This window comes from Atractosteus spatula, chromosome 22, assembly GCF_055471065.1.
Source record: "Atractosteus spatula isolate fAtrSpa1 chromosome 22, fAtrSpa1.hap1, whole genome shotgun sequence".
Lineage (NCBI taxonomy): Eukaryota > Metazoa > Chordata > Actinopteri > Semionotiformes > Lepisosteidae > Atractosteus > Atractosteus spatula.
The window spans coordinates 16,330,449-16,474,627 of record NC_142727.1 but is presented as its reverse complement, the minus strand read 5'-3'; positions in this window follow the sequence as shown (position 1 = coordinate 16,474,627).

Sequence of the window (144,179 nt, the reverse complement as noted above, 5' to 3'; positions counted from 1 at the left end):
TGTGGTACTCCAAATAATGTCTTTATAGCTGCATTTTTAACTTAACATCCCTTGATTTCAATTCTGAACTATTAAGTATATACAGTACCATGGGCAGCAGCATAGAGTAGTGTTGGTTTAACAGCTAATGAACTAATTGTTCCCTTAAGTACAATTGGTGGAATACCACTGGACCCTGGATATTTCTTTAGATATGCTATAATGTTGTAAATTTCATCCACAGTGTACATCTGACTTATATATACTTTTGTTAAATTAGGCACTTACCTTGCTTCGTCTAAAATGTTCCCATTATCTCGGAGATAATTTCATCCTTTACTGTTATTGTACTGTTATAATACAGAAGAAAGACTTTTATTATTTTTTAGCCTATTCTGTAATATTATTTTTTTCTCTCTTTCGAATTTATCTTTTAATTGTGCTTGCAGTTCTGTAATTAGCTCCTGGTTTAAGATCATTTTATGAAATTCTCTCTTTCTCCTTCTGCTTTTCTTAATTGAACTATTAAATAATTTTGCCAACTGCTTTCTAGTCTGTGATCCTGGGATGAATTTCTTCTGTGCTTCAAACAATGACTTTAAATATATTCTTATCGTATCTCATTCTTCCATTCTTAAACCTTGTTTAATATGTTTAAATATGTACTGTTTAATAAACATGTTATTTTACTTTCAGGCCAGTTCAAAGTATACTGCAAAGCATGCCTTCTTATGACTAGTGTCTCATCCATGTCTTCCTTACTTTATTTCGATTGTTTGAAAAGACGTGATCAGTACAGGAGTCCCATCTGACAATCCGAATAAGAAACCAGCTGTTTGCTATGTCAGTCCTTTCCGTTTCAGCTGCTGATGTCTCCATTAGTTTTCTCATTTTATGTGAGAAAAAAATATCCCATGATAATGACCTTTCCCTTTCTGCATATCTTCCTGATTGTGTATAACGTCTGTGTAATTGCTATTTGAATTTGGCTGCATGTAGCTTACTTCTGGGACTATGCCTTTTGTATATTTTTTATTAGCTGACCCAGAGGTTTCTAAAAGCCTCAATGCATTTAAGCTAATGGTCATAAATGCTCTTTTAAATAAATAAATTAAATGAATGCTAGTACAGTATCTTCAATCTTTTCTATTGTATATATTTTGCTCCGAGCATTTAGTTAAATGATAATATACTGTATTGTTACGAATGGCTCTTATTAAAGCCTTAACAGCCTAAAAGAAATAGATAGCATTGGAGGTGTTACCAGTAGGAGGGCTGAGGCACCAGTGATCAAAAATAATTTTCTGGTGAATTACCCTGGTAAATCATGGTAAACAATACATTCAACACAGAGAAACAATGCATAACAGACAGGGAATAGAGGAGGTTAGAACCAGAAAGAAGAGGAAGGGGTGAGCAGAAGAAGACAGAGAGAGATAGTGGATTCACTATCGCCAGTCTAGCTTGTGCCACGCGAGAGCACCTTGTTCTGATCAGTCTTGGATCGGATTCTGGCTCACTAACTTAAACCTTGTTTCAGACAGCTTGCTGTCCTGTTGTGTTAGGAAATTCTGATTTCCTTCATTGTGGAGTTGATAGGCTAAAACTATTCTCTCCTGATTTGGTGATACATCTTCCCATTCACTTGTTATGGAAAGGAAGATTTTGCACTGGATCCTGTTTATTTAGGTACAGTATATCTCTTGTTGGCCTGTGAAGGTATATGTAGTGTTTCAGGTAACAGGACTAGTATTCTGGGTTTGCAGAATACAGCCTCTGGGATACCTCGTTGTGCACGTAGTGTAATGATCGATGTTATAGACACCATGCAGCCCCATGTACTACTGTGGAAAAGCTAATTATCCAGACAGGGAACAAAACCGATAAAACCGGGGTCAGTTCTCCCAGAAGCAAAACAAGCTCCACACAGAAAGCACCCTAGGAATTGAACCCTGGTCCGCCCAAAGAAACAACCATGATCCCGTATGTATTATTATTGGTCAGAATATGTCCTAACCACCACCTAAAGAGCAGTGTGTCTCTCATCCTGCAGAGTGAACAAGGCAGCTTGCCTCTCCTCTCAGCTTCGGGAGAGCAGTTCGCCTTTAAAGTTAACGCAACCAGATGACAGAAATCTCCACTTTTCTAGATCTGTGTTTCAGCTGAACCTTGAACAAGAAATGGAATCATCCCGTGCTGCTAGAAAACACATTATAACTGTGCTTTCACATGCAGCTCTTCAGCAAAACTTTCAGAAGGGAACATGAGATTGCCGATTCATTGTGTTGTGTGGCACTCTGCAGGGTGATGGACAATGTTACCGTGTGTGTGAGATTTTACCTTTGTAACCTGAGGGCATTAGTTATTGCATTAAAAGGTATAGAATTCCATTACACCTATAATGTTTACTATATTATTGAGTCAAGAAAAAGATATTCTAGTGAGAGATAAGAAAATGTTGTAAAGTGCAGGCGAGAAGGTTTTTTGCACACATGACATTTAGTAAAGGTACAGAGCTCCACTCTCTAATGCAGGAATGCAGGGTTGCTCAACATGTGGTCCTTCCAATCTGCTCCATTGCACAAGCTGATAGATAAAGGATGCGGTTCTAGGTAAATTCTGGAATGGAACAGATTGAGAGGGCATCAAGTTGAGCATCTTTCTTCTAATGTCACTCAGTACTTCAAGGAAACTAACTGTCACATTCATCATGATTGCTTCAAAAAAAGAGAAGCTACGGACTGAAAATATACTGTGATAGTCTTGCCTGTCACCAAACCTCAACTCCACTCTGGAGCTAACGAATTCCATTGCTGTTGATAAGCTTGATGGTGAAGAAGGACCGAATACTATATGTTGGTAACACAGTGCTTGGAGTATGTGTAGCTGTGTGCTCACGAGAAAGGTAACTTAATGTTCTTACATGTTTGCAGTAAAATTCATCATCTCTCAAATTCACTTTTGATAAAGAATTCTATATTATAGAAATCAAGAATTCTTCACCAGTCCTCCTGTCACAATTGTATTACAATAAGATTGATGCAGAATAATGGATTAATGTAAATGTGTATTAATGTGTTTTCAAATGTAAGGCAGTCATTTCTGGTGAGTATACTGTATTTTCCTTTGGAAAGTATTTATGAATACGAGTAATTTTTGTAAGTAGATAAATCTACTTACCTTGAATGATAGGTTTATAAATCTTATAAGAGTCAGGAAAAAGGTTAGATTAATTCCATGATACAATTAATCATGATACAGTAGGAGAAAAGACATGTTTCAGCTGTGTTTCACCACAGGGTTCTGTGCCTGTACTTTACTGTTTAATATTTACACATTGTCTCTTCATCAGATACATCACGGTCATCTAGGTTTTAGTGCTATGCTAAGGACACTCAGGTTTTTTTTATATATTTTCTGGACCCTTTCCAGGGGTCTGTCTGATATTCATATTTGGAAGCATTAGAGCATTTCCTAAAATAAGCTGTTAAAAAACGTAGATTATACTCAAAGTCTCTCAACATCTGCTTCACAAAGTTGGCGGCTTAGATTTTTTGATTGTGCTAAAATAAAACCCTTGACAGAGGTTAGGAACATTCTTGTTAATTTTGACCCTCTGCCATATTAAAAACATCCCCAGGGCATTTTCCTTCCATCTCCTTCAGCTGGCACTATAAAGACCCTCCCTGTGTGAAGTACATTTAACGTGCAATTGTGGAACTTATCAAAACTTTAAAATGGACACATGAATTACTTTATACTGTATATCAAAACTACACATGCACTGTTTTTAGTCAAAGTTCTTGCAACATCTCATTCTGTGGCTGCAGTTTAATAAATGGCAAGTGTGCAGTGCACTAGTAAGATATTTACTTTTGGTCACATTACAAAAAGTGATTCAAGCAGTCAGAATCTTCAGAAGCGCTGAGCAACTCTATCCAATGGGCAAACTAGACAGGAGGAGGCTGCAAAAATACGAATTCCTTAGATTGAACAGAAAGCATTTTTTACACAAAGAGCTACTGTATAGACGTCTGGAAAAGCTTCCCAACTTGTTTGTGAAGCTGAAACCCTCTTCTTTAAAAATCAGATGGATGAGCTTTTTGGCTCTTTAGCATCTAGCAACCAACCAAACATACTAGATTGGTCTAATGGCCTCCTCTCCGTTAGTAACATTTTTTATGTTCTCATATAAAAGGTATCCAGGAATAACCACTATTATTTAAACTAAACCGTAAAATGAGGAGCTAGAAGTATGAAAATAGAGATCCCTGTACCCACAGGCAGCTGAAACTGAAGGATGGGCAGCATCCATGTAAAGAGGTTCAAAGAGCATGTGAACAAAAACTATTCACAGTGTCCACATGCTCATGACAAGCCAATAACATGCACCTTGTGCTCCATATCCATCCGCTAATTGTGGTTCTTAATGCAGTGGTTTACCATGGCATCAGTCACAGTGATTTGCAGTTTCTTCTTCTCTCTCAAAGCACGTTGCTGAGCAGACAGCAGTTCACTGAGCTCTGCAAAGTGGAATAAAAGACCTTGTATTGCTGAGCTGCTGGGGAAGAGGGCAGCTTTTAGCAGGGGCTCAGCTGCAGGTACCCTGCTGTGAAGCTCTCCTGCTTTGGTGTCACATTTATTTTTACCGGAGCGTCTGTCAGACTACTGGGACCCCACTGAGACGAAATGGGGGGTTTCAGGCGGGAGGCCTCTGATGGGAGCCAAAGAAAATATCAGGTGAAAAAGGGCACCGACATATCTAGTGCAGCTTGTCAGTCAAAGCAAAATGTAAGACACGTGTATCCCACAGAAGGTAATCGCCTTGTAATGAGGCCAGTATACCTTTAAAATAGCTGCTTCCGGCAATGATAAATACTGTAGCATTGCACTCACCATGCACTAATAATAGACAGTAGGACACTGGTGTAGCTCATTGCAGAGAGTGGTATTCAGTCCATTTTTGACTTCCTTGTATGGAACGGGATGGCGTGAGTGATGCCAAATAATTCTCCTCCTTCTTTTCGCTTCGTCTCGTTTGGCGTGTGTCCCGTACTGTAACAGTGATTCCAGTACCTTGTTGTTATTTTTTTTTAATTTGAGAAAAGGAACAAAAGCTCCAGTTTTCCCGCCGATCGAGATCTGTGTTTGGTCCTGGGTTTCCTGGGTGAGCGGGACTGACGATCCCTCCAGTTGCCGTCGGGTCTGTTCGGCTCCACGGCCCATTCCAGCACCAGCTTTCTGGGCTCTCAGGTGCCGAGCAGCATCAATGGTTAGCTTCCGAAAAGTCACCAGCATTCCCTTCTTTGGAGAGAATTGGACCTTGAGGATATAAAGGCTTTTACAACTTTATTCAAGATTAAAACTCAACGTGCCATGTGGAGACTTTCAGCTAGACATTGGATTTATGGACACCAAACATTACCAATTGCACCTGTCAGTTAGAGGTTATCTTATATCTGTTGTTTCAGCCCATGCTGATATCCTGCCTGTGGTTCCTTACAATCGAGAGCTTCTTCAGCACAGTTCAGGCACATTGACTGAATCACCCTTAGTGGGTGTAAGTTTTCAAAATGTCTTAAAATAAAGACATATAACCATAACTATACTGCCTTAATAGAGCAGTGGATATGGCCATGCTGCCACCATCCAGGGAGGTGATGGGATTGTCTGTATTGTGTGATAAAGTTATCAGAAGAATATTGTTTCAACAGCCTGAATCTGAACAAGCTCTCATGTATAGCAGGTATTCCCAGTACTGTATGTTCTAGTCTTTCCCTATCTCAGTTCTCTTGCAAGCAGCAAGCTTCTGGGTTTTTTTCCATTGTGAAACAAAAGGATTTCACTTGAACCGTGTATACCTCCTTATATACCTCCGTGTGTACCGTGTGATGTCGTTGTATTGCAGAAACTAAGAAAGACTTGATGTAGTCCACCAAAAAGAAAACCCAGGTTTTTTTGGAAGTACTGGGTAACTCATCTCAATGTTTACTCAGTAAACTGAAGAACAATTAAGAATTAACAAAGCTCCAGAATAGTAACACGGGACAGTACTCTGTGTCACTAGGCTATGTCACAAGGCATAAGATGACATCACTTTTGGTTGCCTGATGTTTATTGTGTCCCTCCTGTTTTATCCACATGACTGCTGCTAAATCACATATCAAAGACATTTTATTCAAGATGTAGAGATTTATGTTTTATATGTGTCTCTCTTGTTTCTAATATCTCCATAACTTGTTGCTACATCCCATTTTTCAGAAGAACAAATTAGGTATGTATATACATCATATATCATATATCCTATGATTAAAAATATATACAGATCAGATGAAACATATAATCATACAAAACCCCCTACTGTCAAACAATGGCATCAAGAACTGCCTCTGGGGCTGAATAGTTAAGCATAGCTATTAGATTTATGTTTGCAGTTTCGGAGGTGGGTGCTGCACAAAACAGAGGAAACTTATTTTCAAATGCAACACAAAGGCTTTGGACCTCTGATACAATGGCCAATCTTAAAAAAAAAACTCTTCCTCACAACATTAACAAAACATTAAACTTTAATTGAAATAACCGAGGAAAAGCTCCTTATGGAATCCTTGACTGTATCAATTAATGTGTTTTGTTCATTGCAGTATAAAGATTTTTTGACAGCTTTCATGTTTTATTCAATAAACACAATTACAAGCAACAAAAGATCACTGGGGACATGTATTCCATTCAGATTAGACATATAAATCTATCAAATTACAATAAAAGGGCATTATTTTGATGCAGAAAATAAGTCTTTTAGGGATACTAAACTGGTAACACATTTATACACCACACGTGCTCAGGAAAAATAAACATGGAAATCTATACAGAGCTGTATTACAAATACAATACAATTACACACCAGATCATAATCATTTCAATTACTCCCCAGCAGAAGTCCATAAAATAACTTATTTTCATGAAACTTTCATGTTACAAATAATGCCTACATCATTCAAACCATAACATAGGAATGTCACAAGGGCATCTTTCTTCAACCTGTTTACCACTGCTTGATTAAAGCCCTTAATCTGTGCATCTCTGAATTATTGACACGTGCCTTTATTTAAAGAACATTAGAATATTGCTATATTAGAAGTTACTAAGGCTTCACTGTGTCCAGAATTTTACATCTCATGTGCTTTCTAAAATGATTATATATCTTCTGAAAGTTGCACTGGCTCCCAGAAGCATTATTGTTCTCCTGCTTACATATAAAACACTGAATGGTCTTAATAGAGGCTCTTAAGGACTCATTGTATTAGTATTATCCTTCACCTAACCTGAGAGCTGCTGATTCAGGCAATCTAGATCTGCAAAAGTCCAGACTTCATACAGTGGTGACAGAGCCTTCATATGTGTAGGACTGTATTTTATATATAATATACATTTGAGACTCTGCGACTTGGACCTTTTTAAAATGCACCCAAAGAACTGCTTTTTTTCATTAAAGTTTTTACTTTATGATTTCCTTTAACTCTTTGGTCTAACCAGTTGAGCAATACACACAGTGTATCGCCGGTTCGCTTATTAACTGGAAGCACAAATGTCTGTTTCTGTATGTGCACTGTTTTCAGTAAGTCTCTTTAGGTTACTTGTGGTCTTAATTAGATGCTTCTTGCAGCAGATGGAACAGTTTTTTTAAGTTTCTCTTCAAATAGATAGCTCCCTCTTCACTTTCTCAGCAGTGATCAAAGGTTTACAGTTCTGGACAATTCCTCTTTCTTCACTGTGTGCCTAAGACTCTGGTGAACAGTTCCTTATCCCCATGTGTTCACACTGTACTTACACAAAGTACCAGACCATCTTACCATCTGCGCTGTGAAGAAAGGTCTTGCAAGTTCCTCAGTCTGTTTGCCAGAAGAAAAGTCTGCTGAGCCTGATCTCATACTACAGTGATTTTAGAAATATCCTTGGAACGTTATAAACTATCTGCACTGTAGGTAGTCTGTAAGGTGGTTGAAATTTGGATCAGAAACACAGTTCTATGTCTTTAGTTTGCCTTTCAATGTCACATAATGCAGTATTAAAAGCAATTGTGGTGTCTCATTATGGAAGAAAATGTTAGTCTCACATCAGGTTTAAGGTTTATCATTGGTTAAATAGGGAGTGGTCTTTATGTATGTCACCAGAGGAAGTGTAAGTACTCTCATGGTTTTTCAATAATCCAATTACCTGACTTCACAAAAAAAAAATTAAGTTCCTATCGTCATGATTGGACAACTTTTTTTTTAAAAAAGGCAATTTAAATTCTGTCAAGCCTCAGATGAAATTGAAGTTATTCATTTTGAAGACATCAATAGAGATTGGCATTACAAAATGAGCTCGACATAATTTTTCTCTCTTTCTGTCTGTCTCATTTATAGGTCATTAGATTTTCAGCTGAGATTTTCATCAGAATGCAAATTGGAAGACGACGTGGATTCCTTTTTTTCAGATGCAACGTTGTCAAAAAAATACTAAAACCAATATTGTCTAAATGACGCTAAAGCTTTAGCATTTGAAACCCCCAAAAAAATCTTCCAGGAGTTCTTCATTATGGAAACGTGTTCAAACATGTTTGTGTGAATTAAAACACAAGATCAATGAAACTAAAACTTTGGTATAAAAAGCAAATGGGGCATCTAAATCATCTAACGTGAGGGGGGTGATGAGAATCTGGCTGCTGTAGTTTGCGGTATTTTTTAGTTTGCTCTTTATTTGTGTACATAGAGGCCATGATTTATTCTCTCTCCATTCCCAGGAAGTACAAACCCTGTCATCAACATTAATACTAAAGTATCACAAACCATCGTCTTGCATCTTCCCTGCATAATATTATTTCTTATTGAAAAGCAAAAGAGGGAAGATGCTTTTTCATAGTTTACATGATAAATAGTTCATTACAGTGCTCTGATTTTTTTTTGTTGTGTTCCAAATACTGATGGGATTTTAAAATGTAAACACTTAAAAACCTCAGAATGTTTATTGATTCCAGTCTGTTGTTCAAAGATCATATTGCAGCTGCTGCATTTCCAATGAGTCTTGATTTCCAGCCAACAAGTAGAAAAACTCATCAGAGCTTCTCAATATAAAGGGGTCCTGCTGCAATTATTTTTCACGATTATGATCATGCGGTGGTTTGATATATGCTGATTGGCTTTATTATACTACTCCAGTAAGCTCTCTGAATAATGAAAAAAAAATAGAATACTTCTGAAAAGTCAAGCACAACAATAACCCCCAGAGATATGAAGGTACAGATAAATAGCTTGGCAGATTGACACATATAGAGATACAGTATGTCGAAGTATCCTGGAATTAACTCCTGTGATGTATGTCATTTTTAAAGGAGCCCAGAAAAAATGATCCATCAATCCATATGTCCATTTACTTATTGCTTTTTTTCTGTCTTGGGTTACCTAAAATGATTTTTAATATGTCTGTGACAAAACTCTTCTATTCCTGGAGTGTTTTATGCGTGGAGTTTGCATGTTCTCACCGGGTTCATGTGATTTTCCTCCGGGTGCTCTGGTTTCCTCCCACAGTGCAAAGAAATGCTGGCTGTTTAATCGGATTCTAAAAAAAACTGGCATCGGTGTGTGTGTGTCTGTGTGTCTCCTGTGATGGACTGGCGTCGCCTCCAGCGTGTGTCCTGTGATGGACTGGATGCACGTCCAGGGTGTGTCCTGTGATGGACTGGCGTCACGTCCAGGGTGTGTCCTGTGATGGACTGGCGTCACCTCCAGGGTGTGTCCTGTGATGGACTGGATGCACGTCCAGGGTGTGTCCTGTGATGGACTGGCGTCACGTCCAGGGTGTGTCCTGTGATGGACTGGCGTCATGTCCAGGGTGTCTCCTGCCTTGTGCCTGTTGCTTGCTGGGACAGGCTCCGGCTCTCCCTGGACTGGATTGGTTAGAAAACGAATGAAAGAACAACAGCAACTGTGGTACACATGACTGAAAGATCGGCTCTGCGTGTCTTTTTTCTGTCACATTTATTTGATGATCTTGGCTGAGCAGCTGAGGGAACAGTTATTTCAAGTGAAGGGTCATTTTTCTTGTATTCTCCGGGAGCAATGTGTTGGGAGTTTTGAGCAGAGGCATGGAGGGAGTAAAGATAGAAACACCTGTTTTTATTACAGTCAGACTGATGCTCCTTAGCAGTAACCTCAAGACCAACTCGGCTGGGAATTCAGGCAGAACCCGGGCTACTTGCATTCAAAGTCTCAGTTTGCGGAAAGCTGAGCTTTTCAAATTTGTCAGTCAAGTATGTAATTGAGAGTCACGTGAAAAATATACAACTGTGTAATATGTAAATTGACAATAATACCGAACGACTAAGGAGTTCAGCTTTATTGTATTGCTATATACAATATTGTGGTGAACCAGGTCTAGGCGGAGCTGGGAATAACTTGGGAGAGACTCTTTCAGGCTCACCAAGACAGCTGTATTGCCCCTCACTTTACAAAGGCCGTGCTAGTCAGTGGGGAAGGTAGGTAAGGCCGGAGAGAGTAACAGGTGCATCCACAAGTACTGACATGAGGCAAAGAGACAGAAAAAGGATCTCTTCCTCTTTTGAGGAAACTGGGTGGGGAATGTAGGGTTTTTTTATCAGTTTACTCTGTGGGGCTGGGAATGGTGCAATATTTTCCATTAGAATACACTATTAAGTAATAGAAATAGATATAGATAGATTTGTATATTGTATTTTGATGCATCACATAAATTATATGTGTGTATAGGGCAGCACCATGGTGCTGCTGTCTCACAGGTTTTGGGTGCCGAGCTTGAATATGGACTGGTGCCATAATAGCTCATAAAGCCTTGTCATATTAAATTATTATATTAGAACTCATGAATTTGAGAAATTATTATTGGTGTAACCTTTCTGCATCAGGTCCTGAATGATGACATATGCAGACTACATGTACCAATGTGTATTTGTCTGTTCTGCTTTTTTGCATTTTGTTGCTCTTTGGTAAAGCCCATATGCGTCATAAATATATGTATGGCATGGGGGTATATCATATATCTAATGTTTGCTTGTTTTGATATGGCAGAGATTGTTTCTTTTGTGTCAGGGTTGTTATCTACTAAGCCATTTCTAGTGCTGTCTTTAAATTTAATAGTGAAGTGCTATGTGCCTCCAGAAAACAGTGTAACATATCACAAGTGTTCCTTTCCAACAATAAAGTCTTACCTTTTCCACACGCAGTTCAGGCTATTATTACAGAGGAAGGCAGTACCAATAACAATTCGTATGTTCTACAGACCTACCTGAGTATTGTAACTATTACGGTCACATTAGTAACACTTAAGAGTGCATTATGCAGAAATTTATGGAGGTGCTGTAACAGAAAGACTTGGTTAAGAATCTTAATCCTGAATTAACAGTATGGTTTGTTCAGTATACAAATTTAGGCATTTTTGTCAAACATGAATGTTATTCTATGCATAAATTAAAGTGGGATATTTTTGGTTCTCAGTTTTTAATTTCTTAAAAATATTTAGCAAAACAGTGGTTAATACAGTAGGTGCAATTTCACTACATACTCAAGCATATTCTGAACACTTATGCATACCATGTTATAGTAAAAAATTGCTGCTCTGGAAATAGTCCAGAGAACAGCAAACAGATGCATTCCGGCCGTAAGGGAAAGTCCTACACCGACTGAAAGATCTGAAAGATCTGAACAGGAAATCTGATTCAAGTATTTAACATCCTTCCAGCTTTCTTCAGAATGGACAGTGGCCATTCACAAACCAGAAGGCTCAAGTGACACCATTTCAAACCAAAAACAGGAGACCTGTCTTGACAGAAAGGCTTGAGGGAGAATGGAAAAAGCTACTCATCCATGCTGTTGAAGCCAATAAGAAAGGTTATTCAGCCCATTTAGCAAATACTCTGGCTTCTTAACAGCTGTTTAGGACCCTTGGATCAATTAAGTATTAACTACCTAGATGGGTTGTTTGGAACTGTTTTAATGTTCTCGTATTTCAATTAGTGATCAGTTATTGCTTTTATACCTTTAAACTATTATGCCTGTTCACTGAAAATTTACAGACAAAAAAGAAAGCTTGGAAGATTTCTGCTCCAGTGCAGTTTACTTTTCTTCATAGAGACAGTACTGACAGCTAGTTTACAAACTGAGAGCATGGTCCATCGATTAGCTTTCAGTGATCCCCAGGAGCCAGAGGGATGGAGAATGATTGGCTGATAACCGCAAGTCACAGAACTGCAGTCATTTTTCTTCAACTAGTGTACGTATTTGAGTGTTTTCTGAGTAGAGTTTAAAAGTTTATTCAACTGCAAATCCAAGCTCTTTACAATACTCATTTCTGCTTGTGCGTAATACGCCCGTTCTGAAACGTTTAACGGTTCGCTAGCAGGCAGTGTTGCCCTGGCGTCTGTGGCAGATCCTCTCTCGGACCCAATGAGAGCAGTGTCCTGGCAGACCCGAGGAGGTGGAAGAGACGTGTGCCGTGTGAGTGTAGGGGAGGTCTGTCAGCTGTAGGAGGAGCTGGGCGCCCGGTCGAGGGGAGAAGAGCCCTCACTGGTCCCTAGACTCTGATGCAGGAACAGCGGGAGGGAGCGGAGCAGCTCGAGCAAGTAGTTACATAGCACTGTGAAGATGTGACGAGGAAGTAAGGAATAATATTGTTATAGTTGGGGGGGTGTTGGAAAATTCAAAAACAAATACAGGTGTTTGCCTAGACTGTAGGTGGGCTGAGACACAGAAGATCAAAGGGACTTTCCTGCTGAATTACTCTGACTAATCATAAGAATAAACATGCAACACATAAACATGGCATAAAAAGACAGAGCAGAACAGACAGAAGGAGGGAATGGAAGGCAGAGAGAGAAAATAAACACCATTTCCCTCCTCTTCCTCTAATCCTTAGTCTTGGAGACCAGATTCTGGCCAAATAATTTAAAACTTGCTTTAGAGAGCTTGCTCACCTATTTTTTAGGAATTTCCTTTATTGTGGAATCTTCAGGCTAGAGATATTCTCTCCTAGTTGGTGAATGCATACCCACGAATAGGGAGATAGATTCTCATTCACTCTTGGGCAACCATATTTTTGGATGAGTGATTTAGCATTGGATCATGCTCTTTTATTTAGGAAACAGGTTATTGCTCTTGTTGGCCTTTTAGAAACTGGCCTTCTTAGTTTCTGTGTCTGTAGGCCTCTCAGACTAATTGTTTTGTATGTACTGTAACTTTTAACGTTGTATGTTGTGTGGTGATTTGTGTTGTTTGGATGTGTTGTATTTTATTGTTAATAAACATTTGCTCACATTTGAACTCTGAAATTATTATTCTGTCACCAGAGCTGTGCCAGAGAATAAAGAACTCATGTGCCTCGAATTAAACCTACCACTTGGGTATATCTTTGACATTTGGGTTTAATTATTTATTTCTCACTTTATTTCCTGACACCCTCATTATTTCTAACAGTATGGCGTAAGATATAGAGAGTTAGTGCTGAGGATAGCAGCATAAGTATTTATTCATGGAACATGCTCTCCTGGGGTTACAGGGCCTGGCTGTCACAGTAGCAACAGCATTCAGGAAATTCTTGCCTACAGTATATGTTACCTTTGCCTTTCTTCTGGTGATAAGGTTTCTTTATTTCTCGTTTTTTTTAGAAAATTAATTTACCACAATTTGTCTGCGGTAGAAAGATGAAAGGCAAAAGGCCAAGGGTACAAACAAATGAGGTATCTGCTCCCAGAAAACCTTCATATGTAACTTTCTGTCCTTTTTAGTGATCATTTCACTATCTGCTCAGATAAATTTAAACAAATATTTCTCTCGGGACCATCTATATTATTACACAGCTTTAAAAACACGTATCAGTGGAAAGTCAAGATGAATGACTATCATATTTCTGCAGTACATTGGCCATGCTTTCTGATAAATTCCTGATAAATAGGTCCAAAGTTTTGTAATGGACCTGAAAGATGGTGTACATTAACATTATGTTAAATGCCAGTCCTCCCAATATGAATTTTTATAATCAGATAATAATCATTACTGTTTATTGTGGTGCTCATATTTTATTAAGAGGTACTCAGACAGTAGATTTTGGTTTTGTCTTTGAAAATGATACGCTCGTCTGTTTTTCCTCATGGGATCATTTCAGCTAGTTCTCTTTCTCACTTCTTACTAAAACCAAATGCTTAAGCAGAGGTTACAATGTTCCAAAGTGAATTCTATTAGTGCTGTTGCTGTATATTAGGTTAGGAGAAGTGAAAGGCTAAATATTAGAAACAATACTCTCAGCATGTGTTCTACTCTGATGTGAGGAGCCTGATATTTGATTCTGGATCTACTGATTCATACAGTCTATTATACTAGATATTCAAGTCTGTGGGATTCTAGTTGTAGTAGCAATGGCATTTAACATAATTCAATGCAGCAGTTCTGTTCAGTTATGGATTAACTTGAGTTATGTTAGATATGAGTATGGGTTAATGAGTGGTGGAGCCTGGATCAGTTGACAATACCGAGTCCTAATGTTCACATTGACAATACGGTCTTATGCTGGGTGATGTACCTACCATGGGCAATCATTAGATGTCTATTTGAAGTGACTGTGGATCGCAGGACCAGTCGTACTTCACAGAAGTGTGTAATGCTAAACAGTTTGAGACAGAAACGAAGTTTCACCAACATAAATACACCTCATGTCCTTCGGTTTAAACCTGAACTGACAGTTTGACAGTTTCATTTTTTATGTCATATTTAATGCCTCCAAATTAAATTTAAGGGAAAATACATTTGTATTAACTAGGGATAATGTGCTTGTGAACAGGAGGCACTTCTTTCGACAGAGGGCTGTGTGATTTGGAGCTAGCTGCCCAGCAATGTGGTTCAAACCCTGACTTCTTGCATGAAATGACAGGAATCAATTAGCTACTAACTACCAAACAAGCTGCATGGGTCTCTGCTCATTTGTAATCTTTCTCATGTTCTTATGAATGAATGATTAAACTATTTTGCAAATGGATGGCTCAATTTATGTAATATGAAAAATAAATGAAATATTATTATTAGGCGAAGGCAGTTTGTACTGTATATCCAGACAAAACACCAGAGATACAAATCCTATAACTCTTGTCTGCATCAGAGAATGTACGGTATACAGTAGACATTTTTTTTAGCCTGGCACATGTGTGGGGTGGTTCAGTGATCGTGGCTGGAGAAACAGTGCACACCACATCTAAACGCGCCAGCAGGTGAGAGTTTGTCACTTTCTCCCCATCTCAGTGCCACTATTTACAGCCTCAAAGATCAGATTCATTTCCTGAGTGAACACTCGAACACATCTTCCTTCTACAGTGAAGTTTGACTCACACACAGTATTGTTTACACATATACCGTAGCAGACCGGATGCACTGTGCTGTGCTACAGTATACTGTATACCAATATATGTAAGAAAAAAAATGTGAAGCTAGCTTTGAAATACCACTTTTCCTACATTTCATTTCTCTCCTGAAACACAGCCATGCCATCAAGAAATGTCTACGTCTTGAGGGAATCCTAACCGTAACCCTAGATCAGGATTTTTTAGGTTAGGGTTCAGACCTCCTTCAAACACTTAATGCCACCTTCTACTCATTTCAGTGGAAAATATACTTCAGCGAATGAAAATAACAGTCAGAACTGACAAAGCAACCTACCCAAACCAAAGAGAAAGCATCATCAATGCTTAAGTTCTAGTTTTTGTCAAGTATTCTGTTAATGGAAATCTCGTATTGTATGGTGTCCGCGATGAGCATTGTTTTGAGCTTAACTAGGGCAAGAGTCAGGAATACCCATTAAATTCTCTCTTTGTCTGTTAAAATGCCTCTGGATTGAATGCCAAATCCAAGAGTTTCAAAGCTTTCTTCACTTTCTTTCAATCTTTTGCTTTTAGTGCAATTTAGACAACATTCCCTTGTATGGCAATGCAGTGTATATACCAATATATGTAAGAAAAAAAATGTGAAGCTAGCTTTGAAATACCACTTTTCCTACATTTCATTTCTCTCCTGAAACACAGCCATGCCATCAAGAAATGTCTACGTCTTAAGGAATCCTAACCCTAACCCTAGCTCAGGATTTTTTAGGTTAGGGTTCAGACCTCCTTCAAACAATCAATGCCACCTTCTACTCAATATCAGTGGAAAATATACTTCAGCGAATGAAAATAACAGTCAGAACTGAGAAAGCAACCTACCCAAACCAAAGAGAAAGCATCGTCAATGCTTAAGTTCTAGTTTTTGTCAATGGAAATCTCGTGTTGTATGGTGTCCGCAATGAGCAATGTTTTGAGCTTAACTAGGGCAAGAGTCAGGAATACCCATTAAATTCTCTCTTTGTCTGTTAAAATGCCTCTGGATTGAATGCGAAATCCAAGAGTTTCAAAGCTTTCTTCACTTTCTTTCAATCTTTTGCTTTTAGTGCAATTAAGGCAACATTCCCTTGTATGGCAATGCAGTGTATATACCAATATATGTAAGAAAAAAAATGTGAAGCTAGCTTTGAAATACCACTTTTCCCACATTTCATTTCTCTCCTGAAACACAGCCATGCCATCAAGAAATGTCTACGTCTTAAGGAATCCTAACCCTAACCCTAGCTCAGGATTTTTTAGGTTAGGGTTCAGACCTCCTTCAAACAATAAATGCCACCTTCTCCTCATTTCAGTCGAAAATATACCTCAGCGACTGAAAATAACAGTCAGAACTGACAAAGCAGCCTACCCAAACCAAAGAGAAAGCATCGTCAATGCTTAAGTTCTAGTTTTTGTCAAGTATTGTGTTAATGGAAATCTCGTGTTGTATGGTGTCCGCAATGAGCATTGTTTTGAGCTTAACTAGGGCAAGAGTCAGGAATACCCATTAAATTCTCACTTTGTCTGTTAAAATGCCTCTGGATTGAATGCCAAATCGAAGACTTTCAAAGCTTTCTTTACTTTCTTTCCATCTTTTGCTTATAGTGCAATTTGGACAACATTCCCTTGTATGGCAAGGTAGTGTATATACCAATATATGTAAGAAAAAAATATGTGAAGCTAGCTGGGAAATACCACTTTTCCTACATTTCATTTCTCTCCTGAAACACAGCCATGCCATCAAGAAATGTCTACGTCTTAAGGAATCTTAACCCTAACCCTAGCTCATGATTTTTTTGGTTAGGGTTCCGACCTCCTTCAAACACTTAATGCCACCTTCTACTCATTTCAGTGGAAAATATACTTCAGCGAATGAAAATAACAGTCAGAACTGACAAAGCAACCTACTCAAACCAAGGAGAAAGCATCATCAATGCTTCAGTTCTAGTTTTTGTCAAGTATTCTGTTAATGGAACTCTCGTGTTGTATGGTTTCCGCGATGAGCATTGTTTTGAGCTTAACTAGGGCAAGAGTCAGGAATACCCATTAAATTCTCACTTTGTCTGTTAAAATGCCTCTGGATTGAGTGCCAAATCCAAGAGTATCAAAGCTTTCTTCACTTTCTTTCAATCTTTTGCTTTTAGTGCAGTTTAGACAACATTCCCTTGTATGGCAATGCAGTGTATATACCAATATATGTAAGAAAAAAAATGTGAAGCTAGCTTTGAAAAACCACTTTTCCTACATTTCATTTCTCTCCTGAAACACAGCCATGCGATCAAGAAATGTCTACGTCTTGAGGGAATCCTAACCCTAACCCTAGCTCAGGATTTTTTAGGTTAGGGTTCAGACCTCCTTCAAACACTTAATGCCACCTTCTGCTCTTTTCAGTGGAAAATATACTTCAGCGAATGAAAATAACAGTCAGAACTGACAAAGCAACATACCCAAACCAAAGAGAAAGCATCGTCAATGCTTAAGTTCTAGTTTTTGTCAAGTATTCTGTTAATTGAAATCTGTTAATTGAAATCTCATGTTGAATGGTGTCTACTATGAGCATTGTTTTGAGCTTAACTAGGGCAAGGGTCAGGATTACCAACTAAATTCTCACTTTGTCTGTTAATATGCCTCTGGATTGAATGCCAAATGCAAGAGGTTCAAAGCTCTCTTCACTTTCTTTCAATCATTTGCTTTTAGTGCAATTTAGACAACATTCCCTTGTATGGCAATGCAGTGTATATACCAATATATGTAAGAAAAAAAATGTGAAGCTAGCTTTGAAATACCACTTTTCCTACATTTCATTTCTCTCCTGAAACACAGCCATGCCATCAAGAAATGTCTACGTCTTAAGGAATCCTAACCCTAACCCTAGCTCAGGATTTTTTAGGTTAGGATTCAGACCTCCTTCAAACAATCAATGCCACCTTCTACTAATTTCAGTGGAAAATATACTTCAGCGAATGAAAATAACAGTCAGAACTGAGAAAGCAACCTACCCAAACCAAAGAGAAAGCATCGTCAATGCTTAAGTTCTAGTTTTTGTCAATGGAAATCTCGTGTTGTATGGTGTCCGCAATGAGCAATGTTTTGAGCTTAACTAGGGCAAGAGTCAGGAATACCCATTAAATTCTCTCTTTGTCTGTTAAAATGCCTCTGGATTGAATGCGAAATCCAAGAGTTTCAAAGCTTTCTTCACTTTCTTTCAATCTTTTGCTTTTAGTGCAATTAAGGCAACATTCCCTTGTATGGCAATGCAGTGTATATACCAATATATGTAAGAAAAAAATGTGAAGCTAGCTTTGAAATACCACTTTTCCTACATTTCATTTCTCTCCTGAAACACAGCCATGCCATCAAGAAATGTCTACGTCTTAAGGAATCCTAACCCTAACCCTAGCTCAGGATTTTTTAGGTTAGGATTCAGACCTCCTTCAAACAATCAATGCCACCTTCTACTAATTTCAGTGGAAAATATACTTCACCGAATGAAAATAACAGTCAGAACTGAGAAAGCAACCTACCCAAACCAAAGAGAAAGCATCGTCAATGCTTAAGTTCTAGTTTTTGTCAATGGAAATCTCGTGTTGTATGGTGTCCGCAATGAGCAATGTTTTGAGCTTAACTAGGGCAAGAGTCAGGAATACCCATTAAATTCTCTCTTTGTCTGTTAAAATGCCTCTGGATTGAATGCGAAATCCAAGAGTTTCAAAGCTTTCTTCACTTTCTTTCAATCTTTTGCTTTTAGTGCAATTAAGGCAACATTCCCTTGTATGGCAATGCAGTGTATATACCAATATATGTAAGAAAAAAAATGTGAAGCTAGCTTTGAAATACCACTTTTCCCACATTTCATTTCTCTCCTGAAACACAGCCATGCCATCAAGAAATGTCTACGTCTTAAGGAATCCTAACCCTAACCCTAGCTCAGGATTTTTTAGGTTAGGGTTCAGACCTCCTTCAAACAATAAATGCCACCTTCTCCTCATTTCAGTCGAAAATATACCTCAGCGACTGAAAATAACAGTCAGAACTGACAAAGCAGCCTACCCAAACCAAAGAGAAAGCATCGTCAATGCTTAAGTTCTAGTTTTTGTCAAGTATTGTGTTAATGGAAATCTCGTGTTGTATGGTGTCCGCAATGAGCATTGTTTTGAGCTTAACTAGGGCAAGAGTCAGGAATACCCATTAAATTCTCACTTTGTCTGTTAAAATGCCTCTGGATTGAATGCCAAATCGATGACTTTCAAAGCTTTCTTTACTTTCTTTCCATCTTTTGCTTATAGTGCAATTTGGACAACATTCCCTTGTATGGCAAGGTAGTGTATATACCAATATATGTAAGAAAAAAATATGTGAAGCTAGCTGGGAAATACCACTTTTCCTGCATTTCATTTCTCTCCTGAAACACAGCCATGCCATCAAGAAATGTCTACGTCTTAAGGAATCTTAACCCTAACCCTAGCTCATGATTTTTTTGGTTAGGGTTCAGACCTCCTTCAAACACTTAATGCCACCTTCTACTCATTTCAGTGGAAAATATACTTCAGCGAATGAAAATAACAGTCAGAACTGACAAAGCAACCTACTCAAACCAAGGAGAAAGCATCATCAATGCTTCAGTTCTAGTTTTTGTCAAGTATTCTGTTAATGGAACTCTCGTGTTGTATGGTTTCCGCGATGAGCATTGTTTTGAGCTTAACTAGGGCAAGAGTCAGGAATACCCATTAAATTCTCACTTTGTCTGTTAAAATGCCTCTGGATTGAGTGCCAAATCCAAGAGTATCAAAGCTTTCTTCACTTTCTTTCAATCTTTTGCTTTTAGTGCAGTTTAGACAACATTCCCTTGTATGGCAATGCAGTGTATATACCAATATATGTAAGAAAAAAAATGTGAAGCTAGCTTTGAAAAACCACTTTTCCTACATTTCATTTCTCTCCTGAAACACAGCCATGCGATCAAGAAATGTCTACGTCTTGAGGGAATCCTAACCCTAACCCTAGCTCAGGATTTTTTAGGTTAGGGTTCAGACCTCCTTCAAACACTTAATGCCACCTTCTGCTCTTTTCAGTGGAAAATATACTTCAGCGAATGAAAATAACAGTCAGAACTGACAAAGCAACATACCCAAACCAAAGAGAAAGCATCGTCAATGCTTAAGTTCTAGTTTTTGTCAAGTATTCTGTTAATTGAAATCTGTTAATTGAAATCTCGTGTTGAATGGTGTCTACTATGAGCATTGTTTTGAGCTTAACTAGGGCAAGGGTCAGGATTACCAACTAAATTCTCACTTTGTCTGTTAATATGCCTCTGGATTGAATGCCAAATGCAAGAGGTTCAAAGCTCTCTTCACTTTCTTTCAATCTTTTGCTTTTAGTGCAATTTAGACAACATTCCCTTGTATGGCAAGGCAGTGTATATACCAATATATGTAAGAAAAAAAATGTGAAGCTAGCTTTGAAATACCACTTTTCCTACATTTCATTTCTCTCCTGAAACACAGCCATGCCATCAAGAAATGTCTACGTCTTAAGGAATCCTAACCCTAACCCTAGCTCAGGATTTTTTAGGTTAGGGTTCAGACCTCCTTCAAACAATCAATGCCACCTTCTACTCAATATCAGTGGAAAATATACTTCAGCGAATGAAAATAACAGTCAGAACTGACAAAGCAACCTACCCAAACCAAAGAGAAAGCATCATCAATGCTTAAGTTCTTGTTTTTGTCAAGTATTCTGTTAATGGAAATCTCGTGTTGTATGGTCTCCGCGATGAGCATTGTTTTGAGCTTAACTAGGGCAAGAGTCAGGAATACCCATTAAATTCTCTCTTTGTCTGTTAAAATCCCTCTGGATTGAATGCCAAATCCAAGAGTTTCAAAGCTTTCTTCACTTTCTTTCAATCTTTTGCTTTTAGTGCAATTTAGACAACATTCCCTTGTATGGCAATGCAGTGTATATACCAATATATGTAAGAAAAAAAATGTGAAGCTAGCTTTGAAATACCACTTTTCCTACATTTCATTTCTCTCCTGAAACACAGCCATGCCATCAAGAAATGTCTACGTCTTAAGGAATCCTAACCCTAACCCTAGCTCAGGATTTTTTAGGTTAGGATTCAGACCTCCTTCAAACAATCAATGCCACCTTCTACTAATTTCAGTGGAAAATATACTTCAGCGAATGAAAATAACAGTCAGAACTGAGAAAGCAACCTACCCAAACCAAAGAGAAAGCATCGTCAATGCTTAAGTTCTAGTTTTTGTCAATGGAAATCTCGTGTTGTATGGTGTCCGCAATGAGCAATGTTTTGAGCTTAACTAGGGCAAGAGTCAGGAATACCCATTAAATTCTCTCTTTGTCTGTTAAAATGCCTCTGGATTGAATGCGAAATCCAAGAGTTTCAAAGCTTTCTTCACTTTCTTTCAATCTTTTGCTTTTAGTGCAATTAAGGCAACATTCCCTTGTATGGCAATGCAGTGTATATACCAATATATGTAAGAAAAAAAATGTGAAGCTAGCTTTGAAATACCACCTTTCCCACATTTCATTTCTCTCCTGAAACACAGCCATGCCATCAAGAAATGTCTACGTCTTAAGGAATCCTAACCCTAACCCTAGCTCAGGATTTTTTAGGTTAGGGTTCAGACCTCCTTCAAACAATAAATTCCACCTTCTCCTCATTTCAGTTGAAAATATACCTCAGCGACTGAAAATAACAGTCAGAACTGACAAAGCAGCCTACCCAAACCAAAGAGAAAGCATCGTCAATGCTTAAGTTCTAGTTTTTGTCAAGTATTGTGTTAATGGAAATCTCGTGTTGTATGGTGTCCGCAATGAGCATTGTTTTGAGCTTAACTAGGGCAAGAGTCAGGAATACCCATTAAATTCTCACTTTGTCTGTTAAAATGCCTCTGGATTGAATGCCAAATCGAAGACTTTCAAAGCTTTCTTTACTTTCTTTCCATCTTTTGCTTATAGTGCAATTTGGACAACATTCCCTTGTATGGCAAGGTAGTGTATATACCAATATATGTAAGAAAAAAATATGTGAAGCTAGCTGGGAAATACCACTTTTCCTACATTTCATTTCTCTCCTGAAACACAGCCATGCCATCAAGAAATGTCTACGTCTTAAGGAATCTTAACCCTAACCCTAGCTCATGATTTTTTTGGTTAGGGTTCAGACCTCCTTCAAACACTTAATGCCACCTTCTACTCATTTCAGTGGAAAATATACTTCAGCGAATGAAAATAACAGTCAGAACTGACAAAGCAACCTACTCAAACCAAGGAGAAAGCATCATCAATGCTTCAGTTCTAGTTTTTGTCAAGTATTCTGTTAATTGAAATCTGTTAATTGAAATCTCGTGTTGAATGGTGTCTACTATGAGCATTGTTTTGAGCTTAACTAGGGCAAGGGTCAGGATTACCAACTAAATTCTCACTTTGTCTGTTAAAATGCCTCTGGATTGAATGCCAAATCCAAGAGTTTCAAAGCTTTCTTTGCTTTCTTTACTTTCTTTCAATCTTTTGCTTTTAGTGCAATTTGGACAACATTCCCTTGTATGGCAAGGCAGTGTATATACCAATATATGTAAGAAAAAAAATGTGAAGCTAGCTGGGAAATACCACTTTTCCTACATTTCATTTCTCTCCTGAAACACAGCCATGCCATCAAGAAATGTCTACGTCTTAAGGAATCCTAACCCTAACCCTAGCTCGGGATTTTTTAGGTTAGGGTTCAGACCTCCTTCAAACAATCAATGCCACCTTCTACTCATTTCAGTGGAAAATATACTTCAGCGAATGAAAATAACAGTCAGAACTGACAAAGCAACCTACCCAAACCAAAGAGAAAGCATCATCAATGCTTAAGTTCTAGTTTTTATCAAGTATTCTGTTAATTGAAATCTCGTGTTGTATGGTGTCTACAATGAGCATTGTTTTGAGCTTAACTAGGGCAAGGGTCAGGATTACCAACTAAATTCTCACTTTTTCTGTAAATATGCCTCTGGATTGAATGCCAAATGCAAGAGTTTCAAAGCTTTCTTCACTTTCTTTCAATCTTTTGCTTTTAGTGCAATTTAGACAACATTCCCTTGTATGGCAATGCACTGTATATACCAATATCTGTAAGAAAAAAAATGTGAAGCTAGCTGGGAAATACCACTTTTCCTACATTTGATTTCTCTCCTGAAACACAGTCATGCCATCAAGAAATGTCTACGTCTTGAGGGAATCCTAACCCTAACCCTAGCTCAGGATTTTTTAGGTTAGGGTTCAGACCTCCTTCAAACACTTAATGCCACCTTCTACTCATTTCAGTGGAAAATATACTTCAGCGAATGAAAATAACAGTCAGAACTGACAAAGCAACCTACCCAAACCAAAGAGAAAGCATCGTCAATACTTAAGTTCTAGTTTTTGTCAAGTATTCTGTTAATGGAAATCTCGTGTTGTATGGTGTCCGCAATGAGCATTGTTTTGAGCTTCACTAGGGCAAGAGTCAGGAATACCCATTAAATTCTCACTTTGTCTGTTAAAATGCCTCTGGATTGAATGCCAAATCCAAGAGTTTCAAAGCTTTCTTTACTTTCTTTCAGTCTTTTGCTTTTACTGCAATTTGGACAACTTTCCCTTGTATGGCAAGGCAGTGTATATACCAATATATGTAAGAAAAAAAATGTGAAGCTAGCTGGGAAATACCACTTTTCCTACATTTGATTTCTCTCCTGAAACACAGCCATGCCATCAAGAAATGTCTATGTCTTAAGGTATCCTAACCCTAACCCTAGCTCGGGATTTTTTAGGTTAGGGTTCAGACCTCCTTCAAACAATCAATGCCACCTTCTACTCATTTCAGTGGAAAATATACTTCAGCGAATGAAAATAACAGTCAGAACTGACAAAGCAACCTACCCAAACCAAAGAGAAAGCATCATCAATGCTTAAGTTCTAGTTTTTATCAAGTATTCTGTTAATTGAAATCTCGTGTTGTATGGTGTCTACAATGAGCATTGTTTTGAGCTTAACTAGGGCAAGGGTCAGGATTACCAACTAAATTCTCACTTTTTCTGTAAATATGCCTCTGGATTAAATGCCAAATGCAAGAGTTTCAAAGCTTTCTTCACTTTCTTTCAATCTTTTGCTTTTAGTGCAATTTAGACAACATTCCCTTGTATGGCAAGGCAGTGTATATACCAATATATGTAAGAAAAAAAATGTGAAGCTAGCTTTGAAATACCACTTTTCCTACATTTGATTTCTCTCCTGAAACACAGTCATGCCATCAAGAAATGTCTACGTCTTGAGGGAATCCTAACCCTAACCCTAGCTCAGGATTTTTTAGGTTAGGGTTCAGACCTCCTTCAAACAATCAATGCCACCTTCTACTCATTTCAGTGGAAAATATACTTCAGCGAATGAAAATAACAGTCAGAACTGACAAAGCAACCTACCCAAACCAAAGAGAAAGCATCGTCAATGCTTAAGTTCTAGTTTTTGTCAAGTATTCTGTTAATGGAAATCTCGTGTTGTATGGTGTCCGCAATGAGCATTGTTTTGAGCTTAACTAGGGCAAGAGTCAGGAATACCCATTAAATTCTCACTTTGTCTGTTAAAATGCCTCTGGATTGAATGCCAAATCCAAGAGTTTCAAAGCTTTCTTTACTTTCTTTCAATCTTTTGCTTTTAGTGCAATTTGGACAACATTCCCTTGTATGGCAAGGCAGTGTATATACCAATATATGTAAGAAAAAAAATGTGAAGCTAGCTGGGAAATACCACTTTTCCTACATTTCATTTCTCTCCTGAAACCCAGCCATGCCTTCAAGAAATGTCTACGTCTTAAGGAATTCTAACCCTAACCCTAGCTCAGGATTTTTTAGGTTAGGTTTAAGACCTCCTTCAAACACTTAATGCCACCTTCTACTCATTTCAGTGGAAAATATACTTCAGCGAATGAAAATAACAGTCAGAACTGACAAAGCAACCTACCCAAACCAAAGAGAAAGCATCGTCAATGCTTAAGTTGTAGTTTTTGTCAAGTATTCTGTTAATGGAAATCTCGTGTTGTATGGTGTCCGCAATGAGCATTGTTTTGAGCTTTACTAGGGTAAGAGTCAGGAATACCCATTAAATTCTCACTTTGTCTGTTAAAATGCCTCTGGATTGAATGCCAAATCCAAGAGTTTCAAAGCTTTCTTTACTTTCTTTCAATCTTTTGCTTTTAGTGCAATTTGGACAACATTCCCTTGTATGGCAAGGCAGTGTATATACCAATATATGTAAGAAAAAAAATGTGAAGCTAGCTGGGAAATACCACTTTTCCTACATTTGATTTCTCTCCTGAAACACTGCCATGCCATCAAGAAATGTCTACGTCTTAAGGAATCCTAACCCTAACCCTAGCTCGGGATTTTTTAGGTTAGGGTTCAGACCTCCTTCAAACAATCAATGCCACCTTCTACTCATTTCAGTGGAAAATATACTTCAGCGAATGAAAATAACAGTCAGAACTGACAAAGCAACCTACCCACACCAAGGAGAAAGCATCATCAATGCTTAAGTTCTAGTTTTTATCAAGTTTTCTGTTAATTGAAATCTCGTGTTGTATGGTGTCTACAATGAGCATTGTTTTGAGCTTAACTAGGGCAAGGGTCAGGATTACCAACTAAATTCTCACTTTTTCTGTAAATATGCCTCTGGATTGAATGCCAAATGCAAGAGTTTCAAAGCTTTCTTCACTTTCTTTCAATTTTTTGCTTTTAGTGCAATTTAGACAACATTCCCTTGTATGGCAAGGCAGTGTATATACCAATATATGTAAGAAAAAAAATGTGAAGCTAGCTGGGACATACCACTTTTCCTACATTTCATTTCTCTCCTGAAACACAGCCATGCCATCAAGAAATGTCTACGTCTTAAGGAATCCTAACCCTAACCCTAGCTCAGGATTTTTTAGGTTAGGGTTCAGACCTCCTTCAAACAATCAATGCCACCTTCTACTCAATATCAGTGGAAAATATACTTCAGCGAATGAAAATAACAGTCAGAACTGACAAAGCAACCTACCCAAACCAAAGAGAAAGCATCATCAATGCTTAAGTTCTAGTTTTTATCAAGTATTCTGTTAATTGAAATCTCGTGTTGTATGGTGTCTACAATGAGCATTGTTTTGAGCTTAACTAGGGCAAGGGTCAGGATTACCAACTAAATTCTCACTTTTTCTGTAAATATGCCTCTGGATTGAATGCCAAATGCAAGAGTTTCAAAGCTTTCTTCACTTTCTTTCAATCTTTTGCTTTAAGTGCAATTTAGACAACATTCCCTTGTATGGCAATGCACTGTATATACCAATATCTGTAAGAAAAAAAATGTGAAGCTAGCTGGGAAATACCACTTTTCCTACATTTGATTTCTCTCCTGAAACACAGTCATGCCATCAAGAAATGTCTACGTCTTGAGGGAATCCTAACCCTAACCCTAGCTCAGGATTTTTTAGGTTAGGGTTCAGACCTCCTTCAAACACTTAATGCCACCTTCTACTCATTTCAGTGGAAAATATACTTCAGCGAATGAAAATAACAGTCAGAACTGACAAAGCAACCTACCCAAACCAAAGAGAAAGCATCGTCAATACTTAAGTTCTAGTTTTTGTCAAGTATTCTGTTAATGGAAATCTCGTGTTGTATGGTGTCCGCAATGAGCATTGTTTTGAGCTTCACTAGGGCAAGAGTCAGGAATACCCATTAAATTCTCACTTTTTCTGTTAAAATGCCTCTGGATTGAATGCCAAATCCAAGAGTTTCAAAGCTTTCTTTACTTTCTTTCAATCTTTTGCTTTTACTGCAATTTGGACAACTTTCCCTTGTATGGCAAGGCAGTGTATATACCAATATATGTAAGAAAAAAAATGTGAAGCTAGCTGGGAAATACCACTTTTCCTACATTTCATTTCTCTCCTGAAACCCAGCCATGCCTTCAAGAAATGTCTACGTCTTAAGGAATTCTAACCCTAACCCTAGCTCAGGATTTTTTAGGTTAGGTTTAAGACCTCCTTCAAACACTTAATGCCACCTTCTACTCATTTCAGTGGAAAATATACTTCAGCGAATGAAAATAACAGTCAGAACTGACAAAGCAACCTACCCAAACCAAAGAGAAAGCATCGTCAATGCTTAAGTTCTAGTTTTTGTCAAGTATTCTGTTAATGGAAATCTCGTGTTGTATGGTGTCCGCAATGAGCATTGTTTTGAGCTTTACTAGGGTAAGAGTCAGGAATACCCATTAAATTCTCACTTTGTCTGTTAAAATGCCTCTGGATTGAATGCCAAATCCAAGAGTTCCAAAGCTTTCTTTACTTTCTTTCAATCTTTTGCTTTTAGTGCAATTTGGACAACATTCCCTTGTATGGCAAGGCAGTGTATATACCAATATATGTAAGAAAAAAAATGTGAAGCTAGCTGGGAAATACCACTTTTCCTACATTTGATTTCTCTCCTGAAACACTGCCATGCCATCAAGAAATGTCTACGTCTTAAGGAATCCTAACCCTAACCCTAGCTCGGGATTTTTTAGGTTAGGGTTCAGACCTCCTTCAAACAATCAATGCCACCTTCTACTCATTTCAGTGGAAAATATACTTCAGCGAATGAAAATAACAGTCAGAACTGACAAAGCAACCTACCCAAACCAAGGAGAAAGCATCATCAATGCTTAAGTTCTAGTTTTTATCAAGTATTCTGTTAATTGAAATCTCGTGTTGTATGGTGTCTACAATGAGCATTGTTTTGAGCTTAACTAGGGCAAGGGTCAGGATTACCAACTAAATTCTCACTTTTTCTGTAAATATGCCTCTCGATTGAATGCCAAATGCAAGAGTTTCAAAGCTTTCTTCACTTTCTTTCAATTTTTTGCTTTTAGTGCAATTTAGACAACATTCCCTTGTATGGCAAGGCAGTGTATATACCAATATATGTAAGAAAAAAAATGTGAAGCTAGCTGGGACATACCACTTTTCCTACATTTCATTTCTCTCCTGAAACACAGCCATGCCATCAAGAAATGTCTACGTCTTAAGGAATCCTAACCCTAACCCTAGCTCAGGATTTTTTAGGTTAGGGTTCAGACCTCCTTCAAACAATCAATGCCACCTTCTACTCAATATCAGTGGAAAATATACTTCAGCGAATGAAAATAACAGTCAGAACTGACAAAGCAACCTACCCAAACCAAAGAGAAAGCATCATCAATGCTTAAGTTCTAGTTTTTATCAAGTATTCTGTTAATTGAAATCTCGTGTTGTATGGTGTCTACAATGAGCATTGTTTTGAGCTTAACTAGGGCAAGGGTCAGGATTACCAACTAAATTCTCACTTTTTCTGTAAATATGCCTCTGGATTGAATGCCAAATGCAAGAGTTTCAAAGCTTTCTTCACTTTCTTTCAATCTTTTGCTTTTAGTGCAATTTAGACAACATTCCCTTGTATGGCAATGCACTGTATATACCAATATCTGTAAGAAAAAAAATGTGAAGCTAGCTGGGAAATACCACTTTTCCTACATTTGATTTCTCTCCTGAAACACAGTCATGCCATCAAGAAATGTCTACGTCTTGAGGGAATCCTAACCCTAACCCTAGCTCAGGATTTTTTAGGTTAGGGTTCAGACCTCCTTCAAACACTTAATGCCACCTTCTACTCATTTCAGTGGAAAATATACTTCAGCGAATGAAAATAACAGTCAGAACTGACAAAGCAACCTACCCAAACCAAAGAGAAAGCATCGTCAATACTTAAGTTCTAGTTTTTGTCAAGTATTCTGTTAATGGAAATCTCGTGTTGTATGGTGTCCGCAATGAGCATTGTTTTGAGCTTCACTAGGGCAAGAGTCAGGAATACCCATTAAATTCTCACTTTGTCTGTTAAAATGCCTCTGGATTGAATGCCAAATCCAAGAGTTTCAAAGCTTTCTTTACTTTCTTTCAATCTTTTGCTTTTACTGCAATTTGGACAACTTTCCCTTGTATGGCAAGGCAGTGTATATACCAATATATGTAAGAAAAAAAATGTGAAGCTAGCTGGGAAATACCACTTTTCCTACATTTGATTTCTCTCCTGAAACACAGCCATGCCATCAAGAAATGTCTATGTCTTAAGGTATCCTAACCCTAACCCTAGCTCGGGATTTTTTAGGTTAGGGTTCAGACCTCCTTCAAACAATCAATGCCACCTTCTACTCATTTCAGTGGAAAATATACTTCAGCGAATGAAAATAACAGTCAGAACTGACAAAGCAACCTACCCAAACCAAAGAGAAAGCATCATCAATGCTTAAGTTCTAGTTTTTATCAAGTATTCTGTTAATTGAAATCTCGTGTTGTATGGTGTCTACAATGAGCATTGTTTTGAGCTTAACTAGGGCAAGGGTCAGGATTACCAACTAAATTCTCACTTTGTCTGTTAATATGCCTCTGGATTGAATGCCAAATGCAAGACTTTCAAAGCTTTCTTCACTTTCTTTCAATCTTTTGCTTTTAGTGCAATTTAGACAACATTCCCTTGTATGGCAAGGCAGTGTATATACCAATATATGTAAGAAAAAAAATGTGAAGCTAGCTGGGAAATACCACTTTTCCTACATTTCATTTCTCTCCTGAAACACAGCCATGCCATCAAGAAATGTCTATGTCTTAAGGTATCCTAACCCTAACCCTAGCTCGGGATTTTTTAGGTTAGGGTTCAGACCTCCTTCAAACAATCAATGCCACCTTCTACTCATTTCAGTGGAAAATATACTTCAGCGAATGAAAATAACAGTCAGAACTAACAAAGCAACCTACCCAAACCAAAGAGAAAGCATCATCAATGCTTAAGTTCTAGTTTTTATCAAGTATTCTGTTAATTGAAATCTCGTGTTATATGGTGTCTACAATGAGCATTGTTTAGAGCTTAACTAGGGCAAGGGTCAGGATTACCAACTAAATTCTCACTTTTTCTGTAAATATGCCTCTGGATTGAATGCCAAATGCAAGAGTTTCAAAGCTTTCTTCACTTTCTTTCAATCTTTTGCTTTTAGTGCAATTTAGACAACATTCCCTTGTATGGCCAGGGAGTGTATATACCAATATATGTAAGAAAAAAAATGTGAAGTTAGCTTTGAAATACCACTTTTCCTACATTTGATTTCTCTCCTGAAACACAGTCATGCCATCAAGAAATGTCTACGTCTTTAGGGAATCCTAACCCTAACCCTAGCTCAGGATTTTTTAGGTTAGGGTTCAGACCTCCTTCAAACAATCAATGCCACCTTCTTCTCATTTCAGTGGAAAATATACTTCAGCGAATGAAAATAACAGTCAGAACTGACAAAGCAACCTACCCAAACCAAAGAGAAAGCATCGTCAATACTTAAGTTCTAGTTTTTGTCAAGTATTCTGTTAATGGAAATCTCGTGTTGTATGGTGTCCGCAATGAGCATTGTTTTGAGCTTCACTAGGGCAAGAGTCAGGAATACCCATTAAATTCTCACTTTGTCTGTTAAAATGCCTCTGGATTGAATGCCAAATCCAAGAGTTTCAAAGCTTTCTTTACTTTCTTTCAATCTTTTGCTTTTACTGCAATTTGGACAACTTTCCCTTGTATGGCAAGGCAGTGTATATACCAATATATGTAAGAAAAAAAATGTGAAGCTAGCTGGGAAATACCACTTTTCCTACATTTGATTTCTCTCCTGAAACACAGCCATGCCATCAAGAAATGTCTACGTCTTAAGGTATCCTAACCCTAACCCTAGCTCGGGATTTTTTAGGTTAGGGTTCAGACCTCCTTCAAACAATCAATGCCACCTTCTACTCATTTCAGTGGAAAATATACTTCAGCGAATGAAAATAACAGTCAGAACTGACAAAGCAACCTACCCAAACCAAAGAGAAAGCATCATCAATGCTTAAGTTCTAGTTTTTATCAAGTATTCTGTTAATTGAAATCTCGTGTTGTATGGTGTCTACAATGAGCATTGTTTTGAGCTTAACTAGGGCAAGGGTCAGGATTACCAACTAAATTCTCACTTTTTCTGTAAATATGCCTCTGGATTAAATGCCAAATGCAAGAGTTTCAAAGCTTTCTTCACTTTCTTTCAATCTTTTGCTTTTAGTGCAATTTAGACAACATTCCCTTGTATGGCAAGGCAGTGTATATACCAATATATGTAAGAAAAAAAATGTGAAGCTAGCTTTGAAATACCACTTTTCCTACATTTGATTTCTCTCCTGAAACACAGTCATGCCATCAAGAAATGTCTACGTCTTGAGGGAATCCTAACCCTAACCCTAGCTCAGGATTTTTTAGGTTAGGGTTCAGACCTCCTTCAAACAATCAATGCCACCTTCTACTCATTTCAGTGGAAAATATACTTCAGCGAATGAAAATAACAGTCAGAACTGACAAAGCAACCTACCCAAACCAAAGAGAAAGCATCGTCAATGCTTAAGTTCTAGTTTTTGTCAAGTATTCTGTTAATGGAAATCTCGTGTTGTATGGTGTCCGCAATGAGCATTGTTTTGAGCTTAACTAGGGCAAGAGTCAGGAATACCCATTAAATTCTCACTTTGTCTGTTAAAATGCCTCTGGATTGAATGCCAAATCCAAGAGTTTCAAAGCTTTCTTTACTTTCTTTCAATCTTTTGCTTTTAGTGCAATTTGGACAACATTCCCTTGTATGGCAAGGCAGTGTATATACCAATATATGTAAGAAAAAAAATGTGAAGCTAGCTGGGAAATACCACTTTTCCTACATTTCATTTCTCTCCTGAAACCCAGCCATGCCTTCAAGAAATGTCTACGTCTTAAGGAATTCTAACCCTAACCCTAGCTCAGGATTTTTTAGGTTAGGTTTAAGACCTCCTTCAAACACTTAATGCCACCTTCTACTCATTTCAGTGGAAAATATACTTCAGCGAATGAAAATAACAGTCAGAACTGACAAAGCAACCTACCCAAACCAAAGAGAAAGCATCGTCAATGCTTAAGTTGTAGTTTTTGTCAAGTATTCTGTTAATGGAAATCTCGTGTTGTATGGTGTCCGCAATGAGCATTGTTTTGAGCTTTACTAGGGTAAGAGTCAGGAATACCCATTAAATTCTCACTTTGTCTGTTAAAATGCCTCTGGATTGAATGCCAAATCCAAGAGTTTCAAAGCTTTCTTTACTTTCTTTCAATCTTTTGCTTTTAGTGCAATTTGGACAACATTCCCTTGTATGGCAAGGCAGTGTATATACCAATATATGTAAGAAAAAAAATGTGAAGCTAGCTGGGAAATACCACTTTTCCTACATTTGATTTCTCTCCTGAAACACTGCCATGCCATCAAGAAATGTCTACGTCTTAAGGAATCCTAACCCTAACCCTAGCTCGGGATTTTTTAGGTTAGGGTTCAGACCTCCTTCAAACAATCATTGCCACCTTCTACTCATTTCAGTGGAAAATATACTTCAGCGAATGAAAATAACAGTCAGAACTGACAAAGCAACCTACCCAAACCAAGGAGAAAGCATCATCAATGCTTAAGTTCTAGTTTTTATCAAGTATTCTGTTAATTGAAATCTCGTGTTGTATGGTGTCTACAATGAGCATTGTTTTGAGCTTAACTAGGGCAAGGGTCAGGATTACCAACTAAATTCTCACTTTTTCTGTAAATATGCCTCTGGATTGAATGCCAAATGCAAGAGTTTCAAAGCTTTCTTCACTTTCTTTCAATCTTTTGCTTTTAGTGCAAATTAGACATCATTCCCTTGTATGGCAATGCACTGTATATACCAATATCTGTAAGAAAAAAAATGTGAAGCTAGCTTTGAAATACCACTTTTCCTACATTTGATTTCTCTCCTGAAACACAGTCATGCCATCAAGAAATGTCTACGTCTTGAGGGAATCCTAACCCTAACCCTAGCTCAGGATTTTTTAGGTTAGGGTTCAGACCTCCTTCAAACACTTAATGCCACCTTCTACTCTTTTCAGTGGAAAATATACTTCAGCGAGTGAAAATAACATTCAGAACTGACAAAGCAACCTACCCAAACCAAAGAGAAAGCATCGTCAATGCTTAAGTTCTAGTTTTTGTCAAGTATTCTGTTAATAAAATCTCGTGTTGTATGGTGTCCGCAATGAGCATTGTTTTGAGCTTAAATTGGGCAAGAGTCAGGAATACCCATTAAATTCTCACTTTGTCTGTTAAAATGCCTCTGGATTGAATGCCAAATCCAAGAGTTTCAAAGCTTTCTTTACTTTCTTTCCATCTTTTGCTTTTAGTGCAATTTGGACAACATTCCCTTGTATGGCAAGGCAGTGTATATACCAATATATGTAAGAAAAAAAATGTGAAGCTAGCTGTGAAATACCACTTTTCCTACATTTGATTTCTCTCCTGAAACACAGCCATGCCATCAAGAAATGTCTACGTCTTAAGGAATCCTAACCCTAACCCTAGCTCGGGATTTTTTAGGTTAGGGTTCAGACCTCCTTCAAACAATCATTGCCACCTTCTACTCATTTCAGTGGAAAATATACTTCAGCGAATGAAAATAACAGTCAGAACTGACAAAGCAACCTACCCAAACCAAGGAGAAAGCATCATCAATGCTTAAGTTCTAGTTTTTATCAAGTATTCTGTTAATTGAAATCTCGTGTTGTATGGTGTCTACAATGAGCATTGTTTTGAGCTTAACTAGGGCAAGGGTCAGGATTACCAACTAAATTCTCACTTTTTCTGTAAATATGCCTCTGGATTGAATGCCAAATGCAAGAGTTTCAAAGCTTTCTTCACTTTCTTTCAATCTTTTGCTTTTAGTGCAAATTAGACATCATTCCCTTGTATGGCAATGCACTGTATATACCAATATCTGTAAGAAAAAAAATGTGAAGCTAGCTTTGAAATACCACTTTTCCTACATTTGATTTCTCTCCTGAAACACAGTCATGCCATCAAGAAATGTCTACGTCTTGAGGGAATCCTAACCCTAACCCTAGCTCAGGATTTTTTAGGTTAGGGTTCAGACCTCCTTCAAACACTTAATGCCACCTTCTACTCTTTTCAGTGGAAAATATACTTCAGCGAGTGAAAATAACATTCAGAACTGACAAAGCAACCTACCCAAACCAAAGAGAAAGCATCGTCAATGCTTAAGTTCTAGTTTTTGTCAAGTATTCTGTTAATAAAATCTCGTGTTGTATGGTGTCCGCAATGAGCATTGTTTTGAGCTTAAATTGGGCAAGAGTCAGGAATACCCATTAAATTCTCACTTTGTCTGTTAAAATGCCTCTGGATTGAATGCCAAATCCAAGAGTTTCAAAGCTTTCTTTACTTTCTTTCCATCTTTTGCTTTTAGTGCAATTTGGACAACATTCCCTTGTATGGCAAGGCAGTGTATATACCAATATATGTAAGAAAAAAAATGTGAAGCTAGCTGTGAAATACCACTTTTCCTACATTTGATTTCTCTCCTGAAACACAGCCATGCCATCAAGAAATGTCTACGTCTTAAGGAATCCTAACCCTAACCCTAGCTCGGGATTTTTTAGGTTAGGGTTCAGACCTCCTTCAAACAATCATTGCCACCTTCTACTCATTTCAGTGGAAAATATACTTCAGCGAATGAAAATAACAGTCAGAACTGACAAAGCAACCTACCCAAACCAAGGAGAAAGCATCATCAATGCTTAAGTTCTAGTTTTTATCAAGTATTCTGTTAATTGAAATCTCGTGTTGTATGGTGTCTACAATGAGCATTGTTTTGAGCTTAACTAGGGCAAGGGTCAGGATTACCAACTAAATTCTCACTTTTTCTGTAAATATGCCTCTGGATTGAATGCCAAATGCAAGAGTTTCAAAGCTTTCTTCACTTTCTTTCAATCTTTTGCTTTTAGTGCAAATTAGACATCATTCCCTTGTATGGCAATGCACTGTATATACCAATATCTGTAAGAAAAAAAATGTGAAGCTAGCTTTGAAATACCACTTTTCCTACATTTGATTTCTCTCCTGAAACACAGTCATGCCATCAAGAAATGTCTACGTCTTGAGGGAATCCTAACCCTAACCCTAGCTCAGGATTTTTTAGGTTAGGGTTCAGACCTCCTTCAAACACTTAATGCCACCTTCTACTCTTTTCAGTGGAAAATATACTTCAGCGAGTGAAAATAACATTCAGAACTGACAAAGCAACCTACCCAAACCAAAGAGAAAGCATCGTCAATGCTTAAGTTCTAGTTTTTGTCAAGTATTCTGTTAATAAAATCTCGTGTTGTATGGTGTCCGCAATGAGCATTGTTTTGAGCTTAAATTTGGCAAGAGTCAGGAATACCCATTAAATTCTCACTTTGTCTGTTAAAATGCCTCTGGATTGAATGCCAAATCCAAGAGTTTCAAAGCTTTCTTTACTTTCTTTCAATCTTTTGCTTTTAGTGCAATTTGGACAACATTCCCTTGTATGGCAAGGCAGTGTATATACCAATATATGTAAGAAAAAAAATGTGAAGCTAGCTGTGAAATACCACTTTTCCTACATTTGATTTCTCTCCTGAAACACAGCCATGCCATCAAGAAATGTCTACGTCTTAAGGAATCCTAACCCTAACCCTAGCTCGGGATTTTTTAGGTTAGGGTTCAGACCTCCTTCAAACAATCAATGCCACCTTCTACTCATTTCAGTGGAAAATATACTTCAGCGAATGAAAATAACAGTCAGAACTGACAAAGCAACCTACCCAAACCAAAGAGAAAGCATCATCAATGCTTAAGTTCTAGTTTTTATCAAGTATTCTGTTAATTGAAATCTCGTGTTGTATGGTGTCTACAATGAGCATTGTTTTGAGCTTAACTAGGGCAAGGGTCAGGATTACCAACTAAATTCTCACTTTGTCTGTTAATATGCCTCTGGATTGAATGCCAAATGCAAGACTTTCAAAGCTTTCTTCACTTTCTTTCAATCTTTTGCTTTTAGTGCAATTTAGACAACATTCCCTTGTATGGCAAGGCAGTGTATATACCAATATATGTAAGAAAAAAAATGTGAAGCTAGCTGGGAAATACCACTTTTCCTACATTTGATTTCTCTCCTGAAACACAGCCATGCCATCAAGAAATGTCTACGTCTTAAGGAATCCTAACCCTAACCCTAGCTCGGGATTTTTTAGGTTAGGGTTCAGACCTCCTTCAAACAATCAATGCCACCTTCTACTCATTTCAGTGGAAAATATACTTCAGCGAATGAAAATAACAGTCAGAACTGACAAAGCAACCTACCCAAACCAAAGAGAAAGCATCATCAATGCTTAAGTTCTAGTTTTTATCAAGTATTCTGTTAATTGAAATCTCGTGTTATATGGTGTCTACAATGAGCATTGTTTAGAGCTTAACTAGGGCAAGGGTCAGGATTACCAACTAAATTCTCACTTTTTCTGTAAATATGCCTCTGGATTGAATGCCAAATGCAAGAGTTTCAAAGCTTTCTTCACTTTCTTTCAATCTTTTGCTTTTAGTGCAATTTAGACAACATTCCCTTGTATGGCCAGGGAGTGTATATACCAATATATGTAAGAAAAAAAATGTGAAGCTAGCTTTGAAATACCACTTTTCCTACATTTGATTTCTCTCCTGAAACACAGTCATGCCATCAAGAAATGTCTATGTCTTGAGGGAATCCTAACCCTAACCCTAGCTCAGGATTTTTTAGGTTAGGGTTCAGACCTCCTTCAAACAATCAATGCCACCTTCTACTCATTTCAGTGGAAAATATACTTCAGCGAATGAAAATAACAGTCAGAACTGACAAAGCAACCTACCCAAACCAAAGAGAAAGCATCATCAATGCTTAAGTTCTAGTTTTTATCAAGTATTCTGTTAATTGAAATCTCGTGTTATATGGTGTCTACAATGAGCATTGTTTAGAGCTTAACTAGGGCAAGGGTCAGGATTACCAACTAAATTCTCACTTTTTCTGTAAATATGCCTCTGGATTGAATGCCAAATGCAAGAGTTTCAAAGCTTTCTTCACTTTCTTTCAATCTTTTGCTTTTAGTGCAATTTGGACAACATTCCCTTGTATGGCAAGGCAGTGTATATACCAATATATGTAAGAAAAAAAATGTGAAGCTAGCTGGGAAATACCACTTTTCCTACATTTGATTTCTCTCCTGAAACACAGCCATGCCATCAAGAAATGTCTACGTCTTAAGGAATCCTAACCCTAACCCTAGCTCGGGATTTTTTAGGTTAGGGTTCAGACCTCCTTCAAACAATCAATGCCACCTTCTACTCATTTCAGTGGAAAATATACTTCAGCGAATGAAAATAACAGTCAGAACTGACAAAGCAACCTACCCAAACCAAAGAGAAAGCATCATCAATGCTTAAGTTCTAGTTTTTATCAAGTATTCTGTTAATTGAAATCTCGTGTTGTATGGTGTCTACAATGAGCATTGTTTTGAGCTTAACTAGGGCAAGGGTCAGGATTACCAACTAAATTCTCACTTTTTCTGTAAATATGCCTCTGGATTGAATGCCAAATGCAAGAGTTTCAAAGCTTTCTTCACATTCTTTCAATCTTTTGCTTTTAGTGCGATTTAGACAACATTCCCTTGTATGGCAATGCACTGTATATACCAATATCTGTAAGAAAAAAAATGTGAAGCTAGCTGGAAAATACCACTTTTCCTACATTTGATTTCTCTCCTGAAACACAGTCATGCCATCAAGAAATGTCTACGTCTTGAGGGAATCCTAACCCTAACCCTAGCTCAGGATTTTTTAGGTTAGGGTTCAGACCTCCTTCAAACAATCAATGCCACCTTCTACTCTTTTCAGTGGAAAATATACTTCAGCGAATGAAAATAACAGTCAGAACTGACAAAGCAACCTACCCAAACCAATGAGAAAGTATCATCAATGCTTAAGTTCTAGTTTTTGTCAAGTATTCTGTTAATGGAAATCTCGTGTTGAATGGTGTCCACAATGAGCATTGTTTTGAGCTTAACTAGGGCAAGAGTCAGGAATACTCATTAAATTCTCACTTTTTCTGTTAAAATGCCTCTGGATTGAATGCCAAATGCAAGAGTTTCAAAGCTTTCTTCACTTTCTTTCAATCTTTTGCTTTTAGTGCAATTTAGACAACATTCCCTTGTATGGCCAGGGAGTGTATATACCAATATATGTAAGAAAAAAAATGTGAAGCTAGCTTTGAAATACCACTTTTCCTACATTTGATTTCTCTCCTGAAACACAGTCATGCCATCAAGAAATGTCTATGTCTTGAGGGAATCCTAACCCTAACCCTAGCTCAGGATTTTTTAGGTTAGGGTTCAGACCTCCTTCAAACAATCAATGCCACCTTCTACTCATTTCAGTGGAAAATATACTTCAGCGAATGAAAATAACAGTCAGAACTGACAAAGCAACCTACCCAAACCAAAGAGAAAGCATCGTCAATACTTAAGTTCTAGTTTTTGTCAAGTATTCTGTTAATGGAAATCTCGTGTTGTATGGTGTCCGCAATGAGCATTGTTTTGAGCTTAACTAGGGCAAGAGTCAGGAATACCCATTAAATTCTCACTTTGTCTGTTAAAATGCCTCTGGATTGAATGCCAAATCCAAGAGTTTCAAAGCTTTCTTTACTTTCTTTCAATCTTTTGCTTTTAGTGCAATTTGGACAACATTCCCTTGTATGGCAAGGCAGTGTATATACCAATATATGTAAGAAAAAAAATGTGAAGCTAGCTGGGAAATACCACTTTTCCTACATTTGATTTCTCTCCTGAAACACAGCCATGCCATCAAGAAATGTCTACGTCTTAAGGAATCCTAACCCTAACCCTAGCTCGGGATTTTTTAGGTTAGGGTTCAGACCTCCTTCAAACAATCAGTGCCACCTTCTACTCATTTCAGTGGAAAATATACTTCAGCGAATGAAAATAACAGTCAGAACTGACAAAGCAACCTACCCAAACCAAAGAGAAAGCATCATCAATGCTTAAGTTCTAGTTTTTATCAAGTATTCTGTTAATTGAAATCTCGTGTTGTATGGTGTCTACAATGAGCATTGTTTTGAGCTTAACTAGGGCAAGGGTCAGGATTACCAACTAAATTCTCACTTTTTCTGTAAATATGCCTCTGGATTGAATGCCAAATGCAAGAGTTTCAAAGCTTTCTTCACTTTCTTTCAATCTTTTGCTTTTAGTGCAATTTAGACAACATTCCCTTGTATGGCAATGCACTGTATATACCAATATCTGTAAGAAAAAAAATGTGAAGCTAGCTGGGAAATACCACTTTTCCTACATTTCATTTCTCTCCTGAAACCCAGCCATGCCTTCAAGAAATGTCTACGTCTTAAGGAATTCTAACCCTAACCCTAGCTCAGGATTTTTTAGGTTAGGTTTAAGACCTCCTTCAAACACTTAATGCCACCTTCTACTCATTTCAGTGGAAAATATACTTCAGCGAATGAAAATAACAGTCAGAACTGACAAAGCAACCTACCCAAACCAAAGAGAAAGCATCGTCAATGCTTAAGTTGTAGTTTTTGTCAAGTATTCTGTTAATGGAAATCTCGTGTTGTATGGTGTCCGCAATGAGCATTGTTTTGAGCTTTACTAGGGTAAGAGTCAGGAATACCCATTAAATTCTCACTTTGTCTGTTAAAATGCCTCTGGATTGAATGCCAAATCCAAGAGTTTCAAAGCTTTCTTTACTTTCTTTCAATCTTTTGCTTTTAGTGCAATTTGGACAACATTCCCTTGTATGGCAAGGCAGTGTATATACCAATATATGTAAGAAAAAAAATGTGAAGCTAGCTGGGAAATACCACTTTTCTTACATTTGATTTCTCTCCTGAAACACTGCCATGCCATCAAGAAATGTCTACGTCTTAAGGAATCCTAACCCTAACCCTAGCTCGGGATTTTTTAGGTTAGGGTTCAGACCTCCTTCAAACAATCATTGCCACCTTCTACTCATTTCAGTGGAAAATATACTTCAGCGAATGAAAATAACAGTCAGAACTGACAAAGCAACCTACCCAAACCAAGAAGAAAGCATCATCAATGCTTAAGTTCTAGTTTTTATCAAGTATTCTGTTAATTGAAATCTCGTGTTGTATGGTGTCTACAATGAGCATTGTTTTGAGCTTAACTAGGGCAAGGGTCAGGATTACCAACTAAATTCTCACTTTTTCTGTAAATATGCCTCTGGATTGAATGCCAAATGCAAGAGTTTCAAAGCTTTCTTCACTTTCTTTCAATCTTTTGCTTTTACTGCAAATTAGACATCATTCCCTTGTATGGCAATGCACTGTATATACCAATATCTGTAAGAAAAAAAATGTGAAGCTAGCTTTGAAATACCACTTTTCCTACATTTGATTTCTCTCCTGAAACACAGTCATGCCATCAAGAAATGTCTACGTCTTGAGGGAATCCTAACCCTAACCCTAGCTCAGGATTTTTTAGGTTAGGGTTCAGACCTCCTTCAAACACTTAATGCCACCTTCTACTCTTTTCAGTGGAAAATATACTTCAGCGAGTGAAAATAACATTCAGAACTGACAAAGCAACCTACCCAAACCAAAGAGAAAGCATCGTCAATGCTTAAGTTCTAGTTTTTGTCAAGTATTCTGTTAATAAAATCTCGTGTTGTATGGTGTCCGCAATGAGCATTGTTTTGAGCTTAACTAGGGCAAGGGTCAGGATTACCAACTAAATTCTCACTTTTTCTGTAAATATGCCTCTGGATTGAATGCCAAATGCAAGAGTTTCAAAGCTTTCTTCACTTTCTTTCAATCTTTTGCTTTTAGTGCAAATTAGACATCATTCCCTTGTATGGCAATGCACTGTATATACCAATATCTGTAAGAAAAAAAATGTGAAGCTAGCTTTGAAATACCACTTTTCCTACATTTGATTTCTCTCCTGAAACACAGTCATGCCATCAAGAAATGTCTACGTCTTGAGGGAATCCTAACCCTAACCCTAGCTCAGGATTTTTTAGGTTAGGGTTCAGACCTCCTTCAAACACTTAATGCCACCTTCTACTCTTTTCAGTGGAAAATATACTTCAGCGAGTGAAAATAACATTCAGAACTGACAAAGCAACCTACCCAAACCAAAGAGAAAGCATCGTCAATGCTTAAGTTCTAGTTTTTGTCAAGTATTCTGTTAATAAAATCTCGTGTTGTATGGTGTCCGCAATGAGCATTGTTTTGAGCTTAAATTGGGCAAGAGTCAGGAATACCCATTAAATTCTCACTTTGTCTGTTAAAATGCCTCTGGATTGAATGCCAAATCCAAGAGTTTCAAAGCTTTCTTTACTTTCTTTCAATCTTTTGCTTTTAGTGCAATTTGGACAACATTCCCTTGTATGGCAAGGCAGTGTATATACCAATATATGTAAGAAAAAAAATGTGAAGCTAGCTGGGAAATACCACTTTTCTTACATTTGATTTCTCTCCTGAAACACTGCCATGCCATCAAGAAATGTCTACGTCTTAAGGAATCCTAACCCTAACCCTAGCTCGGGATTTTTTAGGTTAGGGTTCAGACCTCCTTCAAACAATCAGTGCCACCTTCTACTCATTTCAGTGGAAAATATACTTCAGCGAATGAAAATAACAGTCAGAACTGACAAAGCAACCTACCCAAACCAAAGAGAAAGCATCATCAATGCTTAAGTTCTAGTTTTTATCAAGTATTCTGTTAATTGAAATCTCGTGTTGTATGGTGTCTACAATGAGCATTGTTTTGAGCTTAACTAGGGCAAGGGTCAGGATTACCAACTAAATTCTCACTTTGTCTGTTAATATGCCTCTGGATTGAATGCCAAATGCAAGACTTTCAAAGCTTTCTTCACTTTCTTTCAATCTTTTGCTTTTAGTGCAATTTAGACAACATTCCCTTGTATGGCAAGGCAGTGTATATACCAATATATGTAAGAAAAAAAATGTGAAGCTAGCTGGGAAATACCACTTTTCCTACATTTGATTTCTCTCCTGAAACACAGCCATGCCATCAAGAAATGTCTACGTCTTAAGGAATCCTAACCCTAACCCTAGCTCGGGATTTTTTAGGTTAGGGTTCAGACCTCCTTCAAACAATCAATGCCACCTTCTACTCATTTCAGTGGAAAATATACTTCAGCGAATGAAAATAACAGTCAGAACTGACAAAGCAACCTACCCAAACCAAAGAGAAAGCATCATCAATGCTTAAGTTCTAGTTTTTATCAAGTATTCTGTTAATTGAAATCTCGTGTTATATGGTGTCTACAATGAGCATTGTTTAGAGCTTAACTAGGGCAAGGGTCAGGATTACCAACTAAATTCTCACTTTTTCTGTAAATATGCCTCTGGATTGAATGCCAAATGCAAGAGTTTCAAAGCTTTCTTCACTTTCTTTCAATCTTTTGCTTTTAGTGCAATTTAGACAACATTCCCTTGTATGGCCAGGGAGTGTATATACCAATATATGTAAGAAAAAAAATGTGAAGCTAGCTTTGAAATACCACTTTTCCTACATTTGATTTCTCTCCTGAAACACAGTCATGCCATCAAGAAATGTCTATGTCTTGAGGGAATCCTAACCCTAACCCTAGCTCAGGATTTTTTAGGTTAGGGTTCAGACCTCCTTCAAACAATCAATGCCACCTTCTACTCATTTCAGTGGAAAATATACTTCAGCGAATGAAAATAACAGTCAGAACTGACAAAGCAACCTACCCAAACCAAAGAGAAAGCATCATCAATGCTTAAGTTCTAGTTTTTATCAAGTATTCTGTTAATTGAAATCTCGTGTTGTATGGTGTCTACAATGAGCATTGTTTTGAGCTTAACTAGGGCAAGGGTCAGGATTACCAACTAAATTCTCACTTTGTCTGTTAATATGCCTCTGGATTGAATGCCAAATGCAAGACTTTCAAAGCTTTCTTCACTTTCTTTCAATCTTTTGCTTTTAGTGCAATTTGGACAACATTCCCTTGTATGGCAAGGCAGTGTATATACCAATATATGTAAGAAAAAAAATGTGAAGCTAGCTGGGAAATACCACTTTTCCTACATTTGATTTCTCTCCTGAAACACAGCCATGCCATCAAGAAATGTCTACGTCTTAAGGAATCCTAACCCTAACCCTAGCTCGGGATTTTTTAGGTTAGGGTTCAGACCTCCTTCAAACAATCAATGCCACCTTCTACTCATTTCAGTGGAAAATATACTTCAGCGAATGAAAATAACAGTCAGAACTGACAAAGCAACCTACCCAAACCAAAGAGAAAGCATCATCAATGCTTAAGTTCTAGTTTTTATCAAGTATTCTGTTAATTGAAATCTCGTGTTGTATGGTGTCTACAATGAGCATTGTTTTGAGCTTAACTAGGGCAAAGGTCAGGATTACCAACTAAATTCTCACTTTTTCTGTAAATATGCCTCTGGATTGAATGCCAAATGCAAGAGTTTCAAAGCTTTCTTCACTTTCTTTCAATCTTTTGCTTTTAGTGCGATTTAGACAACATTCCCTTGTATGGCAATGCACTGTATATACCAATATCTGTAAGAAAAAAAATGTGAAGCTAGCTGGAAAATACCACTTTTCCTACATTTGATTTCTCTCCTGAAACACAGTCATGCCATCAAGAAATGTCTACGTCTTGAGGGAATCCTAACCCTAACCCTAGCTCAGGATTTTTTAGGTTAGGGTTCAGACCTCCTTCAAACACTTAATGCCACCTTCTACTCTTTTCAGTGGAAAATATACTTCAGCGAATGAAAATAACAGTCAGAACTGACAAAGCAACCTACCCAAACCAATGAGAAAGTATCATCAATGCTTAAGTTCTAGTTTTTGTCAAGTATTCTGTTAATGGAAATCTCGTGTTGAATGGTGTCCACAATGAGCATTGTTTTGAGCTTAACTAGGGCAAGAGTCAGGAATACTCATTAAATTCTCACTTTTTCTGTTAAAATGCCTCTGGATTGAATGCCAAATGCAAGAGTTTCAAAGCTTTCTTCACTTTCTTTCAATCTTTTGCTTTTAGTGCAATTTAGACAACATTCCCTTGTATGGCCAGGGAGTGTATATACCAATATATGTAAGAAAAAAAATGTGAAGCTAGCTTTGAAATACCACTTTTCCTACATTTGATTTCTCTCCTGAAACACAGTCATGCCATCAAGAAATGTCTATGTCTTGAGGGAATCCTAACCCTAACCCTAGCTCAGGATTTTTTAGGTTAGGGTTCAGACCTCCTTCAAACAATCAATGCCACCTTCTACTCATTTCAGTGGAAAATATACTTCAGCGAATGAAAATAACAGTCAGAACTGACAAAGCAACCTACCCAAACCAAAGAGAAAGCATCGTCAATACTTAAGTTCTAGTTTTGGTCAAGTATTCTGTTAATGGAAATCTCGTGTTGTATGGTGTCCGCAATGAGCATTGTTTTGAGCTTAACTAGGGCAAGAGTCAGGAATACCCATTAAATTCTCACTTTGTCTGTTAAAATGCCTCTGGATTGAATGCCAAATCCAAGAGTTTCAAAGCTTTCTTTACTTTCTTTCAATCTTTTGCTTTTAGTGCAATTTGGACAACATTCCCTTGTATGGCAAGGCAGTGTATATACCAATATATGTAAGAAAAAAAATGTGAAGCTAGCTGGGAAATACCACTTTTCCTACATTTCATTTCTCTCCTGAAACACAGCCATGCCATCAAGAAATGTCTACGTCTTAAGGAATCCTAACCCTAACCCTAGCTCGGGATTTTTTAGGTTAGGGTTCAGACCTCCTTCAAACAATCAATGCCACCTTCTACTCATTTCAGTGGAAAATATACTTCAGCGAATGAAAATAACAGTCAGAACTGACAAAGCAACCTACCCAAACCAAGGAGAAAGCATCATCAATGCTTAAGTTCTAGTTTTTATCAAGTATTCTGTTAATGGAAATCTCGTGTTGTATGGTGTCCGCAATGAGCATTGTTTTGAGCTTAACTAGGGCAAGAGTCAGGAATACTCATTAAATTCTAACTTTGTCTGTTAAAATGCCTCTGGATTGAATGCCAAATGCAAGAGTTTCAAAGCTTTCTTCACTTTCTTTCAATCTTTTGCTTTTAGTGCAATTTAGACAACATTCCCTTGTATGGCCAGGGAGTGTATATACCAATATATGTAAGAAAAAAAAAGTGAAGCTAGCTTTGAAATACCACTTTTCCTATATTTGATTTCTCTCCTGAAACACAGTCATGCCATCAAGAAATGTCTATGTCTTGAGGGAATCCTAACCCTAACCCTAGCTCAGGATTTTTTAGGTTAGGGTTCAGACCTCCTTCAAACAATCAATGCCACCTTCTACTCATTTCAGTGGAAAATATACTTCAGCGAATGAAAATAACAGTCAGAACTGAAAAAGCAACCTACCCAAACCAAAGAGAAAGCATCGTCAATACTTAAGTTCTAGTTTTTGTCAAGTATTCTGTTAATGGAAATCTCGTGTTGTATGGTGTCCGCAATGAGCATTGTTTTGAGCTTAACTAGGGCAAGAGTCAGGAATACCCATTGAATTCTCACTTTGTCTGTTAAAATGCCTCTGGATTGAATGCCAATTCCAAGAGTTTCAAAGCTTTCTTTACTTTCTTTCAATCTTTTGCTTTTAGTGCAATTTGGACAACATTCCCTTGTATGGCAAGGCAGTGTATATACCAATATATGTAAGAAAAAAAATGTGAAGCTAGCTGGGAAATACCACTTTTCCTACATTTCATTTCTCTCCTGAAACACAGCCATGCCATCAAGAAATGTCTACGTCTTGAGGGAATCCTAACCCTAACCCTAGCTCGGGATTTTTTAGGTTAGGGTTCAGACCTCCTTCAAACAATCAATGCCACCTTCTACTCATTTCAGTGGAAAATATACTTCAGCGAATGAAAATAACAGTCAGAACTGACAAAGCAACCTACCCAAATCAAAGAGAAAGCATCGTCAATGCTTAAGTTCTAGTTTTTGTCAAGTATTCTGTTAATGGAAATCTCGTGTTGTATGGTGTCCGTAATGAGCATTGTTTTGAGCTTAACTAGGGCAAGAGTCAGGAATACCCATTAAATTCTCACTTTGTCTGTTAAAATGCCTCTGGATTGAATGCCAAATCCAAGAGTTTCAAAGCTTTCTTTACTTTCTTTCAATCTATTGCTTTTAGTGCAATTTGGACAATATTCCCTTGTATGGCAAGGCAGTGTATATACCAATATATGTAAGAAAAAAAATGTGAAGCTAGCTGGGAAATACCACTTTTCCTACATTTCATTTCTCTCCTGAAACACAGCCATGCCATCAAGAAATGTCTACGTCTTGAGGGAATCCTAACCCTAACCCTAGCTCGGGATTTTTTAGGTTAGGGTTCAGACCTCCTTCAAACAATCAATGCCACCTTCTACTCAGTTCAGTGGAAAATATACTTCAGCGAATGAAAATAACAGTCAGAACTGACAAAGCAACCTACCCAAATCAAAGAGAAAGCATCGTCAATGCTTAAGTTCTAGTTTTTGTCAAGTATTCTGTTAATGGAAATCTCGTGTTGTATGGTGTCCGTAATGAGCATTGTTTTGAGCTTAACTAGGGCAAGAGTCAGGAATACCCATTAAATTCTCACTTTGTCTGTTAAAATGCCTCTGGATTGAATGCCAAATCCAAGAGTTTCAAAGCTTTCTTTACTTTCTTTCAATCTTTTGCTTTTAGTGCAATTTGGACAATATTCCCTTGTATGGCAAGGCAGTGTATATACCAATATATGTAAGAAAAAAAATGTGAAGCTAGCTGGGAAATACCACTTTTCCTACATTTCATTTCTCTCCTGAAACACAGCCATGCCATCAAGAAATGTCTATGTCTTAAGGAATCCTAACCCTAACCCTAGCTCGGGATTTTTTAGGTTAGGGTTCAGACCTCCTTCAAACAATCAATGCCACCTTCTACTCATTTCAGTGGAAAATATACTTCAGCGAATGAAAATAACAGTCAGAACTGACAAAGCAACCTACCCAAACCAAAGAGAAAGCATCATCAATGCTTAAGTTCTAGTTTTTATGAAGTATTCTGTTAATTGAAATCTCGTGTTGTATGGTGTCTACAATGAGCATTGTTTTGAGCTTAACTAGGGCAAGGGTCAGGATTACCAACTAAATTCTCACTTTTTCTGTAAATATGCCTCTGGATTGAATGCCAAATGCAAGAGTTTCAAAGCTTTCTTCACTTTCTTTCAATCTTTTGCTTTTAGTGCAATTTAGACAACATTCCCTTGTATGGCAATGCACTGTATATACCAATATATGTAAGAAAAAAAATGTGAAGCTAGCTTTGAAATACCACTTTTCCTACATTTGATTTCTCTCCTGAAACACAGTCATGCCATCAAGAAATGTCTACGTCTTAATGAATCCTAACCCTAACCCTAGCTCGGGATTTTTTAGGTTAGGGTTCAGACCTCCTTCAAACAATCAATGCCACCTTCTACTCTTTTCAGTGGAAAATATACTTCAGCGAATGAAAATAACAGTCAGAACTGACAAAGCAACCTACCCAAACCAAAGAGAAAGCATCGTCAATGCTTAAGTTCTAGTTTTTGTCAAGTATTCTGTTAATGGAAATCTCGTGTTGAATGGTGTCCGCAATGAGCATTGTTTTGAGCTTAACTAGGGCAAGAGTCAGGAATACCCATTAAATTCTCACTTTGTCTGTTAAAATGCCTCTGGATTGAATGCCAAATGCAAGAGTTTCAAAGCTTTCTTCACTTTCTTTCAATCTTTTGCTTTTAGTGCAATTTAGACAACATTCCCTTGTATGGCAAGGCAGTGTATATACCAATATATGTAAGAAAAAAAATGTGAAGCTAGCTTTGAAATACCACTTTTCCTACAATTGATTTCTCTCCTGAAACACAGTCATGCCATCATGAAATGTCTACGTCTTGAGGGAATCCTAACCCTAACCCTAGCTCGGGATTTTTTAGGTTAGGGTTCAGACCTCCTTCAAACAATCAATGCCACCTTCTACTCATTTCAGTGGAAAATATACTTCAGCGAATGAAAATAACAGTCAGAACTGACAAAGCAACCTACCCAAACCAAAGAGAAAGCATCGTCAATGCTTAAGTTCTAGTTTTTGTCAAGTATTCTGTTAATGGAAATCTCGTGTTGTATGGTGTCCGCAATGAGCATTGTTTTGAGCTTAACTAGGGCAAGAGTCAGGAATACCCATTAAATTCTCACTTTGTCTGTTAAAATGCCTCTGGATTGAATGCCAAATCCAAGAGTTTCAAAGCTTTCTTTACTTTCTTTCAATCTTTTGCTTTTAGTGCAATTTGGACAACATTCCCTTGTATGGCAAGGCAGTGTATATACCAATATATGTATGAAAAAAAATGTGAAGCTAGCTGGGAAATACCACTTTTCCTACATTTCATTTCTCTCCTGAAACACAGCCATGCCATCAAGAAATGTCTACGTCTTAAGGAATCCTAACCCTAACCCTAGCTCGGGATTTTTTAGGTTAGGGTTCAGACCTCCTTCAAACAATCAATGCCACCTTCTACTCATTTCAGTGGAAAATATACTTCAGCGAATGAAAATAACAGTCAGAACTGACAAAGCAACCTACCCAAACCAAAGAGAAAGCATCATCAATGCTTAAGTTCTAGTTTTTATCAAGTATTCTGTTAATTGAAATCTCGTGTTGTATGGTGTCTACAATGAGCATTGTTTTGAGCTTAACTAGGGCAAGGGTCAGGATTACCAACTAAATTCTCACTTTTTCTGTAAATATGCCTCTGGATTAAATGCCAAATGCAAGAGTTTCAAAGCTTTCTTCACTTTCTTTCAGTCTTTTGCTTTTAGTGCAATTTAGACAACATTCCCTTGTATGGCAAAGCAGTGTATATACCAATATATGTAAGAAAAAAAATGTGAAGCTAGCTTTGAAATACCACTTTTCCTACATTTGATTTCTCTCCTGAAACACAGTCATGCCATCAAGAAATGTCTACGTCTTGAGGGAATCCTAACCCTAACCCTAGCTCAGGATTTTTTAGGTTAGGGTTCAGACCTCCTTCAAACAATCAATGCCACCTTCTACTCATTTCAGTGGAAAATATACTTCAGCGAATGAAAATAACAGTCAGAACTGACAAAGCAATCTACCCAAACCAAAGAGAAAGCATCGTCAATGCTTAAGTTCTAGTTTTTGTCAAGTATTCTGTTAATGGAAATCTCGTGTTGTATGGTCTCCGCAATGAGCATTGTTTTCAGCTTAACTAGGGCAAGAGTTAGGAATACCCATTAAATTCTCACTTTGTCTGTTAAAATGCCTCTGGATTGAATGCCAAATCCAAGAGTTTCAAAGCTTTCTTTACTTTCTTTCAATCTTTTGCTTTTAGTGCAATTTGGACAACATTCCCTTGTATGGCAAGGCAGTGTATATACCAATATATGTAAGAAAAAAAATGTGAAGCTAGCTGGGAAATACCACTTTTCCTACATTTCATTTCTCTCCTGAAACACAGCCATGCCATCAAGAAATGTCTGCGTCTTAAGGAATCCTAACCCTAACACGAGCTCGGGATTTTTTAGGTTAGGGTTCAGACCTCCTTCAAACAATCAATGCCACCTTCTACTCATTTCAGTGGAAAATATACTTCAGCGAATGAAAATAACAGTCAGAACTGACAAAGCAACCTACCCAAACCAAGGAGAAAGCATCATCAATGCTTAAGTTCTAGTTTCTATCAAGTATTCTGTTAATTGAAATCTTGTGTTGTATGGTGTCTTCAATGAGCATTGTTTTGAGCTTAACTAGGGCAAGGGTCAGGATTACCAACTAAATTCTCACTTTTTCTGTAAATATGCCTCTGGATTGAATGCCAAATGCAAGAGTTTCAAAGCTTTCTTCACTTTCTTTCAATCTTTTGCTTTTAGTGCAATTTAGACAACATTCCCTTGTATGGCAATGCAGTGTATATACTGTACCAATATATGTAAGAAAAAAAATGTGAAGCTAGCTGGGAAATACCACTTTTCCTACATTTCATTTCTCTCCTGAAACACAGGCATGCCGTCAAGAACTGTCTACGTCTTGAGGGAATCCTAACCCTAACCCTAGCTCAGGATTTTTTAGGTTAGGGTTCAGACCTCCTTCAAACACTTAATGCCACCTTCTACTCATTTCAGTGGAAAATATACTTCAGCGAATGAAAATAACAGTCAGAACTGACAAAGCAACCTACCCAAACCAAAGAGAAAGCATCATCAATACTTAAGTTCTAGTTTTTATCAAGTATTCTGTTAATGGAAATCTCGTGTTGTATGGTGTCCGCAATGAGCATTGTTTTGAGCTTAACTAGGGCAAGAGTCAGGAATACTCATTAAATTCTAACTTTGTCTGTTAAAATGCCTCTGGATTGAATGCCAAATGCATGAGTTTCAAAGCTTTCTTCACTTTCTTTCAATCTTTTGCTTTTAGTGCAATTTAGACAACATTCCCTTGTATGGCCAGGGAGTGTATATACCAATATATGTAAGAAAAAAAAAGTGAAGCTAGCTTTGAAATACCACTTTTCCTATATTTGATTTCTCTCCTGAAACACAGTCATGCCATCAAGAAATGTCTATGTCTTGAGGGAATCCTAACCCTAACCCTAGCTCAGGATTTTTTAGGTTAGGGTTCAGACCTCCTTCAAACAATCAATGCCACCTTCTACTCATTTCAGTGGAAAATATACTTCAGCGAATGAAAATAACAGTCAGAACTGACAAAGCAACCTACCCAAACCAAAGAGAAAGCATCGTCAATACTTAAGTTCTAGTTTTTGTCAAGTATTCTGTTAATGGAAATCTCGTGTTGTATGGTGTCCGCAATGAGCATTGTTTTGAGCTTAACTAGGGCAAGAGTCAGGAATACCCATTGAATTCTCACTTTGTCTGTTAAAATGCCTCTGGATTGAATGCCAATTCCAAGAGTTTCAAAGCTTTCTTTACTTTCTTTCAATCTTTTGCTTTTAGTGCAATTTGGACAACATTCCCTTGTATGGCAAGGCAGTGTATATACCAATATATGTAAGAAAAAAAATGTGAAGCTAGCTGGGAAATACCACTTTTCCTACATTTCATTTCTCTCCTGAAACACAGCCATGCCATCAAGAAATGTCTACGTCTTGAGGGAATCCTAACCCTAACCCTAGCTCGGGATTTTTTAGGTTAGGGTTCAGACCTCCTTCAAACAATCAATGCCACCTTCTACTCAGTTCAGTGGAAAATATACTTCAGCGAATGAAAATAACAGTCAGAACTGACAAAGCAACCTACCCAAATCAAAGAGAAAGCATCGTCAATGCTTAAGTTCTAGTTTTTGTCAAGTATTCTGTTAATGGAAATCTCGTGTTGTATGGTGTCCGTAATGAGCATTGTTTTGAGCTTAACTAGGGCAAGAGTCAGGAATACCCATTAAATTCTCACTTTGTCTGTTAAAATGCCTCTGGATTGAATGCCAAATCCAAGAGTTTCAAAGCTTTCTTTACTTTCTTTCAATCTTTTGCTTTTAGTGCAATTTGGACAATATTCCCTTGTATGGCAAGGCAGTGTATATACCAATATATGTAAGAAAAAAAATGTGAAGCTAGCTGGGAAATACCACTTTTCCTACATTTCATTTCTCTCCTGAAACACAGCCATGCCATCAAGAAATGTCTATGTCTTAAGGAATCCTAACCCTAACCCTAGCTCGGGATTTTTTAGGTTAGGGTTCAGACCTCCTTCAAACAATCAATGCCACCTTCTACTCATTTCAGTGGAAAATATACTTCAGCGAATGAAAATAACAGTCAGAACTGACAAAGCAACCTACCCAAACCAAAGAGAAAGCATCATCAATGCTTAAGTTCTAGTTTTTATGAAGTATTCTGTTAATTGAAATCTCGTGTTGTATGGTGTCTACAATGAGCATTGTTTTGAGCTTAACTAGGGCAAGGGTCAGGATTACCAACTAAATTCTCACTTTTTCTGTAAATATGCCTCTGGATTGAATGCCAAATGCAAGAGTTTCAAAGCTTTCTTCACTTTCTTTCAATCTTTTGCTTTTAGTGCAATTTAGACAACATTCCCTTGTATGGCAATGCACTGTATATACCAATATATGTAAGAAAAAAAATGTGAAGCTAGCTTTGAAATACCACTTTTCCTACATTTGATTTCTCTCCTGAAACACAGTCATGCCATCAAGAAATGTCTACGTCTTAATGAATCCTAACCCTAACCCTAGCTCGGGATTTTTTAGGTTAGGGTTCAGACCTCCTTCAAACAATCAATGCCACCTTCTACTCTTTTCAGTGGAAAATATACTTCAGCGAATGAAAATAACAGTCAGAACTGACAAAGCAACCTACCCAAACCAAAGAGAAAGCATCGTCAATGCTTAAGTTCTAGTTTTTGTCAAGTATTCTGTTAATGGAAATCTCGTGTTGAATGGTGTCCGCAATGAGCATTGTTTTGAGCTTAACTAGGGCAAGAGTCAGGAATACCCATTAAATTCTCACTTTGTCTGTTAAAATGCCTCTGGATTGAATGCCAAATGCAAGAGTTTCAAAGCTTTCTTCACTTTCTTTCAATCTTTTGCTTTTAGTGCAATTTAGACAACATTCCCTTGTATGGCAAGGCAGTGTATATACCAATATATGTAAGAAAAAAAATGTGAAGCTAGCTTTGAAATACCACTTTTCCTACAATTGATTTCTCTCCTGAAACACAGTCATGCCATCATGAAATGTCTATGTCTTGAGGGAATCCTAACCCTAACCCTAGCTCAGGATTTTTTAGGTTAGGGTTCAGACCTCCTTCAAACACTTAATGCCACCTTCTACTCATTTCAGTGGAAAATATACTTCAGCGAATGAAAATAACAGTCAGAACTGACAAAGCAACCTACCCAAACCAAAGAGAAAGCATCATCAATGCTTAAGTTCTAGTTTTTATCAAGTATTCTGTTAATGGAAATCTCGTGTTGTATGGTGTCCGCAATGAGCATTGTTTTGAGCTTAACTAGGGCAAGAGTCAGGAATACCCATTGAATTCTCACTTTGTCTGTTAAAATGCCTCTGGATTAAATGCCAAATGCAAGAGTTTCAAAGCTTTCTTTACTTTCTTTCAATCTTTTGCTTTTAGTGCAATTTGGACAACATTCCCTTGTATGGCAAGGCAGTGTATATACCAATATATTTAAGAAAAAAAATGTGAAGCTAGCTGGGAAATACCACTTTTCCTACATTTCATTTCTCTCCTGAAACACAGCCATGCCATCAAGAAATGTCTACGTCTTAAGGAATCCTAACCCTAACCCTAGCTCGGGATTTTTTAGGTTAGGGTTCAGACCTCCTTCAAACAATCAATGCCACCTTCTACTCTTTTCAGTGGAAAATATACTTCAGCGAATGAAAATAACAGTCAGAACTGACAAAGCAACCTACCCAAACCAATGAGAAAGCATCATCAATGCTTAAGTTCTAGTTTTTATCAAGTATTCTGTTAATTGAAATCTCGTGTTGTATGGTGTCTACAATGAGCATTGTTTTGAGCTTAACTAGGGCAAGGGTCAGGATTACCAACTAAATTCTCACTTTTTCTGTAAATATGCCTCTGGATTGAATGCCAAATGCAAGAGTTTCAAAGCTTTCTTCACTTTCTTTCAATCTTTTGCTTTTAGTGCAATTTAGACAACATTCCCTTGTATGGCAAGGCAGTGTATATACCAATATATGTAAGAAAAAAAATGTGAAGCTAGCTTTGAAATACCACTTTTCCTACATTTGATTTCTCTCCTGAAACACAGTCATGCCATCAAGAAATGTCTACGTCTTAAGGAATCCTAACCCTAACCCTAGCTCGGGATTTTTTAGGTTAGGGTTCAGACCTCCTTCAAACAATCAATGCCACCTTTTACTCATTTCAGTGGAAAATATACTTCAGCGAATGAAAATAACAGTCAGAACTGACAAAGCAACCTAACCAAACCAAAGAGAAAGCATCGTCAATGCTTAAGTTCTAGTTTTTGTCAAGTATTCTGTTAATGGAAATCTCGTGTTGTATGGTGTCCGCAATGAGCATTGTTTTGAGCTTAACTAGGGCAAGAGTCAGGAATACCCATTAAATTCTCACTTTATCTGTTAAAATGCCTCTGGATTGAATGCCAAATCCAAGAGTTTCAAAGCTTTCTTTACTTTCTTTCAATCTTTTGCTTTTAGTGCAATTTGGACAACATTCCCTTGTATAGCAAGGCAGTGTATATACCAATATATGTAAGAAAAAAAATGTGAAGCTAGCTGTGAAATACCACTTTTCCTACATTTCATTTCTCTCCTGAAACACAGCCATGCCATCAAGAAATGTCTACGTCTTAAGGAATCCTAACCCTAACCCTAGCTCAGGATTTTTTAGGTTAGGGTTCAGACCTCCTTCAAACACTTAATGCCACCTTCTACTCATTTCAGTGGAAACTATACTTCAGCGAATGAAAATAACAGTCAGAACTGACAAAGCAACCTACCCAAACCAAAGAGAAAGCATCGTCAATGCTTAAGTTCTAGTTTTTGTCAAGTATTCTGTTAATGGAAATCTCGTGTTGTATGGTGTCCACAATGAGCATTGTTTTGAGCTTCACTAGGGCAAGAGTCAGGAATACCCATTAAATTCTCACTTTGTCTGTTAAAATGCCTCTGGATTGAATGCCAAATCCAAGAGTTTCAAAGCTTTCTTTACTTTCTTTCAATCTTTTGCTTTTAGTGCAATTTGGACAACATTCCCTTGTATGGCAAGGCAGTGTATATACCAATATATTTAAGAAAAAAAATGTGAAGCTAGCTGGGAAATACCACTTTTCCTACATTTCATTTCTCTCCTGAAACACAGCCATGCCATCAAGAAATGTCTACGTCTTGAGGGAATCCTAACCCTAACCCTAGCTCAGGATTTTTTAGGTTAGGGTTCAGACCTCCTTCAAACACTTAATGCCACCTTCTACTCATTTCAGTGGAAAATATACTTCAGCGAATGAAAATAACAGTCAGAACTGACAAAGCAACCTACCCAAACCAAAGAGAAAGCATCATCAATGCTTAAGTTCTAGTTTTTATCAAGTATTCTGTTAATGGAAATCTCGGGTTGTATGGTGTCCGCAATGAGCATTGTTTTGAGCTTAACTAGGGCAAGAGTCAGGAATACCCATTAAATTCTCACTTTGTCTGTTAAAATGCCTCTGGATTGAATGCCAAATCCAAGAGTTTCAATGCTTTCTTTACTTTCTTTCAATCTTTTGCTTTTAGTGCAATTTGGACAACATTCCCTTGTATGGCAAGGCAGTGTATATACCAATATATGTAAGAAAAAAAATGTGAAACTAGCTGGGAAATACCACTTTTCCTACATTTCATTTCTCTCCTGAAACACAGCCATGCCATCAAGAAATGTCTATGTCTTAAGGAATCCTAACCCTAACCCAAGCTCAGGATTTTTTAGGTTAGGGTTCAGACCTCCTTCAAACAATCAATGCCACCTTCTACTCATTTCAGTCGAAAATATACTTCAGCGAATGAAAATAACAGTCAGAACTGACAAAGCAACCTACCCAAACCAAAGAGAAAGCATCGTCAATGCTTAAGTTCTAGTTTTTGTCAAGTATTCTGTTAATGGAAATCTCGTGTTGTATGGTGTCTACAATGAGCATTGTTTTGAGCTTAACTAGGGCAAGGGTCAGGATTACCAACTAAATTCTCACTTTTTCTGTAAATATGCCTCTCGATTGAATGCCAAATGCAGGAGTTTCAAAGCTTTCTTCACTTTCTTTCAATCTTTTGCTTTTAGTGCAATTTAGACAACATTCCCTTGTATGGCAATGCACTGTATATACCAATATATGTAAGAAAAAAAATGTGAAGCTAGCTTTGAAATACCACTTTTCCTACATTTGATTTCTCTCCTGAAACACAGCCATGCCATCAAGAAATGTCTACGTCTTAAGGAATCCTAACCCTAACCCTAGCTCGGGATTTTTTAAGTTAGTGTTCAGACCTCCTTCAAACAATCAATGCCACCTTCTACTCTTTTCAGTGGAAAATATACTTCAGCGAATGAAAATAACAGTCAGAACTGACAAAGCAACCTACCCAAACCAATGAAAAGCATCATCAATGCTTAAGTTCTAGTTTTTGTCAAGTATTCTGTTAATGGCAATCTCGTGTTGAATGGTGTCCGCAATGAGCATTGTTTTGAGCTTAACTAGGGCAAGAGTCAGGAATACCCATTAAATTCTCACTTTGTCTGTTAAAATGCCTCTGGATTGAATGCCAAATACAAGAGTTTCAAAGCTTTCTTCACTTTCTTTCAATCTTTTGCTTTTAGTGCAATTTAGACGACATTCCCTTGTATGGCAAGGCAGTGTATATACCAATATATGTTTGAAAAAAAATGTGAAGCTAGCTTTGAAATACCACTTTTCCTACATTTGATTTCTCTCCTGAAACACAGTCATGCCATCAAGAAATGTCTACGTCTTGAGGGAATCCTAACCCTAACCCTAGCTCAGGATTTTTTAGGTTAGGGTTCAGACCTCCTTCAAACAATCAATGCCACCTTCTACTCATTTCAGTGGAAAATATACTTCAGCGAATGAAAATAACAGTCAGAACTGACAAAGCAACCTACCCAAACCAAAGAGAAAGCGTCGTCAATGCTTAAGTTCTAGTTTTTGTCAAGTATTCTGTTAATGGAAATCTCGTGTTGTATGGTGTCCGCAATGAGCATTGTTTTGAGCTTAACTAGGGCAAGAGTCAGGAATACCCATTAAATTCTCACTTTATCTGTTAAAATGCCTCTGGATTGAATGCCAAATCCAAGAGTTTCAAAGCTTTCTTTACTTTCTTTCAATCTTTTGCTTTTAGTGCAATTTGGACAACATTCCCTTGTATGGCAATGCAGTGTATATACTGTACCAATATATGTAAGAAAAAAAATGTGAAGCTAGCTTTGAAATACCACTTTTCCTACATTTCATTTCTCTCCTGAAACACAGCCATGCCGTCAAGAAATGTCTACGTCTTAAGGAATCCTAACCCTAACCCTAGCTCGGGATTTTTTAGGTTAGGGTTCAGACCTCCTTCAAACAATCAATGCCACCTTCTACTCATTTCAGTGGAAAATATACTTCAGCGAATGAAAATAAGTCAGAACTGACAAAGCAACCTACCCAAACCAAAGAGAAAGCATCATCAATGCTTAAGTTCTAGTTTTTATCAAGTATTCTGTTAATGGAAATCTCGTGTTGTATGGTGTCCGCAATGAGCATTGTTTTGAGCTTAACTAGGGCAAGAGTCAGGAATACCCATTAAATTCTCACTTTGTCTGTTAAAATGCCTCTGGATTGAATGCCAAATCCAAGAGTTTCAATGCTTTCTTTAATTTCTTTCAATCTTTTGCTTTTAGTGCAATTTGGACAACATTCCCTTGTATGGCAAGGCAGTGTATATACCAATATATGTAAGAAAAAAAATGTGAAGCTAGCTGGGAAATACCACTTTTCCTACATTTCATTTCTCTCCTGAAACACAGCCATGCCATCAAGAAATGTCTATGTCTTAAGGAATCCTAACCCTAACCCAAGCTCAGGATTTTTTAGGTTAGGGTTCAGACCTCCTTCAAACAATCAATGCCACCTTCTACTCATTTCAGTCGAAAATATACTTCAGCGAATGAAAATAACAGTCAGAACTGACAAAGCAACCTACCCAAACCAAAGAGAAAGCATCGTCAATGCTTAAGTTCTAGTTTTTGTCAAGTATTCTGTTAATGGAAATCTCGTGTTGTATGGTGTGTACAATGAGCATTGTTTTGAGCTTAACTAGGGCAAGGGTCAGGATTACCAACTAAATTCTCACTTTTTCTGTAAATATGCCTCTGGATTAAATGCCAAATGCAAGAGTTTCAAAGCTTTCTTCACTTTCTTTCAATCTTTTGCTTTTAGTGCAATTTAGACAACATTCCCTTGTATGGCAATGCACTCTATATACCAATATATGTAAGAAAAAAAATGTGAAGCTAGCTTTGAAATACCACTTTTCCTACATTTGATTTCTCTCCTGAAACACAGCCATGCCATCAAGAAATGTCTACGTCTTAAGGAATCCTAACCCTAACCCTAGCTCGGGATTTTTTAGGTTAGGGTTCAGACCTCCTTCAAACAATCAATGCCACCTTCTACTCTTTTCAGTGGAAAATATACTTCAGCAAATGAAAATAACAGTCAGAACTGACAAAGCAACCTACCCAAACCAATGAAAAGCATCATCAATGCTTAAGTTCTAGTTTTTGTCAAGTATTCTGTTAATGGAAATCTCGTGTTGAATGGTGTCCGCAATGAGCATTGTTTTGAGCTTAACTAGGGCAAGAGTCAGGAATACCCATTAAATTCTCACTTTGTCTGTTAAAATGCCTCTGGATTGAATGCCAAATACAAGAGTTTCAAAGCTTTCTTCACTTTCTTTCAATCTTTTGCTTTTAGTGCAATTTAGACAACATTCCCTTGTATGGCAAGGCAGTGTATATACCAATATATGTTTGAAAAAAAATGTGAAGCTAGCTTTGAAATACCACTTTTCCTACATTTGATTTCTCTCCTGAAACACAGTCATGCCATCAAGAAATGTCTACGTCTTGAGGGAATCCTAACCCTAACCCTAGCTCAGGATTTTTTAGGTTAGGGTTCAGACCTCCTTCAAACAATCAATGCCACCTTCTACTCATTTCAGTGGAAAATATACTTCAGCGAATGAAAATAACAGTCAGAACTGACAAAGCAACCTACCCAAACCAAAGAGAAAGCATCGTCAGTGCTTAAGTTCTAGTTTTTGTCAAGTATTCTGTTAATGGAAATCTCGTGTTGTATGGTGTCCGCAATGAGCATTGTTTTGAGCTTAACTAGGGCAAGAGTCAGGAATACCCATTAAATTCTCACTTTATCTGTTAAAATGCCTCTGGATTGAATACCAAATCCAAGAGTTTCAAAGCTTTCTTTACTTTCTTTCAATCTTTTGCTTTTAGTGCAATTTGGACAACATTCCCTTGTATGGCAAGGCAGTGTATATACCAATATATGTAAGAAAAAAAATGTGAAGCTAGCTGGGAAATACCACTTTTCCTACATTTCATTTCTCTCCTGAAACACAGCCATGCCATCAAGAAATGTCTACGTCTTAAGGAATCCTAACCCTAACCCTAGCTCAGGATTTTTTAGGTTAGGGTTCAGACCTCCTTCAAACAATCAATGCCACCTTCTACTCATTTCAGTGGAAAATATACTTCAGCGAATGAAAATAACAGTCAGAACTGACAAAGCAACCTACCCAAACCAATGAGAAAGCATCATCAATGCTTAAGTTCTAGTTTTTATCAAGTATTCTGTTAATTGAAATCTCGTGTTGTATGGTGTCTACAATGAGCATTGTTTTGAGCATAACTAGGGAAAGGGTCAGGATTACCAACTAAATTCTCACTTTTTCTGTAAATATGCCTCTGGATTGAATGCCAAATGCAAGAGTTTCAAAGCTTTCTTCACTTTCTTTCAATCTTTTGCTTTTAGTGCAATTTAGACAACATTCCCTTGTATGGCAATGCACTGTATATACCAATATATGTAAGAAAAAAAATGTGAAGCTAGCTTTGAAATACCACTTTTCCTACATTTGATTTCTCTCCTGAAACACAGCCATGCCATCAAGAAATGTCTACGTCTTAAGGAATCCTAACCCTAACCCTAGCTCGGGATTTTTTAGGTTAGGGTTCAGACCTCCTTCAAACAATCAATGCCACCTTCTACTCTTTTCAGTGGAAAATATACTTCAGCGAATGAAAATAACAGTCAGAACTGACAAAGCAACCTACCCAAACCAATGAAAAGCATCATCAATGCTTAAGTTCTAGTTTTTGTCAAGTATTCTGTTAATGGAAATCTCGTGTTGAATGGTGTCCGCAATGAGCATTGTTTTGAGCTTAACTAGGGCAAGAGTCAGGAATACCCATTAAATTCTCACTTTGTCTGTTAAAATGCCTCTGGATTGAATGCCAAATACAAGAGTTTCAAAGCTTTCTTCACTTTCTTTCAATCTTTTGCTTTTAGTGCAATTTAGACAACATTCCCTTGTATGGCAAGGCAGTGTATATACCAATATATGTTTGAAAAAAAATGTGAAGCTAGCTGGGAAATACCACTTTTCCTACATTTGATTTCTCTCCTGAAACACAGTCATGCCATCAAGAAATGTCTACGTCTTGAGGGAATCCTAACCCTAACCCTAGCTCAGGATTTTTTAGGTTAGGGTTCAGACCTCCTTCAAACAATCAATGCCACCTTCTACTCATTTCAGTGGAAAATATACTTCAGCGAATGAAAATAACAGTCAGAACTGACAAAGCAACCTACCCAAACCAAAGAGAAAGCATCGTCAATGCTTAAGTTCTAGTTTTTGTCAAGTATTCTGTTAATGGAAATCTCGTGTTGTATGGTGTCCGCAATGAGCATTGTTTTGAGCTTAACTAGGGCAAGAGTCAGGAATACCCATGAAATTCTCACTTTATCTGTTAAAATGCCTCTGGATTGAATGCCAAATCCAAGAGTTTCAAAGCTTTCTTTACTTTCTTTCAATCTTTTGCTTTTAGTGCAATTTGGACAACATTCCCTTGTATGGCAAGGCAGTGTATATACCAATATATGTAAGAAAAAAAATGTGAAGCTAGCTGTGAAATACCACTTTTCCTACATTTCATTTCTCTCCTGAAACACAGCCATGCCATCAAGAAATGTCTACGTCTTAAGGAATCCTAACCCTAACCCTAGCTCAGGATTTTTTAGGTTAGGGTTCAGACCTCCTTCAAACACTTAATGCCACCTTCTACTCATTTCAGTGGAAAATATACTTCAGCGAATGAAAATAACAGTCAGAACTGACAAAGCAACCTACCCAAACCAAAGAGAAAGCATCGTCAATGCTTAAGTTCTAGTTTTTATCAAGTATTCTGTTAATGGAAATCTCGTGTTGTATGGTGTCCGCAATGAGCATTGTTTTGAGCTTTACTAGGGCAAGAGTCAGGAATACCCATTAAATTCTCACTTTGTCTGTTAAAATGCCTCTGGATTGAATACCAAATCCAAGAGTTTCAAAGCTTTCTTTACTTTCTTTCAATCTTTTGCTTTTAGTGCAATTTGGACAACATTCCCTTGTATGGCAAGGCAGTGTATATACCAATATATGTAAGAAAAAAAATGTGAAGCTAGCTGGGAAATACCACTTTTCCAACATTTCATTTCTCTCCTGAAACACAGCCATGCCATCAAGAAATGTCTACGTCTTAAGGAATCCTAACCCTAACCCTAGCTCGGGATTTTTTAGGTTAGGGTTCAGACCTCCTTCAAACAATCAATGCCACCTTCTACTCATTTCAGTGGAAAATATACTTCAGCGAATGAAAATAACAGTCAGAACTGACAAAGCAACCTACCCAAACCAATGAGAAAGCATCATCAATGCTTAAGTTCTACTTTTTATCAAGTATTCTGTTAATTGAAATCTCGTGTTGTATGGTGTCTACAATGAGCATTGTTTTGAGCATAACTAGGGAAAGGGTCAGGATTACCAACTAAATTCTCACTTTTTCTGTAAATATGCCTCTGGATTGAATGCCAAATGCAAGAGTTTCAAAGCTTTCTTAACTTTCTTTCAATCTTTTGCTTTTAGTGCAATTTAGACAACATTCCCTTGTATGGCAATGCACTGTATATACCAATATATGTAAGAAAAAAAATGTGAAGCTAGCTTTGAAATACCACTTTTCCTACATTTGATTTCTCTCCTGAAACACAGCCATGCCATCAAGAAATGTCTACGTCTTAAGGAATCCTAACCCTAACCCTAGCTCGGGATTTTTTAGGTTAGGGTTCAGACCTCCTTCAAACACTTAATGCCACCTTCTACTCATTTCAGTGGAAAATATACTTCAGCGAATGAAAATAACAGTCAGAACTGACAAAGCAACCTACCCAAACCAATGAAAAGCATCATCAATGCTTAAGTTCTAGTTTTTGTCAAGTATTCTGTTAATGGAAATCTCGTGTTGAATGGTGTCCGCAATGAGCATTGTTTTGAGCTTAACTAGGGCAAGAGTCAGGAATACCCATTAAATTCTCACTTTGTCTGTTAAAATGCCTCTGGATTGAATGCCAAATACAAGAGTTTCAAAGCTTTCTTTACTTTCTTTCAATCTTTTGCTTTTAGTGCAATTTGGACAACATTCCCTTGTATAGCAAGGCAGTGTATATACCAATATATGTAAGAAAAAAAATGTGAAGCTAGCTGTGAAATACCACTTTTCCTACATTTCATTTCTCTCCTGAAACACAGCCATGCCATCAAGAAATGTCTACGTCTTAAGGAATCCTAACCCTAACCCTAGCTCAGCATTTTTTAGGTTAGGGTTCAGACCTCCTTCAAACACTTAATGCCACCTTCTACTCATTTCAGTGGAAAATATACTTCAGCGAATGAAAATAACAGTCAGAACTGACAAAGCAACCTACCCAAACCAAAGAGAAAGCATCGTCAATGCTTAAGTTCTAGTTTTTGTCAAGTATTCTGTTAATGGAAATCTCGTGTTGTATGGTGTCCACAATGAGCATTGTTTTGAGCTTTACTAGGGCAAGAGTCAGGAATACCCATTAAATTCTCACTTTGTCTGTTAAAATGCCTCTGGATTGAATGCCAAATCCAAGAGTTTCAAAGCTTTCTTTACTTTCTTTCAATCTTTTGCTTTTAGTGCAATTTGGACAATATTCCCTTGTATGGCAAGGCAGTGTATATACCAATATATGTAAGAAAAAAAATGTGAAGCTAGCTGGGAAATACCACTTTTCCTACATTTCATTTCTCTCCTGAAACACAGCCATGCCATCAAGAAATGTCTACGTCTTAAGGAATCCTAACCCTAACCCTAGCTCGGGATTTTTTAGGTTAGGGTTCAGACCTCCTTCAAACAATCAATGCCACCTTCTACTCATTTCAGTGGAAAATATACTTCAGCGAATGAAAATAACAGTCAGAACTGACAAAGCAACCTACCCAAACCAATGAGAAAGCATCATCAATGCTTAAGTTCTAGTTTTTATCAAGTATTCTGTTAATTGAAATCTCGTGTTGTATGGTGTCTACAATGAGCATTGTTTTGAGCATAACTAGGGAAAGGGTCAGGATTACCAACTAAATTCTCACTTTTTCTGTAAATATGCCTCTGGATTGAATGCCAAATGCAAGAGTTTCAAAGCTTTCTTCACTTTCTTTCAATCTTTTGCTTTTAGTGCAATTTAGACAACATTCCCTTGTATGGCAATGCACTGTATATACCAATATATGTAAGAAAAAAAATGTGAAGCTAGATTTGAAATACCACTTTTCCTACATTTGATTTCTCTCCTGAAACACAGCCATGCCATCAAGAAATGTCTACGTCTTAAGGAATCCTAACCCTAACCCTAGCTCGGGATTTTTTAGGTTAGGGTTCAGACCTCCTTCAAACAATCAATGCCACCTTCTACTCTTTTCAGTGGAAAATATACTTCAGCGAATGAAAATAACAGTCAGAACTGACAAAGCAACCTACCCAAACCAATGAAAAGCATCATCAATGCTTAAGTTCTAGTTTTTGTCAAGTATTCCGTTAATGGAAATCTCGTGTTGAATGGTGTCCGCAATGAGCATTGTTTTGAGCTTAACTAGGGCAAGAGTCAGGAATACCCATTAAATTCTCACTTTGTCTGTTAAAATGCCTCTGGATTGAATGCCAAATACAAGAGTTTCAAAGCTTTCTTCACTTTCTTTCAATCTTTTGCTTTTAGTGCAATTTAGACAACATTCCCTTGTATGGCAAGGCAGTGTATATACCAATATATGTTTGAAAAAAAATGTGAAGCTAGCTTTGAAATACCACTTTTCCTACATTTGATTTCTCTCCTGAAACACAGTCATGCCATCAAGAAATGTCTACGTCTTGAGGGAATCCTAACCCTAACCCTAGCTCAGGATTTTTTAGGTTAGGGTTCAGACCTCCTTCAAACAATCAATGCCACCTTCTACTCATTTCAGTGGAAAATATACTTCAGCGAATGAAAATAACAGTCAGAACTGACAAAGCAACCTACCCAAACCAAAGAGAAAGCATCGTCAATGCTTAAGTTCTAGTTTTTGTCAAGTATTCTGTTAATGGAAATCTCGTGTTGTATGGTGTCCGCAATGAGCATTGTTTTGAGCTTAACTAGGGCAAGAGTCAGGAATACCCATTAAATTCTCACTTTATCTGTTAAAATGCCTCTGGATTGAATGCCAAATCCAAGAGTTTCAAAGCTTTCTTTACTTTCTTTCAATCTTTTGCTTTTAGTGCAATTTGGACAACATTCCCTTGTATGGCAAGGCAGTGTATATACCAATATATGTAAGAAAAAAAATGTGAAGCTAGCTGTGAAATACCACTTTTCCTACATTTCATTTCTCTCCTGAAACACAGCCATGCCATCAAGAAATGTCTACGTCTTAAGGAATCCTATCCCTAACCCTAGCTCAGGATTTTTTAGGTTAGGGTTCAGACCTCCTTCAAACACTTAATGCCACCTTCTACTCATTTCAGTGGAAAATATACTTCAGCGAATGAAAATAACAGTCAGAACTGACAAAGCAACCTACCCAAACCAAAGAGAAAGCATCGTCAATGCTTAAGTTCTAGTTTTTGTCAAGTATTCTGTTAATGGAAATCTCGTGTTGTATGGTGTCCGCAATGAGCATTGTTTTGAGCTTTACTAGGGCAAGAGTCAGGAATACCCATTAAATTCTCACTTTGTCTGTTAAAATGCCTCTGGATTGAATACCAAATCCAAGAGTTTCAAAGCTTTCTTTACTTTCTTTCAATCTTTTGCTTTTAGTGCAATTTGGACAACATTCCCTTGTATGGCAAGGCAGTGTATATACCAATATATGTAAGAAAAAAAATGTGAAGCTAGCTGGGAAATACCACTTTTCCTACATTTCATTTCTCTCCTGAAACACAGCCATGCCATCAAGAAATGTCTACGTCTTAAGGAATCCTAACCCTAACCCTAGCTCGGGATTTTTTAGGTTAGGGTTCAGACCTCCTTCAAACAATCAATGCCACCTTCTACTCATTTCAGTGGAAAATATACTTCAGCGAATGAAAATAACAGTCAGAACTGACAAAGCAACCTACCCAAACCAAAGAGAAAGCATCGTCAATGCTTAAGTTCTAGTTTTTGTCAAGTATTCTGTTAATGGAAATCTCGTGTTGTATGGTGTCCGCAATGAGCATTGTTTTGAGCTTAACTAGGGCAAGAGTCAGGAATACCCATTAAATTCTCACTTTATCTGTTAAAATGCCTCTGGATTGAATGCCAAATGCAAGAGTTTCAAAGCTTTCTTCACTTTCTTTCAATCTTTTGCTTTTTGTGTAATTTAGACAACATTCCCTTGTATGGCAATGCAGTGTATATACTGTACCAATATATGTAAGAAAAATAATGTGAAGTTAGCTTTGAAATACCACTTTTCCTACATTTCATTTCTCTCCTGAAACACAGCCATGCCGTCAAGAACTGTCTACGTCTTGAGGAAATCCTAACCCTAACCCTAGCTCAGGATTTTTTAGGTTAGGGTTCAGACCTCCTTCAAACACTTAATGCCACCTTCTACTCATTTCAGTGGAAAATATACTTCAGCGAATGAAAATAACAGTCAGAACTGACAAAGCAACCTACCCAAACCAAAGAGAAAGCATCATCAATGATTAAGTTCTAGTTTTTATCAAGTATTCTGTTAATGGAAATCTCGTGTTGTATGGTGTCCGCAATGAGCATTGTTTTGAGCTTAACTAGGGCAAGAGTCAGGAATACCCATTAAATTCTCACTTTGTCTCTTAAAATGCCTCTGGATTGAATGCCAAATCCAAGAGTTTCAAAGCTTTCTTTACTTTCTTTCATTCTTTTGCTTTTAGTGCAATTTGGACAACATTCCCTTGTATGGCAACGCAGTGTATATACCAATATATGTAAGAAAAACAATGTGAAGCTAGCTGGGAAATACCACTTTTCCTACATTTCATTTCTCTCCTGAAACACAGCCATGCCATCAAGAAATGTCTACGTCTTAAGGAATCCTAACCCTAACCCTAGCTCGGGATTTTTTAGGTTAGGGTTCAGACCTCCTTCAAACAATCAATGCCACCTTCTACTCATTTCAATGGAAAATATACTTCAGCGAATGAAAATAACAGTCAGAACTGACAAAGCAACCTACCCAAACCAAAGAGAAAGCATCGTCAATGCTTAAGTTCTAGTTTTTGTCAAGTATTCTGTTAATGGAAATCTCGTGTTGTATGGTGTCCGCAATGAGCATTGTTTTGAGCTTAACTAGGGCAAGAGTCAGGAATACCCATTAAATTCTCACTTTGTCTGTTAAAATGCCTCTGGATTGAATGCCAAATACAAGAGTTTCAAAGCTTTCTTTACTTTCTTTCAATCTTTTGCTTTTAGTGCAATTTAGACAACATTCCCTTGTATGGCAAGGCAGTGTATATACCAATATATGTTTGAAAAAAAATGTGAAGCTAGCTGGGAAATACCACTTTTCCTACATTTGATTTCTCTCCTGAAACACAGTCATGCCATCAAGAAATGTCTACGTCTTGAGGGAATCCTAACCCTAACCCTAGCTCAGGATTTTTTAGGTTAGGGTTCAGACCTCCTTCAAACAATCAATGCCACCTTCTACTCATTTCAGTGGAAAATATACTTCAGCGAATGAAAATAACAGTCAGAACTGACAAAGCAACCTACCCAAACCAAAGAGAAAGCATCGTCAATGCTTAAGTTCTAGTTTTTGTCAAGTATTCTGTTAATGGAAATCTCGTGTTGTATGGTGTCCGCAATGAGCATTGTTTTGAGCTTAACTAGGGCAAGAGTCAGGAATACCCATGAAATTCTCACTTTATCTGTTAAAATGCCTCTGGATTGAATGCCAAATCCAAGAGTTTCAAAGCTTTCTTTACTTTCTTTCAATCTTTTGCTTTTAGTGCAATTTGGACAACATTCCCTTGTATGGCAAGGCAGTGTATATACCAATATATGTAAGAAAAAAAATGTGAAGCTAGCTGTGAAATACCACTTTTCCTACATTTCATTTCTCTCCTGAAACACAGCCATGCCATCAAGAAATGTCTACGTCTTAAGGAATCCTAACCCTAACCCTAGCTCAGGATTTTTTAGGTTAGGGTTCAGACCTCCTTCAAACACTTAATGCCACCTTCTACTCATTTCAGTGGAAAATATACTTCAGCGAATGAAAATAACAGTCAGAACTGACAAAGCAACCTACCCAAACCAAAGAGAAAGCATCGTCAATGCTTAAGTTCTAGTTTTTATCAAGTATTCTGTTAATGGAAATCTCGTGTTGTATGGTGTCCGCAATGAGCATTGTTTTGAGCTTTACTAGGGCAAGAGTCAGGAATACCCATTAAATTCTCACTTTGTCTGTTAAAATGCCTCTGGATTGAATACCAAATCCAAGAGTTTCAAAGCTTTCTTTACTTTCTTTCAATCTTTTGCTTTTAGTGCAATTTGGACAACATTCCCTTGTATGGCAAGGCAGTGTATATACCAATATATGTAAGAAAAAAAATGTGAAGCTAGCTGGGAAATACCACTTTTCCAACATTTCATTTCTCTCCTGAAACACAGCCATGCCATCAAGAAATGTCTACGTCTTAAGGAATCCTAACCCTAACCCTAGCTCGGGATTTTTTAGGTTAGGGTTCAGACCTCCTTCAAACAATCAATGCCACCTTCTACTCATTTCAGTGGAAAATATACTTCAGCGAATGAAAATAACAGTCAGAACTGACAAAGCAACCTACCCAAACCAATGAGAAAGCATCATCAATGCTTAAGTTCTACTTTTTATCAAGTATTCTGTTAATTGAAATCTCGTGTTGTATGGTGTCTACAATGAGCATTGTTTTGAGCATAACTAGGGAAAGGGTCAGGATTACCAACTAAATTCTCACTTTTTCTGTAAATATGCCTCTGGATTGAATGCCAAATGCAAGAGTTTCAAAGCTTTCTTCACTTTCTTTCAATCTTTTGCTTTTAGTGCAATTTAGACAACATTCCCTTGTATGGCAATGCACTGTATATACCAATATATGTAAGAAAAAAAATGTGAAGCTAGCTTTGAAATACCACTTTTCCTACATTTGATTTCTCTCCTGAAACACAGCCATGCCATCAAGAAATGTCTACGTCTTAAGGAATCCTAACCCTAACCCTAGCTCGGGATTTTTTAGGTTAGGGTTCAGACCTCCTTCAAACACTTAATGCCACCTTCTACTCATTTCAGTGGAAAATATACTTCAGCGAATGAAAATAACAGTCAGAACTGACAAAGCAACCTACCCAAACCAATGAAAAGCATCATCAATGCTTAAGTTCTAGTTTTTGTCAAGTATTCTGTTAATGGAAATCTCGTGTTGAATGGTGTCCGCAATGAGCATTGTTTTGAGCTTAACTAGGGCAAGAGTCAGGAATACCCATTAAATTCTCACTTTGTCTGTTAAAATGCCTCTGGATTGAATGCCAAATACAAGAGTTTCAAAGCTTTCTTTACTTTCTTTCAATCTTTTGCTTTTAGTGCAATTTGGACAACATTCCCTTGTATAGCAAGGCAGTGTATATACCAATATATGTAAGAAAAAAAATGTGAAGCTAGCTGTGAAATACCACTTTTCCTACATTTCATTTCTCTCCTGAAACACAGCCATGCCATCAAGAAATGTCTACGTCTTAAGGAATCCTAACCCTAACCCTAGCTCAGCATTTTTTAGGTTAGGGTTCAGACCTCCTTCAAACACTTAATGCCACCTTCTACTCATTTCAGTGGAAAATATACTTCAGCGAATGAAAATAACAGTCAGAACTGACAAAGCAACCTACCCAAACCAAAGAGAAAGCATCGTCAATGCTTAAGTTCTAGTTTTTGTCAAGTATTCTGTTAATGGAAATCTCGTGTTGTATGGTGTCCACAATGAGCATTGTTTTGAGCTTTACTAGGGCAAGAGTCAGGAATACCCATTAAATTCTCACTTTGTCTGTTAAAATGCCTCTGGATTGAATGCCAAATCCAAGAGTTTCAAAGCTTTCTTTACTTTCTTTCAATCTTTTGCTTTTAGTGCAATTTGGACAATATTCCCTTGTATGGCAAGGCAGTGTATATACCAATATATGTAAGAAAAAAAATGTGAAGCTAGCTGGGAAATACCACTTTTCCTACATTTCATTTCTCTCCTGAAACACAGCCATGCCATCAAGAAATGTCTACGTCTTAAGGAATCCTAACCCTAACCCTAGCTCGGGATTTTTTAGGTTAGGGTTCAGACCTCCTTCAAACAATCAATGCCACCTTCTACTCATTTCAGTGGAAAATATACTTCAGCGAATGAAAATAACAGTCAGAACTGACAAAGCAACCTACCCAAACCAATGAGAAAGCATCATCAATGCTTAAGTTCTAGTTTTTATCAAGTATTCTGTTAATTGAAATCTCGTGTTGTATGGTGTCTACAATGAGCATTGTTTTGAGCATAACTAGGGAAAGGGTCAGGATTACCAACTAAATTCTCACTTTTTCTGTAAATATGCCTCTGGATTGAATGCCAAATGCAAGAGTTTCAAAGCTTTCTTCACTTTCTTTCAATCTTTTGCTTTTAGTGCAATTTAGACAACATTCCCTTGTATGGCAATGCACTGTATATACCAATATATGTAAGAAAAAAAATGTGAAGCTAGATTTGAAATACCACTTTTCCTACATTTGATTTCTCTCCTGAAACACAGCCATGCCATCAAGAAATGTCTACGTCTTAAGGAATCCTAACCCTAACCCTAGCTCGGGATTTTTTAGGTTAGGGTTCAGACCTCCTTCAAACAATCAATGCCACCTTCTACTCTTTTCAGTGGAAAATATACTTCAGCGAATGAAAATAACAGTCAGAACTGACAAAGCAACCTACCCAAACCAATGAAAAGCATCATCAATGCTTAAGTTCTAGTTTTTGTCAAGTATTCCGTTAATGGAAATCTCGTGTTGAATGGTGTCCGCAATGAGCATTGTTTTGAGCTTAACTAGGGCAAGAGTCAGGAATACCCATTAAATTCTCACTTTGTCTGTTAAAATGCCTCTGGATTGAATGCCAAATACAAGAGTTTCAAAGCTTTCTTCACTTTCTTTCAATCTTTTGCTTTTAGTGCAATTTAGACAACATTCCCTTGTATGGCAAGGCAGTGTATATACCAATATATGTTTGAAAAAAAATGTGAAGCTAGCTTTGAAATACCACTTTTCCTACATTTGATTTCTCTCCTGAAACACAGTCATGCCATCAAGAAATGTCTACGTCTTGAGGGAATCCTAACCCTAACCCTAGCTCAGGATTTTTTAGGTTAGGGTTCAGACCTCCTTCAAACAATCAATGCCACCTTCTACTCATTTCAGTGGAAAATATACTTCAGCGAATGAAAATAACAGTCAGAACTGACAAAGCAACCTACCCAAACCAAAGAGAAAGCATCGTCAATGCTTAAGTTCTAGTTTTTGTCAAGTATTCTGTTAATGGAAATCTCGTGTTGTATGGTGTCCGCAATGAGCATTGTTTTGAGCTTAACTAGGGCAAGAGTCAGGAATACCCATTAAATTCTCACTTTATCTGTTAAAATGCCTCTGGATTGAATGCCAAATCCAAGAGTTTCAAAGCTTTCTTTACTTTCTTTCAATCTTTTGCTTTTAGTGCAATTTGGACAACATTCCCTTGTATGGCAAGGCAGTGTATATACCAATATATGTAAGAAAAAAAATGTGAAGCTAGCTGTGAAATACCACTTTTCCTACATTTCATTTCTCTCCTGAAACACAGCCATGCCATCAAGAAATGTCTACGTCTTAAGGAATCCTATCCCTAACCCTAGCTCAGGATTTTTTAGGTTAGGGTTCAGACCTCCTTCAAACACTTAATGCCACCTTCTACTCATTTCAGTGGAAAATATACTTCAGCGAATGAAAATAACAGTCAGAACTGACAAAGCAACCTACCCAAACCAAAGAGAAAGCATCGTCAATGCTTAAGTTCTAGTTTTTGTCAAGTATTCTGTTAATGGAAATCTCGTGTTGTATGGTGTCCGCAATGAGCATTGTTTTGAGCTTTACTAGGGCAAGAGTCAGGAATACCCATTAAATTCTCACTTTGTCTGTTAAAATGCCTCTGGATTGAATACCAAATCCAAGAGTTTCAAAGCTTTCTTTACTTTCTTTCAATCTTTTGCTTTTAGTGCAATTTGGACAACATTCCCTTGTATGGCAAGGCAGTGTATATACCAATATATGTAAGAAAAAAAATGTGAAGCTAGCTGGGAAATACCACTTTTCCTACATTTCATTTCTCTCCTGAAACACAGCCATGCCATCAAGAAATGTCTACGTCTTAAGGAATCCTAACCCTAACCCTAGCTCGGGATTTTTTAGGTTAGGGTTCAGACCTCCTTCAAACAATCAATGCCACCTTCTACTCATTTCAGTGGAAAATATACTTCAGCGAATGAAAATAACAGTCAGAACTGACAAAGCAACCTACCCAAACCAAAGAGAAAGCATCGTCAATGCTTAAGTTCTAGTTTTTGTCAAGTATTCTGTTAATGGAAATCTCGTGTTGTATGGTGTCCGCAATGAGCATTGTTTTGAGCTTAACTAGGGCAAGAGTCAGGAATACCCATTAAATTCTCACTTTATCTGTTAAAATGCCTCTGGATTGAATGCCAAATGCAAGAGTTTCAAAGCTTTCTTCACTTTCTTTCAATCTTTTGCTTTTTGTGTAATTTAGACAACATTCCCTTGTATGGCAATGCAGTGTATATACTGTACCAATATATGTAAGAAAAATAATGTGAAGTTAGCTTTGAAATACCACTTTTCCTACATTTCATTTCTCTCCTGAAACACAGCCATGCCGTCAAGAACTGTCTACGTCTTGAGGAAATCCTAACCCTAACCCTAGCTCAGGATTTTTTAGGTTAGGGTTCAGACCTCCTTCAAACACTTAATGCCACCTTCTACTCATTTCAGTGGAAAATATACTTCAGCGAATGAAAATAACAGTCAGAACTGACAAAGCAACCTACCCAAACCAAAGAGAAAGCATCATCAATGATTAAGTTCTAGTTTTTATCAAGTATTCTGTTAATGGAAATCTCGTGTTGTATGGTGTCCGCAATGAGCATTGTTTTGAGCTTAACTAGGGCAAGAGTCAGGAATACCCATTAAATTCTCACTTTGTCTCTTAAAATGCCTCTGGATTGAATGCCAAATCCAAGAGTTTCAAAGCTTTCTTTACTTTCTTTCATTCTTTTGCTTTTAGTGCAATTTGGACAACATTCCCTTGTATGGCAACGCAGTGTATATACCAATATATGTAAGAAAAACAATGTGAAGCTAGCTGGGAAATACCACTTTTCCTACATTTCATTTCTCTCCTGAAACACAGCCATGCCATCAAGAAATGTCTACGTCTTAAGGAATCCTAACCCTAACCCTAGCTCGGGATTTTTTAGGTTAGGGTTCAGACCTCCTTCAAACAATCAATGCCACCTTCTACTCATTTCAATGGAAAATATACTTCAGCGAATGAAAATAACAGTCAGAACTGACAAAGCAACCTACCCAAACCAAAGAGAAAGCATCGTCAATGCTTAAGTTCTAGTTTTTGTCAAGTATTCTGTTAATGGAAATCTCGTGTTGTATGGTGTCCGCAATGAGCATTGTTTTGAGCTTAACTAGGGCAAGAGTCAGGAATACCCATTAAATTCTCACTTTGTCTGTTAAAATGCCTCTGGATTGAATGCCAAATACAAGAGTTTCAAAGCTTTCTTTACTTTCTTTCAATCTTTTGCTTTTAGTGCAATTTAGACAACATTCCCTTGTATGGCAAGGCAGTGTATATACCAATATATGTTTGAAAAAAAATGTGAAGCTAGCTGGGAAATACCACTTTTCCTACATTTGATTTCTCTCCTGAAACACAGTCATGCCATCAAGAAATGTCTACGTCTTGAGGGAATCCTAACCCTAACCCTAGCTCAGGATTTTTTAGGTTAGGGTTCAGACCTCCTTCAAACAATCAATGCCACCTTCTACTCATTTCAGTGGAAAATATACTTCAGCGAATGAAAATAACAGTCAGAACTGACAAAGCAACCTACCCAAACCAAAGAGAAAGCATCGTCAATGCTTAAGTTCTAGTTTTTGTCAAGTATTCTGTTAATGGAAATCTCGTGTTGTATGGTGTCCGCAATGAGCATTGTTTTGAGCTTAACTAGGGCAAGAGTCAGGAATACCCATGAAATTCTCACTTTATCTGTTAAAATGCCTCTGGATTGAATGCCAAATCCAAGAGTTTCAAAGCTTTCTTTACTTTCTTTCAATCTTTTGCTTTTAGTGCAATTTGGACAACATTCCCTTGTATGGCAAGGCAGTGTATATACCAATATATGTAAGAAAAAAAATGTGAAGCTAGCTGTGAAATACCACTTTTCCTACATTTCATTTCTCTCCTGAAACACAGCCATGCCATCAAGAAATGTCTACGTCTTAAGGAATCCTAACCCTAACCCTAGCTCAGGATTTTTTAGGTTAGGGTTCAGACCTCCTTCAAACACTTAATGCCACCTTCTACTCATTTCAGTGGAAAATATACTTCAGCGAATGAAAATAACAGTCAGAACTGACAAAGCAACCTACCCAAACCAAAGAGAAAGCATCGTCAATGCTTAAGTTCTAGTTTTTATCAAGTATTCTGTTAATGGAAATCTCGTGTTGTATGGTGTCCGCAATGAGCATTGTTTTGAGCTTTACTAGGGCAAGAGTCAGGAATACCCATTAAATTCTCACTTTGTCTGTTAAAATGCCTCTGGATTGAATACCAAATCCAAGAGTTTCAAAGCTTTCTTTACTTTCTTTCAATCTTTTGCTTTTAGTGCAATTTGGACAACATTCCCTTGTATGGCAAGGCAGTGTATATACCAATATATGTAAGAAAAAAAATGTGAAGCTAGCTGGGAAATACCACTTTTCCAACATTTCATTTCTCTCCTGAAACACAGCCATGCCATCAAGAAATGTCTACGTCTTAAGGAATCCTAACCCTAACCCTAGCTCGGGATTTTTTAGGTTAGGGTTCAGACCTCCTTCAAACAATCAATGCCACCTTCTACTCATTTCAGTGGAAAATATACTTCAGCGAATGAAAATAACAGTCAGAACTGACAAAGCAACCTACCCAAACCAATGAGAAAGCATCATCAATGCTTAAGTTCTACTTTTTATCAAGTATTCTGTTAATTGAAATCTCGTGTTGTATGGTGTCTACAATGAGCATTGTTTTGAGCATAACTAGGGAAAGGGTCAGGATTACCAACTAAATTCTCACTTTTTCTGTAAATATGCCTCTGGATTGAATGCCAAATGCAAGAGTTTCAAAGCTTTCTTCACTTTCTTTCAATCTTTTGCTTTTAGTGCAATTTAGACAACATTCCCTTGTATGGCAATGCACTGTATATACCAATATATGTAAGAAAAAAAATGTGAAGCTAGCTTTGAAATACCACTTTTCCTACATTTGATTTCTCTCCTGAAACACAGCCATGCCATCAAGAAATGTCTACGTCTTAAGGAATCCTAACCCTAACCCTAGCTCGGGATTTTTTAGGTTAGGGTTCAGACCTCCTTCAAACACTTAATGCCACCTTCTACTCATTTCAGTGGAAAATATACTTCAGCGAATGAAAATAACAGTCAGAACTGACAAAGCAACCTACCCAAACCAATGAAAAGCATCATCAATGCTTAAGTTCTAGTTTTTGTCAAGTATTCTGTTAATGGAAATCTCGTGTTGAATGGTGTCCGCAATGAGCATTGTTTTGAGCTTAACTAGGGCAAGAGTCAGGAATACCCATTAAATTCTCACTTTGTCTGTTAAAATGCCTCTGGATTGAATGCCAAATACAAGAGTTTCAAAGCTTTCTTTACTTTCTTTCAATCTTTTGCTTTTAGTGCAATTTGGACAACATTCCCTTGTATAGCAAGGCAGTGTATATACCAATATATGTAAGAAAAAAAATGTGAAGCTAGCTGTGAAATACCACTTTTCCTACATTTCATTTCTCTCCTGAAACACAGCCATGCCATCAAGAAATGTCTACGTCTTAAGGAATCCTAACCCTAACCCTAGCTCAGCATTTTTTAGGTTAGGGTTCAGACCTCCTTCAAACACTTAATGCCACCTTCTACTCATTTCAGTGGAAAATATACTTCAGCGAATGAAAATAACAGTCAGAACTGACAAAGCAACCTACCCAAACCAAAGAGAAAGCATCGTCAATGCTTAAGTTCTAGTTTTTGTCAAGTATTCTGTTAATGGAAATCTCGTGTTGTATGGTGTCCACAATGAGCATTGTTTTGAGCTTTACTAGGGCAAGAGTCAGGAATACCCATTAAATTCTCACTTTGTCTGTTAAAATGCCTCTGGATTGAATGCCAAATCCAAGAGTTTCAAAGCTTTCTTTACTTTCTTTCAATCTTTTGCTTTTAGTGCAATTTGGACAACATTCCCTTGTATGGCAAGGCAGTGTATATACCAATATATGTAAGAAAAAAAATGTGAAGCTAGCTGGGAAATACCACTTTTCCTACATTTCATTTCTCTCCTGAAACACAGCCATGCCATCAAGAAATGTCTACGTCTTAAGGAATCCTAACCCTAACCCTAGCTCGGGATTTTTTAGGTTAGGGTTCAGACCTCCTTCAAACAATCAATGCCACCTTCTACTCATTTCAGTGGAAAATATACTTCAGCGAATGAAAATAACAGTCAGAACTGACAAAGCAACCTACCCAAACCAATGAGAAAGCATCATCAATGCTTAAGTTCTAGTTTTTATCAAGTATTCTGTTAATTGAAATCTCGTGTTGTATGGTGTCTACAATCAGCATTGTTTTGAGCATAACTAGGGAAAGGGTCAGGATTACCAACTAAATTCTCACTTTTTCTGTAAATATGCCTCTAGATTGAATGCCAAATGCAAGAGTTTCAAAGCTTTCTTCACTTTCTTTCAATCTTTTGCTTTTAGTGCAATTTAGACAACATTCCCTTGTATGGCAATGCACTGTATATACCAATATATGTAAGAAAAAAAATGTGAAGCTAGATTTGAAATACCACTTTTCCTACATTTGATTTCTCTCCTGAAACACAGCCATGCCATCAAGAAATGTCTATGTCTTAAGGAATCCTAACCCTAACCCTAGCTCGGGATTTTTTAGGTTAGGGTTCAGACCTCCTTCAAACAATCAATGCCACCTTCTACTCTTTTCAGTGGAAAATATACTTCAGCGAATGAAAATAACAGTCAGAACTGACAAAGCAACCTACCCAAACCAATGAAAAGCATCATCAATGCTTAAGTTCTAGTTTTTGTCAAGTATTCCGTTAATGGAAATCTCGTGTTGAATGGTGTCCGCAATGAGCATTGTTTTGAGCTTAACTAGGGCAAGAGTCAGGAATACCCATTAAATTCTCACTTTGTCTGTTAAAATGCCTCTGGATTGAATGCCAAATACAAGAGTTTCAAAGCTTTCTTCACTTTCTTTCAATCTTTTGCTTTTAGTGCAATTTAGACAACATTCCCTTGTATGGCAAGGCAGTGTATATACCAATATATGTTTGAAAAAAAATGTGAAGCTAGCTTTGAAATACCACTTTTCCTACATTTGATTTCTCTCCTGAAACACAGTCATGCCATCAAGAAATGTCTACGTCTTGAGGGAATCCTAACCCTAACCCTAGCTCAGGATTTTTTAGGTTAGGGTTCAGACCTCCTTCAAACAATCAATGCCACCTTCTACTCATTTCAGTGGAAAATATACTTCAGCGAATGAAAATAACAGTCAGAACTGACAAAGCAACCTACCCAAACCAAAGAGAAAGCATCGTCAATGCTTAAGTTCTAGTTTTTGTCAAGTATTCTGTTAATGGAAATCTCGTGTTGTATGGTGTCCGCAATGAGCATTGTTTTGAGCTTAACTAGGGCAAGAGTCAGGAATACCCATTAAATTCTCACTTTATCTGTTAAAATGCCTCTGGATTGAATGCCAAATCCAAGAGTTTCAAAGCTTTCTTTACTTTCTTTCAATCTTTTGCTTTTAGTGCAATTTGGACAACATTCCCTTGTATGGCAAGGCAGTGTATATACCAATATATGTAAGAAAAAAAATGTGAAGCTAGCTGTGAAATACCACTTTTCCTACATTTCATTTCTCTCCTGAAACACAGCCATGCCATCAAGAAATGTCTACGTCTTAAGGAATCCTAACCCTAACCCTAGCTCAGGATTTTTTAGGTTAGGGTTCAGACCTCCTTCAAACACTTAATGCCACCTTCTACTCATTTCAGTGGAAAATATACTTCAGCGAATGAAAATAACAGTCAGAACTGACAAAGCAACCTACCCAAACCAAAGAGAAAGCATCGTCAATGCTTAAGTTCTAGTTTTTGTCAAGTATTCTGTTAATGGAAATCTCGTGTTGTATGGTGTCCGCAATGAGCATTGTTTTGAGCTTTACTAGGGCAAGAGTCAGGAATACCCATTAAATTCTCACTTTGTCTGTTAAAATGCCTCTGGATTGAATACCAAATCCAAGAGTTTCAAAGCTTTCTTTACTTTCTTTCAATCTTTTGCTTTTAGTGCAATTTGGACAACATTCCCTTGTATGGCAAGGCAGTGTATATACCAATATATGTAAGAAAAAAAATGTGAAGCTAGCTGGGAAATACCACTTTTCCTACATTTCATTTCTCTCCTGAAACACAGCCATGCCATCAAGAAATGTCTACGTCTTAAGGAATCCTAACCCTAACCCTAGCTCGGGATTTTTTAGGTTAGGGTTCAGACCTCCTTCAAACAATCAATGCCACCTTCTACTCATTTCAGTGGAAAATATACTTCAGCGAATGAAAATAACAGTCAGAACTGACAAAGCAACCTACCCAAACCAAAGAGAAAGCATCGTCAATGCTTAAGTTCTAGTTTTTGTCAAGTATTCTGTTAATGGAAATCTCGTGTTGTATGGTGTCCGCAATGAGCATTGTTTTGAGCTTAACTAGGGCAAGAGTCAGGAATACCCATTAAATTCTCACTTTATCTGTTAAAATGCCTCTGGATTGAATGCCAAATGCAAGAGTTTCAAAGCTTTCTTCACTTTCTTTCAATCTTTTGCTTTTTGTGTAATTTAGACAACATTCCCTTGTATGGCAATGCAGTGTATATACTGTACCAATATATGTAAGAAAAATAATGTGAAGTTAGCTTTGAAATACCACTTTTCCTACATTTCATTTCTCTCCTGAAACACAGCCATGCCGTCAAGAACTGTCTACGTCTTGAGGAAATCCTAACCCTAACCCTAGCTCAGGATTTTTTAGGTTAGGGTTCAGACCTCCTTCAAACACTTAATGCCACCTTCTACTCATTTCAGTGGAAAATATACTTCAGCGAATGAAAATAACAGTCAGAACTGACAAAGCAACCTACCCAAACCAAAGAGAAAGCATCATCAATGATTAAGTTCTAGTTTTTATCAAGTATTCTGTTAATGGAAATCTCGTGTTGTATGGTGTCCGCAATGAGCATTGTTTTGAGCTTAACTAGGGCAAGAGTCAGGAATACCCATTAAATTCTCACTTTGTCTCTTAAAATGCCTCTGGATTGAATGCCAAATCCAAGAGTTTCAAAGCTTTCTTTACTTTCTTTCATTCTTTTGCTTTTAGTGCAATTTGGACAACATTCCCTTGTATGGCAACGCAGTGTATATACCAATATATGTAAGAAAAACAATGTGAAGCTAGCTGGGAAATACCACTTTTCCTACATTTCATTTCTCTCCTGAAACACAGCCATGCCATCAAGAAATGTCTACGTCTTAAGGAATCCTAACCCTAACCCTAGCTCGGGATTTTTTAGGTTAGGGTTCAGACCTCCTTCAAACAATCAATGCCACCTTCTACTCATTTCAATGGAAAATATACTTCAGCGAATGAAAATAACAGTCAGAACTGACAAAGCAACCTACCCAAACCAAAGAGAAAGCATCGTCAATGCTTAAGTTCTAGTTTTTGTCAAGTATTCTGTTAATGGAAATCTCGTGTTGTATGGTGTCCGCAATGAGCATTGTTTTGAGCTTAACTAGGGCAAGAGTCAGGAATACCCATTAAATTCTCACTTTGTCTGTTAAAATGCCTCTGGATTGAATGCCAAATACAAGAGTTTCAAAGCTTTCTTTACTTTCTTTCAATCTTTTGCTTTTAGTGCAATTTAGACAACATTCCCTTGTATGGCAAGGCAGTGTATATACCAAAATATGTAAGAAAAAAAATGTGAAGCTAGCTTTGAAATACCACTTTTCCTACATTTGATTTCTCTCCTGAAACACAGCCATGCCATCAAGAAATGTCTACGTCTTAAGGAATCCTAACCCTAACCCTAGCTCAGGATTTTTTAGGTTAGGGTTCAGACCTCCTTCAAACACTTAATGCCACCTTCTACTCATTTCAGTGGAAAATATACTTCAGCGAATGAAAATAACAGTCAGAACTGACAAAGCAACCTACCCAAACCAAAGAGAAAGCATCGTCAATGCTTAAGTTCTAGTTTTTGTCAAGTATTCTGTTAATGGAAATCTCGTGTTGTATGGTGTCCACAATGAGCATTGTTTTGAGCTTTACTAGGGCAAGAGTCAGGAATACCCATTAAATTCTCACTTTGTCTGTTAAAATGCCTCTGGATTGAATGCCAAATGCAAGAGTTTCAAAGCTTTCTTTACTTTCTTTCAATCTTTTGCTTTTAGTGCAATTTAGACAACATTCCCTTGTATGGCAAGGCAGTGTATATACCAATATATGTAAGAAAAAAAATGTGAAGCTAGCTGTGAAATACCACTTTTCCTACATTTCATTTCTCTCCTGAAACACAGCCATGCCATCAAGAAATGTCTACGTCTTAAGGAATCCTAACCCTAACCCTAGCTCAGGATTTTTTAGGTTAGGGTTCAGACCTCCTTCAAACAATCAATGCCACCTTCTACTCATTTCAGTGGAAAATATACTTCAGCGAATGAAAATAACAGTCAGAACTGACAAAGCAACCTACCCAAACCAAAGAGAAAGCATCGTCAATGCTTAAGTTCTAGTTTTTGTCAAGTATTCTGTTAATGGAAATCTCGTGTTGTATGGTGTCCGCAATGAGCATTGTTTTGAGCTTAACTAGGGCAAGAGTCAGGAATACCCATTAAATTCTCACTTTATCTGTTAAAATGCCTCTGGATTGAATGCCAAATCCAAGAGTTTCAAAGCTTTCTTTACTTTCTTTCAATCTTTTGCTTTTAGTGCAATTTGGACAACATTCCCTTGTATGGCAAGGCAGTGTATATACCAATATATGTAAGAAAAAAATGTGAAGCTAGCTGTGAAATACCACTTTTCCTACATTTCATTTCTCTCCTGAAACACAGCCATGCCATCAAGAAATGTCTACGTCTTAAGGAATCCTAACCCTAACCCTAGCTCAGGATTTTTTAGGTTAGGGTTCAGACCTCCTTCAAACACTTAATGCCACCTTCTACTCATTTCAGTGGAAAATATACTTCAGCGAATGAAAATAACAGTCAGAACTGACAAAGCAACCTACCCAAACCAAAGAGAAAGCATCGTCAATGCTTAAGTTCTAGTTTTTGTCAAGTATTCTGTTAATGGAAATCTCGTGTTGTATGGTGTCCGCAATGAGCATTGTTTTGAGCTTTACTAGGGCAAGAGTCAGTAATACCCATTAAATTCTCACTTTGTCTGTTAAAATGCCTCTGGATTGAATGCCAAATCCAAGAGTTTCAAAGCTTTCTTTACTTTCTTTCAATCTTTTGCTTTTAGTGCAATTTGGACAACATTCCCTTGTATGGCAAGGCAGTGTATATACCAATATATGTAAGAAAAAAAATGTGAAGCTAGCTGGGAAATACCACTTTTCCTACATTTCATTTCTCTCCTGAAACACAGCCATGCCATCAAGAAATGTCTACGTCTTAAGGAATCCTAACCCTAACCCTAGCTCGGGATTTTTTAGGTTAGGGTTCAGACCTCCTTCAAACAATCAATGCCACCTTCTACTCATTTCAGTGGAAAATATACTTCAGCGAATGAAAATAACAGTCAGAACTGACAAAGCAACCTACCCAAACCAAGGAGAAAGCATCGTCAATGCTTAAGTTCTAGTTTTTGTCAAGTATTCTGTTAATGGAAATCTCGAGTTGTATGGTGTCCGCAATGAGCATTGTTTTGAGCTTTACTAGGGCAAGAGTCAGTAATACCCATTAAATTCTCACTTTGTCTGTTAAAATGCCTCTGGATTAAATGCCAAATGCAAGAGTTTCAAAGCTTTCTTCAGTTTCTTTCAATCTTTTGCTTTGAGTGCAATTTATACAACATTCCCTTGTATGGCAAGGCAGTGTATATACCAATATATGTAAGAAAAAAATGTGAAGCTAGCTTTGAAATACCACTTTTCCTACATTTCATTTCTCTCCTGAAACACAGCCATGCCATCAAGAAATGTCTACGTCTTGAGGGAATCCTAACCCTAACCCTAGCTCAGGATTTTTTAGGTTAGGGTTCAGACCTCCTTCAAACACTTAATGCCACCTTCTACTCATTTCAGTGGAAAATATACTTCAGCGAATGAAAATAACAGTCAGAACTGACAAAGCAACCTACCCAAACCAAAGAGAAAGCATCATCAATGCTTAAGTTCTAGTTTTTATCAAGTATTCTGTTAATGGAAATCTCGTGTTGTATGGTGTCCGCAATGAGTATTGTTTTGAGCTTAACTAGGGCAAGAGTCAGGAATGCCCATTAAATTCTCACTTTGTCTGTTAAAATGCCTCTGGATTGAATGCCAAATCCAAGAGTTTCAAAGCTTTCTTTACTTTCTTTCAATCTTTTGCTTTTAGTGCAATTTGGACAACATTCCCTTGTATGGCATGGCAGTGTATATACCAATATATGTAAGAAAAAAAATGTGAAGCTAGCTGGGAAATACCACTTTTCCTACATTTCATTTCTCTCCTGAAACACAGCCATGCCATCAAGAAATGTCTACGTCTTAAGGAATCCTAACCCTAACCCTAGCTCGGGATTTTTTAGGTTAAGGTTCAGACCTCCTTCAAACAATCAATGCCACCTTCTACTCATTTCAGTGCAAAATATACTTCAGCGAATGAAAATAACAGTCAGAACTGACAAAGCAACCTACCCAAACCAAAGAGAAAGCATCGTCAATGCTTAAGTTCTAGTTTTTGTCAAGTATTCTGTTAATTGAAATCTCGTGTTGTATGGTGTCTACAATGAGCATTGTTTTGAGCTTAACTAGGGCAAGGGTCAGGATTACCAACTAAATTCTCACTTTTTCTGTAAATATGCCTCTGGATTGAATGCCAAATGCAAGAGTTTTAAAGCTTTCTTCACTTTCTTTCAATCTTTTGCTTTTAGTGCAATTTAGACAACATTCCCTTGTATGGCAATGCACTGTATATACCAATATATGTAAGAAAAAAAATGTGAAGCTAGCTTTGAAATACCACTTTTCCTACATTTGATTTCTCTCCTGAAACACAGTCATGCCATCAAGAAATGTCTACGTCTTGAGGGAATCCTAACCGTAACCCTAGCTCGGGATTTTTTAGGTTAGGGTTCAGACCTCCTTCAAACACTTAATACCACCTTCTACTCTTTTCAGTGGAAAATATACTTCAGCGAATGAAAATAACAGTCAGAACTGACAAAGCAACCTACCCAAACCAAAGAGAAAGCATCGTCAATGCTTAAGTTCTAGTTTTTGTCAAGTATTCTGTTAATTGAAATCTCGTGTTGTATGGTGTCCGCAATGAGCATTCTTCTGAGCTTAACTAGGGCAAGAGTCAGGAATACCCATTAAATTCTCACTTTGTCTGTTAAAATGCCTCTGTATAGAATGCCAAATGCAAGAGTTTCAAAGCTTTCTTCACTTTCTTTCAATCTTTTGCTTTTAGTGCAATTTAGACAACATTCCCTTGTATGGCAAGGCAGTGTATATACCAATATATGTAAGAAAAAAAATGTGAAGCTAGCTTTGAAATACCACTTTTCCTACATTTGATTTCTCTCCTGAAACACAGTCATGCCATCAAGAAATGTCTACGTCTTGAGGGAATCCTAACCCTAACCCTAGCTCTGGATTTTTTAGGTTAGGGTTCAGACCTCCTTCAAACACTTAATGCCACCTTCTACTCATTTCAGTGGAAAATATACTTCAGCGAATGAAAATAACAGTCAGAACTGACAAAGCAACCTACCCAAACCAAAGAGAAAGCATCATCAATGCTTAAGTTCTAGTTTTTGTCAAGTATTCTGTTAATGGAAATCTCGTGTTGAATGGTGTCCGCAATGAGCATTGTTTTGAGCTTAACTAGGGCAAGAGTCAGGAATACCCATTAAATTCTCACTTTGTCTGTTAAAATGCCTCTGGATTGAATGCCAAATCCAAGAGTTTCAAAGCTTTCTTTACTTTCTTTCAATCTTTTGCTTTTACTGCAATTTGGACAACTTTCCCTTGTATGGCAAGGCAGTGTATATACCAATATATGTAAGAAAAAAAATGTGAAGCTAGCTGTGAAATACCACTTTTCTTACATTTCATTTCTCTCCTGAAACACCGCCATGCCATCAAAAAAATGTCTACGTCTTAAGGAATCCTAACCCTAACCCTAGCTCAGGATTTTTTAGGTTAGGGTTCAGACCTCCTTCAAACAATCAATGCCACCTTCTACTCATTTCAGTGGAAAATATACTTCAGCGAATGAAAATAACAGTCAGAACTGACAAAGTAACCTAACCAAACCAAAGAGAAAGCATCATCAATGCTTAAGTTCTAGTTTTTGTCAAGTATTCTGTTAATGGAAATCTCGTGTTGTATGGTGTACGCAATGAGCATTGTTTTGAGCTTAACTAGGGCAAGAGTCAGGAATACCCATTAAATTCTCACTTTATCTGTTAAAATGCCTCTGGATTGAATTCCAAATCCAAGAGTTTCAAAGCTTTCTTCACTTTCTTTCAATCTTTTGCTTTTAGTGCAATTTAGACAACATTCCCTTGTATGGCAATGCAGTGTATATACTGTACCAATATATGTAAGAAAAAAAATGTGAAGCTAGCTTTGAAATACCACTTTTCCTACATTTCATTTCTCTCCTGAAACACAGCCATGCCATCAAGAAATGTCTACGTCTTGAGGGAATCCTAACCCTAACCCTAGCTCAGGATTTTTTAGGTTAGGGTTCAGACCTCCTTCAAACACTTAATGCCACATTCTACTCATTTCAGTGGAAAATATACTTCAGCGAATGAAAATAACAGTCAGAACTGACAAAGCAACCTACCCAAACCAAAGAGAAAGCATCATCAATGCTTAAGTTCTAGTTTTTATCAAGTATTCTGTTAATGGAAATCTCGTGTTGTATGGTGTCCGCAATGAGCATTGTTTTGAGCTTAACTAGGGCAAGAGTCAGGAATGCCCATTAAATTCTCACTTTGTCTGTTAAAATGCCTCTGGATTGAATGCCAAATGCAAGAGTTTCAAAGCTTTCTTTACTTTCTTTCAATCTTTTGCTTTTAGTGCAATTTGGACAACATTCCCTTGTATGGCAAGGCAGTGTATATACCAATATATTTAAGAAAAAAAATGTGAAGCTAGCTGGGAAATACCACTTTTCCTACATTTCATTTCTCTCCTGAAACACAGCCATGCCGTCAAGAACTGTCTACGTCTTGAGGGAATCCTAACCCTAACCCTAGCTCAGGATTTTTTAGGTTAGGGTTCAGACCTCCTTCAAACACTTAATGCCACCTTCTACTCATTTCAGTGGAAAATATACTTCAGCGAATGAAAATAACAGTCAGAACTGACAAAGCAACCTACCCAAACCAAAGAGAAAGCATCGTCAATGCTTAAGTTCTAGTTTTTGTCAAGTATTCTGTTAATGGAAATCTCGTGTTGTATGGTGTCCGCAATGAGCATTGTTTTGAGCTTAACTAGGGCAAGAGTCAGGAATACCCATTAAATTCTCACTTTGTCTGTTAAAATGCCTCTGGATTGAATGCCAAATACAAGAGTTTCAAAGCTTTCTTTACTTTCTTTCAATCTTTTGCTTTTAGTGCAATTTAGACAACATTCCCTTGTATGGCAAGGCAGTGTATATACCAATATATGTAAGAAAAAAAATGTGAAGCTAGCTTTGAAATACCACTTTTCCTACATTTGATTTCTCTCCTGAAACACAGCCATGCCATCAAGAAATGTCTACGTCTTAAGGAATCCTAACCCTAACCCTAGCTCAGGATTTTTTAGGTTAGGGTTCAGACCTCCTTCAAACACTTAATGCCACCTTCTACTCATTTCAGTGGAAAATATACTTCAGCGAATGAAAATAACAGTCAGAACTGACAAAGCAACCTACCCAAACCAAAGAGAAAGCATCGTCAATGCTTAAGTTCTAGTTTTTGTCAAGTATTCTGTTAATGGAAATCTCGTGTTGTATGGTGTCCACAATGAGCATTGTTTTGAGCTTTACTAGGGCAAGAGTCAGGAATACCCATTAAATTCTCACTTTGTCTGTTAAAATGCCTCTGGATTGAATGCCAAATCCAAGAGTTTCAAAGCTTTCTTTACTTTCTTTCAATCTTTTGCTTTTAGTGCAATTTAGACAACATTCCCTTGTATGGCAAGGCAGTGTATATACCAATATATGTAAGAAAAAAAATGTGAAGCTAGCTGGGAAATACCACTTTTCCTACATTTCATTTCTCTCCTGAAACACAGCCATGCCATCAAGAAATGTCTACGTCTTAAGGAATCCTAACCCTAACCCTAGCTCGGGATTTTTTAGGTTAGGGTTCAGACCTCCTTCAAACAATCAATGCCACCTTCGACTCTTTTCAGTGGAAAATATACTTCAGCGTATGAAAATAACAGTCAGAACTGACAAAGCAACCTACCCAAACCAATGAGAAAGCATCATCAATGCTTAAGTTCTAGTTTTTGTCAAGTATTCTGTTAATGGAAATCTCGTGTTGAATGGTGTCCGCAATGAGCATTGTTTTGAGCTTAACTAGGGCAAGAGTCAGGAATACCCATTAAATTCTCACTTTGTCTGTTAAAATGCCTCTGGATTGAATGGCAAATACAAGAATTTCAAAGCTTTCTTCACTTTCTTTCACTCTTTTGCTTTTAGTGCAATTTAGACAACATTCCCTTGTATGGCAAGGCAGTGTATATACCAATATATGTATGAAAAAAAATGTGAAGCTAGCTTTGAAATACCACTTTTCCTACATTTGATTTCTCTCCTGAAACACAGTCATGCCATCAAGAAATGTCTACGTCTTGAGGGAATCCTAACCCTAACCCTAGCTCAGGATTTTTTAGGTTAGGGTTCAGACCTCCTTCAAACAATCAATGCCACCTTCTACTCATTTCAGTGGAAAATATACTTCAGCGAATGAAAATAACAGTCAGAACTGACAAAGCAACCTACCCAAACCAAAGAGAAAGCATCGTCAATGCTTAAGTTCTAGTTTTTGTCAAGTATTCTGTTAATGGAAATCTCGTGTTGTATGGTGTCCGCAATGAGTATTATTTTGAGCTTAACTAGGGCAAGGGTCAGGATTACCAACTAAATTCTCACTTTTTCTGTAAATATGCCTCTGGATTGAATGCCAAATGCAAGAGTTTCAAAGCTTTCTTCAGTTTCTTTCAATCTTTTGCTTTGAGTGCAATTTATACAACATTCCCTTGTATGGCAAGGCAGTGTATATACCAATATATGTAAGAAAAAAATGTGAAGCTAGCTTTGAAATACCACTTTTCCTGCATTTGATTTCTCTCCTGAAACACAGCCATGCCATCAAGAAATGTCTACGTCTTAAGGAATCCTAACCCTAACCCTAGCTCGGGATTTTTTAGGTTAGGGTTCAGACCTCCTTCAAACAATCAATGCCACCTTCTACTCTTTTCAGTGGAAAATATACTTCAGCGAATGAAAATAACAGTCAGAACTGACAAAGCAACCTACCCAAACCAATGAGAAAGCATCATCAATGCTTAAGTTCTAGTTTTTGTCAAGTATTCTGTTAATGGAAATCTCGTGTTGAATGGTGTCCGCAATGAGCATTGTTTTGAGCTTATCTAGGGCAAGAGTCAGGAATACCCATTAAATTCTCACTTTGTCTGTTAAAATGCCTCTGGATTGAATGCCAAATACAAGAATTTCAAAGCTTTCTTCACTTTCTTTCAATCTTTTGCTTTTAGTGCAATTTAGACAACATTCCCTTGTATGGCAATGCAGTGTATATACTGTACCAATATATGTAAGAAAAAAAATGTGAAGCTAGCTTTGAAATACCACTTTTCCTACATTTGATTTCTCTCCTGAAACACAGCCATGCCATCAAGAAATGTCTACGTCTTGAGGGAATCCTAACCCTAACCCTAGCTCAGGATTTTTTAGGTTAGGGTTCAGACCTCCTTCAAACACTTAATGCCACCTTCTACTCATTTCAGTGGAAAATATACTTCAGCGAATGAAAATAACAGTCAGAACTGACAAAGCAACCTACCCAAACCAAAGAGAAAGCATCATCAATGCTTAAGTTCTAGTTTTTATCAAGTATTCTGTTAATGGAAATCTCGTGTTGTATGGTGTCCGCAATGAGCATTGTTTTGAGCTTAACTAAGGCAAGAGTCAGGAATGCCCATTAAATTCTCACTTTGTCTGTTAAAATGCCTCTGGATTGAATGCCAAATCCAAGAGTTTCAAAGCTTTCTTTACTTTCTTTCAATCTTTTGCTTTTAGTGCAATTTGGACAACATTCCCTTGTATGGCAAGGCAGTGTATATACCAATATATGTAAGAAAAAAAATGTGAAGCTAGCTGGGAAATACCACTTTTCCTACATTTCATTTCTCTCCTGAAACACAGCCATGCCATCAAGAAATGTCTACGTCTTAAGGAATCCTAACCCTAACCCTAGCTCGGGATTTTTTAGGTTAGGGTTCAGACCTCCTTCAAACAATCAATGCCACCTTCTACTCATTTCAGTGGAAAATATACTTCAGCGAATGAAAATAACAGTCAGAACTGACAAAGCAACCTACCCAAACCAATGAGAAAGCATCATCAATGCTTAAGTTCTAGTTTTTATCAAGTATTCTGTTAATTGAAATCTCGTGTTGTATGGTGTCTACAATGAGCATTGTTTTGAGCTTAACTAGCGCAAGGGTCAGGATTACCAACTAAATTCTCACTTTTTCTGTAAATATGCCTCTGGATTGAATGCCAAATGCAAGAGTTTCAAAGCTTTCTTCACTTTCTTTCAATCTTTTGCTTTTAGTGCAATTTAGACAACATTCCCTTGTATGGCAATACACTGTATATACCAATATATGTAAGAAAAAAAATGTGAAGCTAGCTTTGAAATACCACTTTTCCTACATTTGATTTCTCTCCTGAAACACAGCCATGCCATCAAGAAATGTCTACGTCTTAAGGAATCCTAACCCTAACCCTAGCTCGGGATTTTTTAGGTTAGGGTTCAGACCTCCTTCAAACAATCAATGCCACCTTCTACTCTTTTCAGTGGAAAATATACTTCAGCGAATGAAAATAACAGTCAGAACTGACAAAGCAACCTACCCAAACCAAAGAGAAAGCATCATCAATGCTTAAGTTCTAGTTTTTGTCAAGTATTCTGTTAATGGAAATCTCGTGTTGAATGGTGTCCGCAATTAGCATTGTTTTGAGCTTAACTAGGGCAAGAGTCAGGAATACCCATTAAATTCTCACTTTGTCTGTTAAAATGCCTCTGGATTGAATGCCAAATACAAGAATTTCAAAGCTTTCTTCACTTTCTTTCAATCTTTTGCTTTTAGTGCAATTTAGACAACATTCCCTTGTATGGCAAGGCAGTGTATATACCAATATATGTATGAAAACAAATGTAAAGCTAGCTTTCAAATACCACTTTTCCTACATTTGATTTCTCTCCTGAAACACAGTCATGCCATCAAGAAATGTCTACGTCTTGAGGGAATCCTAACCCTAACCCTAGCTCAGGATTTTTTAGGTTAGGGTTCAGACCTCCTTCAAACAATCAATGCCACCTTCTACTCATTTCAGTGGAAAATATACTTCAGCGAATGAAAATAACAGTCAGAACTGACAAAGCAACCTACCCAAACCAAAGAGAAAGCATCGTCAATGCTTAAGTTCTAGTTTTTGTCAAGTATTCTGTTAATGGAAATCTCGTGTTGTATGGTGTCCGCAATGAGCATTGTTTTGAGCTTAACTAGGGCAAGGGTCAGGATTACCAACTAAATTCTCACTTTTTCTGTAAATATGCCTCTGGATTGAATGCCAAATGCAAGAGTTTCAAAGCTTTCTTCACTTTCTTTCAATCTTTTGCTTTTAGTGCAATTTGGACAACATTCCCTTGTATGGCATGGTAGTGTATATACCAATATATGTAAGAAAAAAAATGTGAAGCTAGCTGGGAAATACCACTTTTCCTACATTTCATTTCTCTCCTGAAACACAGTCATGCCATCAAGAAATGTCTACGTCTTAAGGAATCCTAACCCTAACCCTAGCTCGGGATTTTTTAGGTTAGGGTTCAGACCTCCTTCAAACAATCAATGCCACCTTCTACTCTTTTCAGTGGAAAATATACTTCAGCGAATGAAAATAACAGTCAGAACTGACAAAGCAACCTACCCAAACCAATGAGAAAGCATCATCAATGCTTAAGTTCTAGTTTTTATCAAGTATTCTGTTAATTGAAATCTCGTGTTGTATGGTGTCTACAATGAGCATTGTTTTGAGCTTAACTAGGGCAAGGGTCAGGATTACCAACTAAATTCTCACTTTTTCTGTAAATATGCCTCTGGATTGAATGCCAAATGCAAGAGTTTCAAAGCTTTCTTCACTTTCTTTCAATCTTTTGCTTTTAGTGCAATTTAGACAACATTCCCTTGTATGGCAAGGCAGTGTATATACCAATATATGTAAGAAAAAAAATGTGAAGCTAGCTTTGAAATACCACTTTTCCTACATTTGATTTCTCTCCTGAAACACAGTCATGCCATCAAGAAATGTCTACGTCTTAAGGAATCCTAACCCTAACCCTAGCTCGGGATTTTTTAGGTTAGGGTTCAGACCTCCTTCAAACAATCAATGCCACCTTCGACTCTTTTCAGTGGAAAATATACTTCAGCGTATGAAAATAACAGTCAGAACTGACAAAGCAACCTACCCAAACCAATGAGAAAGCATCATCAATGCTTAAGTTCTAGTTTTTGTCAAGTATTCTGTTAATGGAAATCTCGTGTTGAATGGTGTCCGCAATGAGCATTGTTTTGAGCTTAACTAGGGCAAGAGTCAGGAATACCCATTAAATTCTCACTTTGTCTGTTAAAATGCCTCTGGATTGAATGCCAAATACAAGAATTTCAAAGCTTTCTTCACTTTCTTTCAATCTTTTGCTTTTAGTGCAATTTAGACAACATTCCCTTGTATGGCAATGCAGTGTATATACTGTACCAATATATGTAAGAAAAAAAATGTGAAGCTAGCTTTGAAATACCACTTTTCCTACATTTGATTTCTCTCCTGAAACACAGCCATGCCATCAAGAAATGTCTACGTCTTGAGGGAATCCTAACCCTAACCCTAGCTCAGGATTTTTTAGGTTAGGGTTCAGACCTCCTTCAAACACTTAATGCCACCTTCTACTCATTTCAGTGGAAAATATACTTCAGCGAATGAAAATAACAGTCAGAACTGACAAAGCAACCTACCCAAACCAAAGAGAAAGCATCATCAATGCTTAAGTTCTAGTTTTTATCAAGTATTCTGTTAATGGAAATCTCGTGTTGTATGGTGTCCGCAATGAGCATTGTTTTGAGCTTAACTAGGGCAAGAGTCAGGAATGCCCATTAAATTCTCACTTTGTCTGTTAAAATGCCTCTGGATTGAATGCCAAATCCAAGAGTTTCAAAGCTTTCTTTACTTTCTTTCAATCTTTTGCTTTTAGTGCAATTTGGACAACATTCCCTTGTATGGCAAGGCAGTGTATATACCAATATATGTAAGAAAAAAAATGTGAAGCTAGCTGGGAAATACCACTTTTCCTACATTTCATTTCTCTCCTGAAACACAGCCATGCCATCAAGAAATGTCTACGTCTTAAGGAATCCTAACCCTAACCCTAGCTCGGGATTTTTTAGGTTAGGGTTCAGACCTCCTTCAAACAATCAATGCCACCTTCTACTCATTTCAGTGGAAAATATACTTCAGCGAATGAAAATAACAGTCAGAACTGACAAAGCAACCTACCCAAACCAATGAGAAAGCATCATCAATGCTTAAGTTCTAGTTTTTATCAAGTATTCTGTTAATTGAAATCTCGTGTTGTATGGTGTCTACAATGAGCATTGTTTTGAGCTTAACTAGGGCAAGGGTCAGGATTACCAACTAAATTCTCACTTTTTCTGTAAATATGCCTCTGGATTGAATGCCAAATGCAAGAGTTTCAAAGCTTTCTTCACTTTCTTTCAATCTTTTGCTTTTAGTGCAATTTAGACAACATTCCCTTGTATGGCAATACACTGTATATACCAATATATGTAAGAAAAAAAATGTGAAGCTAGCTTTGAAATACCACTTTTCCTACATTTGATTTCTCTCCTGAAACACAGCCATGCCATCAAGAAATGTCTACGTCTTAAGGAATCCTAACCCTAACCCTAGCTCGGGATTTTTTAGGTTAGGGTTCAGACCTCCTTCAAACAATCAATGCCACCTTCTACTCTTTTCAGTGGAAAATATACTTCAGCGAATGAAAATAACAGTAAGAACTGACAAAGCAACCTACCCAAACCAAAGAGAAAGCATCATCAATGCTTAAGTTCTAGTTTTTGTCAAGTATTCTGTTAATGGAAATCTCGTGTTGAATGGTGTCCGCAATTAGCATTGTTTTGAGCTTAACTAGGGCAAGAGTCAGGAATACCCATTAAATTCTCACTTTGTCTGTTAAAATGCCTCTGGATTGAATGCCAAATACAAGAATTTCAAAGCTTTCTTCACTTTCTTTCAATCTTTTGCTTTTAGTGCAATTTAGACAACATTCCCTTGTATGGCAAGGCAGTGTATATACCAATATATGTATGAAAACAAATGTGAAGCTAGCTGGGAAATACCACTTTTCCTACATTTCATTTCTCTCCTGAAACACAGCCATGCCATCAAGAAATGTCTACGTCTTAAGGAATCCTAACCCTAACCCTAGCTCGGGATTTTTTAGGTTAGGGTTCAGACCTCCTTCAAACAATCAATGCCACCTTCTACTCATTTCAGTGGAAAATATACTTCAGCGAATGAAAATAACAGTCAGAACTGACAAAGCAACCTACCCAAACCAATGAGAAAGCATCATCAATGCTTAAGTTCTAGTTTTTATCAAGTATTTTGTTAACTGAAATCTCGTGTTGTATGGTGTCTACAATGAGCATTGTTTTGAGCTTAACTAGGGCAAGGGTCAGGATTACCAACTAAATTCTCACTTTCTCTGTAAATATGCCTCTGGATTGAATGCCAAATGCAAGAGTTTCAAAGCTTTCTTCACTTTCTTTCAATCTTTTGCTTTTAGTGCAATTTAGACAACATTCCCTTGTATGGCAATACACTGTATATACCAATATATGTAAGAAAAAAAATGTGAAGCTAGCTTTGAAATACCACTTTTCCTACATTTGATTTCTCTCCTGAAACACAGCCATGCCATCAAGAAATGTCTACGTCTTAAGGAATCCTAACCCTAACCCTAGCTCGGGATTTTTTAGGTTAGGGTTCAGACCTCCTTCAAACAATCAATGCCACCTTCTACTCTTTTCAGTGGAAAATATACTTCAGCGAATGAAAATAACAGTCAGAACTGACAAAGCAACCTACCCAAACCAAAGAGAAAGCATCATCAATGCTTAAGTTCTAGTTTTTGTCAAGTATTCTGTTAATGGAAATCTCGTGTTGAATGGTGTCCGCAATTAGCATTGTTTTGAGCTTAACTAGGGCAAGAGTCAGGAATACCCATTAAATTCTCACTTTGTCTGTTAAAATGCCTCTGGATTGAATGCCAAGTACAAGAATTTCAAAGCTTTCTTCACTTTCTTTCAATCTTTTGCTTTTAGTGCAATTTAGACAACATTCCCTTGTATGGCAAGGCAGTGTATATACCAATATATGTATGAAAACAAATGTGAAGCTAGCTTTGAAATACCACTTTTCCTACATTTGATTTCTCTCCTGAAACACAGTCATGCCATCAAGAAATGTCTACGTCTTGAGGGAATCCTAACCCTAACCCTAATTCAGGATTTTTTAGGTTAGGGTTCAGACCTCCTTCAAACAATCAATGCCACCTTCTACTCATTTCAGTGGAAAATATACTTCAGCGAATGAAAATAACAGTCAGAACTGACAAAGCAACCTACCCAAACCAAAGAGAAAGCATCGTCAATGCTTAAGTTCTAGTTTTTGTCAAGTATTCTGTTAATGGAAATCTCGTGTTGTATGGTGTCCGCAATGAGCATTGTTTTGAGCTTAACTAGGGCAAGGGTCAGGATTACCAACTAAATTCTCACTTTTTCTGTAAATATGCCTCTGGATTGAATGCCAAATGCAAGAGTTTCGAAGCTTTCTTCACTTTCTTTCAATCTTTTGCTTTTAGTGCAATTTAGACAACATTCCCTTGTATGGCAATGCACTGTATATACCAATATATGTAAGAAAAAAAATGTGAAGCTAGCTTTGAAATACCACTTTTCCTACATTTGATTTCTCTCCTGAAACACAGCCATGCCATCAAGAAATGTCTACGTCTTAAGGAATCCTAACCCTAACCCTAGCTCAGGATTTTTTAGGTTAGGGTTCAGACCTCCTTCAAACACTTAATGCCACCTTCTACTCTTTTCAGTGGAAAATATACTTCAGCGAATGAAAATAACAGTCAGAACTGACAAAGCAACCTACCCAAACAAATGAGAAAGCATCATCAATGCTTAAGTTCTAGTTTTTGTCAAGTATTCTGTAAATGGAAATCTCGTGTTGAATTGTGTCCGCAATGAGCATTGTTTTGAGCTTAACTAGGGCAAGAGTCAGGAATACCCATTAAATTCTCACTTTGTCTGTTAAAATGCCTCTGGATTGAATGCCAAATACAAGAATTTCAAAGCTTTCTTCACTTTCTTTCAATCTTTTGCTTTTAGTGCAATTTAGACAACATTCCCTTGTATGGCAAGGCAGTGTATATACCAATATATGTATGAAAAAAAATGTGAAGCTAGCTTTGAAATACCACTTTTCCTACATTTGATTTCTCTCCTGAAACACCGTCATGCCATCAAGAAATGTCTACGTCTTGAGGGAATCCTAACCCTAACCCTAGCTCAGGATTTTTTAGGTTAGGGTTCAGACCTCCTTCAAACAATCAGTGCCACCTTCTACTCATTTCAGTGGAAAATATACTTCAGCGAATTAAAATAACAGTCAGAACTGACAAAGCAACCTACCCAAACCAAAGAGAAAGCATCGTCAATGCTTAAGTTCTAGTTTTTGTCAAGTATTCTGTTAATGGAAATCTCGTGTTGTATGGTGTCCGCAATTAGCATTGTTTTGAGCTTAACTAGGGCAAGAGTCAGGAATACCCATTAAATTCTCACTTTGTCTGTTAAAATGCCTCTGGATTGAATGCCAAATACAAGAATTTCAAAGCTTTCTTCACTTTCTTTCAATCTTTTGCTTTTAGTGCAATTTAGACAACATTCCCTTGTATGGCAAGGCAGTGTATATACCAATATATGTATGAAAACAAATGTGAAGCTAGCTGGGAAATACCACTTTTCCTACATTTCATTTCTCTCCTGAAACACAGCCATGCCATCAAGAAATGTCTACGTCTTAAGGAATCCTAACCCTAACCCTAGCTCGGGATTTTTTAGGTTAGGGTTCAGACCTCCTTCAAACAATCAATGCCACCTTCTACTCATTTCAGTGGAAAATATACTTCAGCGAATGAAAATAACAGTCAGAACTAACAAAGCAACCTACCCAAACCAATGAGAAAGCATCATCAATGCTTAAGTTCTAGTTTTTATCAAGTATTTTGTTAATTGAAATCTCGTGTTGTATGGTGTCTACAATGAGCATTGTTTTGAGCTTAACTAGGGCAAGGGTCAGGATTACCAACTAAATTCTCACTTTCTCTGTAAATATGCCTCTGGATTGAATGCCAAATGCAAGAGTTTCAAAGCTTTCTTCACTTTCTTTCAATCTTTTGCTTTTAGTGCAATTTAGACAACATTCCCTTGTATGGCAATACACTGTATATACCAATATATGTAAGAAAAAAAATGTGAAGCTAGCTTTGAAATACCACTTTTCCTACATTTGATTTCTCTCCTGAAACACAGCCATGCCATCAAGAAATGTCTACGTCTTAAGGAATCCTAACCCTAACCCTAGCTCGGGATTTTTTAGGTTAGGGTTCAGACCTCCTTCAAACAATCAATGCCACCTTCTACTCTTTTCAGTGGAAAATATACTTCAGCGAATGAAAATAACAGTCAGAACTGACAAAGCAACCTACCCAAACCAAAGAGAAAGCATCATCAATGCTTAAGTTCTAGTTTTTGTCAAGTATTCTGTTAATGGAAATCTCGTGTTGAATGGTGTCCGCAATTAGCATTGTTTTGAGCTTAACTAGGGCAAGAGTCAGGAATACCCATTAAATTCTCACTTTGTCTGTTAAAATGCCTCTGGATTGAATGCCAAGTACAAGAATTTCAAAGCTTTCTTCACTTTCTTTCAATCTTTTGCTTTTAGTGCAATTTAGACAACATTCCCTTGTATGGCAAGGCAGTGTATATACCAATATATGTATGAAAACAAATGTGAAGCTAGCTTTGAAATACCACTTTTCCTACATTTGATTTCTCTCCTGAAACACAGTCATGCCATCAAGAAATGTCTACGTCTTGAGGGAATCCTAACCCTAACCCTAATTCAGGATTTTTTAGGTTAGGGTTCAGACCTCCTTCAAACACTCAATACCACCTTCTACTCATTTCAGTGGAAAATATACTTCAGCGAATGAAAATAACAGTCAGAACTGACAAAGCAACCTACCCAAACCAAAGAGAAAGCATCGTCAATGCTTAAGTTCTAGTTTTTGTCAAGTATTCTGTTAATGGAAATCTCGTGTTGTATGGTGTCCGCAATGAGCATTGTTTTGAGCTTAACTAGGGCAAGGGTCAGGATTACCAACTAAATTCTCACTTTTTCTGTAAATATGCCTCTGGATTGAATGCCAAATGCAAGAGTTTCGAAGCTTTCTTCACTTTCTTTCAATCTTTTGCTTTTAGTGCAATTTAGACAACATTCCCTTGTATGGCAATGCACTGTATATACCAATATATGTAAGAAAAAAAATGTGAAGCTAGCTTTGAAATACCACTTTTCCTACATTTGATTTCTCTCCTGAAACACAGCCATGCCATCAAGAAATGTCTACGTCTTAAGGAATCCTAACCCTAACCCTAGCTCAGGATTTTTTAGGTTAGGGTTCAGACCTCCTTCAAACACTTAATGCCACCTTCTACTCTTTTCAGTGGAAAATATACTTCAGCGAATGAAAATAACAGTCAGAACTGACAAAGCAACCTACCCAAACAAATGAGAAAGCATCATCAATGCTTAAGTTCTAGTTTTTGTCAAGTATTCTGTAAATGGAAATCTCGTGTTGAATGGTGTCCGCAATGAGCATTGTTTTGAGCTTAACTAGGGCAAGAGTCAGGAATACCCATTAAATTCTCACTATGTCTGTTAAAATGCCTCTGGATTGAATGCCAAATCCAAGAGTTTCAAAGCTTTCTTTACTTTCTTTCAATCTTTTGCTTTTAGTGCAATTTGGACAACATTCCCTTGTATGGCAAGGCAGTGTATATACCAATATATGTAAGAAAAAAAATGTGAAGCTAGCTGGGAAATACCACTTTTCCTACATTTGATTTCTCTCCTGAAACACAGTCATGCCATCAAGAAATGTCTACGTCTTAAGGAATCCTAACCCTAACCCTAGCTCAGGATTTTTTAGGTTAGGGTTCAGACCTCCTTCAAACACTTAATGCCACCTTCTACTCATTTCAGTGGAAAATATACTTCAGTGAATGAAAATAACAGTCAGAACTGACAAAGCAACCTGCCCAAACCAAAGAGAAAGCATCATCAATGCTTAAGTTCTAGTTTTTATCAAGTATTCTGTTAATGGAAATCTCGTGTTGTATGGTGTCCGCAATGAGCATTGTTTTGAGCTTAACTAGGGCAAGAGTCAGGAATACCCATTAAATTCTCACTTTGTCTGTTAAAATGCCTCTGGATTGAATGCCAAATCCAAGAGTTTCAAAGCTTTCTTTACTTTCTTTTAATCTTTTGCTTTTAATGCAATTTGGACAACATTCCCTTGTATGGCAAGGCAGTGTATATAACAATATATGTAAGAAAAAAAATGTGAAGCTAGCTGGGAAATACCACTTTTCCTACATTTCATTTCTCTCCTGAAACACAGCCATGCCATCAAGAAATGTCTACGTCTTAAGGAATCCTAACCCTAACCCTAGCTCGGGATTTTTTAGGTTAGGGTTCAGACCTCCTTCAAACAATCAATGCCACCTTCTACTCTTTTCAGTGGAAAATATACTTCAGCGAATGAAAATAACAGTCAGAACTGACAAAGCAACCTACCCAAACCAATGAGAAAGCATCATCAATGCTTAAGTTCTAGTTTTTATCAAGTATTCTGTTAATTGAAATCTCGTGTTGTATGGTGTCTACAATGAGCATTTTTTTGAGCTTAACTAGGGCAAGGGTCAGGATTACCAACTAAATTCTCACTTTTTCTGTAAATATGCCTCTGGATTGAATGCCAAATGCAAGAGTTTCAAAGCTTTCTTCACTTTCTTTCAATCTTTTTCTTTTAGTGCAATTTAGACAACATTCCCTTGTATGGCAATGCACTGTATATACCAATATATGTAAGAAAAAAAATGTGAAGCTAGCTTTGAAATACCACTTTTCCTACATTTGATTTCTCTCCTGAAACACAGCCATGCCATGAAGAATTGTCTACGTCTTAAGGAATACTAACCCTAACCTTAGCTCGGGATTTTTTAGGTTAGGGTTCAGACCTCCTTCAAACAATCAATGCCACCTTCTACTCTTTTCAGTGGAAAATATACTTCAGCGAATGAAAATAACAGTCAGAACTGACAAAGCAACCTACCCAAACCAATGAGAGAGCATCATCAATGCTTAACTTCTAGTTTTTGTCAAGTATTCTGTTAATGGAAATCTCGTGTTGAATGGTGTCCGCAATGAGCATTGTTTTGAGCTTAACTAGGGCAAGAGTCAGGAATACCCATTAAATTCTCACTTTGTCTGTTAAAATGCCTCTGGATTGAATGCCAAATACAAGAATTTCAAAGCTTTCTTCACTTTCTTTCAATCTTTTGCTTTTAGTGCAATTTAGACAACATTCCCTTGTATGGCAAGGCAGTGTATATACCAATATATGTATGAAAAAAAATGTGAAGCTAGCTTTGAAATACCACTTTTCCTACATTTGATTTCTCTCCTGAAACACAGTCATGCCATCAAGAAATGTCTACGTCTTGAGGGAATCCTAACCCTAACCCTAGCTCAGGATTTTTTAGGTTAGGGTTCAGACCTCCTTCAAACAATCAATGCCACCTTCTACTCATTTCAGTGGAAAATATACTTCAGCGAATGAAAATAACAGTCAGAACTGACAAAGCAACCTACCCAAACCAAAGAGAAAGCATCGTCAATGCTTAAGTTCTAGTTTTTGTCAAGTATTCTGTTAATGGAAATCTCGTGTTGTATGGTGTCCGCAATGAGCATTGTTTTGAGCTTAACTAGGGCAAGAGTCAGGAATACCCATTAAATTCTCACTTTGTCTGTTAAAATGCCTCTGGATTGAATGCCAAATCCAAGAGTTTCAAAGCTTTCTTTACTTTCTTTCAATCTTTTGCTTTTAGTGCAATTTGGACAACATTCCCTTGTATGGCAAGGCAGTGTATATACCAATATATGTAAGAAAAAAAATGTGAAGCTAGCTGGGAAATACCACTTTTCCTACATTTCATTTCTCTCCTGAAACACAGCCATGCCATCAAGAAACGTCTACGTCTTGAGGGAATCCTAACCCTAACCCTAGCTCAGGATTTTTTAGGTTAGGATTCAGACCTCCTTCAAACACTTAATGCCACCTTCTACTCATTTCAGTGGAAAATATACTTCAGCGAATGAAAATAACAGTCAGAACTGACAAAGCAACCTACCCAAACCAAAGAGAAAGCATCATCAATGCTTAAGTTCTAGTTTTTATCAAGTATTCTGTTAATGGAAATCTCGTGTTGTATGGTGTCCGCAATGAGCATTGTTTTGAGCTTAACTAGGGCAAGAGTGAGGAATACCCATTAAATTCTCACTTTGTCTGTTAAAATGCCTCTGGATTGAATGCCAAATCCAAGAGTTTCAAAGCTTTCTTTACTTTCTTTCAATCTTTTGCTTTTAGTGCAATTTGGACAACATTCCCTTGTATGGCAAGGTAGTGTATATACCAATATATGTAAGAAAAAAAATGTGAAGCTAGCTGGGAAATACCACTTTTCCTACATTTGATTTCTCTCCTGAAACACAGTCATGCCATCAAGAAATGTCTACGTCTTAAGGAATCCTAACCCTAACCCTAGCTCAGGATTTTTTAGGTTAGGGTTCAGACCTCCTTCAAACACTTAATGCCACCTTCTACTCATTTCAGTGGAAAATATACTTCAGTGAATGAAAATAACAGTCAGAACTGACAAAGCAACCTACCCAAACCAAAGAGAAAGCATCATCAATGCTTAAGTTCTAGTTTTTATCAAGTATTCTGTTAATTGAAATCTCGTGTTGTATGGTGTCTACAATGAGCATTGTTTTGAGCTTAACTAGGGCAAGGGTCAGGATTACCAACTAAATTCTCACTTTTTCTGTAAATATGCCTCTGGATTGAATGCCAAATGCAAGAGTTTCAAAGCTTTCTTCACTTTCTTTCAATCTTTTGCTTTTAGTGCAATTTAGACAACATTCCCTTGTATGGCAATGCACTGTATATACCAATATATGTAAGAAAAAAAATGTGAAGCTAGCTTTGAAATACCACTTTTCCTACATTTGATTTCTCTCCTGAAACACAGTCATGCCATCAAGAAATGTCTACGTCTTGAGGGAATCCTAACCCTAACCCTAGCTCAGGATTTTTTAGGTTAGGGTTCAGACCTCCTTCAAACACTTAATACCACCTTCTACTCTTTTCAGTGGAAAATATACTTCAGCGAATTAAAATAACAGTCAGAACTGACAAAGCAACCTACCCAAACTAATGAGAAAGCATCATCAATGCTTAAGTTCTAGTTTTTGTCAAGTATTCTGTTAATGGAAATCTCGTGTTGAATGGTGTCCGCAATGAGCATTGTTCTGAGCTTAACTAGGGCAAGAGTCAGGAATACCCATTAAATTCTCACTTTGTCTGTTAACATGCCTCTGTATAGAATGCCAAATGCAAGAGTTTCAAAGCTTTCTTCACTTTGTTTCAATCTTTTGCTTTTAGTGCAATTTAGACAACATTCCCTTGTATGGCAAGGCAGTGTATATACCAATATATGTAAGAAAAAAAATGTGAAGCTAGCTTTGAAATACCACTTTTCCTACATTTGATTTCTCTCCTGAAACACAGTCATGCCATCAAGAAATGTCTACGTCTTGAGGGAATCCTAACCCTAACCCTAGCTCAGGATTTTTTAGGTTAGGGTTCAGACCTCCTTCAAACAATCAATGCCACCTTCTACTCATTTCAGTGGAAAATATACTTCAGCGAATGAAAATAACAGTCAGAACTGACAAAGCAACCTACCCAAACCAAAGAGAAAGCATCGTCAATGCTTAAGTTCTAGTTTTTGTCAAGTATTCTGTTAATGGAAATCTCGTGTTGTATGGTGTCCGCAATGAGCATTGTTTTGAGCTTAACTAGGGCAAGAGTCAGGAATACCCATTAAATTCTCACTTTGTCTGTTAAAATGCCTCTGGATTGAATGCCAAATCCAAGAGTTTCAAAGCTTTCTTTACTTTCTTTCAATCTTTTGCTTTTAGTGCAATTTGGACAACATTCCCTTGTATGGCAAGGCAGTGTATATACCAATATATGTAAGAAAAAAAATGTGAAGCTAGCTGGGAAATACCACTTTTCCTACATTTCATTTCTCTCCTGAAACACAGCCATGCCATCAAGAAATGTCTACGTCTTGAGGGAATCCTAACCCTAACCCTAGCTCAGGATTTTTTAGGTTAGGATTCAGACCTCCTTCAAACACTTAATGCCACCTTCTACTCATTTCAGTGGAAAATATACTTCAGCGAATGAAAATAACAGTCAGAACTGACAAAGCAACCTACCCAAACCAAAGAGAAAGCATCATCAATGCTTAAGTTCTAGTTTTTATCAAGTATTCTGTTAATGGAAATCTCGTGTTGTATGGTGTCCGCAATGAGCATTGTTTTGAGCTTAACTAGGGCAAGAGTCAGGAATGCCCATTAAATTCTCACTTTGTCTGTTAAAATGCCTCTGGATTGAATGCCAAATCCAAGAGTTTCAAAGCTTTCTTTACTTTCTTTCAATCTTTTGCTTTTAGTGCAATTTGGACAACATTCCCTTGTATGGCAAGGCAGTGTATATACCAATATATGTAAGAAAAAAAATGTGAAGCTAGCTTTGAAATACCACTTTTCCTACATTTGATTTCTCTCCTGAAACACAGTCATGCCATCAAGAAATGTCTACGTCTTGAGGGAATCCTAACCCTAACCCTAGCTCCGGATTTTTTAGGTTAGGGTTCAGACCTCCTTCAAACACTTAATGCCACCTTCTACTCATTTCAGTGGAAAATATACTTCAGCGAATGAAAATAACAGTCAGAACTGACAAAGCAACCTACCCAAACCAAAGAGAAAGCATCATCAATGCTTAAGTTCTAGTTTTTATCAAGTATTCTGTTAATGGAAATCTCGTGTTGTATGGTGTCCGCAATGAGCATTGTTTTGAGCTTAACTAGGGCAAGATTCAGGAATACCCATTAAATTCTCACTTTGTCTGTTAAAATGCCTCTGGATTGAATGCCAAATCCAAGAGTTTCAAAGCTTTCTTTACTTTCTTTCAATCTTTTGCTTTTAGTGCAATTTAGACAACATTCCCTTGAATGGCAATGCACTGTATATACCAATATATGTAAGAAAAAAAATGTGAAGCTAGCTTTGAAATACCACTTTTCCTACATTTGATTTCTCTCCTGAAACACAGTCATGCCATCAAGAAATGTCTACGTCTTAAGGAATCCTAACCCTAACCCTAGCTCGGGATTTTTTAGGTTAGGGTTCAGACCTCCTTCAAACAATCAATGCCACCTTCTACTCTTTTCAGTGGAAAATATACTTCAGCGAATGAAAATAACAGTCAGAACTGACAAAGCAACCTACCCAAACCAATGAGAAAGCATCATCAATGCTTAAGTTCTAGTTTTTGTCAAGTATTCTGTTAATGGAAATCTCGTGTTGAATGGTGTCCGCAATGAGCATTGTTTTGAGCTTAACTAGGGCAAGAGTCAGGAATACCCATTAAATTCTCACTTTGTCTGTTAAAATGCCTCTGGATTGAATGCCAAATGCAAGAGTTTCAAAGCTTTCTTCACTTTCTTTCAATCTTTTGCTTTTAGTGCAATTTGGACAACATTCCCTTGTATGGCAAGGCAGTGTATATACCAATATATGTAAGAAAAAAAATGTGAAGCTAGCTGGGAAATACCACTTTTCCTACATTTAATTTCTCTCCTGAAACACAGCCATGCCATCAAGAAATGTCTACGTCTTGAGGGAATCCTAACCCTAACCCTAGCTCAGGATTTTTTAGGTTAGGGTTCAGACCTCCTTCAAACATTTAATGCCACCTTCTACTCATTTCAGTGGAAAATATACTTCAGCGAATGAAAATAACAGTCAGAACTGACAAAGCAACCTACCCAAACCAAAGAGAAAGCATCATCAATGCTTAAGTTCTAGTTTTTATCAAGTATTCTGTTAATGGAAATCTCGTGTTGTATGGTGTCCGCAATGAGCATTGTTTTGAGCTTAACTAGGGCAAGAGTCAGGAATACCCATTAAATTCTCACTTTTTCTGTTAAAATGCCTCTGGATTGAATGCCAAATCCAAGAGTTTCAAAGCTTTCTTTACTTTCTTTCAATCTTTTGCTTTTAGTGCAATTTGGACAACATTCCCTTGTATGGCAAGGCAGTGTATATACCAATATATGTAAGAAAAAAAATGTGAAGCTAGCTGGGAAATACCACTTTTCCTACATTTCATTTCTCTCCTGAAACACAGCCATGCCATCAAGAAATGTCTACGTCTTAAGGAATCCTAACCCTAACCCTAGCTCAGGATTTTTTAGGTTAGGGTTCAGACCTCCTTCAAACAATCAATGCCACCTTCTACTCATTTCAGTGGAAAATATACTTCAGCGAATGAAAATAACAGTCAGAACTGACAAAGTAACCTAACCAAACCAAAGAGAAAGCATCGTCAATGCTTAAGTTCTAGTTTTTGTCAAGTATTCTGTTAATGGAAATCTCGTGTTGTATGGTGTCCGCAATGAGCATTGTTTTGAGCTTAACTAGGGCAAGAGTCAGGAATACCCATTAAATTCTCACTTTTTCTGTTAAAATGCCTCTGGATTGAATGCCAAATCCAAGAGTTTCAAAGCTTTCTTCACTTTCTTTCAATCTTTTGCTTTTAGTGCAATTTAGACAACATTCCCTTGTATGGCAATGCAGTGTATATACTGTACCAATATATGTAAGAAAAAAAATGTGAAGCTAGCTTTGAAATACCACTTTTCCTACATTTCATTTCTCTCCTGAAACACAGTCATGCCATCAAGAAATGTCTACGTCTTGAGGGAATCCTAACCCTAACCCTAGCTCAGGATTTTTTAGGTTAGGGTTCAGACCTCCTTCAAACACTTAATGCCACATTCTACTCATTTCAGTGGAAAATATACTTCAGCGAATGAAAATAACAGTCAGAACTGACAAAGCAACCTACCCAAACCAAAGATAAAGGATCATCAATGCTTAAGTTCTAGTTTTTATCAAGTATTCTGTTAATGGAAATCTCGTGTTGTATGGTGTCCGCAATGAGCATTGTTTTGAGCTTAACTAGGGCAAGAGTCAGGAATGCCCATTAAATTCTCACTTTGTCTGTTAAAATGCCTCTGGATTGAATGCCAAATCCAAGAGTTTCAAAGCTTTCTTTACTTTCTTTCAATCTTTTGCTTTTAGTGCAATTTGGACAACATTCCCTTGTATGGCAAGGCAGTGTATATACCAATATATGTAAGAAAAAAAATGTGAAGCTAGCTGGGAAATACCACTTTTCCTACATTTCATTTCTCTCCTGAAACACAGCCATGCCATCAAGAAATGTCTACGTCTTAAGGAATCCTAACCCTAACCCTAGCTCGGGATTTTTTAGGTTAGGGTTCAGACCTCCTTCAAACAATCAATGCCACCTTCTACTCATTTCAGTGGAAAATATACTTCAGCGAATGAAAATAACAGTCAGAACTGACAAAGCAACCTACCCAAACCAAAGAGAAAGCATCGTCAATGCTTAAGTTCTAGTTTTTGTCAAGTATTCTGTTAATGGAAATCTCGTGTTGTATGGTGTCTACAATGAGCATTGTTTTGAGCTTAACTAGGGCAAGGGTCAGGATTACCAACTAAATTCTAACTTTTTCTGTAAATATGCCTCTGGATTAAATGCCAAATGCAAGAGTTTCAAAGCTTTCTTCACTTTCTTTCAATCTTTTGCTTTTAGTGCAATTTAGACAACATTCCCTTGTATGGCAATGCAGTGTATATACCAATATATGTAAGAAAAAAAATGTGAAGCTAGCTTTGAAATACCACTTTTCCTACATTTGATTTCTCTCCTGAAACACAGTCATGCCATTAAGAAATGTCTACGTCTTGAGGGAATCCTAACCCTAACCCTAGCTCAGGATTTTTTAGGTTAGGGTTCAGACCTCCTTCAAACAATCAATGCCACCTTTTACTCATTTCAGTGGAAAATATACTTCAGCGAATGAAAATAACAGTCAGAACTGACAAAGCAACCTAACCAAACCAAAGAGAAAGCATCGTCAATGCTTAAGTTCTAGTTTTTGTCAAGTATTCTGTTAATGGAAATCTCGTGTTGTATGGTGTCCGCAATGAGCATTGTTTTGAGCTTTACTAGGGCAAGAGTCAGGAATACCCATTAAATTCTTACTTTGTCTGTTAAAATGCCTCTGGATTGAATGCCAAATCCAAGAGTTTCAAAGCTTTCTTTACTTTCTTTCAATCTTTTGCTTTTAGTGCAATTTGGACAACATTCCCTTGTATGGCAAGGCAGTGTATATACCAATATATGTAAGAAAAAAAATGTGAAGCTAGCTGGGAAATACCACTTTTCCTACATTTCATTTCTCTCCTGAAACACAGCCATGCCATCAAGAAATGTCTACGTCTTAAGGAATCCTAACCCTAACCCTAGCTCGGGATTTTTTAGGTTAGGGTTCAGACCTCCTTCAAACAATCAATGCTACCTTCTACTCATTTCAGTGGAAAATATACTTCAGCGAATGAAAATAACAGTCAGAACTGACAAAACAACCTACCCAAACCAATGAGAAAGCATCATCAATGCTTAAGTTCTAGTTTTTATCAAGTATTCTGTTAATTGAAATCTCGTGTTGTATGGTGTCTACAATGAGCATTGTTTTGAGCTTAACTATGGCAAGGGTCAGGATTACCAACTAAATTCTCACTTTTTCTGTAAATATGCCTCTGGATTGAATGCCAAATGCAAGAGTTTCAAAGCTTTCTTCACTTTCTTTCAATCTTTTGCTTTTAGTGCAATTTAGACAACATTCCCTTGTATGGCAATGCACTGTATATACCAATATATGTAAGAAAAAAAATGTGAAGCTAGCTTTGAAATACCACTTTTCCTACATTTGATTTCTCTCCTGAAACACAGCCATGCCATCAAGAAATGTCTACGTCTTAAGGAATCCTAACCCTAACCCTAGCTCGGGATTTTTTAGGTTAGGGTTCAGACCTCCTTCAAACAATCAATGCCACCTTCTACTCTTTTCAGTGGAAAATATACTTCAGCGAATGAAAATAACAGTCAGAACTGACAAAGCAACCTACCCAAACAAATGAGAAAGCATCATCAATGCTTAAGTTCTAGTTTTTGTCAAGTATTCTGTTAATGGAAATCTCGTGTTGAATGGTGTCCGCAATGAGCATTGTTTTGAGCTTAACTAGGGCAAGAGTCAGGAATACCCATTAAATTCTCACTTTGTCTGTTAAAATGCCTCTGGATTGAATGCCAAATACAAGAGTTTCAAAGCTTTCTTCACTTTCTTTCAATCTTTTGCTTTTAGTGCAATTTAGACAACATTCCCTTGTATGGCAAGGCAGTGTATATACCAATATATGTATGAAAAAAAATGTGAAGCTAGCTTTGAAATACCACTTTTCCTACATTTGATTTCTCTCCTGAAACACAGTCATGCCATCAAGAAATGTCTACGTCTTGAGGGAATCCTAACCCTAACCCTAGCTCAGGATTTTTTAGGTTAGGGTTCAGACCTCCTTCAAACAATCAATGCCACCTTCTACTCATTTCAGTGGAAAATATACTTCAGCGAATGAAAATAACAGTCAGAACTGACAAAGCAACCTACCCAAACCAAAGAGAAAGCGTCATCAATGCTTAAGTTCTAGTTTTTATCAAGTATTCTGTTAATGGAAATCTCGTGTTGTATGGTGTCCGCAATGAGCATTGTTTTGAGCTTAACTAGGGCAAGAGTCAGGAATGCCCATTAAATTCTCACTTTGTCTGTTAAAATGCCTCTGGATTGAATGCCAAATCCAAGAGTTTCAAAGCTTTCTTTACTTTCTTTCAATCTTTTGCTTTTAGTGCAATTTGGACAACATTCCCTTGTATGGCAAGGCAGTGTATATACCAATATATGTAAGAAAAAAAATGTGAAGCTAGCTGGGAAATACCACTTTTCCTACATTGCATTTCTCTCCTGAAACACAGCCATGCCATCAAGAAATGTCTACGTCTTAAGGAATCCTAACCCTAACCCTAGCTCGGGATTTTTTAGGTTAAGGTTCAGACCTCCTTCAAACAATCAATGCCACCTTCTACTCATTTCAGTGGAAAATATACTTCAGCGAATGAAAATAACAGTCAGAACTGACAATGCAACCTACCCAAACCAAAGAGAAAGCATCGTCAATGCTTAAGTTCTAGTTTTTGTCAAGTATTCTGTTAATTGAAATCTCGTGTTGTATGGTGTCTACAATGAGCATTGTTTTGAGCTTTACTAGGGCAAGGGTCAGGATTACCAACTAAATTCTCACTTTTTCTGTAAATATGCCTCTGGATTGAATGCCAAATGCAAGAGTTTCAAAGCTTTCTTCACTTTCTTTCAATCTTTGATTTTAGTGCAATTTAGACAACATTCCCTTGTATGGCAATGCACTGTATATACCAATATATGTAAGAAAAAAAATGTGAAGCTAGCTTTGAAATACCACTTTTCCTACATTTGATTTCTCTCCTGAAACACAGCCATGCCATCAAGAAATGTCTACGTCTTAAGGAATCCTAACCCTAACCCTAGCTCGGGATTTTTTAGGTTAGGGTTCAGACCTCCTTCAAACAATCAATGCCACCTTCTACTCATTTCAGTGGAAAATATACTTCAGCGAATGAAAATAACAGTCAGAACTGACAAAGCAACCTACCCAAACCAAAGAGAAAGCATCGTCAATGCTTAAGTTCTAGTTTTTGTCAAGTATTCTGTTAATTGAAATCTCGTGTTGTATGGTGTCTACAATGAGCATTGTTTTGAGCTTAACTAGGGCAAGGGTCAGGATTACCAACTAAATTCTCACTTTTTCTGTAAATATGCCTCTGGATTGAATGCCAAATGCAAGAGTTTCAAAGCTTTCTTCACTTTCTTTCAATCTTTTGCTTTTAGTGCAATTTAGACAACATTCCCTTGTATGGCAATGCACTGTATATACCAATATATGTAAGAAAAAAAATGTGAAGCTAGCTTTGAAATACCACTTTTCCTACATTTGATTTCTCTCCTGAAACACAGTCATGCCATCAAGAAATGTCTACGTCTTGAGGGAATCCTAACCCTAACCCTAGCTCAGGATTTTTTAGGTTAGGGTTCAGACCTCCTTCAAACACTTAATACCACCTTCTATTCTTTTCAGTGGAAAATATACTTCAGCGAATGAAAATAACAGTCAGAACTGACAAAGCAACCTACCCAAACCAATGAGAAAGCATCATCAATGCTTAAGTTCTAGTTTTTATCAAGTATTCTGTTAATGGAAATCTCGTGTTGAATGGTGTCCGCAATGAACATTGTTTTGAGCTTAACTAGGGCAACAGTCAGGAATACCCATTAAATTCTCACTTTGTCTGTTAAAATGCCTCAGGATTGAATGCCAAATGCAAGAGTTTCAAAGCTTTCTTCACTTTCTTTCAATCTTTTGCTTTTAGTGCAATTTAGACAACATTCTCTTGTATGGCAAGGCAGTGTATATACCAATATATGTAAGAACAAAAATGTGAAGCTAGCTGGGAAATACCACTTTTCCTACATTTCATTTCTCTCCTGAAACACAGCCATGCCATCAAGAAATGTCTACGTCTTGAGGGAATCCTAACCCTAACCCTAGCTCAGGATTTTTTAGGTTAGGGTTCAGACCTCCTTCAAACACTTAATGCCACCTTCTACTCATTTCAGTGGAAAATATACTTCAGCGAATGAAAATAACAGTCAGAACTGACAAAGCAACCTACCCAAACCAAAGAGAAAGCATCATCAATGCTTAAGTTCTAGTTTTTATCAAGTATTCTGTTAATGGAAATCTCGTGTTGTATGGTGTCCGCAATGAGCATTGTTTTGAGCTTAACTAGGGCAAGAGTCAGGAATGCCCATTAAATTCTCACTTTGTCTGTTAAAATGCCTCTGGATTGAATTCCAAATCCAAGAGTTTCAAAGCTTTCTTTACTTTCTTTGAATCTTTTGCTTTTAGTGCAATTTGGACAACATTCCCTTTAATGGCAAGGCAGTGTATATACCAATATATGTAAGAAAAAAATGTGAAGCTAGCTGGGAAATACCACTTTTCCTACATTTCATTTCTCTCCTGAAACACAGCCATGCCATCAAGAAATGTCTACGTCTTAAGGAATCCTAACCCTAACCCTAGCTCGGGATTTTTTAGGTTAGGGTTCAGACCTCCTTCAAACAATCAATGCCACCTTCTACTCATTTCAGTGGAAAATATACTTCAGCGAATGAAAATAACAGTCAGAACTGAAAAAGCAACCTACCCAAACCAAGGAGAAAGCATCGTCAATGCTTAAGTTCTAGTTTTTGTCAAGTATTCTGTTAATTGAAATCTCGTGTTGTATGGTGTCTACAATGAGCATTGTTTTGAGCTTAACTAGGGCAAGGGTCAGGATTACCAACTAAATTCTCACTTTTTCTGTAAATATGCCTCTGGATTGAATGCCAAATGCAAGAGTTTCAAAGCTTTCTTCACTTTCTTTCAATCTTTTGCTTTTAGTGCAATTTAGACAACATTCCCTTGTATGGCAATGCAGTGTATATACTGTACCAATATATGTAAGAAATAAAATGTGAAGCTAGCTTTGAAATACCACTTTTCCTACATTTCATTTCTCTCCTGAAACACAGCCATGCCATCAAGAAATGTCTACGTCTTGAGGGAATCCTAACCCTAACCCTAGCTCAGGATTTTTTAGGTTAGGGTTCAGACCTCCTTCAAACACTTTATGCCACCTTCTACTCATTTCAGTGGAAAATATACTTCAGCGAATGAAAATAACAGTCAGAACTGACAAAGCAACCTACCCAAACCAAAGAGAAAGCATCATCAATGCTTAAGTTCTAGTTTTTATCAAGTATTCTGTTAATGGAAATCTCGTGTTGAATGGTGTCCGCAATGAGCATTGTTTTGAGCTTAACTAGGGCAAGAGTCAGGAATACCCATTAAATTCTCACTTTGTCTGTTAAAATGCCTCTGGATTGAATGCCAAATGCAAGAGTTTCAAAGCTTTCTTCACTTTCTTTCAATCTTTTGCTTTTAGTGCAATTTAGACAACATTCCCTTGTATGGCAAGGCAGTGTATATACCAATATATGTAAGAAAAAAAATGTGAAGCTAGCTGGGAAATACCACTTTTCCTACATTTCATTTCTCTCCTGAAACACAGCCATGCCATCAAGAAATGTCTACGTCTTAAGGAATCCTAACCCTAACCCTAGCTCAGGATTTTTTAGGTTAGGGTTCAGACCTCCTTCAAACACTTAATACCACCTTCTACTCTTTTCAGTGGAAAATATACTTCAGCGAATGAAAATAACAGTCAGAACTGACAAAGCAACCTACCCAAAACCAATGAGAAAGCATCATCAATGCTTAAGTTCTAGTTTTTGTCAAGTATTCTGTTAATGGAAATCTCGTGTTGAATGGTGTCCGCAATGAGCATTGTTTTGAGCTTAACTAGGGCAAGAGTCAGGAATACCCATTAAATTCTCACTTTGTCTGTTAAAATGCCTCTGGATTGAATGCCAAATCCAAGAGTTTCAAAGCTTTCTTTACTTTCTTTCAATCTTTTGCTTTTAGTGCAATTTGGACAACATTCCCTTATATGGCAAGGCAGTGTATATACCAATATATGTAAGAAAAAAAATGTGAAGCTAGCTGGGAAATACCACTTTTCCTACATTTCATTTCTCTCCTGAAACACAGCCATGCCATCAAGAAATGTCTACGTCTTAAGGAATCCTAACCCTAACCCTAGCTCAGGATTTTTTAGGTTAGGGTTCAGACCTCCTTCAAACAATCAATGCCACCTTCTACTCATTTCAGTGGAAAATATACTTCAGCGAATGAAAATAACAGTCAGAACTGACAAAGTAACCTACCCAAACCAAAGAGAAAGCATCGTCAATGCTTAAGTTCTAGTTTTTGTCAAGTATTCTGTTAATGGAAATCTCGTGTTGTATGGTGTCCGCAATGAGCATTGTTTTGAGCTTAACTAGGGCAAGAGTCAGGAATACCCATTAAATTCTCACTTTATCTGTTAAAATGCCTCTGGATTGAATGCCAAATCCAAGAGTTTCAAAGCTTTCTTCACTTTCTTTCAATCTTTTGCTTTTAGTGCAAGTTAGACAACATTCCCTTGTATGGCAATGCAGTGTATATACTGTACCAATATATGTAAGAAAAAAAATGTGAAGCTAGCTTTGAAATTCCACTTTTCCTACATTTCATTTCTCTCCTGAAACACAGCCATGCCATCAAGAAATGTCTACGTCTTGAGGGAATCCTAACCCTAACCCTAGCTCAGGATTTTTTAGGTTAGGGTTCAGACCTCCTTCAAACACTTTATGCCACCTTCTACTCATTTCAGTGGAAAATATACTTCAGCGAATGAAAATAACAGTCAGAACTGACAAAGCAACCTACCCAAACCAAAGAGAAAGCATCATCAATGCTTAAGTTCTAGTTTTTATCAAGTATTCTGTTAATGGAAATCTCGTGTTGTATGGTTTCCGCAATGAGCATTGTTTTGAGCTTAACTAGGGCAAGAGTCAGGAATGCCCATTAAATTCTCACTTTGTCTGTTAAAATGCCTCTTGATTGAATGCCAAATCCAAGAGTTTCAAAGCTTTCTTTACTTTCTTTCAATCTTTTGCTTTTAGTGCAATTTGGACAACATTCCCTTGTATGGCAAGGCAGTGTATATACCAATATATGTAAGAAAAAAATGTGAAGCTAGCTGGGAAATACCACTTTTCCTACATTTCATTTCTCTCCTGAAACACAGCCATGCCATCAAGAAATGTCTACGTCTTAAGGAATCCTAACCCTAACCCTAGCTCGGGATTTTTTAGGTTAGGGTTCAGACCTCCTTCAAACAATCAATGCCACCTTCTACTCATTTCAGTGGAAAATATACTTCAGCGAATGAAAATAACAGTCAGAACTGACAAAGCAACCTACCCAAACCAAAGAGAAAGCATCGTCAATGCTTAAGTTCTAGTTTTTGTCAAGTATTCTGTTAATTGAAATCTCGTGTTGTATGGTGTCTACAATGAGCATTGTTTTGAGCTTAACTAGGGCAAGGGTCAGGATTACCAACTAAATTCTCACTTTTTCTGTAAATATGCCTCTGGATTGAATGCCAAATGCAAGAGTTTCAAAGCTTTCTTCACTTTCTTTCAATCTTTTGCTTTTAGTGCAATTTAGACAACATTCCCTTGTATGGCAATGCAGTGTATATACTGTACCAATATATGTAAGAAAAAAAATGTGAAGCTAGCTTTGAAATTCCACTTTTCCTACATTTCATTTCTCTCCTGAAACACAGCCATGCCATCAAGAAATGTCTACGTCTTGAGGGAATCCTAACCCTAACCCTAGCTCAGGATTTTTTAGGTTAGGGTTCAGACCTCCTTCAAACACTTAATACCACCTTCTACTCTTTTCAGTGGAAAATATACTTCAGCGAATGAAAATAACAGTCAGAACTGACAAAGCAACCTACCCAAAACCAATGAGAAAGCATCATCAATGCTTAAGTTCTAGTTTTTGTCAAGTATTCTGTTAATGGAAATCTCGTGTTGAATGGTGTCCGCAATGAGCATTGTTTTGAGCTTAACTAGGGCAAGAGTCAGGAATACCCATTAAATTCTCACTTTGTCTGTTAAAATGCCTCTGGATTGAATGCCAAATCCAAGAGTTTCAAAGCTTTCTTTACTTTCTTTCAATCTTTTGCTTTTAGTGCAATTTGGACAACATTCCCTTATATGGCAAGGCAGTGTATATACCAATATATGTAAGAAAAAAAATGTGAAGCTAGCTGGGAAATACCACTTTTCCTACATTTCATTTCTCTCCTGAAACACAGCCATGCCATCAAGAAATGTCTACGTCTTAAGGAATCCTAACCCTAACCCTAGCTCAGGATTTTTTAGGTTAGGGTTCAGACCTCCTTCAAACAATCAATGCCACCTTCTACTCATTTCAGTGGAAAATATACTTCAGCGAATGAAAATAACAGTCAGAACTGACAAAGTAACCTACCCAAACCAAAGAGAAAGCATCGTCAATGCTTAAGTTCTAGTTTTTGTCAAGTATTCTGTTAATGGAAATCTCGTGTTGTATGGTGTCCGCAATGAGCATTGTTTTGAGCTTAACTAGGGCAAGAGTCAGGAATGCCCATTAAATTCTCACTTTGTCTGTTAAAATGCCTCTGGATTGAATGCCAAATCCAAGAGTTTCAAAGCTTTCTTTACTTTCTTTCAATCTTTTGCTTTTAGTGCAATTTGGACAACATTCCCTTGTATGGCAAGGCAGTGTATATACCAATATATGTAAGAAAAAAAATGTGAAGCTAGCTGGGAAATACCACTTTTCCTACATTGCATTTCTCTCCTGAAACACAGCCATGCCATCAAGAAATGTCTACGTCTTAAGGAATCCTAACCCTAACCCTAGCTCGGGATTTTTTAGGTTAAGGTTCAGACCTCCTTCAAACAATCAATGCCACCTTCTACTCATTTCAGTGGAAAATATACTTCAGCGAATGAAAATAACAGTCAGAACTGACAATGCAACCTACCCAAACCAAAGAGAAAGCATCGTCAATGCTTAAGTTCTAGTTTTTGTCAAGTATTCTGTTAATTGAAATCTCGTGTTGTATGGTGTCTACAATGAGCATTGTTTTGAGCTTAACTAGGGCAAGGGTCAGGATTACCAACTAAATTCTCACTTTTTCTGTAAATATGCCTCTGGATTGAATGCCAAATGCAAGAGTTTCAAAGCTTTCTTCACTTTCTTTCAATCTTTGATTTTAGTGCAATTTAGACAACATTCCCTTGTATGGCAATGCACTGTATATACCAATATATGTAAGAAAAAAAATGTGAAGCTAGCTTTGAAATACCACTTTTCCTACATTTGATTTCTCTCCTGAAACACAGCCATGCCATCAAGAAATGTCTACGTCTTAAGGAATCCTAACCCTAACCCTAGCTCGGGATTTTTTAGGTTAGGGTTCAGACCTCCTTCAAACAATCAATGCCACCTTCTACTCATTTCAGTGGAAAATATACTTCAGCGAATGAAAATAACAGTCAGAACTGACAAAGCAACCTACCCAAACCAAAGAGAAAGCATCGTCAATGCTTAAGTTCTAGTTTTTGTCAAGTATTCTGTTAATTGAAATCTCGTGTTGTATGGTGTCTACAATGAGCATTGTTTTGAGCTTAACTAGGGCAAGGGTCAGGATTACCAACTAAATTCTCACTTTTTCTGTAAATATGCCTCTGGATTGAATGCCAAATGCAAGAGTTTCAAAGCTTTCTTCACTTTCTTTCAATCTTTTGCTTTTAGTGCAATTTAGACAACATTCCCTTGTATGGCAATGCACTGTATATACCAATATATGTAAGAAAAAAAATGTGAAGCTAGCTTTGAAATACCACTTTTCCTACATTTGATTTCTCTCCTGAAACACAGTCATGCCATCAAGAAATGTCTACGTCTTGAGGGAATCCTAACCCTAACCCTAGCTCAGGATTTTTTAGGTTAGGGTTCAGACCTCCTTCAAACACTTAATACCACCTTCTATTCTTTTCAGTGGAAAATATACTTCAGCGAATGAAAATAACAGTCAGAACTGACAAAGCAACCTACCCAAACCAATGAGAAAGCATCGTCAATGCTTAAGTTCTAGTTTTTATCAAGTATTCTGTTAATGGAAATCTCATGTTGTATGGTGTCCGCAATGAGCATTGTTTTGAGCTTAACTAGGGCAAGAGTCAGGAATACCCATTAAATTCTCACTTTATCTGTTAAAATGCCTCTGGATTAAATGCCAAATCCAAGAGTTTCAAAGCTTTCTTCACTTTCTTTCAATCTTTTGCTTTTAGTGCAATTTAGACAACATTCCCTTGTATGGCAAGGCAGTGTATATACCAATATATGTAAGAAAAAAAATGTGAAGCTAGCTGGGAAATACCACTTTTCCTACATTTCATTTCTCTCCTGAAACACAGCCATGCCATCAAGAAATGTCTACGTCTTAAGGAATCCTAACCCTAACCCTAGCTCGGGATTTTTTAGGTTAGGGTTCAGACCTCCTTCAAACAATCAATGCCACCTTCTACTCATTTCAGTGGAAAATATACTTCAGCGAATGAAAATAACAGTCAGAACTGACAAAGCAACCTACCCAAACCAAGGAGAAAGCATCGTCAATGCTTAAGTTCTAGTTTTTGTCAAGTATTCTGTTAATTGAAATCTCGTGTTGTATGGTGTCTACAATGAGCATTGTTTTGAGCTTAACTAGGGCAAGGGTCAGGATTACCAACTAAATTCTCACTTTTTCTGTAAATATGCCTCTGGATTGAATGCCAAATGCAAGAGTTTCAAAGCTTTCTTCACTTTCTTTCAATCTTTTGCTTTTAGTGCAATTTAGACAACATTCCCTTGTATGGCAATGCAGTGTATATACTGTACCAATATATGTAAGAAATAAAATGTGAAGCTAGCTTTGAAATACCACTTTTCCTACATTTCATTTCTCTCCTGAAACACAGCCATGCCATCAAGAAATGTCTACGTCTTGAGGGAATCCTAACCCTAACCCTAGCTCAGGATTTTTTAGGTTAGGGTTCAGACCTCCTTCAAACACTTTATGCCACCTTCTACTCATTTCAGTGGAAAATATACTTCAGCGAATGAAAATAACAGTCAGAACTGACAAAGCAACCTACCCAAACCAAAGAGAAAGCATCATCAATGCTTAAGTTCTAGTTTTTATCAAGTATTCTGTTAATGGAAATCTCGTGTTGAATGGTGTCCGCAATGAGCATTGTTTTGAGCTTAACTAGGGCAAGAGTCAGGAATACCCATTAAATTCTCACTTTGTCTGTTAAAATGCCTCTGGATTGAATGCCAAATGCAAGAGTTTCAAAGCTTTCTTCACTTTCTTTCAATCTTTTGCTTTTAGTGCAATTTAGACAACATTCCCTTGTATGGCAAGGCAGTGTATATACCAATATATGTAAGAAAAAAAATGTGAAGCTAGCTGGGAAATACCACTTTTCCTACATTTCATTTCTCTCCTGAAACACAGCCATGCCATCAAGAAATGTCTACGTCTTAAGGAATCCTAACCCTAACCCTAGCTCAGGATTTTTTAGGTTAGGGTTCAGACCTCCTTCAAACACTTAATACCACCTTCTACTCTTTTCAGTGGAAAATATACTTCAGCGAATGAAAATAACAGTCAGAACTGACAAAGCAACCTACCCAAAACCAATGAGAAAGCATCATCAATGCTTAAGTTCTAGTTTTTATCAAGTATTCTGTTAATGGAAATCTCGTGTTGAATGGTGTCCGCAATGAGCATTGTTTTGAGCTTAACTAGGGCAAGAGTCAGGAATACCCATTAAATTCTCACTTTGTCTGTTAAAATGCCTCTGGATTGAATGCCAAATCCAAGAGTTTCAAAGCTTTCTTTACTTTCTTTCAATCTTTTGCTTTTAGTGCAATTTGGACAACATTCCCTTATATGGCAAGGCAGTGTATATACCAATATATGTAAGAAAAAAAATGTGAAGCTAGCTGGGAAATACCACTTTTCCTACATTTCATTTCTCTCCTGAAACACAGCCATGCCATCAAGAAATGTCTACGTCTTAAGGAATCCTAACCCTAACCCTAGCTCAGGATTTTTTAGGTTAGGGTTCAGACCTCCTTCAAACAATCAATGCCACCTTCTACTCATTTCAGTGGAAAATATACTTCAGCGAATGAAAATAACAGTCAGAACTGACAAAGTAACCTACCCAAACCAAAGAGAAAGCATCGTCAATGCTTAAGTTCTAGTTTTTGTCAAGTATTCTGTTAATGGAAATCTCGTGTTGTATGGTGTCCGCAATGAGCATTGTTTTGAGCTTAACTAGGGCAAGAGTCAGGAATACCCATTAAATTCTCACTTTATCTGTTAAAATGCCTCTGGATTGAATGCCAAATCCAAGAGTTTCAAAGCTTTCTTCACTTTCTTTCAATCTTTTGCTTTTAGTGCAAGTTAGACAACATTCCCTTGTATGGCAATGCAGTGTATATACTGTACCAATATATGTAAGAAAAAAAATGTGAAGCTAGCTTTGAAATTCCACTTTTCCTACATTTCATTTCTCTCCTGAAACACAGCCATGCCATCAAGAAATGTCTACGTCTTGAGGGAATCCTAACCCTAACCCTAGCTCAGGATTTTTTAGGTTAGGGTTCAGACCTCCTTCAAACACTTTATGCCACCTTCTACTCATTTCAGTGGAAAATATACTTCAGCGAATGAAAATAACAGTCAGAACTGACAAAGCAACCTACCCAAACCAAAGAGAAAGCATCATCAATGCTTAAGTTCTAGTTTTTATCAAGTATTCTGTTAATGGAAATCTCGTGTTGTATGGTTTCCGCAATGAGCATTGTTTTGAGCTTAACTAGGGCAAGAGTCAGGAATGCCCATTAAATTCTCACTTTGTCTGTTAAAATGCCTCTTGATTGAATGCCAAATCCAAGAGTTTCAAAGCTTTCTTTACTTTCTTTCAATCTTTTGCTTTTAGTGCAATTTGGACAACATTCCCTTGTATGGCAAGGCAGTGTATATACCAATATATGTAAGAAAAAAATGTGAAGCTAGCTGGGAAATACCACTTTTCCTACATTTCATTTCTCTCCTGAAACACAGCCATGCCATCAAGAAATGTCTACGTCTTAAGGAATCCTAACCCTAACCCTAGCTCGGGATTTTTTAGGTTAGGGTTCAGACCTCCTTCAAACAATCAATGCCACCTTCTACTCATTTCAGTGGAAAATATACTTCAGCGAATGAAAATAACAGTCAGAACTGACAAAGCAACCTACCCAAACCAAAGAGAAAGCATCGTCAATGCTTAAGTTCTAGTTTTTGTCAAGTATTCTGTTAATTGAAATCTCGTGTTGTATGGTGTCTACAATGAGCATTGTTTTGAGCTTAACTAGGGCAAGGGTCAGGATTACCAACTAAATTCTCACTTTTTCTGTAAATATGCCTCTGGATTGAATGCCAAATGCAAGAGTTTCAAAGCTTTCTTCACTTTCTTTCAATCTTTTGCTTTTAGTGCAATTTAGACAACATTCCCTTGTATGGCAATGCAGTGTATATACTGTACCAATATATGTAAGAAAAAAAATGTGAAGCTAGCTTTGAAATTCCACTTTTCCTACATTTCATTTCTCTCCTGAAACACAGCCATGCCATCAAGAAATGTCTACGTCTTGAGGGAATCCTAACCCTAACCCTAGCTCAGGATTTTTTAGGTTAGGGTTCAGACCTCCTTCAAACACTTAATACCACCTTCTACTCTTTTCAGTGGAAAATATACTTCAGCGAATGAAAATAACAGTCAGAACTGACAAAGCAACCTACCCAAAACCAATGAGAAAGCATCATCAATGCTTAAGTTCTAGTTTTTGTCAAGTATTCTGTTAATGGAAATCTCGTGTTGAATGGTGTCCGCAATGAGCATTGTTTTGAGCTTAACTAGGGCAAGAGTCAGGAATACCCATTAAATTCTCACTTTGTCTGTTAAAATGCCTCTGGATTGAATGCCAAATCCAAGAGTTTCAAAGCTTTCTTTACTTTCTTTCAATCTTTTGCTTTTAGTGCAATTTGGACAACATTCCCTTATATGGCAAGGCAGTGTATATACCAATATATGTAAGAAAAAAAATGTGAAGCTAGCTGGGAAATACCACTTTTCCTACATTTCATTTCTCTCCTGAAACACAGCCATGCCATCAAGAAATGTCTACGTCTTAAGGAATCCTAACCCTAACCCTAGCTCAGGATTTTTTAGGTTAGGGTTCAGACCTCCTTCAAACAATCAATGCCACCTTCTACTCATTTCAGTGGAAAATATACTTCAGCGAATGAAAATAACAGTCAGAACTGACAAAGTAACCTACCCAAACCAAAGAGAAAGCATCGTCAATGCTTAAGTTCTAGTTTTTGTCAAGTATTCTGTTAATGGAAATCTCGTGTTGTATGGTGTCCGCAATGAGCATTGTTTTGAGCTTAACTAGGGCAAGAGTCAGGAATACCCATTAAATTCTCACTTTATCTGTTAAAATGCCTCTGGATTGAATGCCAAATCCAAGAGTTTCAAAGCTTTCTTCACTTTCTTTCAATCTTTTGCTTTTAGTGCAAGTTAGACAACATTCCCTTGTATGGCAATGCAGTGTATATACTGTACCAATATATGTAAGAAAAAAAATGTGAAGCTAGCTTTGAAATTCCACTTTTCCTACATTTCATTTCTCTCCTGAAACACAGCCATGCCATCAAGAAATGTCTACGTCTTGAGGGAATCCTAACCCTAACCCTAGCTCAGGATTTTTTAGGTTAGGGTTCAGACCTCCTTCAAACACTTTATGCCACCTTCTACTCATTTCAGTGGAAAATATACTTCAGCGAATGAAAATAACAGTCAGAACTGACAAAGCAACCTACCCAAACCAAAGAGAAAGCATCATCAATGCTTAAGTTCTAGTTTTTATCAAGTATTCTGTTAATGGAAATCTCGTGTTGTATGGTTTCCGCAATGAGCATTGTTTTGAGCTTAACTAGGGCAAGAGTCAGGAATGCCCATTAAATTCTCACTTTATCTGTTAAAATGCCTCTTGATTGAATGCCAAATCCAAGAGTTTCAAAGCTTTCTTTACTTTCTTTCAATCTTTTGCTTTTAGTGCAATTTGGACAACATTCCCTTGTATGGCAAGGCAGTGTATATACCAATATATGTAAGAAAAAAATGTGAAGCTAGCTGGGAAATACCACTTTTCCTACATTTCATTTCTCTCCTGAAACACAGCCATGCCATCAAGAAATGTCTACGTCTTAAGGAATCCTAACCCTAACCCTAGCTCGGGATTTTTTAGGTTAGGGTTCAGACCTCCTTCAAACAATCAATGCCACCTTCTACTCATTTCAGTGGAAAATATACTTCAGCGAATGAAAATAACAGTCAGAACTGACAAAGCAACCTACCCAAACCAAAGAGAAAGCATCGTCAATGCTTAAGTTCTAGTTTTTGTCAAGTATTCTGTTAATTGAAATCTCGTGTTGTATGGTGTCTACAATGAGCATTGTTTTGAGCTTAACTAGGGCAAGGGTCAGGATTACCAACTAAATTCTCACTTTTTCTGTAAATATGCCTCTGGATTGAATGCCAAATGCAAGAGTTTCAAAGCTTTCTTCACTTTCTTTCAATCTTTTGCTTTTAGTGCAATTTAGACAACATTCCCTTGTATGGCAATGCAGTGTATATACTGTACCAATATATGTAAGAAAAAAAATGTGAAGCTAGCTTTGAAATACCACTTTTCCTACATTTCATTTCTCTCCTGAAACACAGCCATGCCATCAAGAAATGTCTACGTCTTGAGGGAATCCTAACCCTAACCCTAGCTCAGGATTTTTTAGGTTGGGGTTCAGACCTCCTTCAAACACTTAATGCCACCTTCTACTCATTTCAGTGGAAAATATACTTCAGCGAATGAAAATAACAGTCAGAACTGACAAAGCAACCTACCCAAACCAAAGAGAAAGCATCATCAATGCTTAAGTTCTAGTTTTTATCAAGTATTCTGTTAATGGAAATCTCGTGTTGTATGGTGTCCGCAATGAGCATTGTTTTGAGCTTAACTAGGGCAAGAGTCAGGAATGCCCATTAAATTCTCACTTTGTCTGTTAAAATGCCTCTGGATTGAATGCCAAATGCAAGAGTTTCAAAGCTTTCTTCACTTTCTTTCAATCTTTTGCTTTTAGTGCAATTTAGACAACATTCCCTTGTATGGCAAGGCAGTGTATATACCAATATATGTGAGAAAAAAAATGTGAAGCTAGCTTTAAAATACCACTTTTCCTACATTTCATTTCTCTCCTGAAACACAGTCATGCCATCAAGAAATGTCTACGTCTTGAGGGAATCCTAACCCTAACCCTAGCTCAGGATTTTTTAGGTTAGGGTTCAGACCTCCTTCAAACAATCAATGCCACCTTCTACTCATTTCAGTGGAAAATATACTTCAGCGAATGAAAATAACAGTCAGAACTGACAAAGCAACCTACCCAAACCAAAGAGAAAGCATCGTCAATGCTTAAGTTCTAGTTTTTGTCAAGTATTCTGTTAATGGAAATCTCGTGTTGTATGGTGTCCGCAATGAGCATTGTCTTGAGCTTAACTAGGGCAAGAGTCAGGAATACCCATTAAATTCTCACTTTGTCTGTTAAAATGCCTCTGGATTGAATGCCAAATCCAAGAGTTTCAAAGCTTTCTTTACTTTCTTTCAATCTTTTGCTTTTAGTGCAATTTGGACAACATTCCCTTGTATGGCAAGGCAGTGTATATACCAATATATGTAAGAAAAAAAATGTGAAGCTAGCTGGGAAATACCACTTTTCCTACATTTCATTTCTCTCCTGAAACACAGCCATGCCATCAAGAAATGTCTACGTCTTAAGGAATCCTAACCCTAACCCTAGCTCGGGATTTTTTATGTTAGGGTTCAGACCTCCTTCAAACAATCAATGCCACCTTCTACTCATTTCAGTGGAAAATATACTTCAGCGAATGAAAATAACAGTCAGAACTGACAAAGCAACTTACCCAAACCAAAGAGAAAGCATCGTCAATGCTTAAGTTCTAGTTTTTGTCAAGTATTCTGTTAATTGAAATCTCGTGTTGTATGGTGTCTACAATGAGCATTGTTTTGAGCTTAACTAGGGCAAGGGTCAGGATTACCAACTAAATTCTCACTTTTTCTGTAAATATGCCTCTGGATTGAATGCCAAATGCAAGAATTTCAAAGCTTTCTTCACTTTCTTTCAATCTTTTGCTTTTAGTGCAATTTAGACAACATTCCCTTGTATGGCAATGCACTGTATATACCAATATATGTAAGAAAAAAAATGTGAAGCTAGCTTTGAAATACCACTTTTCCTACATTTGATTTCTCTCCTGAAACACAGTCATGCCATCAAGAAATGTCTACGTCTTGAGGGAATCCTAACCCTAACCCTAGCTCAGGATTTTTTAGGTTAGTGTTCAGACCTCCTTCAAACACTTAATACCACCTTCTACTCTTTTCAGTGGAAAATATACTTCAGCGAATGAAAATAACAGTCAGAACTGACAAAGCAACCTACCCAAACCAATGAGAAAGCATCATCAATGCTTAAGTTCTAGTTTTTGTCAAGTATTCTGTTAATGGAAATCTCGTGTTGAATGGTGTCCGCAATGAGCATTGTTTTGAGCTTAACTAGGGCAAGAGTCAGGAATACCCATTAAATTCTCACTTTGTCTGTTAAAATGCCTCTGGATTGAATGCCAAATGCAAGAGTTTCAAAGCTTTCTTCACTTTCTTTCAATCTTTTGCTTTTAGTGCAATTTAGACAGCATTCCCTTGTATGGCAAGGCAGTGTATATACCAATATATGTAAGAAAAAAAATGTGAAGCTAGCTTTCAAATACCACTTTTCCTACATTTGATTTCTCTCCTGAAACACAGCCATGCCATCAAGAAATGTCTACGTCTTAAGGAATCCTAACCCTAACCCTAGCTCGGGATTTTTTAGGTTAGGGTTCAGACCTCCTTCAAACAATCAATGCCACCTTCTACTCATTTCAGTGGAAAATATACTTCAGCGAATGAAAATAACAGTCAGAATTGACAAAGCAACCTACCCAAACCAAAGAGAAAGCATCGTCAATGCTTAAGCTCTAGTTTTTATCAAGTATTCTGTTAATTGAAATCTCGTGTTGTATGGTGTCTACAATGAGCATTGTTTTGAGCTTAACTAGGGAAAGGGTCAGGATTACCAACTAAATTCTCACTTTTTCTGTAAATATGCCTCTGGATTGAATGCCAAATGCAAGAGTTTCAAAGCTTTCTTCACTTTCTTTCAATCTTTTGCTTTTAGTGCAATTTGGACAACATTCCCTTGTATGGCAAGGCAGTGTATATACCAATATATGTAAGAAAAAAAATGTGAAGCTAGCTGGGAAATACCACTTTTCCTACATTTCATTTCTCTCCTGAAACACAGCCATGCCATCAAGAAATGTCTACGTCTTAAGGAATCCTAACCCTAACCCTAGCTCAGGATTTTTTAGGTTAGGGTTCAGACCTCCTTCAAACAATCAATGCCACCTTCTACTCATTTCAGTGGAAAATATACTTCAGCGAATGAAAATAACAGTCAGAACTGACAAAGTAACCTACCCAAACCAAAGAGAAAGCATTGTCAATGCTTAAGTTCTAGTTTTTGTCAAGTATTCTGTTAATGGAAATCTCGTGTTGTATGGTGTCCGTAATGAGCATTGTTTTGAGCTTAACTAGGGCAAGAGTCAGGAATACCCATTAAATTCTCACTTTATCTGTTAAAATGCCTCTGGATTGAATGCCAAATCCAAGAGCTTCAAAGCTTTCTTCACTTTCTTTCAATCTTTTGCTTTTAGTGCAATTTAGACAACATTCCCTTGTATGGCAATGCAGTGTATATACTGTACCAATATATGTAAGAAAAAAAATGTGAAGGTAGCTTTGAAATACCACTTTTCCTACATTTCATTTCTCTCCTGAAACACAGCCATGCCATCAAGAAATGTCTACGTCTTAAGGAATCCTAACCCTAACCCTAGCTCAGGATTTTTTAGGTTAGGGTTCAGACCTCCTTCAAACAATCAGTGCCACCTTCTACTCATTTCAGTGGAAAATATACTTCAGCGAATGAAAATAACAGTCAGAACTGACAAAGCAACCTACCCAAACCAAAGAGAAAGCATCGTCAATGCTTAAGTTCTAGTTTTTGTCAAGTATTCTGTTAATGGAAATCTCGTGTTGTATGGTGTCCTCAATGAGCATTGTTTTGAGCTTAACTAGGACAAGAGTCAGGAATACCCATTAAATTCTCACTTTATCTGTTAAAATGCCTCTGGATTGAATGCCAAATCCAAGAGTTTCAAAGCTTTCTTCACTTTCTTTCAATCTTTTGCTTTTAGTGCAATTTAGACAACATTCCCTTGTATGGCAATGCAGTGTATATACTGTACCAATATATGTAAGAAAAAAAATGTGAAGCTAGCTGGGAAATACCACTTTTCCTACATTTCATTTCTCTCCTGAAACACAGTCATGCCATCAAGAAATGTCTACGTCTTGAGGGAATCCTAACCCTAACCCTAGCTCGGGATTTTTTAGGTTAGGGTTCAGACCTCCTTCAAACAATCAATGCCACCTTCTACTCATTTCAGTGAAAAATATACTTCAGCGAATGAAAATAACAGTCAGAACTGACAAAGCAACCTACCCAAACCAAAGAGAAAGCATCATCAATGCTTAAGTTCTAGTTTTTATCAAGTATTCTGTTAATTGAAATCTCGTGTTGTATGGTGTCTACAATGAGCATTGTTTTGAGCTTAACTAGGGCAAGAGTCAGGAATACCCATTAAATTCTCACTTTGTCTGTTAAAATGCCTCTGGATTGAATGCCAAATGCAAGAGTTTCAAAGCTTTCTTCACTTTCTTTCAATCTTTTGCTTTTAGTGCAATTTAGACAACATTCCCTTGTATGGCAAGGCAGTGTATATACCAATATATGTAAGACAAAAAATGTGAAGCTAGCTGGGAAATACCACTTTTCCTACATTTCATTTCTCTCCTGAAACACAGCCATGACATCAAGAAATGTCTACATCTTAAGGAATCCTAACCCTAACCCTAGCTCGGGATTTTTTAGGTTAGAGTTCAGACCTCCTTCAAACAATCAATGCCACCTTCTACTCATTTCAGTGGAAAATATACTTCAGCGAATGAAAATAACAGTCAGAACTGACAAAGCAACCTACCCAAACCAAAGAGAAAGCATCGTCAATGCTTAGGTTCTAGTTTTTATCAATTATTCTGTTAATTGAAATCTCGTGTTGTATGGTGTCTACAATGAGCATTGTTTTGAGCTTAACTAGGGCAAGGGTCAGGATTACCAACTAAATTCTCACTTTTTCTATAAATATGCCTCTGGATTAAATGCCAAATGCAAGAGTTTCAAAGCTTTCTTCACTTTCTTTCAATCTTTTGCTTTTAGTGCAATTTAGACAACATTCCCTTGTATGGCAATGCAGTGTATATACTGTACCAATATATGTAAGAAAAAAAATGTGAAGCTAGCTGGGAAATACCACTTTTCCTACATTTCATTTCTCTCCTGAAACACAGTCATGCCATCAAGAAATGTCTACGTCTTGAGGGAATCCTAACCCTAACCCTAGGTCGGGATTTTTTAGGTTAGGGTTCAGACCTCCTTCAAACAATCAATGCCACCTTCTACTCATTTCAGTGAAAAATATACTTCAGCGAATGAAAATAACAGTCAGAACTGACAAAGCAACCTACCCAAACCAAAGAGAAAGCATCATCAATGCTTAAGTTCTATTTTTTATCAAGTATTCTGTTAATTGAAATCTCGTGTTGTATGGTGTCGACAATGAGCATTGTTTTGAGCTTAACTAGGGCAAGAGTCAGGAATACCCATTAAATTCTCACTTTGTCTGTTAAAATGCCTCTGGATTGAATGCCAAATGCAAGAGTTTCAAAGCTTTCTTCACTTTCTTTCAATCTTTTGCTTTTAGTGCAATTTAGACAACATTCCCTTGTATGGCAAGGCAGTGTATATACCAATATATGTAAGAAAAAAAATGTGAAGCTAGCTTTGAAATACCACTTTTCCTACATTTGATTTCTCTCCTGAAACACAGTCATGCCATCAAAAACTGTCTACGTCTTGAGGGAATCCTAACCCTAACCCTAGCTCAGGATTTTTTAGGTTAGGGTTCAGACCTCCTTCAAACAATCAATGCCACCTTCTACTCATTTCAGTGGAAAATATACTTCAGCGAATGAAAATAACAGTCAGAACTGACAAAGCAACCTACCCAAACCAAAGAGAAAGCATCGTCAATGCTTAAGTTGTAGTTTTTGTCAAGTATTGTGTTAATGGAAATCTCGTGTTGTATGGTGTCCGCAATGAGCATTGTTTTGAGCTTAACTAGGGCAAGAGTCAGGAATACCCATTATATTCTCACTTTGTCTGTTAAAATGCCTCTGGATTGAATGCCAAATCCAAGAGTTTCAAAGCTTTCTTTACTTTCTTTCAATCTTTTGCTTTTAGTGCAATTTGGACAACATTCCCTTGTATGGCAAGGCAGTGTATATACCAATATATGTAAGAAAATAAATGTGAAGCTAGCTGGGAAATACCACTTTTCCTACATTTCATTTCTCTCCTGAAACACAGCCATGCCATCAAGAAATGTCTACGTCTTAAGGAATCCTAACCCTAACCCTAGCTCGGGATTTTTTAGGTTAGGGTTCAGAACTCCTTCAAACAATCAATGCCACCTTCTACTCATTTCAGTGGAAAATATACTTCAGCGAATGAAAATAACAGTCAGAACTGACAAAGCAACCTACCCAAACCAAAGAGAAAGCATCATCAATGCTTAAGTTCTAGTTTTTATCAAGTATTCTGTTAATTGAAATCTCGTGTTGTATGGTGTCTACAATGAGCATCGTTTTGAGCTTAACTAGGGCAAGAGTCAGGATTACCAACTAAATTCTCACTTTTTCTGTAAATATGCCTCTGGATTAAATGCCAAATGCAAGAGTTTCAAAGCTTTCTTCACTTTCTTTCAATCTTTTGCTTTTAGTGCAATTTAGACAACATTCCCTTGTATGGCAAGGCAGTGTATATACCAATATATGTAAGAAAAAAAATGTGAAGCTAGCTGGGAAATACCACTTTTCCTACATTTCATTTCTCTCCTGAAACACGGCCATGCCATCAAGAAATGTCTACGTCTTAAGGAATCCTAACCCTAACCCTAGCTCGGGATTTTTTAGGTTAGGGTTCAGACCTCCTTCAAACAATCAGTGCCACCTTCTACTCATTTCAGTGGAAAATATACCTCAGCGAATGAAAATAACAGTCAGAACTGACAAAGCAACCTACCCAAACCAAAGAGAAAGCATCGTCAATGCTTAAGTTCTAGTTTTTGTCAAGTATTCTGTTAATGGAAATCTCGTGTTGTATGGTGTCCGCAATGAGCATTGTTTTGAGCTTAACTAGGGCAAGAGTCAGGAATACCCATTAAATTCTCACTTTATCTGTTAAAATGCCTCTGGATTGAATGCCAAATCCAAGAGTTTCAAAGCTTTCTTAACTTTCTTTCAATCTTTTGCTTTTAGTGCAATTTAGACAACATTCCCTTGTATGGCAATGCAGTGTATATACTGTACCAATATATGTAAGAAAAAAAATGTGAAGCTAGCTGGGAAATACCACTTTTCCTACATTTCATTTCTCTCCTGAAACACAGTCATGCCATCAAGAAATGTCTACGTCTTGAGGGAATACTAACCCTAACTCTAGCTCGGGATTTTTTAGGTTAGGGTTCAGACCTCCTTCAAACAATCAATGCCACCTTCTACTCATTTCAGTGAAAAATATACTTCAGCGAATGAAAATAACAGTCAGAACTGACAAAGCAACCTACCCAAACCAAAGAGAAAGCATCATCAATGCTTAAGTTCTAGTTTTTATCAAGTATTCTGTTAATTGAAATCTCGTGTTGTATGGTGTCTACAATGAGCATTGTTTTGAGCTTAACTAGGGCAAGAGTCAGGAATACCCATTAAATTCTCACTTTGTCTGTTAAAATGCCTCTGGATTGAATGCCAAATGCAAGAGTTTCAAAGCTTTCTTCACTTTCTTTCAATCTTTTGCTTTTAGTGCAATTTAGACAACATTCCCTTGTATGGCAAGGCAGTGTATATACCAATATATGTAAGACAAAAAATGTGAAGCTAGCTGGGAAATACCACTTTTCCTACATTTCATTTCTCTCCTGAAACACAGCCATGCCATCAAGAAATGTCTACGTCTTGAGGGAATCCTAACCCTAACCCTAGCTCAGGATTTTTTAGGTTAGGGTTCAGACCTCCTTCAAACAATCAATGCCACCTTCTACTCATTTCAGTGGAAAATATACTTCAGCGAATGAAAATAACAGTCAGAACTGACAAAGCAACCTACCCAAACCAAAGAGAAAGCATCGTCAATGCTTAGGTTCTAGTTTTTATCAAGTATTCTGTTAATTGAAATCTCGTGTTGTATGGTGTCTACAATGAGCATTGTTTTGAGCTTAACTAGGGCAAGGGTCAGGATTACCAACTAAATTCTCACTTTTTCTATAAATATGCCTCTGGATTAAATGCCAAATGCAAGAGTTTCAAAGCTTTCTTCACTTTCTTTCAATCTTTTGCTTTTAGTGCAATTTAGACAACATTCCCTTGTATGGCAATGCAGTGTATATACTGTACCAATATATGTAAGAAAAAAAATGTGAAGCTAGCTGGGAAATACCACTTTTCCTACATTTCATTTCTCTCCTGAAACACAGTCATGCCATCAAGAAATGTCTACGTCTTGAGGGAATCCTAACCCTAACCCTAGGTCGGGATTTTTTAGGTTAGGGTTCAGACCTCCTTCAAACAATCAATGCCACCTTCTACTCATTTCAGTGAAAAATATACTTCAGCGAATGAAAATAACAGTCAGAACTGACAAAGCAACCTACCCAAACCAAAGAGAAAGCATCATCAATGCTTAAGTTCTAGTTTTTATCAAGTATTCTGTTAATTGAAATCTCGTGTTGTATGGTGTCGACAATGAGCATTGTTTTGAGCTTAACTAGGGCAAGAGTCAGGATTACCAACTAAATTCTCACTTTTTCTGTAAATATGCCTCTGGATTAAATGCCAAATGCAAGAGTTTCAAAGCTTTCTTCACTTTCTTTCAATCTTTTGCTTTTAGTGCAATTTAGACAACATTCCCTTGTATGGCAAGGCAGTGTATATACCAATATATGTAAGAAAAAAAATGTGAAGCTAGCTTTGAAATACCACTTTTCCTACATTTGATTTCTCTCCTGAAACACAGTCATGCCATCAAGAAATGTCTACGTCTTGAGGGAATCCTAACCCTAACCCTAGCTCAGGATTTTTTAGGTTAGGGTTCAGACCTCCTTCAATCAATCAATGCCACCTTCTACTCATTTCAGTGGAAAATATACTTCAGCGAATGAAAATAACAGTCAGAACTGACAACGCAACCTAACCAAACCAAAGAGAAAGCATTGCCAATGCTTAAGTTCTAGTTTTTGTCAAGTATTCTGTTAATGGAAATCTCGTGTTCTATGGTGTCCGCAATGAGCATTGTTTTGAGCTTAACTAGGGCAAGAGTCAGGAATACCCATTAAATTCTCACTTTGTCTGTTAAAACGCCTCTGGATTGAATGCCAAATCCAAGAGTTTCAAAGCTTTCTTTACTTTCTTTCAATCTTTTGCTTTTAGTGCAATTTGGACAACATTCCCTTGTATGGCAAGGCAGTGTATATACCAATATATGTAAGAAAAAAATGTGAAGCTAGCTGTGAAATACCACTTTTCCTACATTTCATTTCTCTCCTGAAACACAGCCATGCCATCAAGAAATGTCTACGTCTTAAGGAATCCTAACCCTAACCCTAGCTCGGGATTTTTTAGGTTAGGGTTGAGACCTCCTTCAAACAATCAATGCCACCTTCTACTCATTTCAGTGGAAAATATACTTCAGCGAATGAAAACAACAGTCAGAACTGACAAAGCAACCTACCCAAACCAAAGAGAAAGCATCGTCAATGCTTAAGTTCTAGTTTTTGTCAAGTATTCTGTTAATGGAAATCTCGTGTTGTATGGTGTCCGCAATGAGCATTGTTTTGAGCTTTACTAGGTCAAGAGTCAGGAATACCCATTAAATTCTCACTTTATCTGTTAAAATGCCTCTGGATTGAATGCCAAATCCAAGAGTTTCAAAGCTTTCTTTACTTTCTTTCAATCTTTTGCTTTAAGTGCAATTTGGATAACATTCCCTTGTATGGCAAGGCAGTGTATATACCAATATATGTAAGAAAAAAAATGTGAAGCTAGCTTTGAAATACCACTTTTCCTACATTTCATTTCTCTCCTGAAACACAGCCATGCCATCAAGAAATGTCTACGTCTTAAGGAATCCTAACCCTAACCCTAGCTCGGGATTTTTTAGGCTAGGGTTCAGACCTCCTTCAAACAATCAATGCCACCTTCTACTCATTTCAGTGGAAAATATACTTCAGCGAATGAAAATAACACTCAGAACTGACAAAGCAACCTACCCAAACCAAAGAGAAAGCATCGTCAATGCTTAAGTTCTAGTTTTTGTCAAGTATTCTGTTAATGGAAATCTCGTGTTGTATGGTGTCTACAATGAGCATTGTTTTGAGCTTAACTAGGGAAAGGGTTAGGATTATCAACTAAATTCTCACTTTTTCTGTAAATGTGCCTCTGGATTGAATGCCAAATGCAAGAGTTTCAAAGCTTTCTTCACTTTCTTTCAATCTTTTGCTTTTAGTGCAATTTAGACAACAATCCCTTGTATGGCAAGGCAGTGTATATACCAATATATTTAAGAAAAAAAATGTGAAGCTAGCTGGGAAATACCACTTTTCCTACATTTCATTTCTCTCCTGAAACACAGCCATGCCATCAAGAAATGTCTACGTCTTAAGGAATCCTAACCCTATCCCTAGCTAGGGATTTTTTAGGTTAGGGCTCAGACCTCCTTCAAACAATCAATGCCACCTTCTACTCATTTCAGTGGAAAATATACTTCAGCGAATGAAAATAACAGTCAGAACTGACAAAGCAACCTACCCAAACCAAGGAGAAAGCATCATCAATGCTTAAGTTCTAGTTTTTATCAAGTATTCTGTTAATTGAAATCTCGTGTTGTATGGTGTCTACAATGAGCATTGTTTTGAGCTTAACTAGGGCAAGGGTCAGGATTACCAACTAAACTCTCACTGTTTCTGTAAATATGCCTCTGGATTGAATGCCAAATGCAAGAGTTTCAAAGCTTTCTTCACTTTCTTTCAATCTTTTGCTTTTAGTGCAATTTAGACAACATTCCCTTGTATGGCAATGCACTGTATATACCAATATATGTAAGAAAAAAAATGTGAAGCTAGCTTTGAAATACCACTTTTCCTACATTTGATTTCTCTCCTGAAACACAGTCATGCCATCTAGAAATGTCTACGTCTTAAGGAATCCTAACCCTAACCCTAGCTCGGGATTTTTTAGGTTAGGGTTCAGACCTCCTTCAAACAATCAATGCCACCTTCTACTCATTTCAGTGGAAAATATACTTCACCGAATGAAAATAACAGTCAGAACTGACAAAGCAACCTACCCAAACCAAAGAGAAAGCATCGTCAATGCTTAAGTTCTAGTTTTTGTCAAGTATTCTGTTAATGGAAATCTCGTGTTGTATGGTGTCCGCAATGAGCATTGTTTTGAGCTTAACTAGGGCAAGAGTCAGGAATACCCTTTAAATTCTCACTTTATCTGTTAAAATGCCTCTGGATTGAATGCCAAATCCAAGAGTTTCAAAGCTTTCTTCACTTTCTTTCAATCTTTTGCTTTTAGTGCAATTTAGACAACATTCCCTTGTATGGCAATGCAGTGTATATACTGTTCCAATATATGTAAGAAAAAAAATGTGAAGCTAGCTGGGAAATACCACTTTTCCTACATTTCATTTCTCTCCTGAAACACAGTCATGCCATCAAGAAATGTCTACGTCTTGAGGGAATACTAACCCTAACTCTAGCTCGGGATTTTTTAGGTTAGGGTTCAGACCTCCTTCAAACAATCAATGCCACCTTCTACTCATTTCAGTGAAAAATATACTTCAGCGAATGAAAATAACAGTCAGAACTGACAAAGCAACCTACCCAAACCAAAGAGAAAGCATCATCAATGCTTAAGTTCTAGTTTTTATCAAGTATTCTGTTAATTGAAATCTCGTGTTGTATGGTGTCTACAATGAGCATTGTTTTGAGCTTAACTAGGGCAAGAGTCAGGAATACCCATTAAATTCTCACTTTGTCTGTTAAAATGCCTCTGGATTGAATGCCAAATGCAAGAGTTTCAAAGCTTTCTTCACTTTCTTTCAATCTTTTGCTTTTAGTGCAATTTAGACAACATTCCCTTGTATGGCAAGGCAGTGTATATACCAATATATGTAAGACAAAAAATGTGAAGCTAGCTGGGAAATACCACTTTTCCTACATTTCATTTCTCTCCTGAAACACTGCCATGCCATCAAGAAATGTCTCCGTCTTGAGGGAATCCTAACCCTAACCCTAGCTCGGGATTTTTTAGGTTAGGGTTCAGACCTCCTTCAAACAATCAATGCCACCTTCTACTCATTTCAGTGAAAAATATACTTCAGCGAATGAAAATAACAGTCAGAACTGACAAAGCAACCTACCCAAACCAAAGAGAAAGCATCGTCAATGCTTAAGTTCTAGTTTTTATCAAGTATTCTGTTAATTGAAATCTCGTGTTGTATGGTGTCGACAATGAGCATTGTTTTGAGCTTAACTAGGGCAAGAGTCAGGAATACCCATTAAATTCTCACTTTGTCTGTTAAAATGCCTCTGGATTGAATGCCAAATGCAAGAGTTTCAAAGCTTTCTTCACTTTCTTTCAATCTTTTGCTTTTAGTGCAATTTAGACAACATTCCCTTGTATGGCAAGGCAGTGTATATACCAATATATGTAAGAAAAAAAATGTGAAGCTAGCTTTGAAATACCACTTTTCCTACATTTGATTTCTCTCCTGAAACACAGTCATGCCATCAAAAACTGTCTACGTCTTGAGGGAATCCTAACCCTAACCCTAGCTCAGGATTTTTTAGGTTAGGGTTCAGACCTCCTTCAAACAATCAATGCCACCTTCTACTCATTTCAGTGGAAAATATACTTCAGCGAATGAAAATAACAGTCAGAACTGACAAAGCAACCTACCCAAACCAAAGAGAAAGCATCGTCAATGCTTAAGTTGTAGTTTTTGTCAAGTATTGTGTTAATGGAAATCTCGTGTTGTATGGTGTCCGCAATGAGCATTGTTTTGAGCTTAACTAGGGCAAGAGTCAGGAATACCCATTAAATTCTCACTTTGTCTGTTAAAATGCCTCTGGATTGAATGCCAAATCCAAGAGTTTCAAAGCTTTCTTTACTTTCTTTCAATCTTTTGCTTTTAGTGCAATTTGGACAACATTCCCTTGTATGGCAAGGCAGTGTATATACCAATATATGTAAGAAAAAAAATGTGAAGCTAGCTGGGAAATACCACTTTTCCTACATTTCATTTCTCTCCTGAAACACAGCCATGCCATCAAGAAATGTCTACGTCTTATGGAATCCTAACCCTAACCCTAGCTCGGGATTTTTTAGGTTAGGGTTCAGAACTCCTTCAAACAATCAATGCCACCTTCTACTCATTTCAGTGGAAAATATACTTCAGCGAATGAAAATAACAGTCAGAACTGACAAAGCAACCTACCCAAACCAAAGAGAAAGCATCGTCAATGCTTAAGTTCTAGTTTTTATCAAGTATTCTGTTAATTGAAATCTCGTGTTGTATGGTGTCTACAATGAGCATCGTTTTGAGCTTAACTAGGGCAAGAGTCAGGATTACCAACTAAATTCTCACTTTTTCTGTAAATATGCCTCTGGATTAAATGCCAAATGCAAGAGTTTCAAAGCTTTCTTCACTTTCTTTCAATCTTTTGCTTTTAGTGCAATTTAGACAACATTCCCTTGTATGGCAAGGCAGTGTATATACCAATATATGTAAGAAAAAAAATGTGAAGCTAGCTTTGAAATACCACTTTTCCTACATTTGATTTCTCTCCTGAAACACAGTCATGCCATCAAGAAATGTCTACGTCTTGAGGGAATCCTAACCCTAACCCTAGCTCAGGATTTTTTAGGTTAGGGTTCAGACCTCCTTCAATCAATCAATGCCACCTTCTACTCATTTCAGTGGAAAATATACTTCAGCGAATGAAAATAACAGTCAGAACTGACAAAGCAACCTAACCAAACCAAAGAGAAAGCATTGTCAATGCTTAAGTTCTAGTTTTTGTCAAGTATTCTGTTAATGGAAATCTCGTGTTCTATGGTGTCCGCAATGAGCATTGTTTTGAGCTTAACTAGGGCAAGAGTCAGGAATACCCATTAAATTCTCACTTTGTCTGTTAAAACGCCTCTGGATTGAATGCCAAATCCAAGAGTTTCAGAGCTTTCTTTACTTTCTTTCAATCTTTTGCTTTTAGTGCAATTTGGACAACGTTCCCTTGTATGGCAAGGCAGTGTATATACCAATATATGTAAGAAAAAAATGTGAAGCTAGCTGTGAAATACCACTTTTCCTACATTTCATTTCTCTCCTGAAACACAGCCATGCCATCAAGAAATGTCTACGTCTTAAGGAATCCTAACCCAAACCCTAGCTCGGAATTTTTTAGGTTAGGGTTGAGACCTCCTTCAAACAATCAATGCCACCTTCTACTCATTTCAGTGGAAAATATACTTCAGCGAATGAAAACAACAGTCAGAACTGACAAAGCAACCTACCCAAACCAAAGAGAAAGCATCGTCAATGCTTAAGTTCTACTTTTTGTCAAGTATTCTGTTAATGGAAATCTCGTGTTGTATGGTGTCCGCAATGAGCATTGTTTTGAGCTTTACTAGGTCAAGAGTCAGGAATACCCATTAAATTCTCACTTTATCTGTTAAAATGCCTCTGGATTGAATGCCAAATCCAAGAGTTTCAAAGCTTTCTTTACTTTCTTTCAATCTTTTGCTTTAAGTGCAATTTGGATAACATTCCCTTGTATGGCAAGGCAGTGTATATACCAATATATGTAAGAAAAAAAATGTGAAGCTAGCTTTGAAATACCACTTTTCCTACATTTCATTTCTCTCCTGAAACACAGCCATGCCATCAAGAAATGTCTACGTCTTAAGGAATCCTAACCCTAACCCTAGCTCGGGATTTTTTAGGCTAGGGTTCAGACCTCCTTCAAACAATCAATGCCACCTTCTACTCATTTCAGTGGAAAATATACTTCAGCGAATGAAAATAACAGTCAGAACTGACAAAGCAACCTACCCAAACCAAAGAGAAAGCATCGTCAATGCTTAAGTTCTAGTTTTTGTCAAGTATTCTGTTAATGGAAATCTCGTGTTGTATGGTGTCTACAAGGAGCATTGTTTTGAGCTTAACTAGGGCAAGGGTTAGGATTATCAACTAAATTCTCACTTTTTCTTTAAATGTGCCTCTGGATTGAATGCCAAATGCAAGAGTTTCAAAGCTTTCTTCACTTTCTTTCAATCTTTTGCTTTTAGTGCAATTTAGACAACATTCCCTTGTATGGCAAGGCAGTGTATATACCAATATATGTAAGAAAAAAAATGTGAAGCTAGCTGGGAAATACCACTTTTCCTACATTTCATTTCTCTCCTGAAACACAGCCATGCCATCAAGAAATGTCTACGTCTTAAGGAATCCTAACCCTAACCCTAGCTCGGGATTTTTTAGGTTAGGGCTCAGACCTCCTTCAAACAATCAATGCCACCTTCTACTCATTTCAGTGGAAAATATACTTCAGCGAATGAAAATAACAGTCAGAACTGACAAAGCAACCTACCCAAACCAAGGAGAAAGCATCATCAATGCTTAAGTTCTAGTTTTTATCAAGTATTCTGTTAATTGAAATCTCGTGTTGTATGGTGTCTACAATGAGCATTGTTTTGAGCTTAACTAGGGCAAGGGTCAGGATTACCATCTAAACTCTCACTGTTTCTGTAAATATGCCTCTGGATTGAATGCCAAATGCAAGAGTTTCAAAGCTTTCTTCACTTTCTTTCAATCTCTTGCTTTTAGTGCAATTTAGACAACATTCCCTTGTATGGCAATGCACTGTATATACCAATATATGTAAGAAAAAAAATGTGAAGCTAGCTTTGAAATACCACTTTTCCTACATTTGATTTCTCTCCTGAAACACAGTCATGCCATCTAGAAATGTCTACGTCTTAAGGAATCCTAACCCTAACCCTAGCTCGGGATTTTTTAGGTTAGGGTTCAGACCTCCTTCAAACAATCAATGCTACCTTCTACTCTTTTCAGTGGAAAATATACTTCAGCGAATGAAAATAACAGTCAGAACTGACAAAGCAACCTACCCAAACCAAAGAGAAAGCATCGTCAATGCTTAAGTTCTAGTTTTTGTCAAGTATTCTGTTAATGGAAATCTCGTGTTGTATGGTGTCCGCAATGAGCATTGTTTTGAGCTTAACTAGGGCAAGAGTCAGGAATACCCATTAAATTCTCACTTTGTCTGTTAAAATGCCTCTGGATTGAATGCCAAATCCAAGAGTTTCAAAGCTTTCTTTACTTTCTTTCAATCTTTTGCTTTTAGTGCAATTTGGACAACATTCCCTTGTATGGCAAGGCAGTGTATATACCAATATATGTAAGAAAAACAATGTGAAGCTAGCTGGGAAATACCACTTTTCCTACATTTCATTTCTCTCCTGAAACACAGCCATGCCATCAAGAAATGTCTACGTCTTAAGGAATCCTAACCCTAACCCTAGCTCGGGATTTTTTAGTTTAGGGTTCAGACCTCCTTCAAACAATCAATGCCACCTTCTACTCATTTCAGTGGAAAATATACTTCAGCGAATGAAAATAACAGTCAGAACTGACGAAGCAACCTACCCAAACCAATGAGAAAGCATCATCAATGCTTAAGTTCTAGTTTTTGTCAAGTATTCTCTTAATGGAAATCTCGTGTTGAATGGTGTCCGCAATGAGCATTGTTTTGAGCTTAACTAGGTCAAGAGTCAGGAATACCCATTAAATTTTCACGTTGTCTGTTAAAATGCCTCTGGATTGAATGCCAAATGCAAGAGTTTCAAAGCTTTCTTCACTTTCTTTCAATCTTTTGCTTTTAGTTCAATTTAGACAACATTCTCTTGTATGGCAAGGCAGTGTATATACCAATATATGTAAGAAAAAAAATGTGAAGCTAGCTGGGAAATACCACTTTTCCTACATTTCATTTCTCTCCTGAAACACAGCCATGCCATCAAGTAATGTTTACGTCTTGAGGGAATCCTAACCCTAACCCTAGCTCAGGATTTTTTAGGTTAGGGTTCAGACCTCCTTCAAACAATCAATGCCACCTTCTACTCATTTCAGTGGAAAATATACTTCAGCGAATGAAAATAACAGTCAGAACTGACAAAGCAACCTAACCAAACCGAAGAGAAAGCATTGTCAATGCTTAAGTTCTAGTTTTTGTCAAGTATTCTGTTAATGGAAATCTCGTGTTGTATGGTGTCCGCAATGAGCATTGTTTTGAGCTTAACTAGGGCAAGAGTCAGGAATACCCATTAAATTCTCACTTTGTCTGTTAAAATGCCTCTGGATTGAATGCCAAATCCAAGAGTTTCAAAGCTTTCTTTACTTTCTTTCAATCTTTTGCTTTTAGTGCAATTTGGACAACATTCCCTTGTATGGCAAGGCAGTATATATACCAATATATGTAAGAAAAAAAATGTGAAGCTAGCTGGGAAATACCACTTTTCCTACATTTCATTTCTCTCCTGAAACACAGCCATGCCATCAAGAAATGTCTACGTCTTAGGGAATCCTAACCCTAACCCTAGCTCGGGATTTTTTAGGTTAGGGTTCAGACCTCCTTCAAACAATCAATGCCACCTTCTACTCATTTCAGTGGAAAATATACTTCAGCGAATGAAAATAACAGTCAGAACTGACAAAGCAACCTACCCAAACCAAAGAGAAAGCATCATCAATGCTTAAGTTCTAGTTTTTATCAAGTATTCTGTTAATTGAAATCTCGTGTTGTATGGTGTCTACAATGAGCATTGTTTTGAGCTTAACTAGGGCAAGGGTCAGGATTACCAACTAAATTCTCACTTTTTCTGTAAATATGCCTCTGGATTAAATGCCAAATGCAAGAGTTCAAAGCTTTCTTCACTTTCTTTCAATCTTTTGCATTTAGTGCAATTTAGACAACATTCCCTTGTATGGCAAGGCAGTGTATATACCAATATATGTAAGAAAAAAAATGTGAAGCTATCTTTGAAATACCACTTTTCCTACATTTGATTTCTCTCCTGAAACACAGTCATGCCATCAAGAAATGTCTACGTCTTGAGGGAATCCTAACCCTAACCCTAGCTCAGGATTTTTTAGGTTAGGGTTCAGACCTCCTTAAAACAATCAATGCCACCTTCTACTCATTTCATTGGAAAATATACTTCAGCGGATGAAAATAACAGTCAGAACTGACAAAGCAACCTACCCAATCCAAAGAGAAAGCATCGTCAATGCTTAAGTTCTAGTTTTTGTCAAGTATTCTGTTAATTGAAATCTCGTGTTGTATGGAGTCTACAATGAGCATTGTTTTGAGCTTAACTAGGGCAAGGGTCAGGATTACCAACTTAATTCTCACTTTTTCTGTAAATATGCCTCTGGATTGAATGCCAAATCCAAGAGTTTCAAAGCTTTCTTTACTTTCTTTCAATCTTTTGCTTTTAGTGCAATTTGGACAACATTCCCTTGTATGGCAAGGCAGTGTATATACCAATATATGTAAGAAAAAAAATGTGAAGCTAGCTGGGAAATACCACTTTTCCTACATTTCATTTCTCTCCTGAAACACAGTCATGCCATCTAGAAATGTCTACGTCTTAAGGAATCCTAACCCTAACCCTAGCTCGGGATTTTTTAGGTTAGGGTTCAGACCTCCTTCAAACAATCAATGCTACCTTCTACTCTTTTCAGTGGAAAATATACTTCAGCGAATGAAAATAACAGTCAGAACTGACAAAGCAACCTACCCAAACCAAAGAGAAAGCATCGTCAATGCTTAAGTTCTAGTTTTTGTCAAGTATTCTGTTAATGGAAATCTCGTGTTGAATGGTGTCCGCAATGAGCATTGTTTTGAGCTTAACTAGGGCAAGAGTCAGGAATACCCATTAAATTCTCACTTTGTCTGTTAAAATGCCTCTGGATTGAATGCCAAATCCAAGAGTTTCAAAGCTTTCTTTACTTTCTTTCAATATTTTGCTTTTAGTGCAATTTGGACAACATTCCCTTGTATGGCAAGGCAGTGTATATACCAATATATGTAAGAAAAAAAATGTGAAGCTAGCTGGGAAATACCACTTTTCCTACATTTCATTTCTCTCCTGAAACACAGCCATGCCATCAAGAAATGTCTACGTCTTAAGGAATCCTAACCCTAACCCTAGCTCGGGATTTTTTAGGTTAGGGTTCAGACCTCCTTCAAACAATCAATGCCACCTTCTACTCATTTCAGTGGAAAATATACTTCAGCGAATGAAAATAACAGTCAGAACTGACGAAGCAACCTACCCAAACCAATGAGAAAGCATCATCAATGCTTAAGTTCTAGTTTTTGTCAAGTATTCTCTTAATGGAAATCTCGTGTTGAATGGTGTCCGCAATGAGCATTGTTTTGAGCTTAACTAGGTCAAGAGTCAGGAATACCCATTAAATTTTCACGTTGTCTGTTAAAATGCCTCTGGATTGAATGCCAAATGCAAGAGTTTCAAAGCTTTCTTCACTTTCTTTCAATCTTTTGCTTTTAGTGCAATTTAGACAACATTCTCTTGTATGGCAAGGCAGTGTATATACCAATATATGTAAGAAAAAAAATGTGAAGCTAGCTGGGAAATACCACTTTTCCAACATTTCATTTCTCTCCTGAAACACAGCCATGCCATCAAGTAATGTTTACGTCTTGAGGGAATCCTAACCCTAACCCTAGCTCAGGATTTTTTAGGTTAGGGTTCAGACCTCCTTCAAACAATCAATGCCACCTTCTACTCATTTCAGTGGAAAATATACTTCAGCGAATGAAAATTTCAGTCAGAACTGACAAAGCAACCTAACCAAACCAAACAGAAAGCATTGTCAATGCTTATGTTCTAGTTTTTGTCAAGTATTCTGTTAATGGAAATCTCGTGTTGTATGGTGTCCGCAATGAGCATTGTTTTGAGCTTAACTAGGGCAAGAGTCAGGAATACCCATTAAATTCTCACTTTGTCTGTTAAAATGCCTCTGGATTGAATGCCAAATCCAAGAGTTTCAAAGCTTTCTTTACTTTCTTTCAATCTTTTGCTTTTAGTGCAATTTGGACAACATTCCCTTGTATGGCAAGGCAGTATATATACCAATATATGTAAGAAAAAAAATGTGAAGCTAGCTGGGAAATACCACTTTTCCTACATTTCATTTCTCTCCTGAAACACAGCCATGCCATCAAGAAATGTCTACGTCTTAGGGAATCCTAACCCTAACCCTAGCTCGGGATTTTTTAGGTTAGGGTTCAGACCTCCTTCAAACAATCAATGCCACCTTCTACTCATTTCAGTGGAAAATATACTTCAGCGAATGAAAATAACAGTCAGAACTGACAAAGCAACCTACCCAAACCAAAGAGAAAGCATCATCAATGCTTAAGTTCTAGTTTTTATCAAGTATTCTGTTAATTGAAATCTCGTGTTGTATGGTGTCTACAATGAGCATTGTTTTGAGCTTAACTAGGGCAAGGGTCAGGATTACCAACTAAATTCTCACTTTTTCTGTAAATATGCCTCTGGATTAAATGCCAAATGCAAGAGTTCAAAGCTTTCTTCACTTTCTTTCAATCTTTTGCTTTTAGTGCAATTTAGACAACATTCCCTTGTATGGCAAGGCAGTGTATATACCAATATATGTAAGAAAAAAAATGTGAAGCTATCTTTGAAATACCACTTTTCCTACATTTGATTTCTCTCCTGAAACACAGTCATGCCATCAAGAAATGTCTACGTCTTGAGGGAATCCTAACCCTAACCCTAGCTCAGGATTTTTTAGGTTAGGGTTCAGACCTCCTTAAAACAATCAATGCCACCTTCTACTCATTTCATTGGAAAATATACTTCAGCGGATGAAAATAACAGTCAGAACTGACAAAGCAACCTACCCAATCCAAAGAGAAAGCATCGTCAATGCTTAAGTTCTAGTTTTTGTCAAGTATTCTGTTAATTGAAATCTCGTGTTGTATGGTGTCTACAATGAGCATTGTTTTGAGCTTAACTAGGGCAAGGGTCAGGATTACCAACTAAATTCTCACTTTTTCTGTAAATATGCCTCTGGATTGAATGCCAAATCCAAGAGTTTCAAAGCTTTCTTTACTTTCTTTCAATCTTTTGCTTTTAGTGCAATTTGGACAACATTCCCTTGTATGGCAAGGCAGTGTATATACCAATATATGTAAGAAAAAAAATGTGAAGCTAGCTGGGAAATACCACTTTTCCTACATTTGATTTCTCTCCTGAAACACAGTCATGCCATCAAGAAATGTCTACGTCTTGAGGGAATCCTAACCCTAACCCTAGCTCAGGATTTTTTAGGTTAGGGTTCAGACCTCCTTCAAACAATCAATGCCACCTTCTACTCATTTCAGTGGAAAATATACTTCAGCGAATTAAAATAACAGTCAGAACTGACAAAGCAACCTACCCAAACCAAAGAGAAAGCATCGTCAATGCTTAAGTTCTAGTTTTTGTCAAGTATTCTGTTAATGGAAATCTCGTGTTGTATGGTGTCCGCAATGAGCATTGTTTTGAGCTTAACTAGGGCAAGAGTCAGGAATACCCATTAAATTCTCACTTTGTCTGTTAAAATGCCTCTGGATTGAATGCCAAATCCAAGAGTTTCAAAGCTTTCTTTACTTTCTTTCAATCTTTTGCTTTTAGTGCAATTTGGACAACATTCCCTTGTATGACAAGGCAGTGTATATACCAATATATGTAAGAAAAAAAATGTGAAGCTAGCTGGGAAATACCACTTTTCCTACATTTCATTTCTCTCCTGAAACACAGCCATGCCATCAAGAAATGTCTACGTCTTAAGGAATCCTAACCCTAACCCTAGCTCGGGATTTTTTAGGTTAGGGTTCAGACCTCCTTCAAACAATCAATGCCACCTTCTACTCATTTCAGTGGAAAATATACTTCAGCGAATTAAAATAACAGTCAGAACTGACAAAGCAACCTACCCAAACCAAGGAGAAAGCATCATCAATGCTTAAGTTCTAGTTTTTATCAAGTATTCTGTTAATTGAAATCTCGTGTTGTATGGTGTCTACAATGAGCATTGTTTTGAGCTTAACTAGGGCAAGGGTCAGGATTACCAACTAAATTCTCACTTTTTCTGTAAATATGCCTCTGGATTGAATGCCAAATGCAAGAGTTTCAAAGCTTTCTTCACTTTCTTTCAATCTTTTGCTTTTAGTGCAATTTAGACAACATTCCCTTGTATGGCAATGCACTGTATATACCAATATATGTAAGAAAAAAAATGTGAAGCTAGCTTTGAAATACCACTTTTCCTACATTTGATTTCTCTCCTGAAACACAGTCATGCCATCAAGAAATGTCTACGTCTTAAGGAATCCTAACCCTAACCCTAGCTCGGGATTTTTTAGGTTAGGGTTCAGACCTCCTTCAAACAATCAATGCCACCTTCTACTCTTTTCAGTGGAAAATATACTTCAGCGAATGAAAATAACAGTCAGAACTGACAAAGCAACCTACCCAAACCAATGAGAAAGCATGATCAATGCTTAAGTTCTAGTTTTTGTCAAGTATTCTCTTAATGGAAATCTCGTGTTGAATGGTGTCCGCAATGAGCATTGTTTTGAGCTTAACTAGGGCAAGAGTCAGGAATACCCATTAAATTCTCACTTTGTCTGTTAAAATGCCTCTGGATTGAATGCCAAATGCAAGAGTTCCAAAGCTTTCTTCACTTTCTTTCAATCTTTTGCTTTTAGTGCAATTTAGACAACATTC